The 144179-nt window shown below is 43.0% G+C and overlaps 2 long non-coding RNA genes across 4 annotated transcripts; both read left to right on the forward strand.

Moving 5' to 3' along the window:
- The first annotated feature begins 6898 nt into the window (after positions 1–6898).
- Positions 6899–9204, forward strand: Gm39093. Its single transcript, XR_869967.1, has 2 exons — positions 6899–6940; positions 9030–9204. It is a non-coding gene; the product is annotated as a predicted gene, 39093 (long non-coding RNA).
- Positions 9205–18778: 9574 nt separating this feature from the next.
- On the forward strand, positions 18779–70382 carry Gm32884. Of its 3 annotated transcripts, XR_869964.2 has the most exons (6): positions 20187–20225; positions 25502–25571; positions 27424–27479; positions 42140–42268; positions 43148–43371; positions 70220–70382. It is a non-coding gene; the product is annotated as a predicted gene, 32884 (long non-coding RNA). The 3 variants fall into 3 exon arrangements; XR_869963.1 differs by lacking the exon at positions 70220–70382 and having other exon boundaries at positions 43148–43481; XR_378513.2 differs by lacking the exons at positions 20187–20225; positions 25502–25571; positions 70220–70382 and adding an exon at positions 18779–18959 and having other exon boundaries at positions 43148–43481.
- The last annotated feature ends 73797 nt before the right edge of the window (positions 70383–144179 follow it).

The following is a 144179-nucleotide window of genomic DNA, read 5'->3' on the forward strand; positions in this document are numbered from 1 at the left end:
TTCACCTGGTGGCTTATTGCTTGTGCGTATCAGAAGTGAAAAGGAATTAGAAATCAAGAAATCAGAACTCTTAGCCAAGGGAAATTATATAGATGTTTAGCAACTGTTTCTTCTTTCTCAAAGTTAAAGTTGTATATATTTAGGACTTCCTGTTCCTCAGAAAAGAACCATTTAAATGTGCTAAAGTGGACAAGTCTCTGAAGATGTATTAAGAGAACAGAATACAATTCAGAACTTAGCCTAATGAGGACATACTTATAAACACACGCATATTGCCATAGACCTTCTGTATCGAAAATGCATATGTGAATACAGATATACAAAGTAACTGTCTCAAACGGTTGCTAGGAGGCTTTAAGAATTATATTTATTTAAAAACGTGTGTGTGCATGTATGTGGAGGTGGGGTGGGGCTGTACACACACAGGTAGTGTTATCAGAAGGGAGAACCCCTGGAGCTGGAGTTAGAGATAGCTGTGAGCTGAGAACAGAACTCTGGTTCTCTGCAAGAGCAGTGCATGCTACCAACCACCGAGTCATCTCTCTATCTCCTGGGAAGGATTTTAAAAAGACGAAAAGTTGTTAAGTGTAAGATGCTTAACCAGTGGTTCTCAACCTCTGGGTCAAGATCCCTTTGGGGGTTCCGTATCAGATATCCTGCACATCAGATATTTACATTACAATTCATAACAGTAGTAAAATCACAGCTATGAACTAGCAATGAAATAATTTTATTGTTGCACGTGAGGAACTGTATTAGAAGGTTGTCACATCAGGAAGGTTGAGAACTGCTGGCTTTGACTGGTTTCTACTCAGGAGCAATGGCTGTTATGATGACATATAACTTTTGGAAAGGCCTGTACCCAACTTGTAGCAGAAGTTGTTATAATGGAGTGAGATAAGTGGATGATTTGGATTTTAGCCCTGAAGTGATGTTCGTATTCTCACGTGTTATCTGTGTAGTTAAAATCAACAGGTTTTAAGAACATAAATTTGGATGTAACGAGATGAAAGGTTTAAGAGTGGTGTTGGATTTGGAGCTGGATGAGACTCAGAGGCTCAGAGGTTCTTGGTGCCACTGGTGTCCACTCACAGGCTTTAGTGAGCCAACAGGCTACTCCATCCCAGAGGAGATGGCGCTCAAGGCAAGGGTGTATGATTCACACCCCAAATATCTGACCCTCTGCATGGTCCTCCATGTCCACTGACCCTTGTCCTCCTAACAAAGGTAGTTGTATCATGACATCGAGGGCTCTGCCTTTGTCTACAATGGGCCTGCTTGGGAATGCAAGGATGATCTGAACAGCAAATCAGGGCAAAGATAGGGCAGTTGGATCAATTGATCCTGAATTCACCAGTGATGTTTTTTTTTTTTTTTTTTTTTTTTTTTTTTGCGTAAAGAGTTAGTGTTTCTCAGTGATGCCGAGTGTTCACTCTCCTGCTTCCTTTTGTGATCCAGTGCTGGGTGACAGCGGTCTCCACAAATTAGAGTGATATTTGCAGATGTTACTCCTGGAAGCTAAAGGATTGAGTTGTAGAAGTAAAAGCTGTCTGTCAGGGCTGGGGAGGTGGCTCTGTTGATGACACTTCTGTCTGCCTGCTGCTCATGCACAAGAAGCTGAGTTTGGATTACCTCTGCTTATGTAAATTAGGTACAATTTCATCTTTCAATATCATCTACTAGGCCTGGAGTGTAGCTCAATGGTAGTGCTTGTATAGCACACACAAGGTTCAAGGGCTCAATTAAAAAAAAACTATCAATAGGACAAGTTTGTACTAAGAATTAAAATTTGTACCTTAAATATGTTCATACCTTAGAATATATTAGAAAAATGGGTCATTTTTGAAAGTATAGAAATAAATGTATGATGTCAAAATATTCTAATTAATGTTTGAGTTTGTCTTCATCGTATACATTTTGAATATCATATTATTGTTATTTAACAATCTAGGCTGTTATCAATATAACACAATTTTTGCAGAACATCCTGATTCTAAAAAATAAAACGAGGATTTTACTAAAATGAAGCCAAGAAAAAAAATTCATAAAAAATGTAATTTATTCTGCGCCTGGTGGCACACACTGATAATCCCAGCACTTGGCAAGCAGAGCAGGGAGGTCTCTGAGCTTGCGGCCAGCATGGTCTACATAGGAAGTTCCAGACAGCCAGGGATGCAGAGTGGGACTCTGTCCCAGTAAGAAAATGTAACGTAGGCAATGATGTAAACACCCACTGCTTACGGAACACTACAGCATATTTGAATGCCCAGATACTAGCAATACTAAATCCAGTTGTGTTTGACAATTTCTCAATTCTCCTTGTTAGCTTCAGGTCAACTTGACACAGTCCAGAGTTAGTTGAGGGAGTCTCATGTGGGGGACTGCTCAACCAGACTGGCCTGTTGAGCCTGTGTCTGGGGCATTTTCTTGATTGATAATGTGTCAGCCTAGTATGGGTGGTACCATTCCTATGCAGGTGGGATTTTAGTGGGATTGCTTCCAGCTTCTCTCCATTTACTTTGATGTTAGCTACTGGTTTGCTGTATATTGCTTTTATTATGTTTAGGTATGGGCCTTGAATTCCTGATCTTTCCAAGACTTTTATCATGAATGGGTGCTGGATTTTGTCAAATGCTTTCTCAGCATCTAATGAGATGATCATGTGGTTTTTGTCTTTGAGTTTGTTTATATACTGGATTACGTTGATGGATTTCCATATATTAAACCATCCCTGTATCCCTGGAATGAAGCTTACTTGGTCATGATGGATGATCATTTTGATGTGTTTTTGGATTCTATTGAGCATTTTTATTGAGTATTTTTACATCGATATTCATAAGGGAAATTGGTCTGAAGTTCTCTATCTTTGTTGGGTCTTTATGTGGTTTAGGTATCAGAGTAATTGTGGCTTCATAGAATGAATTGGGTAGAGTACCTTCTGTTTCTATTTTGTGGAATAGTTTGAGAAGAACTGGTCTTCTTTGAAGGTCTGATAGAACTCTACACTAAGCCCATCTGGTCCTGGGCTTTTTTGGTTGGGAGGCTATTAATGACTGCTTCTATTTCTTTAGGGGATATAGAACTGTTTAGGTCATTAATCTGATCCTGATTTAACTTTGGTGCCTGGTATCTGTCTAGAAATTTGTCCATTTCATCCAGTTTTTCCAGTTTTGTTGAGTATAGCCTTTTGTAGAAGAATCTGATGGTGTTTTGGATTTCTTCAGGATCTGTTGTTATGTCTCCCTTTTCATTTCTGATTTTGTTAATTAGGATGCTGTTCCTGTGCCCTCTAGTGAGTCTGGCTAAGGGTTTATCTATCTTGTTGATTTTCTTACAGAACCAGATCCTGGTTTGGTTGATTCTTTGAATAGTTCTTCTTGATGTAACTTGGTTGATTTCGTCCCTGAGTTTGATTATTTCTTGCCTTCTTCTCCTCTTGGGTGAATTTGCTTCCTTTTGTTCTAGAGATTTTAGGTGTACTGTCAAGCTGCTAGTGTATGCTTTCTCTAGTTTCTTTTTGGAGTCACTCAAAGCTATGAGTTTTCCTCTTAGGAATGCCTTCATTGTGAACAATAAGTTTGGGTATGTTGTGGCTTCATTTTCATTAAACTCTAAAAAGTCTTTAATTTCTTTCTTTATTTCTTCCTTGATCAAGGTATCATTGAGGAGAGTGTTGTTCAGTTTCCACGTGAATGTTGGCTTTGTATTATTTATGTTGTTATTGAAGATCAGCCTAGTCCATGGTGATCTGATAGGATGCATGAGATAATTTCAATATTTTTGTATCTGTTGAGGCCTGTTTTGTGACCAATTATATGGTCAATTTTGGAGAAGGTACCATGAGGTGCCGAGAAGAAGGTATATCCTTTTGTTTTAGGATAAAATGTTCTGTAGATATCTGTTAAACCCATTTGTTTCATAACTTCTGTTAGTTTCACTATGTCTCTGTTTAGTTTCTATTTCCAGGATCTGTCCATTGATAAGAGTGGGGTGTTGAAGTCTCCCACTATTATTGTGTGAGGTGCAATGTGTGCTTTGAGCTTTACTAAAGTTTCTTTAATGAATGTGGCTGCCCTTGTATTTGGAGCATAGATATTCAGAATTGAGAGTTCCTCTTGGAGGATTTTACCTTTGATGAGAACGAAGTGCCCCTCCTTGTCTTTTTTGATGACTTTGGGTTCGAAGTCAATCTTATCAGATATTAGGATGGCTACTCCAGCTTGTTTCTTCATACCATTTGCTTGGAAAATTGTTTTCCAGCCTTTCACTCTGAGATAGTGTTTATCTTTTTCCCTGAGATAGGTTTCCTGTAAGCAGCAAAATGTTGGGTCCTGTTTGTGTAGCCAGTCTGTTAGTCTATGTCTTTTTATTGGGGAGTTGAGTCCATTGATATTAAGAGATATTAAGGAAAAGTAATTGTTGCTTTCTGTTATTTTTGTTGTTAGAGTTGGGATTCTGTTCTTGTGGCTTTCTTCTTTAGGTTTGTTGAAGGATTACTTTCTTGCTTTTTCTAGGGTGTAGTTTCCATCCTTGTATTGGTGTTTTCTCATTATTATCCTTTGAAGGACTGGATTCATGGAAAGATATTATGTGAATTTGGTTTTGTCATGGAATACTTTGGTTTTTCCATCCATGGTAATTGAGAGTTTTGCTGGGTATAGTAGCTTGGGCTGGCGTTTGTGTTCTCTTAGTGTCTGTATAACATCTGTCCAGGATCTTCTGGCTTTCATAGTCTCTGGTGAGAAGTCTGGAGTAATTCAAATAGGCCTGCCTTTATATGTTACTTGACCTTTTCCCCTTACTGCTTTTAATATTCTGTCTTTATTTAGTGCTTTTATTATTCTGATTATTATTTGTCAGGAGGAATTTCTCTTTTGGTCCAGTCTATTTGGAGTTCTGTAGGCTTCTTGTATGATCATGGGCATCTCTTTCTTTAGGTATGGGAAGTTTTCTTCTATAATTTTGCTGAAGATACTTGCTGGCCCTTTAAGTTGAAAATCTTCATTCTCATCCACTCCTATTATCCGTAGGTTTGGTCTTCTCATTGTGTCCTGGATTTCCTGGATGTTTTGAGTTAGGATCTTTTTGCATTTTGCATTTTCTTTGATTGTTGTGTTCATGTTCCCCATGCACCTGAGATTCTCTCTTCCATCTCTTGTATTCTGTTGCTGATGCTCGCATCTATGGTTCCTGATTTCTTTCCTAGGGTTTCTATCTCCAGAGTTGTCTCCCTTTGGGGTTTCTTTATTGTTTCTACTTCCATTTTTAGATCCTGGATGGTTTTGTTCAATTCCATCACCTGCTTGGTAGTGTTTTCCTGTAACTCTCTAAGGGATTTTCGTGTTTCCTCTTTAAAGGCTACTAGCTATTTACCTGTGTTTTCCTGTATTTCCTCCTTAAAGTCTTCCATCATCATGAGAAGTGACTTTAAATCCATATCTTGCTTTTCTGGTGTGATGGTGTATACAGGACCTGCTATGGTGGGAGAGTTTGGTTCTGATGATGCCAAGTAACCTTGGTTTCTGTTGCTTCTGTTCTTACACTTGCCTCCTGCCATCTGATTATCTCAAGTGCTTGCTGCCCTCAATATATCTGAGTGGAGCCTGTCCTTCCTATAGTCCCAGTTGATTGAGGACTCCTTAGAGTCCAGCTTTCTCTGTGATCCTTTGATTGTGGGCTCCTGTGAACCTGAGATTCTGGGTGTGTCAGAGTTCTTGGCAGTCAAGTTCCTCTGAGACCCTGAAATACTGTTGTGACCCAGCTTCTGTTATCCTGGGACCCCTTTGTCCTAAGATCCTGGGCGTGTTACAGTGCCTGGAAGTGGTGTCTCCTTTGAGGACTGTGGAGCTGTCTGGTCTGTTTGAAATCAAGGTAAACCAGAACTGATCAAAAGGAACCTGAGCCAATGGTCAGGAAGAGCTCTGGTGTCCTTGTTCCTGCTGTCACAGGCCCTTCACAATTGGATTGCAACTGATGTTGTGTTCCACTCACCAGTGATCCTAAGATCGAGTGGAGAGTCCTCTAGGGACCGTGGGGGTGTTCACCAACTCTGTGCCCAAGGTGACCTGGTGCTGGCGCTGACCGGAAGGGCTGTGTTAACTTTATAAGAAATTGTTTTTCTGAAGTATGTTACTTTACACTCTTGTTAGGGAACAATGAGAGCTTGCCGCACATCTGTCAACACTTGATATTGTCAGTCTTTTTAGCTTTAGCCACACTAGCAGGCATGGCTCTCGTTTATTCTACGTCTACGCATTCGCAGCATCTTTTCATGTGCTCTCTCGTCACTATCACATCTCCTTTGTTAAACTGTCCATTCTAATCTTTGCCTGTTTCTCTTATTCTTGGGTGACAAGAGTTCTTTATATATATTTTACTTGCAAGCAGCTGAAAGAGTCAGATGCAGATGTTTGCATCCAGCCAATGGACAGAAGCATCTGACCCCTGTTGTTGTATTAGGGAAGGCTGAAAGAATTGCTGAGGAGAAAGGAGATCCTGTAGGAGGACCAGCGGTCTCAATTAATCTGGACCGCCAAACTGTGAGGAGTGGGTGTGGCCGCCGCCCCAAGATGGCGCCCGGGACTGCTGCCAGGTCTCATGACCTGCACCTTACTTCCTCATTACCTCAGACTTAGCCACATCCCAGCCGCCTGAACTGCAGATGCCATGCCTCATCAGCTCACCTGAGGTGTCGTCACTTGCTGTGAACCTATGGACTGTTGCTACATGACTGGGGTGATTGGGAGGAGTCAGGAGGGTATTTAAGGCGCACCCCGGGGTTGTTCAGGGGATTCCCGTTCCTGCATTGCAATGCGAAGTGTTCCTGAATAAACCTGCTTGAAGAAGGACAACGTGGTGTTGCGTCTTTCCTGCTGGTCGGGGTGGATGCAACACCAGCTGATATGAGGCCCCCAACACATATACAGCAGAGGACTGCCAGGTCTGGGTTCATTCAGAGATGATGCACCTAACCCTCAAGAGACTGGAGGCCCCAGGGAGTTTAGAGGTCAGGTGGGGTTGGGGGATGGGGCCATCCACGTGGAGACAGGGGAGTGGGGAGGAGGTATGAGGTGTGGAACAGTCAGAGAGTGGATGGTGCAGGGGAAATAAAATATGGAGTGTAAAAATTAAATTAATTAAAAAATTACATTTAAGTTAAATTTATTTATTTATTGGGAGAAACACATGGTTTGGTTCGGCAAATAAATAAATGTTTGCTACCCAGTGCAGATGGCATGTTAGGGGTGAACAGCAATCTCTGGGCAGCAAAACTTATTAACTTAGAAGTATGAGGGGCTTTTCCTTCTGCTTTGAAAAGTGAGCGTGTTTATTTACGCTCTCAGTTGCTCAGGTTCCAATTTTTCTGTCTTTGATTGACAGCATGACCTTAGCTATGAATGTTGTCCCTGTGAGGCCTCCCAGCCTCAGTGGATAGGCCCACAGAATTGTGCTCTTGTTTTTCCACTTGCTTTATGTAAGGTGAACCCAGGAGTCGAGCACAAAGCTATGTTAGGTCAACACGTCTGCACTCACCAGCTTCAATCTATTCCCTGAGTGCACGGTCTGTTTCAGAAAACAAAGACACGTGTATCAAAGTTGGCCTTGTTCCTCTGAAGTCACGCGAAGTCAGAGCAGGACACCAGGGAGAGGGGGTTCATCACAGGAGATACTGTTCATCAAGTTATATGAACCCAGCGTAGCCCTTTCTTCTGTCTGAACCCAGCATAACCCTTTCTCTGATACCGCGAGTAGAGTGTGCAGAGCTCACAAGCATTTTGTCTTATTAAAGTCATGCTTCAGTTAGATTGGCTGAACCCTGGCTCCCTGTGACCTACACGCTCTATAGATTTTTGTTAGAGTAGTTCTTTCCTGCGTGTCTTTAATAATCTACTATTCAATAATCTACTGTTCTTGTCTTAGCATAACTGCAGGAGCACAGTCCACAGGGGTAGTGGTGGAGTGGGGATTAGGGGTGGCTTATTACTCAGGTGAGACCTTCTCATTGGGGTGACTATACTGACCAAGCCTTCCCAAGGCTAAGGACTACTACACATGAGAAGTGTAGTTTCACTAACTCATTTATTCTGAAGCTATCTCCTACCATTGTCTGAGGAATTGATTAGGACTGACCATAGCAAATTAGGGAACATGTTAAAAATCTAGAGGATGGGCTGGAGAGATGGCTCAGCAGTTAAGAGTACTTGCTGCTCTTTCAGAGAGCTGAAGTTTGGTTTCTAGTATCCATGCCTGGTGGCTCACAACTGTCTACAACTTCAGCTCCAGAGGACTGGATGCTCTCTTCTAGGCTCTGTGAGCACCTGCACACACACACACACACACACACACACACACACACACACACACTCACACACACTCACTCACACACACATGCACACTCACAAACACTTGTGCACACATGCATGTACTCAATCACATTCAATCTTAAAAAAAAATCTAGAAGAATCATGAGAAAAAAAATTCCTCAAGGATTAAATTGATCTTATAATATACCTCTAACCAACTCATAGCTTTGTGTGTGTGTGTGTGTACACATGTCATTGTGTATGTGAGTGTGCATATGGAAGTAAAAAATATACCTTAGATATCTTCCCCAATGGCTTTCCACCTTACTTTTTTGAGTTAATTTCTCTCATTGAAACTGGAGCTCACTAATGCAAATAGACTAGCTGACCTGCCCGTGTCTCTGCCTCCCTGCTAATGGGATTTCAGGGATTCTGTGGTGAATGGGTTTCTACATAGGTGCTGAGAAACCTTCCTCAGGTTCTGACTGAGCCATCTCTCCTAGTCCCTAGTTCAAATCATAAATGAAATAAAGTGAAGCAAAAGTTTTCTCCTACATAAGAAAGCTTTGTACTTGTGTTCATGGTGTGTGTGTGTGTGTGTGTGTGTGTGTGTGTCTGTGTGTACCGGGGAATGGGTAGGGCCTATCTTGAACAATGTTGTTAACTGAAGTACTAAGTTGGTTACTGTTTTTTTTTTTAACAACATCTCAATTGTTTGGATCTTAGTGATGATGTCTCTGGACCCAGATGATGGAGTGAAAGCCTGATAGCTCAGAGAAGCAGAGAAAGCGCCCAGCATCCAGCTGACCACCTTCCTCAGCAAATGTCCCCAAACGAAAAGCATGCTCTCTGTCTCCACACAGTCTCAAAACCCCATTAAACTGAATGTCCCTCCTTTCTACTTCCTGTGCATCTCTCTACCCTTCCTCCTGACTCCTTCTGACTCTCTATGTTTTTTTTCCTATTGCTGACTTTATTTAATCCTGTTTACAGTAAACAGAAAGCTCTAGGATTAAAGGTATGTGCTAGGGTTGAGCTGCACCACAACTAGAAACAGCTTTTTCCAGTAAATAATACAGTCTCTGGGTTCACAGTGTGATCAGATATCCTGTAGTAGGTTACTAGCATTAGAATGGGTTTAAATTAAAAAAAATATTTTACATGTGGAGAAACTGGAAGCAGAGTGAGGTGGTGTCTTAGTCAGGGTTTCTATTCCTGCACAAACATCATGACCAAAAAGCAAGTTGGGGAGGAAAGGGTTTATTCGGCTTACACTTCCATGCTGCTGTTCATCACCAAAGGAAGTCAGGACTGGAACTCAAGCAGGTCAGGGAGCAGGAGCTGATGCAGAGGTCATAGAGGGATGTTCTTTACTGGCTTGCCTCATCCTGGCTTGCTCAGCCTGCTCTCTTATAGAACCCAAGACTACCAGCCCAGAGATGGTTCCACCCACAAGGGGCCTTTCCCCCTTGATCACTAATTGAGGAAATGCCTTACAGCTGGATCTCATGGAGGCATTTCCCCAACTGAAGCTCCTTTCTCTGTGATAAATCCAGCTGTGTCAAGTTGACACAAAACTAGCCAGTACAGGTGGTAATTCCTTGAAGGGTCTTACAGTCTCTCCTGGGCAGGGCTGGGCAGCCCTGACTCAGTGGTTGTGGTAATTTCAGTCTTTTCAGTGATGTGCTAGTCAAATTATCCAGAGAAAAACAAGTAACAGGAGAGAGATTATTACTGGAACTGGCTGGTGTGATTATGACGCTCTGAAGCCCCATGATCTGAATTTTGTTACCATGTAGACCCAGATACCCAGCAATCTGGTCTGAGTCCAGAGGCCTTAGGATCAGGGTAGCCAGTGAGGGAAATTTGCTGCCCCCACTGTCCTGGTACTTTCTCTGTACACCAGGCTGACCTTGGACTGCCTCTGCCTCCTAAGTGCAGGGAGTAAAGGCACATAGCACCACCTAGTTAGTGATTCCCTGAGTTAAAACACTCCCTCCTGGAGGAAGGAGACCTTAAGAATCAGGAAACACCCATGCCATGAGAGAGAGCCCACCCCAACACTATTAATGATATTCTCCTATACTTGTAGACAGGAGCCTAGAATAGCTGTCATCTGAGAGGCTTCATTCAGCAGCTGATGGAAACAGATGCAGAGACCCACAGCCAAACATTAGGTGGAGCTTGGGGAGTCTTGTGGAAGAGGGGGAGGAAGAATTGAAGGAGCCAGAAGAGTCAAGGCCACTACAAGAAAACCTATAGAGTCAACTAACCTGGGCCAATAGGGACTCAGAGAGACTGAACCATCAACTGAAGAACATGAGTGGGACTGACCTAGGCCCTGCACACATATGTAACATATGTGTCTTCATGTGGGACTCCTAACAATGGGAGCAGGGGCTGTCTCTGACTCTGTTGCCCACTTTGGACCCCTTTTTACCTAACTGGGCTGCATTGTCTAGGCTCAATAGGAGAAGATGCTCATAGTCCTACTATACCTTGATATGCCAAGGTGTGTTGCTTTCCATGAGAGACATCCCCTTCTCTGAGGAGTAAAAGAAGGGAGGTGAGAGGGAAGGACTGGGAGGAGAGGAGGGAGGAGAGACTGTGATTGGGATATAATGGAGAGAGAGAGAGAAAGAGAGAGAGAGAGAGAGACAGACAGAGAGACAGACAGAGAGACAGACAGAGAGACAGAGAGACAGAGATTCAGGAAATAAGCCAAACTTACAAGTCCTAGAAAGCTGAAATTCACAAGATTGACAAAGCTCTTTCCCAAGGTTATATAAGAAGCAAGCTCAGGTATGGAGACTCTAATGCAAACGGTTTTCAACTTTTGGGTTGCAACCCCTTTAGGGGTCGAATGACTCACTCACAGGGGGTGCCTAAGATCATTGGAAAACACATTTGTTTACATTACCATTCAAAACACTAGCAACATTACAGTTATGAAGTAGTGACAAAAATAATTTCTTGGTTGGGGATCACCACAACATGAGGAACTGTGTTAAGGGAAATGTATTGTTAGGAATGCTGAGAATCACTGCTCTAACCTGTGGTGAGAGCTGCTTGCAAGCTGTGCAAGGAGTCCCAGGGGGCAGCCTGAGTGCCACCCATGGTGGGTGTTCTCTTACTGACCCAGCTGCTTTTGAGGCATCCATACTTTCACAAGTAACTCCTCACCCATATTTGTAAGTTACCCCCAAAAGTTCATCGGCTCGCTAAGCCAGATGTGGGTGGAGTAATTTCTTTGATTGTTGTCAGTTTCCTGGGTGGGATTGTTTGTTCCCATCTCCCTAGAAAGTCATACGAGAAAAGCCCTAGCTTGAGTTGTATGGTGTCTTAGTTCTTTTCTATCGTGGTGACAAAACACCATGACCAAAGCCGCTTATAATTCGGGATATAATTTAGCATTTAATTTGGGTTTCATGGCTCCAGAGGCTTTAGGGTCCTTGACTATTGTAATGGAGAGCATGACAGCAGGCAGACAGGCATGATACTGGGGCAAAGGCAGAGAGCTTACATAACTAGGAAGAGCCTGGGCTTTTTTCAACTGCAAAGCTTACCCATTGGCACATTTCCCCCAACTAAGCCTCACCTACTAATCCTTCCCAAACAGTTCCATCAATGTGGCAGGGACAAGCATTCAAATATATGAGCCTGTGGGGGCTTTTCTCATTCAAACCAACACAGATGGTTCAAGAACCAGGAGCCTAATGTTCAAGGGCAGGAAGAATTGTATGTATGTCCTTAGCTTAAGAGAACAGAGGAGAGAGAGAGAGAGAGAGAGAGAGAGAGAGAGAGAGAGAGAGAGAGAGAGAGAGGGCATCTAATTCTCTATCCACCTTTTGATCCATTTGATAGTGATTGGATTGGATGATGCCATTTAGTCACAAGGGTGTGCAACAGTACACCAGATGGTTTGTCCTTTCCCAGTGATGTGTGGGTTCTGGTCTAAGCAAAATGACACTGTGGCCCAGGGAGTGGCACTATTTGGAGGTGTGATCGTGTTGGAGTAGGTGTGTCACTGTAGGCATGGGCCTTAAGACCCTCATTCTAGCTGCTTGGAAGCCAGTCTTCTGTTTGCCTTGGGAACAAGATGTAGAACTCTCAGCTTCTCTAGCTTCATATTTTCCCAGATGCTGCCATGTTCCCACCTTGATGATAATGGACTGAACCTCTGCATGTGGTCTGTATAAGAGTTGCCTTGGTCATGGTGTCTGTTCACAGTAGAAAATCCTAACTAAGACCAACACTAAACAGATGACTCTGTTCTTTGTCAACGAAGAGACCAAAAGTGCCACTCACTCAGTTATGGGGTATGCGTCCTACTCATCCTAAGCCCACCCTGTCTGTCTTCCCACGTGGTCTTCTCACCTTGCTTGCTACTGCGCTGATACATGGTTACTTACTGTCAAACACCTCTGTGATGGAAAGGAACAGTCTCAGGTCTAACCTCATCACTGTGCCAGCAGACACTGACTGGCCTCTCACTTAGAAAGTTTCTATCTCATCAAATGTATTGTATGACTTTATATCCCAGGAGGGTTAAGACCACAGGCTCTGGAGATGGGCGAGCTAGGTTGAAACTCCGCATGCTTCTTTCTCCTTAGCTGGGAATCTGGGCCAGAGCCATCATCATTCTGAGGGTTTATCGATCTGCCTCTTTAAGGTGGGAGGTGATCAGTGTAGCCATCTGAGCTAATTATCCTTCCTGTCAATTTGACTGGACTTAGAATCACCCAGGAGGCACACCATTGTGCGTGGCTTCAAGGGTAATTGCAAAGAGAAATAAGTAAAGAAGAAAGACTCACTGTGTGTGTGAGTGGCATCATCCCCTGGTCTGGGGTCCCAGACTCAATACAAAGAGGAGACAAGGAAGCCAGCTGTGTCCTTTGTTCACTGTTCATTGTTCACTGACTTTCCCGCATCACAGGAACTGAAGTAGGACACTGCGTTGGACCAAGGCCAAAGACTGCCAGTCTCTGGCCTTATAACTCCCTCTTCCTGTTCTGGGGGCAGAAGCCTCTGGAAGCTTAACTCTCTTGCTATTCTGTGGTTAAAAGCTGCTGGCCTCTGGTAATTAACTCTCGCTGTTAGCAGCAGGGGATTAAGAAAATTAGCTAACTACTTAGGCTCTTTGTTCTTTAAGAGGTTCAGAGTTCATTAACTCTTAGTGAGCCAGAGAGAAAAGAAAAGGAAGAAAGGGAGAGTTGAAGCACGCACATAGATATGCAGAGACACACATAGACACACGGAGACACACATAGACACACACAGATACAGGGAGACACACATAGATACAGGGAGACACACATAGACACACTTTGGCTGGGGCTGACCACCTGTCTCAACAATTCCACAAGTGTTCATGCATACTTCCACATGCATGTATGCACATACCTATAGACAAACAGACATATACACATATACATTTGGTGGATAGGGCAGAGCCCTAGGTGCCACACTTTATTTCTTCTCTCTGGCAATTTATACCTTCTTTATAGAATGACTTCATAGATAAAATGTTACACAGAAGGGGGGTTACAGAAGGATGTTGACAGTAAGCTCAAAGCAGTGCTTCATTCTGTAAGCTCATTATAAGTTCAAAGCAGCAGTTTCACAGGGCCTTGCTTTATCATAGTGCACACCTGTGGCTTCATCCTTGAACCTGACCTACAACGAAGGTTTATCCTTGGTCACAAATTTGTTCCATGCCTGCTTTCTTATCCTAGTGCAATTAGCCTGTGACCTGTGAAGGTTACAGAGCTCTATTTGTAGCTTTATTCTGCTGGGGGCTTGAGATTACGCGTATCACTTTAAGAGTTCTAGACAATCATTATCAGAAATTGTGAGATCATCAATTCCTCCATACAGCATTACTACATAAGAGTAAATCTTCACACAGATTTGAAATTTACCCAATAGTGTGGACTAATGCCTAGGAATCATTAGGCTGTGTAAGAGAGACAGGAAAGGTGTACCAGCAACAAGATGGCGCCCAACAACTGATAAGTGAATGAACAGCTGCTGCTCCTTTGCCGCACACTCTGCCACCACAGATTCATCCCTGCCATGCCTTTCCTATGATGATGGACTGAACCCCCCAGACCGTGAGCCCCCAATGAGCCTCTCTTCCCTAATGTTGCTTTTGGTCACAGCAATGAGAAAAGCAATGGATATGCCACCCCATAGTGATGTCTGGGAATTCACTTGGTGGACTACATGGAGTGTGCAAAGTGCTCTTTGACCATTGAGAGTAATGTAAGTCTAGTAGGTGATTTGCTGGTTGACTGATCTGGATGCGGACTTATGAGACTAATTCCTTTAACTTTTCATCCCAAGTCTGCATTTTAAAAGAGCATGGCTGTAGGGAAGATGTCTTGCTGCTCATGCTGTTAAAGGATTCTGTCAGTGTGGCTCATTAGAATTCTAACAGCAGTGGGGGCTTGCCTTGAAATAGAATCTTTAAGCACAAGGTTACATGATGGTGTCTGTGGAAGATTATTCTTTGTAAGTAACTCACACTTTCCCAACTTTGAACTGATCATTTAATACAAGCATGTTAACAATTAAAAATAGTTTAAAAACACATTAACATGACAACTAATTTTAGCTCACAGGAATATATTTTTTTGCACTTGATGCATAATTTGAATTTTATTTCTGTAATAAAGGTTAAAGCTGATAGATGACTAATATAGACCATGTGCTTCACTTTCAATATTTCACATACCTTGGTATATAATTAATAAAAGATTTTTTTTGTAGCAGAACACATCACAGGATGAGTATGAAAATCAAAGCAAATCAAGATACTTCCACCTTTGTTTAAAGTATAAAACCGGTCAAATTGTGGTGACTTAGACATGCCTGACTTTGGATGAAGGGATCTCCGCTACAGCTGGGAGAAAGAATAAATATTTTTAAAATTAAAAAAAAATTATTTTATTTATATGAGTACACTGTAGCTGTCTTCAGACACACCAGAAGAGGGCATCAGATCCCATCATAGATGGTTGTGAGCCACCATGTGGCTGCTGGGAATTGTACTCAGGTCCTCTTAACTGCTGAGCCATCTCTCCAGCAGTTTGTATATATATATATATATATATATATTACAAAGTGAAATTATATATATAAGACTGTATTTATTGATACAATGGTTTCTACAGAGGTAAGCCAATGTCTTTCACTCATGTCTAGTGATGGATTCACTTGCTGCTCTTGAGGACAAGTCTTCAACTAGATTTGACATCTCCTAGAGAACTGGTAAGGCCTAACTCCATGACTCCAGGCATGTGCGGGCGGACAGAGTGGGAGAAGGTCCACCCTGAATGTGGGCAGCATTATCCAAAACGGAGAGAGTCAATCCTTTCTTCTTACATTCTTTTATTTTTCCTTTTTAAGACAGCGTCTCTCTACATAGACCTGACATGGAACTCATTATGTGGACCAGGCTGGCCTCAGATTGACAGAAATCCATCTGCCTCTGCCTCCTAAGTACTGGGATTAAAGGTGTGTGGTGTATGCCACCACGCCTGGCTTCCCTTACATTCTTGGTTCAAGGCATTCTGTCATACCGAGGAGAAACATAATCCACCATTTAACAATGTGGGGGGGGCACCATTCATATTATCTCATCTCCATGGTCACTGCTGTGGACATTTGACTGATACGGTGTCTATGTCTCTTCCTGAGTTTCTCAGTATGCCACATCCCAGTGGAGTACCATGACAGCAGTCTATTCTCTCATAGATGTTAGGGTACACGACTGACATCAAGGTGTATGTAAGGTTGATGTCTTTTAGGGAAATCTGTTCCTGAGTTCTAGAAGGTTCTGGAAGTCTTTGGTATTCATTGGTGGGTGGTCCACCTCCCCCGCCCCTTTATCACATGGTATTCTCCCTCTGTGTGTGCTTTTGTGTCCCAGCTTCTCCACTCCCTAATCCAATGTGACCCCAGCATGTCTTGGCTACTCTGCCAGGATCCTAGCCATCCACAATGTTGCATTTATACACACTACAAGTTGGGGCATAAACATACCTTTTAAGGGAATATTTCAATATTTTCTCAGAGGTTTGAACAGGGTATCAGGTTCCCTGAAATTGTAATTATGGATGGTTGTGAGCTGTTAAGTGGGTGATAGGAATCAAATGTGGGTCTTCTGCAGGAGCAGCAAGTGTTCTTAACTATTAAGCTATCTCTGTAACCCCATAAATATTTTAACTTTAATCTCCACCTGTGTGTGTGTGTGTTGTGTGTGTGTGTGTGTGTGTATGTGTGTGTGTGTGTGTGTATGTGTGTGCATGCAGGGCAGAGAACAACATTAGCTATTGCTCCTCAAGCACTACCCTCCCTCCCTCCCTCCCTCCCTCCCTCCCTCCCTCCCTCCCTCCCTCCCTCCCTCCCTCCCTTCCTCCCTCCCTCCCTCCCTCCCTCTCTTCCTCCCTCTCTTTCTCTCTTTCTCTCTTTCTCTTTCTTTCTGACAGTGTTTCCTACTGAGTTGGAACTTGCCAAGTAGGCTAGACTAGCTTGGCTACTGAGCTTCAGGGCTCCCATCTGTTCTTACCTTTCTAAGCACTGAAATTACAGTGTGCACCATACTTGTTTTTGTTTTTTAAATGTAGGTTCTGGGGTTTGAATTTATGTCCTCATGTTTGCAAGGCAAGAACTTTTTAAACGGAACCATCCCCAGGTGGTTCACTCTCTTTCATAGCGATTGGTCCAGAGACCATGTTATCCCAACAAGACTAGTCTCAGAGTTTCTCCTGGAGTTTCCCACTGCTGTTGGTTGCCTTTGTGTCTCAGCATCAGAGTGACACTGCAGGGCAGGACAGCTCACCATCATGGCTTCAGTCTGCCAGGGCAGCTGAGAGAGGATGGAGCCAAGTGCAAAGAAAAGCAACAAGAGATGACAGTCAGAATGGCATCTAACCTCACAGTGAAGCTTTGCTTGGTTTACCCATGGGATTTATTTGAATGTGGGCTCCTCCTTGCCTTTCGGAACCAGGCTGGGATAGTGTTTCAGGCATCTGCAAGCAAAGGACACTTCATAATGCAAATTAAAGATAAATTAAAGATAATGTTTAAGGATTTTGTGAGAAAGGGTTATAAAGTGTAACTGTCATTTCCCAGAAAAATGAGTGTTCAGCCAAGACAGCTTCAGAGTGCCTGTGTGAACCGGGCTGGTGGTTATATATTTTGGGGTGTTTCCCCGGCTCCAGTAAGTGTGGAGATGTCTGTCCACTGTGGCTTTCTAGGAGTTTGATCTGGGTCACCTAAATACCAGAATAAACTCTCAGCTTGCTTTATTTATTTTGTTCTTCACACAGACTAACTCTCAAGTATCACTGCTTTTTAATAAGAGTTTGCCATTAGAACGTCTTCTTAACTTTTTTACTTTGTTTTGAGACTGGGTCTAACTATGCAGCCTTGGCCGTCAGGAAGGCACTTTGTCTCAAGTTCTTAAGAAGAATGTAGAAAACTGCATATGCTGGAAACAGGAGTGGCCAGATATAGTTTCATGAATTTCAACATTTGCTGCTCTTTAGATTTTTTCCCTCAGGCTCCCCATGGTTGAAAATGGGGAGAGAAATGTAAACAGACCTTTCAGTAGACTAGGAGCTTTAATCTGATGGTGAGCTAGCTTCGTTATTCAAGTTCAATTTCGTCCTGAGGACAGAGGCAAGAATCTATGAAAGCCAGGTTTAGTTGTAGGTTGAATTGTAGCTTTATGAGTTAGTCCTGGAGGAATCTGGCTCCACCTCCACAGCACAGCTTCTGAAGGCTGCTCGGGGCTCCTTTGTGGAGAGGAGGGGTGATGTTGGCAGGTGGAGCTTTGGAGATTAGCTCTGCATCTATAAGAGGGGCAGCCCATGGTAGCCTGAGTTCTTGGCATTGCGTGAAGCAGTTGGCAGAGCATGGGCTGTCACAGCCTAAGCTCTCAGGGTGTTGATCCCTTGAGTTTGAAGTCTTGTGGCTGAGGTCATATGAGGGATGGGGCATCTGATGAGGTGTGACGTCATACTTCTCTGGGATGCCAAGTTCATGCCGTGTTCTCCTGTATGAAGTCTGGTAAGACATCACATTCTTAGAAAAACTTCAGAGTAAAGAAAAAACCCACAAAGTTTGAAATGAAAACATGTAGCAAAACATGTCAGTATTTGGAAGCACTTCAAAGTTACCTAGTGTAGAGTACTTTTCTTCAGATATAACAACTCTGCCATGACGTTCGGGTGCCTTCTCTAGGGTCTGAATTCACTGTGAGGTGATGATAAAACCGCCAAATGCCACTCAGGAGCCAGATGGCTCGTCTCCTGTGACAACAGCACGGCATTTTCAGCTACAAATAACAAGCCTTGTCAAAAGCAGCTTAAACGATAAGGGGCCGCTTATCTGACGCACACAGATCGGAGCTGCGGCACTGCCAGCGCCCTGCTGTTCTCGAACTCTGCCCATCTCAGTAGTTTCCTCTCCCGTGGTGTGGCAGCTTGGGAGGTTCCACCTTGGAAGGCTCTGCATGTAGGAAAGATAAGCAGAAGTTTCTCTGGGTCTCTTTTTTTTTTTACTGGGAAGGACATTCTCTAAATTTTCTCCCTTCGATCCCAGACAGTCTTTCCTCAAACCCAGGGACTAGGAAAGACACACGCTCAGGTTGGTACTGGTTGCTGGTCAGGAGACTGGATTCCCATGTGTCTTACTCAGCCTTTCTCCTTTGGAGCCAGGGACTGCCTGCCGTGCTGTTGAAGAGAAGTCAGAAGGCAAATGCTGGGATCTGCTGTGGTACTCAGAGGGCACTGGTGGAAGCTACAAAAGCCCCGATGTCAGTTTTACCCAGACAGCTGCCCACTGTTGTTCTGGGGTTAGCGCTTTGTGCAAAGCCAGCTTGATTTTTTGAAATATTGAAAACAATTTCAAAATTCGGGAAAGAGTGACTTAAATATTACAGAAAAAGAAACATATTTGAAGTAAAGATACTTGGAATGCAGATACTAAGATACAGTAATTTAACACAAGTGTCTTTACGTTTATAAAAATCAGCTTTAGACTTTTAAAATGAAATGGACAAATTCAGAGAAGCATATGGCCCACCACAGTTGACACATAAAGAAATAGAATGCCAAGTAGTCTTGTAATTTTTTTCTTTTGATTTAAGTTCGACTGCATTGAGATGAGAAAAGATACATAATTTCAAATTATCTGAATTTGTTAACATTTAAAAACATATTTTGAGTAAATAGACTTACATCACATTCTTCTTTCCCTTTTGTACCCCAGCTCCTCCCGGAGAGTCCCCTCAAAACCTGCAATACCTTTCATTTTTATCATATTCTTTAAAATTTATAAAATATGTAACAATAAAAATGAGTATTATAAAAGTTGTTTGATGTAAAACAACAATCAGTTGAACAGTCTTATGAAGCTGTTTGTCTACAGCAATACTGAAAATACATACGTTTTTCTCAATACAAATTTTAAATAACTCCAAATATATCAACTGTATGATATTTAAAAATAATATATCACTATTAGTTTTAAAAAATGAACGTAAATAGATAAAGTCTTTTTGTTTGCTTGTTTTATTTTTAGTAGACCTTAAAATCTTGGCTTTTACTGTGGTACAAACATAAAATAAGAACAGTTTGTCCCTCACATCACCAAAGGATTTTACCTCCATAGTAGATAAGCTAAGAGTTGACAGTTCTGTTGTGCCAAGGAATGAATTGTAAGCACACATTTCCTGCTATGGCCAAAGCTATTTGACTTGAGTGATTGTCGTCATTCTCAGCCCGCAGGGAACAGGTTACAATCATGTAAGAAATGGTGTGTGTACTAAGATGGTCTATCCATGAAGTCATTCATCAACTGTTTCAATGAACAATGGTTCTGCTTGGAGGGTGGCACCAACATTAGGTGAAGGTAAGATTCTGGTTCATTGTCTGTGATGATTTTGAAAAGCATTCATCTCAGAATAAGAGTAACTTATAAAGTCCTTTTCTTTAAAATTGATACAATAATTTAAATATCAAGCAAAGCCTTCAGTCACACTCTTTGCTGTTCTTTTACAAGCCACCACTCAAATTAATTGTCTACATTTCTTTTGGCTGTATAAATAATTTTGAAATATGTAAGCTGTTCTGAAAACCATAGTATAGTGTAAAAACATCAAATAAACAATCCTAGAAAGGCTGAGATAGGAGAAGCATGATTTCAAGACCATTATGCGGCACATAGCAAGACCCTGTCACTTACAAACAAGCAGAAAGTGTATATGGATTGTACAATATTGAACCTATTTCTCCCACTACCAAATTAGAGAACACACTGATGACAGCCAGCAAATTTCTAATTCCTCATATTTTGAATTTCAATTCATTAGGATATGTTGGTAATATTAATTTTCATACTGAGATATTAAGGAAAAGTGATTGTTACTTCCTGTTAATTTTCTTGTTAGAGGTGGAATTATGTTTGTGTGGGTTTGTTGAAAGATTACTTTCCTTGCTTCTTCTAGGGTGTAGTTTCACTCCTTGTGTTGGTGTTTTCCATCTATTATCCTTTGTAGGGCTGGATTTGTGGAAAGATATTGTGTAAAATTAGTTTTGTCATAGCATCTCTTGTTTTCTCCATCTATGGTGATTGAGAGTTTTGCTGGGTATAGTAGCCTGGGCTGGCATTTGTGTTCTCCTAGGGTCTGTATAACATCTGCCCAGGATTCTCTAGCTTTCATAGTCTCTGCTGAGAAGTCTGGTGTAATTCTGTTAGGTCTGCCTTTATATGTTACTTGACCTTTTTCCCTTACTGCTTTTAAAATTCTTTCTTTGTTTAGTGCATTTGGTGTTTTGATTATTATGTGATGGGAGGAATTTCTTTTCTGGTTGAGTCTATTTGGAGTTCTGTAGGCTTCTTGTATATTCATGGGCATCTCTTTCTTTAGGTTAGGGAAGTTTTCTTTTATAATTTTGTTGAAGATATTTACTGGCCCTTTAAGATGGGAATCGTCACTCTCTTTTATATCTATTATCCTTAGGTTTGGTCTTCTCACTGTGTCCTGGATTTCCTGGATGTTTTGGGTTAGGAGCTTGTTTGCTTTTTGCGTTTTCTTTCATTGTTGTGTCAATGTCTTCTATGGTATCTTCTGCACCTGAGATTCTCTCTTCTATCTTTTGTATTTTGTTGGTGATGTTTGCATCTATGACTCCTGCTCTCTTTCCTAGGTTTTCTAACTCCAGGGTTGTCTCCCTTTGTGGTTTCTTTATTGTTTCTAGTTCCATTTTTAGATCCTGGATGGTTTTGTTCCTTTTCTTCGTCTGTTTGATTGTGTTTTTCTGTAACTCTTTAAGGGATTTTTGTGTTTCTTTTTTAAGGGCTTCTATCTGTTTACCTGTGTTCTCCTGTATTTCTTTAAGAGAGTTATTTATATCCTTCTTAAAGTCCTCTATCATCATCATGAGAAGTGATTTTAGATCTGAATCTTGCTTTTCCAGTGTGATGGTGTATCCAGGACTTGCTATGGTGGGGGAATTGGGTTCTGATAATGCCAGGTAACCTTGGTTTCTGTTGCTTATGTTCATACACTTGCCTCCCACCATCTGGTTATCTCTAGCGCTACCTGCCCTGGCTAGGTCTGACTGGAGCCTGTCCTTCCTGTGATCCTGGTTGTGTCAGAACTCCTCTGAGTTAAGCTGTCTCTGTGATCCTGTGATTCTGGGATCCTGTGATCATGAGATCCTGGGTGTGTCCGAGCTCCTGGGAGTCAAGCTGCCTTTGGGATCTTGAGATCCTGATGTGACCAAGCTCCTGTGATCCTGTGATCCTGGGCGTGTTAAAGTACCTGGGAGTGAAGCTGCCTCTGGGTGTTGTGGGGCTGGCTGCTGAGTTTGTGCCCAAGGTCTAGACGCTCAGGGCGCCAGCCCAGAAAGCAAGTCTTGTAATTTTTGTGTGTGTCCATGTAGTATGTGGTATGTAGTAGCACACACACATAGATCCATATATCCATATATCCATATATTTATACATCCATATATATCCATATATTATATATATCAGTCCATATAATTTATATTTATTTAATGTGTATGGGTGTTTTGCCCACATGTTTGTCTGTACACCACATGCATGTCTGTTGCCCATGAAGGTCAGAAGAGGACATCAGATCTCCTGGAACTGGAGTTACAGATGTCATAAGCCACCATGTAGGGGTTGAGCCATTTCCCCAGTCACCAAATAGTCTTACAATTAAATGGAATTTGAACTATTTGTTATAAATCTTGCCACAGAGAATATTATATACATAGATATACTGGGGATTTCTATTAGACATTCAAAAAACAAATACTTCTAATTTCATGTGAATGATTCCAGAATATTTAAAAAGAGGAAAAAATCCTCCACTCATTTTGAGATATGCATGTGTATTTATGTTTATGTACGTATGTGTTATATGTATGTGTGTTTGCATGTGTGCGCATGTGCACATCAGAGAACAGATCTGTGAGGCAGTTCTTACCTTTTTTACCCAGGTCCTGGCAATCAAACTGAGGTCATTAGACTTATGAAGATTTACCCACTGAGCCAGTTCTCTGCCCCTGGCCACAACCAATTTTATATCTGCAGATTCCATTTTCAAATGAATGTAAGTTCCTGTCTACTAGAATCTTCAGGGCATGGCTCAGCACCTAGCACAGGGTTACCAAGAAGTCCAGGCTAGCCCTTTCCCGTGTCTCAGTGCTCCGTTTCCATATTTTTTTCTAATAAATTCTGAATGTTGCTGAGGAAGTGTACCAGGAAACACAGTGGTAGAATTTTGTTTTTCTGCCTGAAAATGACAACTGAGGCTGAGAGATTAGTGATCAAATGGCAGACCTGCTTCGCCTGGAGCTTGTGTATCCCTGGGCTTTTAAATTTAAATTTTTATTTTCTGAGAATTTCATACATGAGTACTGTATTTACATCGTAGGCTGTATTTACATCATTTCCACCCTTTTTTCTGCCCCTCCAACCCCTCCCACTTCTCCTCCCTAACACTCGAAGCTCTTCTTATAGAATTATTATTGTTAGACACACACACACACACACACACACACACACACTACTGAATCTGTTTAATATTTAGGGCTGACCTCTTGAATTTAGAGATGCTACCAGGGAGCTGGTACCTGAAGAAAAACGATTCTCCTTTTCTCAGAAGCCATTAGTTGTCGTTGTCCTTCATTTAGAGGTAGGGCCATCCACATCGGCATGGCTGATGTGGTCTTATGTAGGTCTTGTTTAGGCATGCACACTGCTGAGATCTCATGGGGGTAGCATCCCTGTCGTGTCTAGAGGATACTATCTCACAGCAGGCACCCTGGTTGTCTGACTCTTACAACCATTATATGACATTTCTTGTTATTTTCTCCGAGCCTGAGATACAGGGGTTGCATTGTAGATGTACCATTTGGAATTGGGCACCCCATGGCCACTTAGTCTCTGCAATTTGACCAGTTCTGGATCTCTGTAATGGCCTCTGTCAGGTACAAGAAAAGATTCTTTGATGAGGGATGAGAGCTGCATTTATCTGTAATACCTCTCCCCATTATTTCTCTTTGGAATTAGCAAATGCCTTGCAGTGAGAATATTTTAATTTTGGAAGAGTATCTTTTTGAAGTGAGATGTAGTGAGTAAGGTCTTGAAATTCAAGGGACACAACAAATAGGAGGATTATTTGAATCAGTAAGGATTGATACAGCAAATTTTAATAGTCTCTGTCTCAAGCAGTCCCACCCCAAACTTGGCAGAAATTGTTTTAATCAAATCATGGCTGAGTGCAGGAGACCAATTCACAAGCTTCCAGCAGATGGCGCTAGAGCACGCACTGTAATCAAGGAGGTCTATGGGTCCACAGGAAGCGCTCAAGGCACTGCTAGACACTAAGGAGACCACAGCAGGTGCCTTTTGTGGGTGTCAGGTGAACCCAACAACACTCCCCCTCCTCCCTTCCCCTCTCAGGCCACCACCACTGAGTCTCTAGTGGAACAGGTTATCATTTCAGAGTGACTTTGAGAAGTTGGGGGACAACTCTTGCTGGAGGATACCATGGGTGGAATCAGTTGTCGAATTTGCATTTTTGGCAACTAAATGGTCTTGATAAGATGCAAAACCTTGGGAGGCAGAGGCAGGAGAGTGAGTCCAAGGCCAACCTGGGCTTCAATTTGGAACTTTGGCTCTGCTGCATACTGTCCCAGCCGTGTTGCTTCAGGACACAAGTGAGACCTGTCCCTTTTGGAAGTCCTCCAGCCTTGTGGCCTCGAATGACATGTAGCTCCTGCTCACTGGGAAGTCTTCCATTTATTAACAGCTCCCTTGGGATTTAGGGAAGAGAAAGTAAAGGGAGCCCAAAATCCCAGTGCAGCATCTGGCAGGAGAAAGGCTGGCAGAATCAAGATCAGAGTAAATGGACTAATCACACAGAGGGATTTCCATTTGTCCCGATGCCAGCACTGATGTCACAGTCACCGCCCCAGGCACAGTCACCGCCCCAGGCTTACAGCAGATTCATACTCTCCTGGACTGAGAAGCAATCTGAAGGCTTGGTTCCCCCAAGCCTCTGCCCAGATGGCACACATTTATTCCAAGGAGTGTATTAGTCAGCTTCCCATCACAATAAAATACCCGAGGGAGTTAATTTATGAAGAAAACTCTTCTGTTTTGGCTCCTGATTCTGGTCCAAAGTTGAATATGTTGCTTCTCTGAGGAGAAGCTCAGAATCACCTGAGGTGGAGCACACTGTTCATCCAGTAAGACACACCTCTAAGGACTTAAGGACCTCTCAGATGGTCCAGGTACCACAGTAAGACACACCTCTAAGGACTTAAGGACCTCTCAGATGGTCCAGGTACCACACAATAAGCCTTTAAATCCTGGAGCTTTGGGGAAAGCTACCCACATTCTGGAGATAGTTGTAAAGGACATCTTACTCTCCCCGGGAGTGACAGAGAATTTGCCCCAAAGCGTCCCAAGTGAGAGATGCTAAGGGTGGGGCATTTTCCAAGTGGGGCAGAGAATCTTAGCACGTAGTCGAGGCAGACAGTTAACCATAGGTGAGTGCCCTGGGAGGGTCTGAACGGGACAAGCCACATGGGACAAGCCACAGAGGCCAGCCTCCCTGTCTGCCCTGGAACTGATCTGTACACATTGTCTTCATGTTCTTTCAGTGTCGTGGTGATAGTTCCGTGGAAAGTGACCAACTACTGGATGAACAGGAGCTAGCCTGAGCATGACCAGGTCACTTTATAAACGTGTGTTTCCTTCCTTCCTTCCTTCCTTCCTTCCTTCCTTCCTTCCTTCCTTCCTTCCTTCCTTCCTTCCTTCCCCCCCCCCTCTTTCTTTCTTTATTGTATATAAGTACAGCATTGCTGTCTTCAGACACACCAGAAGAGGGCATCAGATTCCATTACAGATGGTTGTGAGCCACCATGTGGTTGCTGGGAATTGAACTCAGGACCTCTAGAAGAGCAGTCGGTGCTCTTAACTGCAGAGTCATCTCTCCAACCCACACATTTTTTTAAAATGTATTTTTAAATTTATTGTTTGAGAATTCCAGTCACAAATTTTGACCATATCGACCCTCTTCTCTAACTCCCCCAGTCTCCTCAAACACATTCCCCTGCCCCCAGCTTCAAAGGTACCTCTGTTTTCTTATCACTAAGATAGCTGGGACTGCAGTGTGACGTCTGTACCTGGTCCTACTTCATTCCTCCTGCCTTGCTGCTCTCTCTCTGTGGACCTCTCTCAGTCTGGAAAGCCTCGTCTGGAACAGGAGAGACTCACTGGGGTTGAGTGGGGAGCGCTTTGGGACCTTACAGAAACCGTGACTCTGAAGTCTGCTTCTTGGGTTTGGGTGGGTGAGACACACACAGATGAGAAGCTACAGAAGGTTCTAGCGAACAGAACTGGTCCCACCTGGGGAAACGATGCTAGACAAACCAGCAGTAGCTGGTAAGAAAATTGTACTGAGGGCTAGAGTCTTAGGAAGCCACGGGATGCTAATGACTTCATTCAGTTCTGTTGCTGCCTGCAAATATATGATGTGAATTTTAATTGTAAACTTCTCACATTGCAATATCCATGGATGCGGTGTAAACCCAAGGGAGACAAGAGAGTTTAAGAGATTTGTTCGGTCAGAATGGATATGATCCCAAGTCTCAAGTGGGCCAGAAAACTTAAGTTCATTCATGTGGAGTAAGCATGGTCTTTGTAAAACATCCCTGACCTGGTTTCCCATTGTAAATGGCTTGTTCTCTCTCTCTTTTTCTGAGAGAGAGAGAGAGAGAGAGAGAGAGAGAGAGAGAGAGAGAGAGAGAGAGAGAGAGAGAGAGGGAGAGAGAGTGTGTGTATGTGTAGATGTATGTGTATGGCACTGAATTTATCCATCTGTCCATTGATGGACATTTGGCTATTTCTGCTTTTTGACTAATGATGACACAGAGGACCATGTGGCAACTTTTAGGATGGTTGTATAATCTTTGCAACAGTCCTTGCACAGCATGCAGTGAAGCACAGTGATGATTCCAGCAGGTCTACGGGAGTAGGAAGAGAAGAAAGTCATGCTAATTGGCAAGCTCAGGATGGCTTTGCTTTGTCACTCCTTTACTGACCTTGGTTCTCATGATTAACTAGACAAAATTTAATGCACAGTAACTGGTGATATTTGCCAGCTCTACCTTGATGCGGTTACCACTGCCAACCCCCAGCAGAACCATGGCATTTTCTTTCATGTGTAGACCTGCCTTTTATGAAGCATTTGTCTTTATTTTGATAGATTCTTGTTCGTGTCAACTTTCCTCAAGCAATCTACATTGAATTTCTACAAATAAACCACATTTCCTATCACTTAGGGAGATAGAGAGTCAAAGACAGAGGAAGCCCTTAGGCTCCAGTTTCAATTTCTCCAGCAGCAATCTTTTCTCAGTGGTGGCACATTCTAAGACTGTCCTACAGAGACCCTTTTTCTTGATGAAAAATAGGAGCTGACCTATTTTCCCCTATTAAATTTTGACATGTTCTTTTCATTAAGTTAAAATACCTGCACTCAGTGCTTTGATATGCTCTCTCTCTCTATTTTCTGATTCAATAGAAAAATGTGCTATGGTGAGAAACAGTCCAGCAGACTGCGCATGCGGAGTCTCAGAGGTAGGTTGTTTTGTGCCAATAGATGTCATTCGGTTTTAGTGAAGTTCTCACTTTGCATTTGTTAGAATGTTGCTCTAGTTTTTGGAGACAAACTTATTAGGAAGCTGAGGTGGGGGTTAAAGAGTCATTCGCCCCTAGAGGGAGTTCCCTGAATCCTCCCTCATCCTCAGAGTCCTGGTGATTGATTGAGGTTTGCACTGTCAGGGAATCCTTCCTGATGAGCATTGCAGGAGCGGGTGGAGGGGGCACAAACCCTAGGGCGATTTTCTTTGCTGCTGGTGATTTAGTTTGCTATCAAGCCGTTCCTACTGTGGCTTTAGACATATTGCCGTATGTCAGATTCCAGATGAGAAGTCAGACAGGACGGTTTTTGCTTTTCTCCTAGCCTCAGGTTCCCATTTCTGGTTTTGTGATAGATGGCAACAGAATAATGACAGAAACAGGTACCTTGGAGTAAAAAAAATGTTGAGTGGGGGATGCAGTGAGATAGGGTCACTTGTTTTGGATCAAAACTTCCTGTTCTCTCTCATGGTTTCAATATGAAATGCCTTGTGTGTTTGAACACTTGATCCCATCTGGTGGCACTGTTTTGGGAGGTAATGAAAGGAGTGAGTAAACAGGGGTGGGCATAGGCCTTCAGACTGTAAGCTCCTTCCCACTTCCTGTCCTCTACTTCCTATAGTGAGGGGATGAGATGTGAGCAACCAGTCGCATCACACACCCAGCACTGTAGAACTGAACACTACTGTGCCTTCCCTGCCATGATAGGTGATAGTCCCTCAGATGTAAGCTAAAATAAACCTCTCTTTCTTTCTTTCTTTCTTTCTTTCTTTCTTTCTTTCTTTCTTTCTTTCTTTCTTTCTTTCTTTCTTTCATTCTCTCTCTCTCTCTCTCTCTCTCTCTCCCTTCCTTCCTTCCTTCCTTCCTTTCTTTCTTTCTTTCTTTCTTTCTTTCTTTCTTTCTTTCTTTCTTTCTCTCTCTCTTTCTTTCTTTCTTTCTCTCTCTCTCTTTCACTCTTTCTTCCTTTCTTATAAAAAGTATTTTATGTGTATGGGAGTATACTAGATAGTTTTATGTCAACTTGATATATATTAAAGCTATGTGAGAGGAGGGAATCTCCAATTAAGAAAATGTCTCTGTAAGATGAGGCTGTAGGCAAACCAATAGGGCATTTTCCTAATTAGTGATTAATGGGGAGGGCCCAGTCCATTGTAGGTGGTGCCATCCCTGGGTGGTGTTTCTGGGTTCTATAAGAAAGCAGGCTGAGCAAACTGTGATGAGCAAGCCAGTGAGCAGCATTCCTCCATGATCTGCCTCCAGGTTTTTGTCCTGCTCCAGTTCCTGTCCTAACTTCTTTGATGATGAACAATGATGTGGAAGTGTAAGCTAAATAAACCCTTTCCTCTCCAAGTTGTATTGGTCATGGTGTTTCATTGAAACAATAGAAACCCTAACTTAAGACAAGTTGGTACCAGGAGCTGGGTATTGCTGTGACAGACCTGATCATGTTGTTTTGGGTAGGACTGTGGAAGGTGTAACCAAAATAATGACTCTGAGACTTAATTATTTATGAATGAATGCTTAGGCCACAAGCTTTGGCTCACTCTTGCTAGCTCATAACTCAATTATTCTGCCTAATCTAGTCTAAGTTCTGGCACATGGCTGATTACCTCTTCTCAGTTTCATGCATCTGTCTCCATCAGTGCTTGGGGGAAAATCCCTACCCCATACCTGACTCTATCTTAGAATGGACTGGACATTACCTGTCCAGTAATGCAATGTAAGCTTACTTGATAGTTTTCATAATTGTCACTATTGTATACAGTTCATTATTGTAAGAGAAAGAGTCTTTTATTGGACTAAAAGAGGGAGATGTAGGGACAATCTTCTGTGTTCTGTGTGGAAGCATCACTTGTCAATAAAAAGCTAATGGCCTATTAGCTGAGGCAGTAAATAGGAGGTGGGAATTCTGGCAGGGAGAGAGGATTCTGGGATAGAGTTGGGCACAGGGAAGAATTGAGATTCAACCTGAACTCCAAGGAGAGAGATGTACGAAACTGAGAAGAGGTGACCAGCCATGTGACAGAATTTAGACTATTTAAAATGGGATAATGGAGTTATGAGCTAGCGAGAATGAGCCAAAGCTTGTGGCCTAAGCATTTATTCATAGTCTCTGAGTTGTTATTTTGGGAACTTGGGTGCAGTGCAAAACCCCACAGCTACAGAAAGCTTGGAACTTTGTGCAGGACAATCCAGGGAATATTCAGTGCTTGGTGAGCTGGTCTGTGGGAGCTTAGGAGATAAGAAAGTTGAGAGCAGTGTAGAAGATTGGAGGCCTGGCTTGTGAGGTTTCAGAGGGAAGTTTAAAGACTTGTTATTTTGAGTTAAAGTGCTATGGTTCTGGTTAGCTGGAGCTGTGATTAACAAGATACCAGAACAAATAAATTAAAACCTTTGTTTTTCTGGGATACTTGTCACTATTTAGCTTGAACTGAGAAATTAGTGGTGACTAAGAGGAGAGCAGCATCATTGAGGTGACATCTTCTAGGGAGTGTTTCCCGAGGCTCAGCACACAGAAGCAGGCTACCAGAGGTGGCCAAGGTTGTACCTCATGCTGGCAGCCAAACTTGTTAGTGTAAGAGTTACCTAGGTGGTACTGGTTTTGAAGGCATGAAGAGGTCATGGAGAGAAACTGAGGCTTGGCGCTGTGAGAGGTCAGGAGAGGACACTGGTGAAGGTGAAGGCACAGGATTGACCAGGTCATGCAGAGAAGGTGAGCTTTGGCATTATGAAGAGAAATTGTGAGAGGCTACTGGTGGAAGTGCAGCCTAGTTGCAGCAGAAGACCCCAGCATACTGGAGATACCAGTACCATGGGATGACCACCAAGAACAGCAGCAACAGTGTAGTGGATGGAGCCAGCTGGAATCTAGAAGACAAGCTGTGTGCTACAGAGGGCAAAGCCAGAGAAATGATCTAAGCCCCCTGGAGGAGCCCAGAAGACAATGAGTGAATCCCAGATATTGGCCGTTGAGTTATTTACCCTTTGATTTGTGACTGTGTTCTGGTTTTATTCAACTTATTTTTGATTTTACAGGAGCCCACAGTTGAGAGACTTTGAATTTCAAGATTTCAAATTTTAAGAAGTTGGCTAATTTTGAATTTTTAACAAGTTTGAATGGGTAAAGATAGTGAGATTTTGAAAGTTATTTATATTTTTAATGTAAGATCTTGGGGATGAATGAGAAAGGAAAGATGACTCATGTGTTTGTGTGTCAAGCTGACAAAAGGTCAATGATATTGATAGTTTTGTCAACTTGACACAAGCTAAAGTCATCTGGGAGGACAGATCCCGAATTAAGAAAATGCCTGTAGGCAAACCTGTAGGACATTTTTTAAATTAGTGCTTGATGAGAGAAGGCTCAGCTCATTGTGGGTGGTACCATCCCTGGCCTGGTGGTTCTGGTTTCTATAAGAAAGTAGGTTGAACAGACCACTAGAACAAGCTAGTAAGCAGCAACCCTCCATGGCTTCTGCATCACGTCCTGACTATAGGTTCCCACCTAGTTTGAGTTTCTCCCTTGGTTTCCCTCAATAGACTATAATCAGGAAATGTAAGCTTTCCTGCCCAGCTTGCTTTTTTTGTCATGGTGTTTCATCATAGCAATAGAAATCCTAACTAAGACAGGGTGGTTTGCCTGCATGTATGTCTGTGCACCATGTTCATGCCTGGTGTCAGAAGAGGCCAGAAGAGGGCATTTGCTCTTCTAGAACTGGAGTGGAGCCAGTTGTGAGCCTCCGTGGGGATGCTGGGAATCAAGCTCAGGTCTTCTGGATAGGCATTCAGTGCTCTTAGTGGCAGAGCCATTTCATTAGCTCTTGATTGCTTCTTTGCAGGTGAGAAATAACAAAACTTCCATCTTTTGGGGTTGTATCCCACCCTTCTCTTTCCCTCCTTCTCTGATTTTGGCTCCAGTGTGCACCCATGGAGAGAGTCAATGAGTGATTTAAATCTGATATCTTAGGCTGGGCTCTCCCACTAGCTACCCACAAAATTCCAACCAAAATTCCTGCTTATCATGAGGATTGAGGTTACAGATAGGAAATGCTGAGTATGATCCAAGTAAGAGGTGCTTATTTGAGTGCTGTGAATCCCCATCGAGGTCCAAACCACAAGTGATGGTCCCCTAATTGAGTGTTTATGTCACTGCATAACACAGAGCCCACAGTAATGCATGTGGTCTTGTCTTCCAGGGCAGCATAATAGAGATAAATGGGGCAATCTCAAGTTCAAATGGGAAATCTGCTTGCTGTAAGGATGCCAGATACTTTGAGGCAGGCAGAATAGAACAGACTGGAATTGGCCGCTGAGAAATGAGATTTCAAGGCAAGAACAGCTGTTTAGTAGCTTGAAGAACATATCTATAGTTGACAATAATTGCTGTCTGTCACATTGGAGACTAGCAGGAGTTTACCTTCTTTAAAGCTTGGGTATGTGCCCAGGAGACATGTTTAGGATTCTCATAATCTGCCATGTAAAATACTGAGGCTAGGAAGTGGAGTCCTCAGAGTTTGTGGTCTAAATAAGGACAATGGCAAGAAGTATTGCACAGCGCATGTGCTGGTTAGTGTTTGTTGACTTGATTTGACACACACCTAACATACCTGGAAAGAAGGAATCACAACTGAGGAATTGCTTTTATCAGATTGGCCTGTGGGCATATCTGTGAGGTATTTTCTTAATTTCTAATTGGTGGAGGAGAGCCTAGAGCACAATGGGTGGTGCCATTCCTACGCAGGTCATCCTGGTTACTGCCAAGCCATCTCTTCAGCCCTGATTTCTTTTTTTTTTTTTTACAATTTTTATTGTTATTTTTTAAAAAATTGTCTTTGGCCACTTGTAGTTCATCTTTTTAACATTTTATTTTATTTTATTTTATTTTATTTTATTTTATTTTATTTTATTTTTTATCACACATATGTGTGTCTGCGTGTGAGTATGTGTATGCGAGGGCACCTGGAGACCAGAGAGACTGTTGTTAAGTCCTCTGCAGCTGGGCTTACAGGCAGTTGTAAGCCGTGAGACATGACTGCTGGGAACTGAACATGGGTATTTTGATAGAACAGAACAGACTCTTAACCACTGAGCCATCTCTCCAGTCCTAATTTCTCTCTTTTGTACTAGTGGAGTGACTGAAAAACTTCAAATTATCTTCCCGTGTGTCACTCCACAGGCTTCTGAGACTAATGAGAACCTTAGGACTCAGTCTTCCAGTTCTAAGGGAGACCAAGCTCTTGGTGAAGTGCTGCTGCTGGTGGGGTCTGTATGATCAGATAAGTACACACAGCCCAGCTCTTACCTTCCTAAAAGTGGGCCACTTAGTGAATGGCAGTCATTGATATGTCCCTTGTCTAAGTTGTTGTGATAAAACACCCGTCCAAGGCAACTTACAGAGGAAAGCATTTAATTTAGGGATCATCATTTCAGAAGGTTAGAGTCCATGACCATTGTGGTAGGGAACATGACAGGAGGTAGACATGGTGCTGAAGCAGTAGAGTTTACATCTTGAGACACAACCAGGGGGGGGGGGAAGAGAGAGAGAGAGAGAGAGAGAGAGAGAGAGAGAGAGAGAGAGAGAGAGAGAGGAGATAGAGAAAGAGACAGATGGAGATAGAGAGAGACTCAGTCCTTTGAAACTTCACTGCCTGCCCCCAGTGACACATTTCCTAATCAGTTTCAACCGGGACCAAGCATTCAAACACGTGAGCCTGTAGAGGCTATTTTCATTCTAATCATCACAGTCTTCAAGTAATAGTAACATCATCAACGACAAAGCAAACACTTGAGCTGTTTTAGCAAGCCCAGTTCTGTGATAGAATCTATGAGCAGGGTCATGGCTCAGCATCAGGAACACAGCACCTTCAGACTTGCTGCCAGCCCCTCGTGTCTCTCGTTTCCTCCCTGTAAGGCTAAGTTTCCTCCTGGATCTTTACTCTAAATTCCTTGGGTAGAAGATTTTGGTCTGGGGTCAGGCAATGGAAGTGGTGTCATTCTCTTTAAACTTGACTGTTGCCACTGGAAGCCTAAGGATAATGGGGAGGAGTGAGTCTTCAGGAAAGGCAGTAGGCTGAAGCCAATTAGGCAATGGATTTAATCATATGAAATTATAGTCTGGCTGTGTTTTAAAATAGATGCTGGAATTTTTTCCCCTCTTGGCTGAAGTTTGAAGGGAAAATCATATTGTTCTTTTCTGGCTTCTTGAAAGTCTTTGTTTTAGTTAGAGTTCTTTAGAGAAGCAGAATGGATAGAATAAGTCTATCTTATGTATCTATCATCTATCAATTTATGTATTATCTATATATCATCTATGTATGTATGTATGTATGTATGTATCTATCTATCTATCTATCTATCTATCTATCTATCTATTTATCTATGAGTAGCTTATAGGTAATGGTCTGACTAGTCCAACAATGGCTGTCTCCCAGTGGAACGTTTCAAGAATGTAGTAGTTGTTTGGTCCGTAGGCTGGGTGTCTCAGCTGATCTTTAGTATAAACAGGAAGAAGTAAACTTGCCAGTGAGAGTGAGGGCAAGCAGGCAAAAAGCAAGCACTTCCTTTCCCCATGTCCTTTCTACAGGCTGCCACCAGAAGGTGTGCCCCAGATTTAAGGTGGATCTTCCCATCTCAAAAGATCGGGATTTATGGTGGGTCTTACCATTTCAAATAATTTAGTCAGGAAACCCCCCAAAGTATACCTAGCCTCTTGGGTTTTAGTTAACTCCAGACATAGCCAGGTTGACACGCAAGAATAGCCATCATAGTCCTACAAGGGGTCATGGTGATTTTTCTTCCTTTCCTTTGTATGAGTCTCCTTCCTCCTTTTTAAAATAGAAAATTTTTGGGTTTTTTTTGAGAATTTTGTAGTGAGTACTGTATTTACCTCATTTCTGTCCCACCCTCCCCAACTCTTCCTGTGCCTCCACACTCAGTCTTATACTAACTAGTGACCTCTTTTCTTTAATTATTATTATTATACATATACATCACATGTACCTTTAATCTGCTGAGTCCATTGTTGCTGCTCATATGTGTGTTTAGGACTGACCACTCTGGCTTCTCCATCCTGCTGACCCTTCTAATATACACACTTCACTGGCCTTTCCCTTGGTTACTCCTCTTTACCTTACATGTAGAAGTACATGCATGTGTGGATGTGTTGTTCTGAAGGCTGTTGAACTCAGTGTTCAGTCAGTCATATCTGAGCTATTACAACAATGGATGGGCAGAGAGCTACATCCTGGGAAAGCATGGGGAGGGAACAGTTTGCAGTGACACAGAGGGAAGGCATGAGTCAAGGGAGAAAGCATGGCTCAAGTCCTACGTATTTACCTCGTGTTCACATGCAAGGCTGTGGTATTAGCCTCCCAGAGTGTAGCTGCTGGTATAAGCTATAGGAACCTTAGAGGTTCCATGGTATAGTTTTCATTACCCACTCCTGAAGTAGCACTGTGGCTGGGGAAAGAATACTGTGGCCTGTTGTGACAGGCTGTTGTGGATGGTGTCCTTGTGGGCATGTCCTTCCCACTGTGATGGTATCCTGTTAAACCACAAGCCAAAACAAATCCTTTCTTAAGTCACCAATGGCAGGGACAGGGTCAGAGCAATGAGAAAAGAAGTGGCTCACCTTTCTGTTCTAACCTTATCCTGAGCATCCTGGGGCATCTTTCTCAACAGACCACCACATAGATATCTTGCTATATTTAAGTCTTTTAAGTCCTGGTGGTAACACCAGGAATTGCAGATCTGATCCTTGGGAATATTAGCCAGTATGTCATATTTTAAATCAGGTTACCCAAATGTGCTCCATGTCATCTTTGTGAATACGTGTGTGACATGGTATAAAATTGTGAAGATATAACTATTGTTACAGGGATTCCCACTGTATCCCAGAAAAAATTGAAGACCCCCAATGACTAAAGAAAATGAAGTTAAAGGAAAATAGGGTTTGAAAAATTTGATGAAGTAATGTGACCATATAAAACACTCAGAAATGGCCCCCAAAACATGCCTATGATCTTCTTATTCTTCAAACCATAGGAGTAAACAAGATATAAGAAGATTAAGTATAAGCTAGAGGCCTGGAAAAGCATAGTTTTTCTTGTTATAGGATTGCTGACAAATTTCTCTTGTGGGTTTTCAGTAGGAGGCCCAGTGTGGTGCAGAAAATAACTCCCTCAAAGACATTAATCTAGAATATATAATAATATATAACAATGAGTTTTTCAAAGTTGTTTCTTACTGTATTTTTCAATGTAGGTCAAGAGAATAGTAAAAATATAGTTTAGTAAAAAACTTATATTAGGAGCAAAATGGTTCAAGTTTCCTCTTCAAGCGTCTGGAAGATCTTAAAGGTTACATTTAAGATGAAATGAAAGTCTGAGTGGCAGGTTTCTGCAAACTCTGCACAGTTTTCCATCAAAATTATTTCTTGCAAGACTCGTAAGAGTTGCTACCAATAGCTACAGGCTAGCTTCAAGTTTGATGTCTGTCTTTAGACACATAGTTTTATACCATCAACCAAGTCATCATTGAAGGACAGCTCCCCCAGGCTAGAGGAGGAGTGGGGACCCTTTAAGATATCAGAGAAATCTGATCAAGACTCCTGTCTAGACAGAGGGCTGGCCCACCTAGCATACAGGCAGCACACAGCAGTCTCTAACAGCTACACTTAAATTTCCCTTAGAAGGCAGCACTGGGTCTGTTCTAGTGGATAAATGGCCAAACCTCTAAAGTTTGAGACTCATCTGAGCTAGGGAGATTCTTACACTGTGGGCTTGCCAAGGTCCTACACCATACCAAGACACGCCCCCCAGAGAGAGAGGGGGGGAGGGAGAGGGAGAGGGAAAGGGAGAGGGAGAGGGGGAGAGGGAGAGGGAGAGGGAGAGGGAGAGGGAGAGGGAGAGGGAGAGGGAGAGGGAGAGAGGGAGAGGGAGAGAGAGAGAGAGGAGAGAGAGAGAGAGAAAGAGCCCATACCTTCATGGAGTTAGTTGATTTCTAGTGAGTGGAAGATGCTGAAAAAAGACACAAATGATTGAATAAGTAAAAGGATTGTAAGTGTGGAGAGATGGACAGGATGCTCAAAGAAGTCATTGCATGTAGAGAGGAAGGCTGGCCATTTTTAATATGAAGAGATAATGACATTCTGACCTACATGAGATGCTGACTTTGCAAAGTTCCGGGCAAAGATCCTTCCAGATAGAAACAAAGGCAGTTGTGGTTGATGGGTCTGGGAACAGAATCCAGGGAGAAAAGGGTAAGAGCATAAGATGAAGTAGTGAGAAGACTTGGTGAGCCACGAGGCAGTCTTGGTTGCTTTTGAAAGTAAGATATTTATATTATAACAATAATGTAGCTGTCAGGTATTTCTTGAAGTAATTCAGTGAGTGAGTTCACTATCTGGGTTGGTTTGTACAAAAACTTACAATGAAAAGCTGGAAGTAATATTGAAGTTGTTATAGCAAGTAAATTACATGTCAAATGTGACATTGTTAAGGGAAAGGGTCACAGCTCAGTGATCAACGTAGGCCCATTGCCAGATGTTGCATAAGAAATGATTTGATAATTATAAAAGTTAATTGGGCCAAGCACGGTAGTGCGTGCCTGTAATTCTAGCACTTCTGGAGTCTGATCGAGGAGAATTTTGAGTTCAAGGCCAACTTACATAGCAAGACCTATCTCAAACAAACAAACAAACAAACAAACAAACAAACAAACAGAGGCAGTCTAAACAATTTCTATCCCCCAGAAGAGATCATTAGTATTTCTGATGGCTAACCTCTAGCATGGTATGTTTATTATAACTTTGTGTTTGATAGCATCAGTGTTTTGTTCTGATGCTTCCTTGTATGTGAAAGTCTGTGTGAATGAGAAATTCCATCATTAAAAAAAAGTGCATGGAAGCTTTACTTGCATGTATGTCTATGTGGCATGTGCCCTTCATGAGCCATTTTCCCCTAATGTATAGGTGCTGGGATTTGAATCTGGTTCCTTTGGAAGAGTAGCCAATGCTCTTAACCACTGAGCCACTTGTCCAGGCCCTTTAGTGTATGTGTGTGCATGTGTGTGTTTTAATTATGTGCATTGCTGTTTTACCGGGATGTATAGCTGTGTGAGGTTGTCAGATTCCCTGGAACTGGAGTTACAGATGGGTGTGAGCTGTCATGTGGGATCTGGGAATTGAACCAGGGTCCTCTGAAAGAACAGCCAGTGCTTTTAACCACTAAGGCATATCTCCAGCAAGAAATTCCATCTTTTACTTTGTGTTCAGCATTGTTATGTAGGGTTTCAGCCATACAACAAGAGGTATGAAATCAGGTACAAGTTAAAATTAAGATAAGATGTGGAGAGAGAATTGCTGAAAAAGACCCACTTTTTTTTTCCCAGTGGCAGTTCTTCCCAGTCCTGATTATTGATGTTGATAAAGTGAAGGATAAAGAATTAGATTCATAAACCAAAGCTGGCCTTTCAGAGAGATTTGTTCTTTTGAATTCTACACATTACCACATTACTTCTTGAATATCTATTTGTCTAGTGGAAATTTCTGGTTTCCTTGGAAACTCAGTTGTGTCGTGTGATGTTTTTCTGGAAGCTGTCTCTTGAGAGGATGTTTTGCTGAAGGAGACACATAAGAGCACATATGATGTTTCACAGGATTGGACACTCGAAAGGGCACATGATATTTAGAAAGAGTATAAAAATCACTTCACAGACAGTGAGAGGACACTCTTGCATTGATATACCTTGCAACGCTTCGATGGTCTTTGCTGGTCTTCACTTCTTAGAGAGAAATGCACCAAAGAACTTCTTGTGGAATTCCAGCTGACTCATGCCAATTTGGTGGAGCCTTGAGGTTTCTGCTGGGTTGAGCTACTGTTACTGATTCATGTTTGGTGTTTGCTATTGGACTCTTCTGCTGATATCCTGACAATGGTAGATAGGTCCACAATCCCCTTTTCCTATTAATCTTAGTTTTCTGCTACCTCTGGTTGACAGGCTAGAGGGAAGTTAAAGTGTTTAAGAACCTTAATTAAAGTAGATTTTGAAAAATCTAAGCCTACAGGAAAGAGGTGAGAGTGGACTGGTGGTCCAGACACAGAGGCACACAGAGACCTGGTGGTATGGATGGGAACTTCAGTGTTTGAGTCTGCCAATTATAAGTCTCTCTTTACCAAGCATTTCTAGAGATATCTATGATGGGGCACAGGTTGATCAAAACATACATTTATAATAGGACTTATTCTAAACCTCAAGGAGATCTGTTGGACTGCTGAATGGTTTCCTTTACCCAGCTGTTATGATGGTTCCATGTCCATGGTGATGAGGGGTGAGATCGGAGAGCATGCCAAAGGAGCTGAGGAGAAAGGACAGAACAGGCAGACATAGCCTTGCTAACATCAGGCTTTCTTGGGGGCATTCCTCATCTGCTCTGCTTAGAGAGAGAGAAAGAGGGAGAGAGAGAGAGAGTGAGTGAGAGAGAGAGAGAGAGAGAGAGAGAGAGAGAAATAATCTTCATACAACACTGTTTTCCTTCCAAAGGGACTGTCACTTCTTTCTGTATGCCTTCAGAAATCCTTGTAACCAAATGCAATGGGTTCACATCGTGGTTAAATGCAAAGTCAAAAAAAAAAAAAAAAAGCAAAGCCAAAAAACGAAAGAGCCACCCTTGAACAAAGGGACCACAGGGTTTTTATTTGAGGGAGCCAATATATTTCCTTAGAAAATGATTTTAGAGGCGAATACAGAGCATACTCAGCTCAAGGTCAGAGTTCAAAGAAAGGTAAGATGGAGAAATACAATTTTGGACATGTTTAGCTCAAGGTTGTAGCACTTTTCAGTGGATAAACTGGAGGATAGGAACACTTTGGGGCATGGCTCATCTTGCAGAATAAGGATGGCAAATGGGAATATATCTGGGCAGGTTCAGCTATTGAAGCTATGTTAACATAGGAGCTTGCCTCTAAAGACACCCATTTTATTTAGTAGTTATACCCTTATAATTTCCCCTAAACACATGGAAACAAGTTCACTGCTTTCTTTTTACCATGACTATTTTGTTTAACAAACACTTCTCAACTAGTATTAAACAAAGAGAATCTTCAAGATCAGTTAGTGGCCACAGAAGCCAAAAAAGAGCATCTACTATGCTGATGTTAGATTGGAATGGGCTGTGCCAACCATTATCTTCAGAAACTTCCAACTCCTTGCCATTGTGTCAAATCTCTTCTATGAGTGACAAGTACACCCCCGTTGATCACTGACCTGGGAGAGCTGGCTGAGATTTTGACAAGAGAGATGCTAGTGATACAGTCCAGTATGCTCTGATCTTATACTCCCTCAAACGGTGCTGGTTGAGAATTCTCCCTCAATCCCTCCTGGGCTGAGATGGCTAACTAGAGATGGCCACTCTCCTCTTCACTGTTGTAACATATCCCAGACTAGGATCATCCCTCATCCTGGAGATGGGCTCTTATGGCATCAATGCAATAGAAATGAGACCAAACCAAGTACTATGGACAGGTCAGGACAGACCCCTTTCTTGGGACATTTGCTCCTAAGGATGATGATCAGCTCAGAGATGACCTTTTTTTTTTTTAATATTTTTTACACTCCATATTCCATTCCCTGCTCCCTCATCCACCCTCTGACTGCTCCACATCCCACACCTCACTCCCCTCCCGCTCCCTGAGAGATGACCTTTTCTATGAAGGAGGCATCTTCTACCAATTGCTGTTAAGTTACATTAGCCACAGGCACAGTTTCAAAGATGTTTTTCTTCTTGGGTATAAACATCCTGGTCTTGTTTGAGCAGCCAATGGAACCTGGGGACCACTGAGGTCATCTTATAGTTGGCATCATTATGTAAATGTTCTGATATTTTGGCTTGGTCTGGGCCTGTGATAAGGCTGACAAGAATGTACCTACTTGAGCTGTTGAGAAAGTGCAAGGATGGTGTAAGAAAAACAAGTTAGCTCCAATAGGTCAGAGGCCAACTTAATCCTGCATGATAGTCATGAAAAAAATAAAAGTGATCAACATGTTTTCATGCAGAGCTGAATCATTTGACACAAGGATTAAATGCAGTGAAGAAGATAGATATAACATAAAGATGGAGGGTCAACTCTGGGTGCCATTTTTGCCACCCACCAATGAAAAGTCATTGGCTTTTAGCAAAAGTAGCCTTCAGATACCTACAAAGTAGCCACAGCATGCAGTAGGACATCATCTAAAGCAAAGTTAGTGGGGAACTAATAAGGAGTTGCCACACTGTGTGATGTCCAACATTAAACTTGCTAAAAGAAAGTCCTGTGATTTTTGCCCTGACAGAATGTCTGACAGCGGAGTTGATTCAGGGACCACCAGAGACATCTCATAGCAACAGTTCTCCCCATGTCCGTTTACTCTCTATATTTCAAGGGACTTGGAATATACTAGGAGTCATTTGTATGAGGATTGAGGTTAGATTGCTTCCTGCTCCAAGGTACTTGGTATTGTATAAAACTGGTTATTTTAAGCTGCATCTTGCCTTCAAAAACCTATTTTATAATCAACATTTGAATCCATTTGAGAAAACACAGGCAGGCTCATTCTGTGCCTTGTGTACATAAGCAACACCATCTGGCTATCAGCACTCATAAGATTCAGATTGATAAATAACCTGTCCATAAAAGCAGAAAAAAGCTGACACCCTATATATTTATTAAAGTAACCTGGGACTGTATGAGCGCATGGGAATGTTAAAATCCTTCCAGTAAAACTAGCCTTTAGAACTTACCCAACACACCAGGCCAAAAAAGGGTTTAGCTTGCTCACTTGGATCATCTACAGGTTATATTGTGACGGTGAAGCCCCCTAACTACCTGGTATGTGTGTTAAGGGACAAATGCCCAAGTGTCCCAGGGGTTTCAGCTCAGCTTGGTCCCCATTGCTAACAAGGGCCATCTACTTGTTTGTCAGTCTGGACTTACAATCCCCTCATTTGTCTGCTCATTCTCTTGGACCTGCCTTTAGCTCCAGTAGCCTCTATGTTCTCACACCTCACTTGGACAGCTCAGTTAATCCACGAGGCTCTACTCAGTTGTGACACTGGGCTGTGGCTAGAATGTGACCAGCAATGCTCACTCAGGTCCGTAAAAACTTATCTAGCCATCTGCAGTGACTTCCATACATCTGTTACTGCCCCTTGCTCCCTGGAACTCTACTGCAGCCCCTTTAATACTTTGTGGATATTCTGTAGTCTCTCTGTCTCTCTGTCTCTCTGTCTCTCTGTCTCTCTGTCTCTCTGTCTCTCTGTCTCTCTGTCTCTCTCTCTCTCTCTCACACACACACACACACACACACACACTGCTGTATATGTGATTTGATAGTTAACATTAATAATCCAAATTAGAGTAAAAGAATCTGTGTTTACTTCAGCCAGCTATCAAGGGAAATTGAGACTCGTGGCCAAATTGTAACCAACAGAACCAATATAGTTTATGAATTTATTCATGATAAATAAATAAATTCTAAAACTGTGGAAGGATACAAGTGTGTCTGTGTGTCTACATATGATTTTTGATATAGTACACTCATAACAGTGGTTCTCTTGAATCCCACAGGTTTTATATTTGTCTAGTCAGAAGGGGCTCCTAGTCTGTCAACCTTTTGGTAATATCTGGTGATTTATGACAGAACTGCTTGGCAAAGTACATGGATGGAGGCAGAAGAAAACACACATCATGTTAAAGGTTAGTAAAGAGCTTGCCTGCCCTTTGTACTTCTGGAGTGGTCTCTATTTGCCTCCTCTTCACCCTTCTCATGGTCTTCAAAGGAACCGAAGATGTTTTACTGGACAACATTGTCCATAGAAAAACCACAGGAACCCTGTTTTCTTTGAGTTATTCCTCATTAATGAATACCTTCTTTGAAGCAAATACTTAAATAAAGTCACCCTTTTGGTTGATGCAGATATTCTATCTTTCACATGCAGGACCTGGCATGAGTGGAGGGTGGAGGAGTTGGGACGATCAGGGAGGAGTTTAGATAACACATCACTAGGGAACAACTAGGAACAAGTGCCCTGTGATTCCTGATCAGAGATAGGACGCTAATCAAAAGAGCTTTCTTCTTTCACGAGTCTATGTAGTATTTGAATTATATAAAAATCAAAATCTGAGAGTTCTCCATACAGCTGTCCTTAAGGTGAACATCTGGCTGGAACATGATTCCAAATCAGTTGGTTCAAAGTTAGGTGTAGATACAGCATACTCCACTGAATATGGCTTTTACCTTTGAACCTGGTAGATGCCAACTTCACCCCTTACTAATGGCATTTTTAGGTGAAAGAGAACACAGGGTGAGAGACCTATGTTTCCTACTGTATAGAACAAACTCAGGATAACTAAAATGTTTCTATTGGAGGTGGGACATTGCTCATTTATAATGGACCATCTTAAAGATGAGGATTTTACAACAAGGGACCATTTTGGAATGATGAAGGTGGTTTATTATTGGAATACGGGAGACTGCATTCAAGCACTTCACAACTGTTGCTGCTTGTTGTGGTTTTACCTGAGCACAGAGCTCCAGCGAATCATGTCACTTATGTTGAATCTGTATCCTTACAGATAAAATTGAACACAAACAAGGATTGGATAACCAATGAGCTCCAGAGACCTGCTGTCTTCATCTTCCCAGTTTATGGTGACTTTACCAATGGTCAGCTTTTTGTGGGGATGCTGGAGATTTGAACTCAGGTCCTCATGCTCTGGTAGCAAGCACGTAACAACTGAACCATCTCCCAGCCCCCTGCCACTTTTCTTGAGATGGTTTCATATGGCCTAGGATGTAGGTGAGGATGACTGTAAACTTCTGATTATTCTGCTTCTACCTCCAGAGTGCTAGGGTTGTGTATGGATGTGCTCTATCATGAATAAATATTATGTGTTATGTGTGTGTAAATATCTATATCATCTATCTATCTATCTATCTATCTATCTATCTATCTATCTATCTATCTATCTATCTATCTCTACCTCTACCTCTATATATGTATGTACATATATCTCCAGAAACTCAGTTCTAGCACCTGCATTATCTTCTAGAAAATGAGTCCTTTGTCTACAAATATAAAGTGATTAGATCTTTTCCCCTAACATATGCTGATTTCTTTACAAAACCATTTTCATAATTAGCATCTCTTTCAAGTGGAATGGAAGTGATTATGGTTAAATTCACAGCTTCTGCCTCTGTAATGGCTTTAACCTGAGTTTGCATCTCTAAATTCTTAGGTACAACAAATTCCAGTTCTTTTGTAACAAAGGGTGTTTCAATTCTTCTCATCCCACGAGTCCACAACTCATCAGGGCAAAGCCTCCAGGGAAACTCAGAAAGCTCTCTGGTCCGGCATCATCTCCTTCCTGAGGATTGGTTCAGCTGGGATAATTTCACAGTGCATGCCAATGCAGGGAATTACAGTGTCCTCGTGTAACACCAGTAAGACAGCTGAAAGTCGCAGCTCTGTGCTTCTTAAACTGGAGGAACAAGCTTTCCTCTTGTAAACCCAACGAAAGAGGGCACAGGGCTGGGGGATGACGCTCACAAAGCTCTGGCTTGCCTGAACATCCCTGCTCATGTTTTTCAGACTATCACAGGGGTGTTGAGTGTGCTCACTGGCTTTCATAATCTTAGGCCTCAGGTCTCCTTCAGAGCTCAACTCTTAATACAGTGGCTCCTTCGGAATTTTCTATTAGTCTCCCCTTTTGCCCTCCTCGACCATCATTTTGCTCCATCTAAGTGGTTAAGGTGTTAACAGCTAACTATTTCTTTAGATTGATCTCCAGTATAACAGGTTAGCTCTGTAATGTTCCTCGTTAAGGTCTTTGGTTCTGTCCATCCTAACACAAAACACACAGATTCACAGCATGGACAATGGGAATTGGTCCAGAAGCTAAAGGTCCTTTACCATGGGATGGAGAAGACCAAAGGGAGACAAGCCTTAGATGTAGGAGACCTTGTCCAGCATGGAGGCTTACTGGCTAGAGCTCTGCTGGGTGGAATGTTGAACTCACCAGTCCTTCCTTCTTCTCAAGATTGCTAGGCCTTGAATAAACCCTGTTCCTCCAGCCAGCCATTACCCACTGAATACTGACCCTTCATGAAGTGAGCAGCCTGGGCTTTAACCTCAGTTACACTCTTATAACAAGAGAAGGTACTGAGAATGAGTTACACACGAGACAACTTTAAACTCTTCAGGGAAGCAGCCATGTCTAGGGTAGTGGTTCCCAACCTTCCTCATGCTGCAGCCCTTTAAAACAGGACCTCACGTTGTGGTGACCCACATCCATAAAATTATTTTGTTGCTACTTTCTAACTGTAATTTTGCTACTGTTATGAATTGTAATGTAAACATTTATGTTTTCTGATGGTCTTAGGTGACCCCTGTGAAAAGGTTGTTCAACCCCCAAAGGGGTTATGAGCCATAGGTTAAGAACTGCTGGTCTAGAGAATTCTGTTTATATTTATTTATATATTTATTCTGAAAGGTTTTAAAATTTTATTTTATGTGTCTGAGTGTTTTGTCTGCATGTATGTAAGTATACCACATGTGTGCAGTGGTATACTTACATATATTGGGAGACTTGAAGAGGGTTGGATCTTCTGGAGTGTTATAGATGGTTGTTAGACATCATGAGCATGCTGGAAACCATACTTGGGTTCTCTGGAGAGCGCAATTGCTCTTACCCACTGAGCAATCTTTCTAGCCCCTCTATTTATATTTAAAGCACATTAAATGCTTCATGGGTAGTTTAATGTGTTCACTGCACTGGGTCAGATGTTGTAACAGAGATGGCAGGGCCCAAGTCTTCGTGTAGAAGAGGGAAAAGCGATTTTATCTTTCTTAGGACGAATCCTTGCAATAAAAGACAACAGAAGCTTCTTAGGTTGTGTATGTAGGAGACAGCAAGGGGAAAATGAGTAAATCACAGAGTTGCCATGATACTCTGGATAATGTAAATATCTTCAGCATTTTGAACAAAGTAAAAAGGCCTTGAGTCCTTAAAGTCAGCCAATAGCCAGAGCACAAACAAGAAACTGACAGGCAACAGCTGATCATCGGGTTCCACATGTTGTTTTTGATGTCATCTCCTGGTGCTTAAGAGCCTGGCCAGGCATGGTGGCACTCACCTTTAATCTCAGGGAGGCAGAAGCAGGAGGATCTCTGTTGCGGGAAATATTCAAAAGAATGGCAAGCTTCCCACACTATACCCAGCTACTCTTTGCCCTGGTGGGCTGGCGGGCTATGCACTGGCAGGCAATGGCCAGTCTGTTCTTATGTCATGGAGACTCTGATTCAGAGCTCCAAAATCTCTCCATCTAGCTCCTTAAGTTCCCACTGGCAGGTCGTTACCACACCAGCCCCATGCTTCAAGTTCCCCATGGCCTTTGTGGTGCACATCTGGCAAACCCACGCTTAGCTGCTGTACCTTTTTCTCTTGAACCTAGTTGAACCGCTTCATGAAGGAAAATGCCACACAGGCTTAGTTCAGAAGCAATGGTAACTCAATCTCTGGGTGCAACAACTAGAATCCTAATCTTGTAAGCCATATAAAATCTAACTCCTCTGGAGGCGGATCCATCAGGATTCATTGAAACCAGGAGACACTATATCAGGTACTATCCGTGTCTAAAAAGCCCCTAACTCTCTCCTGCTTCCTCTCATCCTCTGTCCAACCCAGATGTCCTGCCTACTTGCACGGCGATTGATTCCTTTATTCATTAGGGGATCCTTCACAAAGAGCCACCTGAGTATGTGACTCATACCTTGTTCCAGACAACCCCTCCTGGGAAAAGAGAATTAACATCAAAATACAATAGCACCAAGGTCATCCACAACAGATCTCTGTGAGTTCAAGGCCAGCTTGCTTTACATATTAAGTTTGAGTCAGAGTTATATGGTGAGGACCCCCCCTCCCCCAAACATCAATAGGAGCAACAACAACCCTGGCTCCCCAAACCACCAAAAGGCAATAAAGGTAGCTTTAGGGGTCAGCCTCATCATTAGAGAAATAAATAAAAGAGCATAGAAGATTTTCTTTCTTTATGGGGTAGCCCGTGCTAGTCTTTAATCCTGTTCCTAGCCTCCTCCTCCTCTTCCTCCTCCCCCCGTTTGTGATTCTGTCTCTAAGAGCTTTTATAGTTTTTAAAAAATATGTATTTATTATGTATAGTGTTCTGCCTGCATGCCAGAAGAGGGCATCGGATCCCGTTACAGATGGTTGTGAATTCTTTGAGAATTTCATACGTACACACGACATATTTTGATCGTATTCGTCCTTGTTCCTCCTCTTAACCCCTTTGAGATTCATCTGGTCTTTTCACATCCTCCCTTCCTGTTCTTTTATTTAAAATAACCCGTGAAGTCCAATTTGTGCTATTCATAATCTCAGGTGTGGAGCCACCAATGAGAGTTCAGTCAACCCACCACAGCCCCTCCTTTAGAGAAAACTCCTCCCCTCCTCCCTCCATACTGGAAGATTGACTTCCTTTCCCTTCCCTTTCCTCTCCCCCTCTCTTTCTTTCGAGACAGTGTAAAACCTGTCTGGCTTAGAACTCACTATGCAGGCCAGGCTGGCCTTGATCTCACAGAGATTCACCCGCCTCCTCTTTCTGAAGTCTGGGATTAAAGCAAGGCCCATCACACCTGACTCAGCTTTCTTGATACAATGCTGAAAGTGCTTGAATATTTATTTCCTTTTCTGCATAAATACCATGGATCTTTGCTAATCCCATATCCATAAGAGGAAACTGAAGTTTACAGGGGTCAGTGCTGTCCAAGGCTTATCCACGGGCAAAGCTGGATTGGAGCCTGGAGCTCTCTGACTTTAAATTCCATGGCAAATGAATGACCTTAGTGATGTCTATAGTTGGACTGTGGAGTTAAGATACAGTTATATTTATGTGTCTAATTCATTTGGCTGTATATTAAATGCTCTGAGATTTCAGTAGTGGGGAAGTAGCTTTATCTGAAGGCAAAGTGTGATAAAGGCTTCATTAGGGGTTTCTGTGCTAGGTTTAATAATGGAGCAAAGTCACAGATTCTGCTCAGTGATAAGATTTGGGAGAGGAACGCTCTACGGCCTGCAGTTCCATACTTGGATATGATCGGAATCACTGATGGCTCATGGGAATGTATGTATATTAGGTGATCAGGTCACACTCACAGAGTTTCTGAGGCATTGTCTTGGATAAGGACCTAAAATCTGTCTTACTCAGCTTTCCAGGTACTGTCAATACTATTGCACTTTGAGGACTATCATGCTCAGCAAAGACAAGGTACTGGGTTATACAGTGTGCTGGTTACTGTTAATGAGAAACTCGATAAAATCTAGAGTCATCTGGAAAGAGAACCTTAGCGAGGGATTGCTTAAGTCAGGGGGCCTTATAGTCATGTCTCTGGGGATCGTCCACAGATTTAATTGATGTGGGAAGGCTCACCATTAATTAGTGTGGATGGCTCCTCCTGGTGGAGGATGGGAGCCTTTGCTGTTTTGCTCACTTTGCCTTTAAGGCTTGCTGGTCAGTGAACCAACCCTATTGTTTCTGAGGATAATTCCTTTGCTGAGAATAGAATCATCTTTTTTGGACTGGAGTACAGTGCTTCTTCAAGAATCCTCTGTTCTTTTGGTACCAGACTAGGACTATTGGGGCATCTGACTTCATGTACTGAGCACATACTCAGTTCTTGGTCTCTCTGGTACAAGACAGCCATTTGACAGACTACTTCAACTGTGTCACCTAAGCCAATCTAATAACTCCTTTTTAAACATGTATTTCTATCTATCTCTTCTAGAGAATCTTGACAAATGCACAGGGTGTTCTGGAAACCAGTGACTTGGACAGTTGGCTCTAGTGGAGGGACAAGATCCAGCCTTGATGGAGAAAAAGGCTGAAAAGAACTTGGAGCAAAGCCATTCTTATTCATTTTAAGGAGATATTTTCATTCATTATATTTATCTTTACTTTTTGTTGTGCTATGATCAAACCTAGCATATGCTAGGCAAGTGGTCTACTCCTGAGGTATCTGGCCCAATAGCTTCCTAAAAAGAGCTGTTTCATCACAGGATGCTTTAGTTGACATGAATCATGGGAAAACAAATCTCTTTTGGTTTTAGATTCAATCACTTAGTCTTGGTATAACCCCTTTCTGTCTCCACACACAATGCCACATGACTTCAGATTTCTTCCACAGTGACATTTTCTTCCCCCCTGATTTTAGTTTAGCTGTATTCATTCCTTTGTCAACAGCAATGAGACAGAAGTCAGAGTGTCAAGCCCAAGCCAAGGGCAAGTGTCCTATGGATTTCCACTTTAGCCTTAGTCACAAGAAGGCTGTATCTAGATTGGGCCACTGGTCCAAGGAGAATGAGAAACTAGCTGAGCCTGGATGGGTATAGTAACCTGCTTATGTCCTGTTATCTTTTGAAGGTGAAATGTGCCCTAGACGCTCATGTGCTCGGCTACTTGTTCTCCAATCTGCTGGTGCTACTTGAAAAGGTTGTAGGTGGGGCCTGGCTGGAGGAAGTGGTTTCTTGGGAAATAGGACTTGAGGGTTATTGACTGCCTAGGCTTCTGCCTGAGTTCTCTGTGCTTATGGGAAACCACAAGCTCATATAAATTCTTGCTTCTCTAAGTTGTTTCTGTCTGAAATTTTGCCCCAGCCATGAGGAAAGCAGCCACTGCAGCCTCACATTTTTTGAGGATGAACTGGCTGTTGTTTTTATCTACTGAGTTTTGGGATGGTTTGTTTATTCTGCAATGATTTACTGATTATTCCTCTTTAAAAAAACATAACCATTTGAACGAATGTCTTAGGCTGCTTACTCAAAACATTGGATTCATTATTCATTTCTCTTTGTATAGAGAATCACAACAAAGTTGGTGATGGTCTGCAAGATGCAAGTACACCACTAGACAGTTCTTTTAGAAGAGTGCTGGCTGCAGCCCCTGGGATTTTCTTCATGTTATCCTCTGTGGTTTCCTTGATTGCAGCTCAGGCAGAGCCCCATCACCGGCTCGGGCTTATTGTTTTTGAAGGATCTAACGAGCCTACATTATGCTGTCGGCTCATTGATTAAGAGCATCTTCAGGCTGAGAGAAGATCATTGTTATGGAAATTGCTCCACTCCCATCTATTTTTTTCCCCTAATAAACAGGGTGAAAATGAGAATTGAGGAGAGGGAGGAGTGAGCTGTTAAACCAAGCCATAACTGCAGGCCCAATAGTGGTTTATACTTTATAAAACAGGGCACCTTAATTTTTCATAAATATTACTAAGCTGATTTACCCATGATTTGTATTCTGTTGCTGATTTGAGAGGTCAGAGTTTTACATTTTCTGGGAGCCCATTTTGGTTCCTAGGAGAGGCAGCAGAGGGCTCGTTGGAGCTATTGGATAACAAGGTTTATGTGGAAGATAAAAGACCTTGACACAATGCTAGTTATTATTTTTTTAATTAAAATTTTTATATTTTGAGGACAGCCCAAGAACATGGCTCACAGAGACTTATAGGGACTCATAGGAGCTCACAGAGACTGAAGTGACAATCATGGAGTCTGTATGGTCCTCTCTTTATATATTATGGTTGTATAGCTTAGTGTTCTGTGGGACTCCTAATACTGGAAGTGAGGGCTTTCTCTGACTCTCTTGCCTGCTCTTGGGACCCTTTTCCTCTTACTGGGTTGCCTCATCCAGCCTTGATATGAGAGTTTGTACCTAGTCTTAATGTAGCTTGTTATGCCATGTTTGGTTGATACCCCTAGGAGGCCTGCTCTTTTCTGAAGGGAAACAGAGGAGGAAATGGATCTGGGGGAGAAAGGAGGTGTGTGTGTGTGTGTGTGTGTGTGTGTGTGTGTGTGTGTGTGTGTGAATAGAAGGAGTGGAGGGAGGAGAAACTCAGTTGAGATGTAATGTATGAGAGAAGAATAAAAGATGCAGAAAAGATTTTGTTTTAATTATGTGGGTATAGATTTGTACATGTGAATACAGGTGCTGATGGGATCCAGAAGAGGGCGCTGGATCTCCCAGAGCTGAAGTTACAGGTGGCTTGCGAGCTTCTGACATGAGTGTTCAGGACTTATCTTGGGCCTTCTGTAAGAGCAGTCCAATACTCAACCACTGAGCCACCTCTCCAGCCCCATCAGCTCTGTACTTACTAAGTCTCTGTTCCCAGTCTTTTCACTTGAGTGTAGCAATCCTGATTAGCAGCTTTACTGACGCAAGAGGTTTTTAGATGCCTAAATGAAGCTGTGTTATGTGCCAGGTCCTCATGAATGTCTCTGTATCTAAGAGGCTATGTGTCTCATGATGCAATTTGCTCTTCATGGGTTCCTATGCATAAAAAGAAACATGTATTTGTCTTTGTCCTTAGGTTTTGTCATAGAAATCATAAATTACATGGAATGGCCAGGATAACAAATGTTCTCTGTGTACTAATAAGGTGACTTGTGATTGGGGGAGGGGAGGTCGGTCCATCTTAGTAGCTTTTGGATGAGAGCTGGTCACTAACAGGACCAAAGCATGATGGGAGGGTTGGCTTTCTGCTTCTCTTGTACTTTTAAGGAGAGTAAATTGGCTGCAGGTTGAGTTTAATCACCAATGGCTTAATTAATTATATTTACCTGATAAAACCTCCATAAAGAATTCTGAGAAACCGAGGTTAGACTTGAAGGTGCCTAGCAAGGTAGCAACTCTAGGAAAGGGATGTAAACATCGTGGTCTTTCTCTAGGATCTTGCCCTGTGCATCCCTTCCATTTGGCTGTGGCTACACAGTATCTTTTATAATTAACTAGTAAATGTGGGTGAGATATCTTCTCACCTGAGTGAGCTGATAGAGAAGGTTTATAAGAATCTACAACTGATGGCAAATTTATATGGAAGTGTGGGCAACCTGGGGACCAATCCTTATGACTGGTGTCTGAGCCAAGGGCAGACTTGGGGGACTGAGTTCTGAAATGTGTGTATTCTGCTGATAACTCCAGGTAGACAGTGTTAGAACTGAACTAAATTTCAGCATCTCCAGTTGACTGATATGGGGACCAACCCAAAATTTGACCCCACAAGTATTAAAAGTGAGAATAAAATGCATTGTCCATTGGAACCTTCCCTAGAGATCATTCACTTCCCCGATTCTGTCCTTCTGCTTCTTTTATGGACAGTTCCAGAATATACAACTTAAAACCTATTTTTCTTTGAAAAATTCTTGAATTTATACAACATATCAGATCCATCACCATCACTCCTAGTGCCTCCTACCTCATCTCCCTTCCAATTTCACGTCCTCTATTTTTTCATTGTTATTGATATCCCCTGAATCCAGGTAGTCCTGCCTATATATGCATGGGTGCTGTACCATCCACTGGGGCATGAACAGCTTACTCACAGCCATGTCCCCAGAGGCCATGACTATCCCTCCCTTAAAACTACCCACTTTCCTTGTCTTTTTAGAAATACTAGTACTTTTTCTATTTTAATGTGGACTAAAATTTTCTGAATGACTTGCTAAGTCACACATCCTGGTCTTATCCCATGCATCCCGAGTCTGGTATGAGATGGGTCCACGTTTTTGCATCCTTAATGAGCTCCCAGGTGGGTCTGATGCTCTTGGATTATAGATCCCTTCAAACTGGAGCAGGGTGGGGGGAGGGTTTAGGGGACTTTCAGCATAGCATTTGAAATGTAAATGAAGTCAATACCTAATAAAAATTGAAAAAAAAAGGAGCCTGACAAATATAGAGGAGGATGCTCTCAGTCAACCATTGGACTGAGCACGTGGTCCTCAATGGAAGAGTAAGAGGAAGGACTGAAGGAGCTTAAGGGGTTTGCAACCTCATTTGAAGAACAACAGTATCAACCAACCAGACCCTCAGAGCTTCCAGAGACTAAACCACCAACCAATTTGTACTCATGGAGGGACCCATGGCACCAGCCACATATGTAGCAGAGGATGACCTTCTTGGACATCAATGGGAGAAGAGACCCTTGTTCCTGTGACGGCTAGATGACCCAGTGTAGGAGAATTTGAGGGTCGGGACAGGAGAGGTTGGGTGGGTGTGTTGAACACCCTAGTATAATCAGGGGAAATTGGGATAGAATAGGGAGATTCAGGTGGGGGAAACTTCAAAAGGGGATCACATTTGAAATGTAAATAAAGAAAATATCCAATTAAAAAGTGCTAAAAACAAGAAAAAAAAAAGAGTTGTCTTGGTCATGATGTCTGTCCACAGCAGTAAAACCAAAACTAAGACAGGTCCCAAGGAAAGTACTTTCTTCTGTAATAGGGTAATATTGGTTATTTTTCTTCTTTTAAGGGCTTGAAATCCAAAATATACAAAGAACTCAAGAAGTTAGACTCTAGAGAACCAAATAACCCTATTAAACATGGGGTACAGAGCTAAATAAAGAATTCTCAGCTGAGGAATCTTGAATGGCTGAGAAGCACTTAAAGAAAAGTTCAACATGCTTAGTCATCTGGAAATGCAAATCAAAACGACCCTGAGATTCCACCTCACACCAGTCAGAATGGCTAAGATCAAAAACTCAGGTGACAGCAGATGCTGGTGAGGATATGGAGAAAGAGGAACACTCCTCCATTGCTGGTGGGACTGCAAGTTGGTAAAACCACTCTGGAAATCAATCTGGTGGTTCCTCGGAAAATTGGAAATAGTTCTACCCGAAGACTTAGCTATACCATTACTGGGCATATACCCAAAAGATGCTCCATCATATAACAAGGACACATGCTTCACTATGTTCATAACAGCCTTGTTTATAATAGCCAGAAGCTGGAAAGAACCCAGATGTCCCTCAACAGAGGAATAGATACAGAAAATGTGGTACATTTACACAATGGATTCCTACTCAGTTATTAAAAACAGTGACTTCATGAAACTTGCAGGCAAATGGATGGAACTAGAAAATATCATCCTGAGTGAGGTAACCCAGACACAAAAGAATACACATGGTATGTACTACTGATAAGTGGATTTTAGCCCAAAAGCTCAGAATACTCATGATACAACCCACAAACCATATGCTGCTTAAGAAGAAGGAAGACCAAAGTGTAGATGTTTCAATCCTACATAGAACATGGAACAAAATAATCACAGCAGCTAGAGGGAGGGAGGGACCTGGGACAGAGAGAAGAAGAGGAGGAGGGAAAAAAGAAAAAAGAAAAAGGAGGGGACAGGAATAGGTATTGAAAGGGAGAGGAGAGAAGTACAGAGGATCAGGATATTGAATAGAAACATGTAGCAGAGGGATATGGAGAACTGGGGTTAGTCACTAGAAAGTCCCAGACACCAGAGAAGCTAGAGGCTTCCAGGAACCAATGGCGATGACTTTAGCCAAAATACTCATCAAAAAGGAGATACAACCTGTAGAGACCACCTCCAGTAGATAGGCACAGCCCCCAGTAGAGGGATGAGGCCACCCACACATCTCAAAATTTTCAACCCAGAAATGTCCCTGTTCAAAGGAAAGACAAGGATAAAAAATGGAACAGAGACTGAAGGAAAGGCCATCCAGAGACTGCCTCACCTGGGGATCCATCCCATCTGCAGATACCAAACCCCCACATTCTTGCTGATGCCAAGAAGAGCTTGCTGACAGGAGCCTGATGTGGCTGTTCCCTGAGAGGCTCTGCCAGGACCTGACCAATACAGATGAGATACAGTCAACCATTGGGCTGAACCCGGGGACCCCAGTGGAAGAACTAGGGACTGAAGGAGCTGAAAGGGATTGCAACCTCATAAGAAGAACATTATCAACTAATTGGACCACCCAGAGCTCCCAGGGACTAAACCATCATCCAAAGAGTATACATGGCTCCAGATACACATGTATCAGAGGATGCTTATCTGACATCAATGGGAGAGGAGGGAGGCTTAATGCCCCCAGCATAGGGGGATGCTAGAGGGGTGAGGCAGGAGTGGTAAATGGGTAGAGGAGCACTCCCATAGAGGCAAAGGGGAGGGGGGAGAGGGAGGATTTGGGGTGGGGGAATTGGTGGAAGGGTAACCAGGAATGGGGATATTATTTAAAATGTAAACAAATAAAATGATTAATAAAAAAACCCAGAAATCTAGGTAAGAAGACATTTGTATAGACAGGTGTCACCTTGTCCCAACAAGAACTGAATTGTTATGGGCACTAACCTCTAAGTGCCTGGCGTACCTGTGGTTCTTGGGTTAGATCTGGAAGTTTGCGTTAAGTGTGCCTGTTTATTGAGCTGAGGCAGCAGAGCACCTTAGGTTGGCTTGCTTATAAACAACAGATATTTATTATTCACAGTTCTGGGGCTGGGTCATCCAAGATCAGGGCATCAGCAGAATGGAAAGCCGGGGAGCACTGTTTGCTTCAAGCTTGGTGCTTCTTGTTGTGTTCTCAGGTGACAGAAGTGATGGAAGGACTCTCTCAGGCCTCCTTTACAAAGGGCAGTGATCTCGGCCTGAGGGAGAGCCTTGCTAAACCTCTTAATGCTATTGCACTAGGGATTAAGTTTCAATGTGTGAATTTTGGGGTGACAAGCATTCAGACCATAACACAATATGATGTATGTATGTATGTATGTATGTATGTATGTATGTATGTGTTTAATCTTGAAACAGGTTTTCACTATGCAGCCTGGTCTTGAATTCGCTGCATAGTCCAGACTGGATTTGACTACAGATTCTCTGATTTTAGCTTTTCCAATGCTGACATTACAGGTATACACTACCACACTGGGCCCCAGTGTGATTAATGATGTCAGCCTCAGGCTAAGAAGTATTAGGTTGACTTCTGGAGGTGCCGGAGATGGTAAGCCACACAGGTGTGTATATAACCGAGTTCCACCAAATCCTCGGACACAGAATGAGGAGTTTTCCAGTTGCCACACTTCATATGGTACCCTCTCATGACCCCAAGAAATGAGTGCTACCAGATGGCCAGCTGGAAGCTCCGTGCCTGGCCTCCTCTGGATTCTACTCTGAGTTCGCTTTCTGTTGTTTAGTGCTAACCTGCACCCTCTCACTTTAGAAAATCATAGCTGTGCAGACAGTGACATCTCGGAGGTCCATGAAACTTCCTGGCAGACTTGAACCCGAGAGTGTGCTTAGAGATGGCATTAGATCATCAAAGGTGAACACACTGGGGCTGGGAAGATGAAGTGGGCTTCTAGGAGTCTGGTGGAAGAAGCCAGCCTTGGGTGGGGAGAAGCTGCTGCTGGTGGGTTTGCTTTTGGAGGAGAAAGGACTTGAATTATGTCATAAAGGATAGGTGAGATTAAAATGGTAAAAATAACTCTAAAGTCTCATTTTCCCACAAATGTTTTGGAGACATACAAGACTATAAAGAAAAAAACGGAAATGAACTCAAATTCTAAAAACCACTATTGATTTAATGTTATTGAATTTTCTTTAGGCTTTTATATGAGCATACAATGGCTTTTAAGTTTTTAATATGGAAAATTCCAAACACAAAAAGTAAGGGAAAAATATAATGAACCCCATTCATGCATCATGCAGTTGTTAACTTGTAAACAGGTTAATATTATTGCTTTTATTCCTCCCTTTATTACCTTAAGTCTTCTGAGTTATTTTTGAACTGAATCCAGATGTAGTTTACTTTCATTTGTAAACATTTTATTTTTAATACATTGTATATATGTATGTATGTATGTATGTATGTATGTATGTATGTATTTGTGTGTGTCCATGTGTGAAACACAGTGTAATTGGAGGTCAGTGGACAACCTGCAGGGGTTGGTTCTCTCTCTCTAGCACATGGTTCCTGTCTTAGTCAAGGTTTCTATTCCTACACAAACATCATGACCAAGAAGCAAGTTGGGGAGGAAAGGGTTTATTCAGCTTACACTTCCATGTTGCTGTTCATCACCAAAGGAAGTCAGGACTGGAACTCAAGCAGGTCAGGAAGCAGGAGCTGATGCAGAGGCCATGGAGGGATGTTACTAACTGGCTTGCTTCCCTTGACTTGCTCAGCCTGCTTTCTTATAGAACCAAGGACTACCAGCCCAGGGATAGCACCACCCATAACTGGCTGAGCCCTCCCCCTTGAACACTAATTGAGAAAATGCCTTACAGCTGGATCTCATGGAGGCATTTCCTTAAGGTGGGCTCCTTTCTCTGTGATAGTTCCTAGGGATTGAATTCAGGTTGTCAGACTTGAGACCCGGAGTCATCTTATTTGTCCCCTTTTGTAAATATTTTAGTAAGAATCGCTAAGAGATAATAGCCGTGCTTCTGAATATATCACAATATCATCACTACCTCATCCAGATCAGCAAAGATATCTTAATTTACAGAGTATCCAGCTAATGTTCACATTTTCTGCCTTGTTCTGTAAATTCATTTTTTATATAAATTGTTTGAATTAAGTTCTATCTAAGACCCACATCTGTCATATGGGTAATATGACTCTTAAGTCTCTTTTTAAAATAAACATTTGTAGGCCAGGGAGACAATCTTAGACAGCATAGTGCTTGCCTTTTAAAACTGAGGGTCCCACTCAGACCCTAAGAACAGTGTCTGTCTGTCTGTCTGTCTGTCTGTCTGTCTGTCTGTCTGTCTGTGGTTTCAAACATCTATAACCCCCCCCCCCCCCCAGACCAGGAGAGACCCTGCCTCAAAAAACCAAGGTAGAGAATAGTATCTGAGATATGACACTCAAGGCTTGATCTCTGGACTCTACATACATGTGCTCACATGAGTGTATGTACTCAAACACATATGTGCATCTACACACACACACACACACACACACACACACACATACACAAATGAAAGGAAACCATATGGAGTGTGATAAAACCACCCATTTTAGGCGTACAGTCTATCTGTTGTGTTACACTATCCCCACCAAGATGAAGAGTATTTCTACTAGACTTACACATTTCCTTGGGGCTCCTTAAGATTGAGTACTGATCTTCCAGAGGCCCTGAGTTTTGCTCCTACTACCTATGTTGGGGTGTTTACAACTGTCTGTAACTCTAGCACCAGGGACTTTGACTTCTTCTTAGGAATCTATGGGGACAGACAGACAGACAGACATATGTATATCCTTCATATATACATAAATTTAAAAATAGTATGAGAAATTGAGTAACAATAAGAACATAAATGCTCCAACTCACCTCTCCCAGCGGCTCTGACCTTCTTTAGGTAGTTTTGGCACCGTGATTTGGGATGAATCTCCCAACTTTTTGCACTCTGCACTTGACCTTTTTCTCCTTTGGAGTGTCTGGGCTCAGGGTTAGCCTTACCTGTCTATGGCCTTGTCTTTTGGGTGGGGTGTTCTTGGATCTGCTTTCTATAGTAACCGTAAGTCTGTGTGCTAGCCTACAGAGTTATTTGCTTATTTTTGCAGCCCTTTGGTGACTCTCTTGTCTTTCTTCCTGTGCTATCTCTGTTTTGTGGAAAAACACTGTGACCTGCCAAATGCAATGGGAATATGAACAAGAAATAGTTTTTCTTTCTTTTTTTTTAGCCATTGCCTCCAGCCACACTCTATCAATTTCTTTTCCTGTCCCTTAATAATATAGGGCCAACTTTCAAGCGTTTTCTTACTTTCCATTTTTCAATATCCAGGGTGGAACTCAAATCTACAGTGGGTTGAACTCTTCTTCCTCTTCTACCCTAGGAGTCCAACTCCAGATCTACGTCATGTGTGTGTTCTGGGGGCAGGTACTTTGTCTTGAGGATGTATTCTGCTTTCTGCAGTCTGGTTCTTCTGGAAGCAGGAAGACGGGCAGGGAAAGCAGATCTGGTGCAGCTGACTACGCAGAGACAAGGGGAGGCACTGCCTTTGCCCTCCTTAGTAAGAGATGGCCTGTGAAGTGGGTGACTCCTCTGAGTGGCTTCTTGGGGAACACTGAGCACATCAGGCTCCTGTGAGCCTATGCTGGTTCAGACATTGTGGCTAAGGTGTGTGTGTGTGTGTGTGTGTGAGAGAGAGAGACAGAGAGAGACAGAGACAGAGAGACAGAGAGAGACAGAGAGACAGACAGAGAAACAGAGAAAGTCAGAGACAGAATAGAGATACACAGAGACAATACAAGGGAGACACAAGCATAGTTGCTCATAGGAAACTTGTGGTCTCAACATGAGGGCAATACAATGTCCTACACATATGTTAAGTAAGACCTTGCTTTTTGAGTCAGAGAAAAGAAGTGGGTTCCCCAAAGAAAAAGCCATGACCTCCATTAAAACTCCCCATCTCATCTGCCTCCCCAAGTATGCTACTCTTACGGGAGTCTGTCGTGAGCAAAAAGGGCTTTAGCTTTCCGTGGCCTGAAGTGGTCTTTCCTTTGTGTGCTGAGAGCAGTTTTCCTTCCTTGGATTTTGTGGGAATCATGAAAGCTTGATCCTTATCTCATGACGTTACAGCTAATCCTAATCTCTTCCTGGACTTATTTCTAGAACTGATTAATGGTGATTTTTAACCCTTTACTGCCTCTGAGATCCCCTGTGGTCCTCATCTCTCTAGTCTACTTTTTAAGATGGCTCAAAAAAAGTCATCTTAGTTTCTGTTGTGTTTGTCAGGCTGGTTGCTAAGAGAGATGAAAGCCCCTGCGGCCAGGTGTATGAGTTCATCACTTCTCTCCCCAAACAAATTACCTCGAGATCCTTCAATGCCAGGATCACATTTAATGAAGGATCTCATCCAGATGGTGGAAGAGAGCTTCACAATCAAACATTTTTCTTTATTATAATTGCAAAACCATGTACAGATTTCTGCTGACACTTTGGGGAGTTTACAGGGAAGATGCCTGGCGGTCTGCAGCCAGGCATCACGGGCACTAGATTTTATTGTCTCAGAAAAGGCATAATGACTACTGAAAGGCACTAATTGCCAGCAGTTTGTCATGATGGAAAGAGAATAGTGCATTTGTTCTACCCTGTAGACTTTTACTTCACAAAGACAATTTAAGGTACACGAGAAAACAATCACATACTGTTCTAATCTCAGTGGCATTTGCAAATTATTTCCTCTCCATCAAAGGGCATTTTGAATAAATTTTGTGGCATTAAAATCCTTTAGTGAAAGGAGTAAAACACCGAGGAAGAGAGTGGGCTGGGTTTGATTTAGGGCTTTAACCAGCTTCTTCCAGGCTTCTGAGCAGTCAGGTTATGCAACCTTCCCTAGTGAGCTTCCTTTACAGTGAATGAGAGAGCTGGGACATGGGCTGGATAGTGTCTAAGATCTTGCAACAATGGGAAATGAATGTAGATATTAAAAATTTACCTGAGCAGTAAATGTGTATAAAACGAGAGAGTGCCAGGGCTGTGTGGCACCCAGTGGTAGAGCATTTGCCTAGTGCAATTGCAGTCCTGGGTTTAGCCTCAGTACTGTAAGGCAAGGCAAGTCGAGGCGAGGCAATGTTGACTTTAGATTTTTCAAACCTACTTTTAATATGGGTTCTTAAAAGCTCTAACCTTACTTCTAGACCACCACCCACCCAAGATAGTGGAAAAGAAAGGTTATTAGGATATAGGGGGATGCAGGGGGAAAGTGGACTTGTTTAGAAATAGTTCTTTGGAACAAATCCAATCTGCATAGTCAAGATCTATACCAGCAGACCAGTTCAGCGGTATCAGAATAGCAAACACAAATCAGCAGTGGTGGCATGGCCCAGCAGAAATAGCCAGGCCTCAGCTGAATCCACACAAGTCAGCAGGAGCAACCAGAACCAGCAGGGATGCCAGGAGAAGTTCTCTGCCATGCCTCTCTCAACAAAGTGGAGATCAGCAAAAACATGAGACTAACAATGCGTTGCAAAGCTAGCTATGCAAGCCTGCCATCATTGTCTGTTGAGTTATATTTATACTTCCTCCAAATATCATGTATCTTCCCGTTGGTCTTGCCTCACCACGTGAGTCTGTCTTAGCAAAACTTCACATGAGTCTGTATCAGCCGACATTGCTCTGCCAATCAGCCCAAGTCTGAGGAAATGTCAAGAAGCCACAAGAAACCACAGAACACCATCAGAAGGTTTTTTTGGTGCATTTGTTTCTATGGTGTTACCACCAGTGAAGCTCAGCAATGCAATGTAAGGCGAGGAATAGTGAGGCAGAGTGTAGCAAACCTGTGCCTGCACTCCCATGCTCTGTGGGGTCATATTTATATTCCTTTATCATGTGTCCCTTAACATGATGTCTGCTTCAGCAAAACATTCTCTCACCTGTGTCTGTTTCAGTAAAATGCTCCTTCGTGTGTCTGCTTTAGCAAAACATCCTTTTATCTGTGTCCGCTTTGGGAAAATATTCCTTTACATGTATGCCCCAGAAAAACACCATCCGACACAACTGACTTCCCAAAGAAACCAAGAGTTTCCACTTCAAAGAAAGGCAAAGAAAAACAATAAAACCCTCAGGCTATGGGATAGCATCAGAGAAACTTTTCTTTTTGCATGTGTATACGTCTCTATGTATATATGGATGTTTGTGGGTGAGCATGTATTTATTTGTGTGTATGTGTTTCTCTGTATGTTTGTATATGTGTGTTTGTATATGAGTGTGTGCTTGTTTGTGCATGTGTGTGTATATGTATATGTGTTTGCTTATGAATGTGTACTTGTGTATGTGCATATAAGTATGAGTTTGTTTCTGTTGTACATGACTACCTACTGGCAACTTTGATTTCTGTAGTGCTAAATAAACATTTCAGCTGTCTGAGCCCCCCAAAAGTATGTATTTGTGTGTGTGTGTTTGTGAATGTGTGTGTTTGTGTGTGTATTTTTAGATGGTTCTACTATCTCACCATGTTTTCTACTTTCTTCTTGCTATTAAAATTTTTCATTTTGTATATTTAATTTTTATCTAGTTGTGCTAGTGAGTGATTTTTGTTCTAAAAGTTTTTTGAGTTGAAGTTTAATTTAAAGACAAATCTATAAGTAACAGTCTAGAACCCCAATGCTGAAGAGTCCTGACAGCAGTGCCTTTCTGTGCTGTGAGCTTCAGACTCTATCTTTTTTAATGAAGGTTTTGTTATGGTATATATTATGTACCTTATCAAATTTAGGCTTAAAAACTTCAATTATATGCTGTTTTTATGCCAGCTGTCAAAATAGATACTACATCTTTTTCTTTAACCCATTGCTATGATGAGTTGCATTGATTGATTCTGAACATTAAACCATTTTAAAATATAAAATCATTCTAAAATTTCTGTAATAAGTCCAAGTCACTAGCTGTATATCAGAAATATAATTCCAGCCAAGTATGTTGGGACATGCCTGCACTTCAGCATTTTGGAGGTTGAAGCAGGAGGATTGCAAGTTCAAAATTAGCCTGAGCTCCATAGCAAAATCCTATCTTAAAGAAAGAAAGAAGGGAGGAAAGAAGGATAGAAAGAATTGGGGGACGAATAGAATAAAGAAACATTATATAAATGTATAAAAATGTCATAATGAAACCCATGATATTTAATTAACATGTGCTAATGAAAATAAAAGGCTATCTTTTAGTTCAAGGTTAAACTTTTTCAAAATTTAGAAAAAAAGAAAGAAAGGAAGAAAGAAAGAAAGAATGGAAGAAAGAAAGAAATGAAGAAAGAAAGAAAGAAAGAAAGAAAGAAAGGAAGAAAGAAAGAAAGAAGAAAACCACTTATCTCCTCTTGTACTCTTCCTAATTTGGAAACATGGGAAAAGTTGATGTATAAAAGTTGACCAGCTCTCTCTTGGAGGCTTGTATTTATGTGGTAGGGGGGAAGCCTCCAATTTCTCCTCCAATTTCTCCTCCAATTTCCCAATAATTTTATTGATCAGGCATTGTGGTGATTTCCATCCCCATAGTTGCCAGGTTCATTTTCAAAAACCCTACACTTGGTTTTCCTTAGAGTATGTAACTTCAAACAGAGAAAGGAGTTGTTTTACTTACCTTTCTATTGCTATAATAAGGCACAGTAACCAAGGCAACTAATAGAAGAAAGAGTTGGGGGCTCACAGCTTCTAGGATGAGGGGAAGCATGGTAGCAGGAAGGTAGAATGACACTGGAGCAGTAGCTGAGAGCTTACATCTGATCTATAAGCACAGGTAGAGACAGAACTAACTGGCAATGGACTTTTGAAACTTGAATCCTGTTCCCAGTGACATACCCACTTCAAGGACATACCTTTTAATCCTTCCCAAATAGTTCCACCAAGTGGTAACCAAACGTTCAAACATATGAGCCTACGGGCGCCATTTCCATTCAAAGCACTACAGCTGTTAATTTGTTTCACCCGATTGAGAACATGCCATGAAGGCATTAATTATGTTCCCTAGGGTCTCCATCTTTACCTCTTAAGTAGAGTTTAGAAGAGGAGCAAGCCAGGACATAAGATGGAGGAAACTAGCCCTCACTAGATGCGAACCACTTGGAGGATGTTCTTGTGATCTTACTAGTGTGTGATTTGAATCTGGACCCAAATGTGAGATAGGTGCTGCTCTGTATCAATGACTGCATGGCTCCATTGAGATGATTCTGTTTCTGATAAGTTTCCATTCTCCTTCCCCACCTGAATGGCAACTGAGCTGTATCTAAAGGAGACCCATGAGAGACAGACAGTCTTTGAAATAGACACAAATGCTATAGTCTATAAATCTCTGAAATCCTAACTTTAATTTCATAGCACTATTGGGCAGAGAGACTATCTCTTCAGATTCCCTTCTCTGAGTTCTTCCATAGTTTCATCCCTGGATTTGATAGCCGATGGCTGTTTGATGAATTCCAGGCCACAGAAGTACATATAGCTCCCTGCAACTTATGAAGGTCAATGCAACCATTGCCCCAATGACTTCTTAGACCAGGAAGAGGATGATCCCCGTTTTATAAAAGAAGACACCGAGGTCTGGAAGGTTAATAACTTGTCTAAAGTCACACTCAGAGAAGTGAAGCTGACCAGGGTTTTGACCAGGGCTGCTTCTACTGAGAGCTTAGTGTCCCTCCTCTTTAGGGACCAACTCTCAGACGTGACAACATGCACCCGAGAGTCCTTAAAGAGTCCATCCCAGAGTTTCCACCTTAGCTTGAGTTGCCCTAGTGAGGGGCATGACTGGGGAAGGGGGAGAGCGTGCATGTTCTCTTCAAATCTCAGAGGTGCACTCTCTGGTTACAGTTGGCTGGCTGAACTTCAGTGTTCTTGATGTTGATGGCTTCTCCAAGGTTCCCTGTGTAGTTCAGTACATAAGACTCGCTTCCCAGAGAAGACACACTATGAATGTAAGATGTCATCCTCATTGCTTTAGACGCTCAGGGAAGAGATGACATTTTCTTATGCGCTGGAGGAGAAGCAGAGGCATTGGTGGGGAAGGGTCCTTTGTGGATCTTTCCCAACAGTCTTTAGAAGCAGAAATGTTTATTGAGAGGGAGCAGACACCCTCCTAAGTTGCTCTCTTCTGCTGCTCTGAAGGATAGACCACAGCATGCAGCTGTGGTCTCTCAGCCCCCTTGGTGTCTTTATTGCTCTCCCAGGTCGATGTTGGGCTTGACAGAGCACAAAAGTCACAGAGTTGGTAGTTCTTCAACAAAGGTGACCTTCATTGGCTTATTTCCACATGAGTAGAATACCACTTTTCAGTTAGGATGACTTTGTTGCCTAGGGTGTATTTAGAAATGTTTACAGAGCCTGGGCAGGGGTGCTGCTAACAGTCTTACTATGCACAGGACAGCCCCCTCCCCCAACAAAGAATATCCAGCCTGCATATGCATCCAGTGTTGGGGATGAGGAGCCGAAGGTCAGATAGGTGCTATAGTTACTCTGGAGATACCAGTTCAATGGTTGAATTTTGAGCAGGGAAGCCCTGATTAAGAGGACTCTTTTGAGGGATAAGTATCCATTTTTCTGAGTTTTTGTTGCATTGGAAACATCCACAAATGAGATATGGTTAGTTCATACTGTGTTTCTACTGCACAAGATTCAAATATAGGACTTCAGTGTATATGCAATTTTTTTTCTTACATATATGGGGTCATTTCATACATAATGTTTGGGTTGTTGTTTTTTGAGACAGGGTCTAATGCGTCTCAGACTGCCCTTGAACTTGCTGTATAGTAGACAACAACCTTGAACTTTGACTCTCTTCCCTCCAACTCTCAAGCCTTGCGATTGCAGGTATGCACCAGCATGCTGGGTTTATGCAATACTGGGGATCAGACCATAGCTACACTTGTGGCTTCTCACACACCCTTCTATAACATACTCTCATCACTTAACATTTACTAAATAAGCTTCAGGCTGTTCCTGTTTTACCCGTGTAGGTCGCTTTCTTACTGGAGCCATCGAAGCAGCAACACTTTGTGCTATTTCCTCGGTGCCAGGCAGAGCTCTCCGGACACTGTCCCTACTGAGCCCTCACACTTACCATTTTATGGATCAGGTTGAAGCGCTCAGAGCGATCTGGTTGAGCCCTGCATGTTTCCTTTTTTATTATCTTTCCTGCCCAGAGGGGTGGTCATCTGAGATCGGGAGAAAACTTCTGTGATAGCTACACATTGTCACTGAATTCCAGCCTTATGTTCAGCAAGGCTCTAGGCAGCCCTGCCACTCAGGAACCCCTGAGCTGGGAGTACCAGATGGGTGGACAGCCAACAGAAATCCTTAGGAGCTCAGCAAGAGTGCTAAGTGTGACAGCAACAAACTTTAGTGACCACTAAGTCACTACTCTATGTAAACTCTGTCTTCAAGGAGGACTCCAGAGTCGTTCTTGGTTAGAAAAGGTTGGTTTTTAATTGAGCTTTGGCGCCTCTGGCTTTTGATGTATGCCTAATGATCATTTGCCTTCTGGTCTTGCTCTGGAATGTCACAACCAGTGCTGTCAGGAATCAAAATAACCCTCTGGGCTTTGTAAAGCCCTGGGGTTGGACTGTTGCTGTCTGAGCTTTCCGTGCCCATTTGAGAGATGCTTCTTATTATTTCCCAACTTGCAAATCAGTTCCAGCAAATATGTCTGTCCTTTCCCACTCTACCCTGCCATGTCACTTCATTGCTTTTGCCAATACTGAGCTTTCAATAGTTAAAGGCTATAGAATAGATAGACATATATAGACATTCACAGGAATAGGATGCAGTTCAAGAAGTCTTCATTATTTGCGGTGGTGGCACTCACCATGGAGAGTGACTTGCAGGTATGGTCAAAGTATATGAAAGAATGGTGCACACAATATATAAAGAGAATGAATAGTGGGTCATGGATGCCAGTATTTGTTCATGCTCTGGGATGCATTATGCAGGGCTTGTTTGCTTTATTTTCTGTTTTGTTTTGTTTTTTGTTTTTGTTTTTGTTTGTGTGTGTGGTTTTGTTTTTGTTTTTGTTTTTGTAGCATCTCACTGTGTAGTCCTGGCTGGCCTAGGAATCTGTCTAGACAAGGCTGGCCTTAAACTTATAGAGATCTGCTTGCCTCTGCCTCATGAGAGCTGGGAGAGAAGGCATCTGCTACCAAGCCTGGCCTTCTGTGTTTTCATTACTGAAAGAATTTTGAGATGCAAGATGTTTAGTGCTAACATTAGGAAATTTCCAGAAAGTGCTTGGACTACTTCTTCATTTCATCATCACGCTGTTAAGGCAAATAAGAAAGAGGCAATTATCCAGAGGTAGTTTATCTCACCAGGGCTGTTAAGCAATCCCAACCCAGTTCAATATATTAAGCAGTATAATAAAATTTAAGCCTTGCCCATCAGAAGCTACCCACTTGCCTCTAGCTAGGAACTATCTAGCACAGATGCCCCCTGCTGTTCTGATCTGGGCACTTCTCTGACTGTCAAAGGTATTTACTCCAAGGCAGTTAACAGAACCCAGACTTCCATACTTCATCTGCTAAAACACACTCTCTCTCTCTCTCTCTCTCTCTCTCTCTCTCCTCTCTTCTCTCTCTCTCCCTCTCTCTCTTCTCTCTTCTCTCTCTCTTCTCTTCTCTCTCTCTCTCTCTCTCTCTCTCTCTCTCTCTCTCTCTCTCTCTCTCTCTCCATTCAGATATCTGCTTCAATCCTTCAGGTAGCGATTTCATAGTTCAGCTCTGAAGATGTGAGGAGCCTTTAGCTCCTTGCTCTGACAGATCGCTTCCAAAGCAGTTTTGCTTGGCCGCTGTCTACTGAGCTGGCCTTTTTGATCGCTGCTGATCCCTCTGTATTAGAAAATCAAACTGTGCCATTTAAGAAGCCATGGATACCTTAGGTTTTTACATAGCTCACTTTCATCGAGGCAGCGGTTCTTTAGAATCTTGATGAGGGCATGTGATCTTTCTAATATTTGGGGCAATAAACTGAGAAGGTCTTAGTTTCTTCCTTAAGGTGTGCTTGAAGAGAAAGGTTGGTTTTTTGCTGTTGTTGTTTTTTTTTCCTGTAGGAAGGTAACTTTACAATTTTTGAGTAAGCCTGGAGCTCATGTGAAATGAAGTCTTTATGAGATTTTCAGGCAAGGATCACGATTGGGCCTTAGACGCTGCCATGGGCCCTGCAGGGCAGGTCCTGATTCAGAGAGCAGAGACAATTATCTTCAATTTACAAACACCTACAGAGATGGCACTCACCTCTCAATATTTTCTTATGCTACTCTCGTTAGAAAATAATTCTGTTAGGTAGTGATGTTTTTGGAGAGCAAAGTGACTTGATGGAGAGATAACTGAGTCAGATCTCAAATCTAGGGAGTCAGATGACCTGCTGGGCTGCCAGTCAGGATAAATGAGGAGATTTTATCCATTTTTTTTCTTTCTAAAAATTGTTTTGAGACAGGATCTCAAGTATGTAGTCCAAGATGGACTTGAACTCATGATCCTCCCACCTTAGCCCTGTGGGCCCGGGGTTATGGATATATTCTATCGCTCTCGGCTCTCATCCATTTCCAAAAGAGTTCAGACAATGATCCCATCCCATTCAAAATAAGCAGTCTTGTGTACTAATGTTTTTACAAAGTACTTTATGTGTTATAAGTGTTTTGCCTGCACGTACATCTATGTACCAGGAGAATACCTGGTGCCTATTGAGGCCAAGCGGCCATAAGAAAATATCAAAATATGAAAACCTCATCAGATCCCCTGGGACTAGAGTTACAGATGGCTGTGAGCTACCCTGTAGGTGCCAGGGAGTGAACCAGGTCCTCTGGGAAAGCAGCCTGAGCCCTTAACCATGGTGCCACATCGCTAGTTCCAAATTCCAGTTATTTCCCAACTGAGGGTAGATGAGAAGTAGAAGCTTCAGGGTAGGCTCTCAGAACTTCCTTTTCTGCCTAAAGCCAGTTCAGAAAGCTTCCCATGAGAACAAAGCTCACTCTATACCAGGAAGATTTTTTTTTCTAACCTCTGAGGATTGCGACTTGATGTCATAATGAACCTGAACAAACATATTTGCCCAAACCAGCAACTAGGATCTGACCTGAGGTGAGCCCGAGGGCCTAATGGAAGGCCTGGATTAAAAGTGAGTGAGACATGCCATGCACAGCTGCAGAGAGGGCTAGCTGGTTGGTCACTGGGCAGACCGTGCCACTCATCTCTGGAGTGAGAGACCCTCTGCCCCCATTTCCCTAGAAACCTGCTTCAGTCTTTCATTCTTGCCTGGTCAGGAGACATATTTGAACAGCCTCCTGTCTCCTGACTGTTCGACATTCAGCAAAAGCTCTTAAAAGCCTGTGCCACTATATTGACCTCTGTCTATAATTGGCGGTGAGCCCTTTCTTGGTATCACTACCAATATAACCATCCGTACATCAGCCCAGTCTACACTGCCTCACCACTATCCCATGATTCATTTCACTCAGCAGCTTCAATTTCATTTCCATTGTCTTGTCTTTCCATGGTGATTGGTTTTCTGTTTAACGGGCTTATGGGCTTTTTTGTCCTGACCACTTCTTAAACACTTTTTATTAGTATGTGCTAAATGTATAAAGCAAGGGTTTAATAATATTTTTATAGGGTATATAATAGTGTTGTATACTCTGACTATGCCCAGTCCTCATTGCCATCTCCTGCCTCCCTTCCTGTCAAAATCGGGACCAGGAAAAGTAGAGGAAAGCAGAGACAGAGCCCAAAAAGATGCCCTGGATTTCAGATTCCAGAGACGAGCATGGGGGTGCACATTTAACTTTTACTATTCAGTTCAATAACTTAGACGCAACTTTTCAGCCAGTAAGGTACAGTTATGTAATCAAGGGCCAAACGGAGCATTGTACACACTGTCTTGTTGAATCTAATTTGCTTGCCTGTGACTCTGTATGGGGAGGGGGCCCAGAGGGAATTCTGTGAAGACAGAGAAAGCAGCCAATGCTGTGGGCTCTGGTCCCTTGCTCTGTCTCTCCAGTTTGCCAGGAGACACTTTAGATCTCTAGTTATGTACAGCTAGATCAGGATTCCTCAAGACATCTCAGGAGACCAATCTTTAGCTCTCTACCTCATTCCTTCCTCAACCAGACTCATTCCCACATGCCCCACAGGTCCCCGTTCTTTCTTTATTTCAAGGCTGAGTATTTCTAATAAAAGGGATGGTGTGGAGTTGCTGAGACCTAATATAGCTAATGGCCCGGATTGTGAAAAACACACCATCCTCTCTTGTGCTGCCTTCTTCTTCCTGAATGGTTTCTCTTTTATTTTCACATCAAAACTAAGGTTCCATATATGAGAGAATATGTGATATTTATCCTTCAGAGCTTGACTTATTTTGACTTATTTTATGCATTTTAGTCCCATCTGTTTTTCTAACAATGACATGATTTTATTTTTTATGTCTAAATAAATAAAACTCCATTGTGGTGTATGCCATGTTTTCTTTATCCATTCATCTGTCGATGGGCATCTGGGCTGGAACCACATGTGTGTAGGGCTGCACAGACATGGGTGTGCAGGTGTCTCTGTGGTTAGCTGACTTAGAGCTTGTTGGGTATATTTTTGTTGTACTTTACTTTTTTCCCTTGTAGTGTTAGAGATTGAACCAAGTGCTTCTCACACACTATATAAATGCCCTGTCTTAGTTAGGGCTTTATTGCTGTGAAGAGACACCATGACTATAGCAACTCTTATAAAGGAAAATGTTTAATTTAGGATGGCTTGCAGTTCAGAGGCTTAGTTCATCACCATAATGGCCAGAAGCATGGTGGCATGCAGGCAGACATGGTGCTGGCGAGGTAGATGAGGGTTCAACATCGAGATCAGCAGGCAGCAGCTTGACAGAATGACACTGGGCCTAGCTTGAACATTTGAAACGTCAAAGCCCACTCTCAGTGACTCACTGTCTCCAACAAGGTCACATACCCTAATCCTTTCAAATAATGCCATTGTCTATGAGCCTACTGGGGCCATTTTCATTCAGACCACCACACACTATTACTGAGCCTCATCCATCCCCAGTCCCCACTCTTGAGAAGCTGCCTCACTGGTTTGCACAGCAGCAGCCCTATGTTACCCTCCCTTCAGCATTGTACAAAGGTTGCTCTGTTTCCAGTCCCTGTCCAGCTCTTGTTTGTTTTCCTAATGATCTCAACTTCGTGGTCTTAAGTTTTTCCAGTGAAGGTTTCTGTGTACATATAAAAACAAAAATAAAACCTGTATGCTTATTTTTCTGCTGTCTTACTTTAGTTTAATTTTCAAACCCATACAAAGAACTTAAGAGGGTAAAGCTCCCTTCTCCCAATATCGTGTCTCATTGAATTATTTGAATTTTCTCCTTCTACACTTTCAGGGTGAACAATAGCATGCTATTCTGGGATGTTCACTGTCATGGATAGAGAATGGATCCAGCTCATATTTGAAGGGAAAAAGGCCTTTCCAAATAAAATGGGGCCTAGTATCAAATGTAAACCCCTTATCAGGGCTGAAGGGAAGAGCCGTTTAGGACCACACAAGTAAGTACTAAAGAACCAATGACTATTCTCAAGATGAAAAGAAATAGTTATAATTTAGGACGTGACTGAGAATTTCACTAAATTTAAAGTAGTAAAAAAATGTTAAGTTGAACTTGAACTGCCAGCTGCTTTTCTATTGCTGTGATCGGATCAACGAAGGAGGCCACTTACAGAAGGGATGCTTTGCTCTGGCTCATAGGTTAGATGGTTAAGTCTGAGATGGCAGAGTGGTAGGAACAGCTGAGCGCTCACATCTTGAACTACAAGGAGAAGGCAGACAGGGCTCACTGAAAATGGTAGAACACCTCTGAAACCCCAAAGTCTGCACCCCCCTGATATGCTTTCTCCAGCAAGGCCACACCCTCTAGCCCCTTTTAAACACACTCCAACTGGCGACCAAATGTTCGGATATATGAGCCTATGGGGTCCATTCTTTTACAAACTACCACATTCAATTCCCAGACCTCCATAGGCTTGTGGCTATATCATAATGAAAAATGCATTTAATTCAATTTCAAAAGTTCCCATAGTCTTCCACAATCTCAGAGTTGTTTAAAATTTGAAAGTCCCAAGTCTTTTTGAGATTCAAGGCAATCTCTTGACTGTATCCCTTATAAACTCAAAAAACAAATTACATACTTCCAATATACAATGGCATGGAATATACATACTATTTCAAAAGAGATAAATCAGGGCACAGTGAGGAAATAGTGGACCCAACAGGGAAAATCCTGTAGCCCAATGACTGATGCCAAAGGGCTTGCTTAGAGCCTCTGTCCTTCTAGCTTTGGTGTCTGGAACATACTTCTCTCTGGCTATTTTTACTTCCAACCTGCAGCTCTCCTTGGCAAATTTCCTATGGTTCAGGCACCTCTAACACATTGGCGTCTCTAAGGTAATCCAGGATTTACTTTATAGCTTCATGCAATGACCTTCCAGGGCCTCTTGCCCTCCTAGGACTTCATGCAAGGACTTCCTGGCACAGATTGGTCGGCCTTAGCTGCTCTCCTTAACTGTGGAGAAACATTCCACAACCCCTTCATTTGTGTATCCTCCATGAGTCCGTAGCCAGTACCACAAGGTCAGCACTGCCTACTTGGAGTGAAGCCTGGGGTGAAGCTTGCCTACTTGAGGTGAAGCCCTTTGCATTACATTTGCTTGAGCTTTCATTTGTTATTGTTATTTTCAGAACAGAAAGTTTCTTAGGTGTTTTCCTTTTACAGGTTGGATGCTTAGTTGGATAGGTTCTTGCTGTGAGATTGCCTTTCCTGTTACCCCAGCCTGGCCTTAATCCCCTTATCTCTTTCAGCATAAATCTTGGGTATGGTGTTCTTTTTCTCTTCAAACTATTCATTTTGTGTTTCCCTTTGTCTCACTTGCTAGTTTTCGTTGTAGAGCTGCATAGACATCACCACTACCAACCATGCAGTGGAGTCAATATTAGGCTGTCTTGAAATCTCCTCTACCAAGGAAATTAGTCTGTTACTTTAAAATTTAGCCTCAGACAAGTTCTTTGAATGTGGATAGAAAGCAGCCACATTCTTTGCCAAAATACCGTAAGAACGATCTCTAGCTGGTTGCTAATGACTCTACACTAACACCTCTTGAGCTGGGTCTCCACAGCTGTATCCCCCTCAGCTCTACTCTTCGACTTCCCAGCTTCTCCTAGAATGTTGTAAGTGAAACCCATTAAGCTTCACTTACAACGTTCAACCACTTCCCTAGACCAAAGTCTCAAAGTCTTCTTCCGAAACCCAGCAGGGTCAGGCCTGCCCCAGCGATAGCCACTCCCTGGTACCAACTTCTTTATTCTTTTATTGCTGTGATTAGACATCACAACAAAGGGAGCTTATATAGAAAGAGTTTGTTTTGGGCTTATGATTTCAGAGGGTTAGAATCCAAGATGGCAGAGTGAAGGCGTTGCAGGAGCTAACAGCAGAGACTACATCTTGAACTGCAAGCTGGAGACAGACAGAGCTCATGGGGAATGATATAAGTTTTTCTTTTGAAACCTCAAAGTCTGTCCCCAAGTGACATATTTCCTCCAGCAAGGTCACACTGCCTAATCCTCCCCAAATAACCAGTAACTGGGTACTAAGTATTCAAAATCCTGAGACTTAGGGGGAACATATCATTCAAACCATTACAGTTACTATAATACTTTTTTGGGGGGGGGCGTCGAGACAGGGTTTCTTTGTGTATCCCTGGCTGTCCTGGAACTCACTTTGTAGACCAAGCTGGTCTCGAACTCAGAAATCCGCCGGCCTCTGCCTCACAAGTGCTGGGATTAAAGGCGCGTGCCACCATGCCCGGCTACTATAATACATTTTCAATTTTGAGAACTGGAAAAGTGACCAGACCTTGATCTGGACACTGATGGATTAGTGCTAACCCCTGCTAATCCTGAACCTGTGAAAGGAAGATGCAACCAGTCAATTATGCAAATATAATCCAAGGAGGGGCCAAGTTCCATCCCAAGCAGGCAGAAGAGTTTGGCAGCTTCAGCTATATGGCTCTGGCTTTATCAAGGGTACAAGGGTAGAGAGGTTGTGGAGTCTTCCTCTGTGGCTAAGAAAAGCTTCTGCGGTCCCGTGTGTAGCAGGGGAGTCCCCCTGCAAGGGGATCCAGAGATTACCATTTCCTGAAACTGTGAAGGTGAAACTTTGATTGCATTGGAGACCCCAAGACACTGGATATGCCAGAGCCTGTGGGATACAAGTCAAGGAGAGCTGCAGTTAGGGTGCAGAACCAGCAGGGAGAGAAATTTGAGTTGCAGTCCAAAAAGCTGGAAACAGAAATTTCTCTCTCTTTCTCTCTCTCTCTTGTGGGGAGCCACCCTCACATTTGCCATTATAAGATGGCGCTGACAGCTGTGTTCTAAGTAGTAAATAATCTGCACACGTGCAGGGGTAGTTCTTCACTCCACGTGTTCTGCCTTCCTCATGACGACAACTGGGCCGATGGGCTGCAGCCAATCAGGGAGCAACACGTCCTAGGCGGAGGATAATTCTCCTTAAAAGGGATGGGATTTCGCCATTCTCTCTCTTGCTCTTGCTCTCTTGCTCCTGAAGATGTAAGCAATAAAGCTTTTGCCGCAGAAGATTCTGGTTTGTTGCGTCTTTCCTGGCCGGTCGCGAGAACGCGTGTAAGACTCTCTGTCCCTTCCCTCTCTCTCTCTCTCTTTCCCTCCCCCCTCTCTTTCTTCTCCCCTCTCCCTCTCTCCTTCTCTCCCTCCCTCCTCTCTTCCTGACTCCCTTTCCCTCTTCCTCTCCTACTCCCCCATCCTCTCTTCCTGCGAGTGTGACCACCCATCTCCCTGTCTGTATGGCAATGTCCTTTGCCCAGTTCCTTGGAATCAGTGAATTCACCCGAGAGCTGTCCCTAAATAAACCTAACTTTTTTACTTTCAATTTGGCTTGAATTGGCTTATTTTTCTGAGGAGAAAACCTATTACTAGTAAGCCATATAATATCAGACATGGAGTAGGAGGATTTGGGGTTTGCCTTCTTGGTTTTCTGTCCAGTGTTTTCTTACTACTCTCTTTCCTCCCTTTGGACATGGAAATGTATGTTCTGTGCCATTGTATGTTGGGAGTATGACTTTTTTTCTTTTGAGACAGGGTCTTTCTGTTATGTAGCTCTGTCTGTCCTGAAACTCTATTCAGATCAGGCTGATCTCAGACTCATGAACATGCCTCTGCCTCCTGAGTGCTGGGATTAAAGGCATGCGCCACTACACTCAGTGGACTTTGGACTTTTAAACAGTGTTGAGACTGTTATAGACTATGAGGACTTTTGGAGTTGGACTGAATGCATTTTGCATTCTGATATGGCTACAAGCCAATGGGAGCCAGGGAGTGGAATGTTGTGGTTTGAATGAGAATGGCCCCGTAGGCCCACATCTGACTACTTTGTTCCCAGCGTATGTTTGAGGAGGACTAGGAGGGGTGGTCTTGCTGGAGAAAGAACACAAAGAACAAAAGCTCGAGTAACTGATATTTAATGATATTAAGAAGTTACTATCAAACAATGATAATGGCAATTTAGTCACGAAGGTGCACACAAGGACATCACTGGCTGGACTTGGGTAATGGGAAGGGTAGATAATGTTGGGAAGAACTGTGATGGGGTTATGGGAGGAGTTAGAGTTGGGATAGTGTGTGGATGTGACCAAAATGTATTGTATAAATGTAAAAAAACAAAATCAAAGAATGAACATAACCGATATACTGGATGAATTTAGCTTTTAAGTAAAACAGTGGGTGAGAGGAAGGAGGCAGTGGAGGAGAGCTATAAATGAAACAAAGACAGCCCCCATTAGTTGTGGATGAAGCTGACCGAACAGTCTTTTAGTTTCGTTTTAATGCTGTGATAAACCCCTTGCCCAAAAGCAGCTTGGGAAGAAAAGGGTTTATTTCAGCTTACTCCTCTAAGTCCATCAGGGGCTGAAGCAGAACACTTGGAGGAACCTGCTTAATGGCTCATTCTCTCGTCCACTCTCTTACAGTCCTGAGACCTTCCTGCCTGTGAGGATGCTCTCCACAATGGGCCGAGCCCTGCCACACAATCAACACAGTTTCTCACAGACATGGCCACCAGCCAACATGGTCAGGACAGTTTTTCTTTCTTTCCTTCTTTTTTTTTATTGGATATTTTCTTTATTTACATTTCAAATGTTTTCCCTTTTCCCGGCTCCCCCATGAAACCCCCTATCCCATCCTCCCTCCCCCTGCTTCTATGAGGGTGTTCCTCTACCCACCCACCCATTCCCACCTCCCTGTCCTCAGTTGTCCTACACTGAGACATCTATTGAGCCTTCATAGGACCAAGGACCACTCCTCCCATTGATTCATGACAAAGCCATCCTCTGAAACATATGCAGCTGGAGCCATGTGTACTCCTTTGTTGATGGTTTAGTCCCCGGGAACTCTTGGGAGACTGGTTGGTTGATATTGTTCTTCCTGTGGGGTTGCAATCCCCTTCATCTCCTTTGGCCCTTTCTCTAACTCCTCTATTGGGGACCCCATGCTCAGTCCAATGGTTAGCTGCAAGCATCTGTCTCTGTATTTGTAAGGCTCTGGTAGGGTCTCTCAGGAGACAGCCATATTAGGCTCTTTTCAGCATGCACTTCTTGGCATCCACAATAATGTCAGGGTTTGGTAACTGTTTATGGGATGAATCCCCAGGTGGTCTCTGGATGGCCTTTCCTTCAGTCTCTGCTCTACACTTTTATCTCCATATTTGCACCCACACTTTGGTCTTCCTTCTTCTTGAGCGTCATGTGGTCTGTGAATTGTATCTTGAGTATTTGGAACTTTTGGGCTAATATCGACTTATCAGTGAGTGCATACCATGTGTGTTCTGTTGTGATTGGGTTACCTCACTCAGGAGGATATTTTCTAGTTCTATCCATTTGCTTAAGAATTTCATGAATTCATCACTTTTAATAGCTGAGTAGTACTCCGTTGTGTAAAGGCACCACATTTTCTGTATCCATTCCTCTGTTGAATGACATCTGGGTTCTTTCCAGCTCCTGGCTATTATAAATAAGGCTGCTATGAACATGTGTCCTTATTACATTTTGGAGCATCTTCTGGGTATATGCCCAGGAGTGGTATAGTTGGGTCCTCAGGTAGTACTATGTCCAATTTTCTGAGGAACTGCCAAACTGATTTCCAGAGTGGTTGTACCAGCTTGTAATCCCACAAGCAATGGAGGAGTGTTCCTCTTTCCAGGACAGTTTTTAAATTGAGATTGTTTCTCTTCCTGGGTCACTCTAGGTGTGTCAAGGTGACAACAGAAAGTGCCCAGAACAGTGACTTGGAGTTGAACCTTAGTAAATTCTCCCAAAGAGTTCTCTGTTGCAAATATTCCCCAGTAAAAACTAAAAGCAAGTATGCCACCTCCATGTTCTCTCTGTCTGGGTGGGCCCCTGAAGGTGGGTGCTAATAAGGCATCAGGACTAGGAAAGTCATGAGGTAGAAAGAGCCTGGTTCCCCATAGAGCTCCATTGCCAACCACAGACATTACCTCCATCTCCGACTGACATGTGGCCAGGGAATTCTTTCTGTATATAAATATATTAGCCACTTTTACATTGCTATGACCAAATGCTTGACAGAAGCAGCTTAATGAAGGAGAGGCTTGTTTTGCCTCTTAGCACAGGTTCGACAGAAGCTATGGCTCCATCCAAGGAAGTCATCTAAAGGGACCTGTATGGGTACACCAGTGATCTCTGAGAACGTATTCACCACAGTTAAAATCCATTTGAAATAAAGGGAAAGGTAGGGTGCTGGGTACACTCGGAGATCAGAACATAAAAACCTCAAATATAGACAGAAAACATGGCTACTCTAAAATACTTCATTTTGTCACTTCCATTAAGCTAGTCAGTTTGAGAAATTGTAGAGTTGGAAGAATTTCTGAAAGTTGCCCTGGGGTGAGGAAATTTTTCATTAGTGAAGGAACCAGGAAGACAGAGAACCCTGATAGCTTTCAGTGCCTGAGAGATTTTTATCTGCACAAGCTTGGAGCCCTAGACAGCCAAATATAGGTGAATAAGGTACACCTGTTTGCTAGAAGCTGTTCCCAGGCCTCCTGAGGAGCTGAAGAGCCCCATTCCTTTCCCTGTCTCTAGATGCTGTTCAAATGTCAATATTCTGGAAGCTTCCTTGAACCTCATATTTTTCCTGGCCTCTCATGTGCTCATAGGTAGTTAAAAATGAGTTTTTCCTCTTAGTTACCTATCTCAGATTATACACAAGCTAAGTCCTTAGCAGGGTAGAGTGAAGTGCAGTTCTCTGTTCTGAACAGGCAACCAAAGGGGATCAAATGCTAAGTGTGTTGTTCTTCATGGGGTCCAAGAAGACTCCCTGGTCACGCTATGGAGGCCACAAGACTGCTCAGCAGTGAGCTTGCCACGTCAGGCTGGCTCCCTCCCACTAAAGCTGTGACTTTGAGAATCTGTGATGCTAGATTTAACACATTGGAGATTTACAAACCAAGTCACCAAGAATGCACTGTTGTCACATTAGGGATAGAAATCAATAAAGCACTTCTTGCCATTTGACCACGAGCAAGTCCCAACTTGAATTCTGTTTCTCTCTCTCTGTCTTTTGTCGTCCCTGTTTGTCTATTGTCTGACTCCGAGTCTGTGCCTTCCTGAATGCTGTCTTAGGAATTGGTCTGTCCCTAAGTTTCTGTCAGCATATCCCTCACAGAGACACTGCTTTCTCTTGTACTGAACACTACAGAAATCATTGCATGGGGAAGGAGTAAGGGACACTTCACAGAAATCCTTAACCGTTTTACAAGGGATGGAGTCACTGACTCCAACGGACCCAAATGACAAACAGCATTACAAACACCATTGTTTATCAAACAATATTTTTCTTATTTTATAGTAATTTCCTATATCTTCTTCAATATTTATGGACACCCACTTTATGAGATTGCTTTCAACCTATATTTCTGTTTCCAGGCAATGGTTATGGCAACACACATACAAACCCCCATGTTCTAGTCTTAGGTCAGGGTCAGGAAAGGTATTTAAGATTAGAGTCATTCATTAGCTTAGGCTGTAGAAGTTGATTGCATGGGAAATAGGAGGCAAGTAAGGTTGATTGTTACATCGTTATCTTAAGGAAGGCTAAACAAACTGGCTGAGTACACAGTAGGATAGCTGTCTTACGTCTTGAGTGACTTTAGGGTGTATATCATTAACTCTGGCTGTTAGGAACAGCAAATGTCCCTGTCTCTTAGGATGTAGGAGAGATATGTTTTGTAATGCATTGGCACACTTTCGGGCCGGCAGTGCATGAGCCCAGCTCCTGGAAAGCTGCGGGACTGACAACAGGATCATGTTTAATTCTTCACAGTCCTGTGCCTTCCTGCAGCCAATCCTCTTTATCTTTAATGAGCGTCTACATCCCTCAGCAGCCCTCTTGGGGTGACTGACTTTGAAAGAGCAAGGGATGGGTCTTAGATAGGAATCTCTGAAACCAATCTTGTAGTTTTTGTGCCTCTGAGTCTATGCCTCAGCTTCAGCTAAGTTTGCTGTGCACTGGGCAAATAGAAGTGTTCTAGAATATTTTGATGCATTAGTACACAGCACTGTTGGCAGGGTAACCCCAGGGTTGGTGGTTTACAAAACCTAACCCAGTTTCCTGGGCTTTAGACAAGACTGAACAAAACCAAGGGGTCTTTGGGGAGCTCCTTAATAATTCTTCAGGTCCTGGTTGTCCCTCTAAGATTTCTTTTTGTTTCGTCTTCTGTCTGAGTGTAGTTTACACAACACAAGTTGTCTTCAAATTCAAAACATAACTCAGGGCAGAGGAGATGGATCATTGGGCAAGGCACTTTCCACACAAGTGTGAGGAGTCGAGTTTAGATCTCCCCCACCCCACACCCATGTGAATGCCAGGTGGGAATAGCAGCTCACTGGAAATCCCAGTGTTTGAGAGAGAGAGAGAGACATGGAGCCTTGCACTCTGGGCAGACTAGCCAAACTAACGAGCTCTTGATTCAAATGAGAGACTCTGCTTCAATATCTAGTATGGCAAGCCATTAAGGAAGTTACCCAATATCAAGCTCTAGATTCTCCATGGATGTGCAGGCAAGTACATTATAACAGCATCATGAGCACATGATAAAGTTAACTGTTTAGAAAGTGAAACAAAAATGAAGGTCAATATAATTGGATTAAGCATGATTAAAGGAGATTTTTCTCTTATAAAAATCTGAAACTTCCTTCAGAAAATTGAGATTTGTATGCCAGTTCTTTTTAATTTTTAAGATGTATTTAATGTGTATGAGCATTTTGCTTGCATATATGTATGTGCACCACATGTGTGCTTGGTATCACAGAGGTCAGAAGGGAGCAACAGAGCCACTGGAACTGGAGTTACAGAGTTATGAGCCACCACGTGAGTTCTGGGAGCCAAACCTGGGTCCTCTGTAGCAAGTGCTCTTATCCACTGGGTCATCTCTCCAGCTCTGGTATGGTACTTCTGTGAATTGGCTTTCTGTAACCATGACAAAATATTCGATGTAATCATTACACAAAAAGGAAAAGTTAGTATTTTGGCTCTGTGTTTTAGTCCAGCTTCCACAATTGCCTTGAAGGCACACCCCCAGTGACACAAATGCCTCCCAATAGGCTCTCTCTCCTAAAGGTTCTGCTACTTCTAACAGTACCTCCTGGGAAACAGATTGTAGTGGTTTGAATGAAAATGTTCCTCATAGGCTCATAGGGAGTGGCATCATTAGGAGGTGTGGCCTTATTGGAGTAGGTGAGGCCTTGTTTGAGGGAGTATGTCACTGGCTTTGAAGATGCTCAAAGCAGATCCAATGTGTCTTTTACTTCCTGCTGCCTATGAATTCAAATGTAGAACTCTCCACCACCATGTCTGCCTGGGTGCTACCATGCTTTCCACCACGATGATACTGTATGAACCTCTGAACTGTAAGCCGTCCTCAATTTAAAGTTTTCCTTTTTAAGAGTTGCCTTGGTCGTGGAGTCTCTTCCCAGCAATAGAAACCCTAAGACACAAACCATTAGTACTTAGGCTTCGTGGAGATCGGTCACGACCATGCCATAACACATCCAGCTACAAATTGCTGCTGAGTCGTCCTCAGAGCACTTTTACTCTGTCTGTTCATGTTCCTTCCTCCAACAGCTTCACGCTGCTGCTGCTGCTGCCGCAGCCTCACCAGTGACACAAGCTCCTGGTAGCTCCTGTCAGCTCTGCCTGCTCCTGCCAGACTGGGATTATAATAATACGCACCTCTGAAAAGCCATGGTGATTTTCTTTTTCTCTGATTTCCAGCTGTGGGGGAGTTCACAGCAGATGGTGTGGGGCAAGCTGACTCTGATCGTATGCTCAGGGGCTATGGAGCAGAGTTCCGGTCATGGAAGCAAATCAAGACAGATTGTGCTGTGGTTTTAGCAGTGCAATACTGAACTGGACTGATTTCCTCCCTGAATATGGCTATATGTAAGCACATGGAATACTACAAGAACTTTAAAAAGAAAGTTACAATGATTTTATATTTATATATCATAGTCCCCAGTTCTCTAAGGAGCCAGTTGCTTGGCTAATAGTTACAACCATTGACTGTATGAGTTGAGGCAGCAGGCAGGCTCATTTATCAACCTTATTTTCATGATCAAACTTATATGAGATGAGAAACATTTACATCAACTTAAACCCAGGACCACCATTGCCAACATTTTGAAGCATTTCCCCTTAGCCTTGTTTTTTTCAATGCATAAGATTGCAAATTTGGCACTGGAGTGGGCTCAGTGGTTAAGAGCACCTGCTGTTCTTGAAGATAATTGTAGTTCTGTTCCCAGCCCCATATTCAGTCAGTGGTTCACAATTGTCTATAACTCTAGCTTCAGGGAATCTGATTGGCTTCTGTGGCACACACACACACATGCGTACATATACATACACACACATTAAAATTTTAACAATAGTTTAAAAATCAATGTAAAGCAAATTTGGTTGTAGGCTGTATATACAATGATAGCATTTCATCCCTTATCATGATATAATAGCTATCATTCTTTCCCCTGATTATCACATTATTTAAATAGTGAAGTTAAAAATGCCACTTAAACAGCTGACTATATGTAACTGTTTTATTATTTACATTGCATTGGAAATGTACAATATTCTCTTTTCTTTGAAGGAAATATCTGCACCAATAGCTTTCATGCATTTGTGATGATTTTCCTGGGAGAAATTCCTACAGACAGAACCTAGAAGGACTCTAAGGAGTGTCAGCAGTGTGCCTCCCAGCACGACTGACCTCATTTCCTCTTCTCCTGGTGTAGAATTGTCTGGTTGCACCATGTCTGCACCAGCCTGGCCTTGGCTGATGTTAGAAAGTCCCGGCACAGGAGGTAAAGTCAAGTTGAAAGAGAAAAGCCAAACTGTCCTTCTACTCTGAGGAACATCCTAGAGAAGGCAGAAGACTCACTATGAGGAAGGAAATCAGTAGACAGGCCCTTCTCAGAGCAAAAGGATCAAAGAGAGGACTTTGAGAAGCTTAAAACAATTCAATTTTTTTTCTGCTTCTTGTTTCTGTCTTCACTCTGGGAGATGACCTCTGTTGAGAGACCGGTAGGAGCAGGCATTCATTCTAAGACACCAGTGACCCAAGGGGCCTGTCATATTCTTCTCTACTTACATTGCTTCCCCAGGTTAGCCCTCCATGTACTCTGAAAATGACAAAGAGGGAGGGGCAGGACAGGGCAATTCTAGCAGTAAGGAGTGCTGGGATGGGAGTCCAGTGTTTCTGCTCTTTTGGAGGAGCAAATCTGCAGGTGTGTGTGCAGCATGAGATTCACTTGGACCATCTCGTGTTTGTATACTGTAGAGAGGAATGGTGAAATTCACAGTGATAATTTTCAGTTTTGCCTCCATTTAGTTTCTGCTTAGGATGACATTTAAATAGCACGTATAAAATACTCCAACAAAGGACCGCTTTGAGGTAGATACAGGGGATGCTTAAGAAAGAAACACTTTGGGGATGAGGTTTGATTGATAGCACACCTTGCCTAATATGCGTGAAGGCCTGGATTCAATCCACAATACCACATAAAACCAGATGTGATATTGTGGGCCTCTAACCCCAGCACTTAGGAGGTGGAGGTAGGAAGATCAAGTGTTCAAAGTCACCCTCAGTTACAAAGTGAATTTGAAGCCAGTCTGGGATACACGAGACCTCATTCCAAAAAATAACCCAAAACTTTATATGTTAAAATCTTTGGCACGTTTTCCTTGCCTTTTCAACAAATGCTGCTCCTCCATAAGTCCCTGAAAATATGTGGTCAAATTTTGAGACTGCAGGTAGTCTAGTCCTTCATCTTTGATTGCACTGGACTCTAGATGTATTTCCCTGCCGTCCTAGTCCAGCAAAGATGATGTGAGGGGAAAGAACCCCAGGCATAGAGTGTGATGACTTGCCTCAGAATTGCTCCTCTGGCTGGGTGATTGCAATGAGTAATGTTTCTCCCCTGTGTTGGAGCCCCCGTGTTTTAGCATGGAGAAAGAAGAAATTGCCTGTGTGGTGAGCATTGTCTCCATGGTCATTGTCATCAACACTAGAGGGATATGAAGGTCACAGCAAGGGTAGGAAGGAAAAGTCACAGGCTCATTAGGACAGGGTCAGGAAAGGGCTGATCTTAAGTTCATGGCCAGCACCCTATCCTTCAAGCTCAACCTGTGCTCTCCCATCTGTAAAATGGATGCCTACTGGTGACTACTGTTTCCATCACTCATTTGAGAGAGTTGCAAGGGCCAAAAGAGTATCCCAGACAGCAGCTGGACAGTTGCATCAGTCCTAAACTCCCTCATAGGAGGAAGTACTGAGAAAACCCAGTGCCATTCCAATGTAAAACTCTTTGCAAACAGTTGTGCTGATAAAAAAATAGCTGAGATGTGCAGATTCATACTGGCGTGACATGCTTGCTGCGTGGAGTGTTGGCCTCTTCTGTGACCCAGCTCAAGAGCTCCAGCCTGTACTTGTTGGAAGATGATCAGCTGATAAATAGAGTCTCCTTTCTAGGGAGTTTTAAACTGATGGGTGAAGAACACCACAAACAGAGGAAATTGTAGGGCGAGAGCTGAGCTTGAAGGATAGTGGAGGTGATCTTTTGCAGGGGTGACAAGATGGACAGACTGTTTGAGTTGCTCCTGGGTCACTGAAGTGACTTGAGCTAATGTGGACAGTGGAAGAGAAGTTGCCTCATTATGCCTGAGGATGCTGAGGGAGCCTCCTAGGACGGACAGCCTAGGTAACTCCCAGACAACTTCAACACAAATGCAGGAGTAGGGAGAACACTATGTCCCGAGAGCATAGCAAAAGCAGAGAGGCTTAGAAGCCACACGTCACAGGGTAGACATGGCCTGTTTCCATGCCTCTGAACCAGGCTGCTTCTCCAGATGGGCAAACCACAGAGCCTCATTCATGCCCATTGAGCTAACGTGGCTAGTTAAAACACATTAGTTAAATAACTGCAGAAATAATACTCTTCTCCCATGCTCCCTCAAGTTGCACATCAGCTCATTCTTGGCAGGAGGTCTGGGGGTGGGGCTCATTCAACTCCAGGGTGATGACTGAAAGTAGGTTCTGGGTCAAAACACACATTAGTCCATTGTAGGAGTGATACTCTCTGTGGAGGGACACAGGATGGCAAAGGATGCCTCTGTCCTGTCTCTTGACTGGTTTGGAAAGAGAGGAGACACATTTCTGCTCACATAAATTATATATCATGACAAAGTACTTCTTTCTAGGCTCCGTGGAATGCCATGAATTGTGTCTGCTGAGGCCCCCTGAGGTACAAGCTGCCATTTAAGGCTTTTTAATTAGCTGTGTGCTGTACTGCACTTTGTTATATGCTATTCTCAATTCCGTGGATGAGTCTGTGTTCCAGTGACACTTGTGAATCTGTTTTTTTTTTTAAACCCTGCTTTTGGTTAAGAAGTAGTTTGATTCTCTGAAATGTGCTTGAAAAATGTACTAATGGGCCCCAATTTTGTCAAGGAAAATCAAGATCATTAATGTCACTTTCAGTAGTCAAACAATCCCAGGATAGGAGAGGATCAGGACAGGGGACAATCAGGATGGGAGGATCTCAGGCTATAACCTCAGCCTCAGGTCAGGAGGAGGAAGAGGAGCCTTTGGGTCAGTTAGATTTAGGGTCACAGCCCTTGGGCAGGTTGAACTGAGATTGTACCTGGCTTGTTTTCCAGTTAGGCTCATAGGACATATTTGAAGGTCAGCACACACTAATATTCAGCGCATGGATGGAGGCTGGAGCATGGCAGACACTCCACCATGTTCACACCTTCCCTTCTTGGCACTTCTGACAACCAACTTCTAACTTTCACTTAATCTTGGGAATTATAAACTCCAGGGGCTGGAGTGACATTAAGAAGTCTCCCCCTGGGTCAAAGCAATGGGTGATTCCAATGATAGATAAACCTCTTGTCCTGTTGCCAATTGTGGTGGATGGGATGAAGGTAACAGTGTCCAGCATATCTGTGCACTGGTTCCAGGCCAGGCTCTGGACCAAGAGGTCCTGATATATTAACATCCTTGAAGATTCTGTCTGCTCCCCGTGACTCTGCTCCCCTGCATCCCCAGCCCACTGTCCCTTCTCCTTGCCTGTTCCAGATTTAGTTCTTTGGAAACATGGTTACCCATTTGAGAAGATGGTGTATTTTTCTCAAGTGTATTGTCCTGGAAATTCAGTATAATGCCATGGCCAACAACAACAACAACAACAAAGTTCACTGTAGACCTGGTGGGAGTTAGACTCTGGCTAGCTAATTCATGTAGAAGGTAGAGCCTGTGCTTAGTTCTTTATAGGCACAACCTTATATAATTCTTCTAATAGTTCCAACCACAGCACACAAAATCCAACAGCCACTTAGGGGTATAGTCCAACAGTGTTAGGTGTATACAGGTTGTTATGCAAGAGATTTTTTTTTGGAACTTTTTCATCTTGCATACTTGAATAGTAAATCCCCCACTCCACTTCTGTGAATCTTTCTATTCAAGATGCCTCATGTGAGTGAACGCACTCAGCTTTATGTTTCTTCACCCGCCTATTTCGCTTAACATAATATCCTTAAGCTTCACCAATGTCATAATTTCCCTCTTTTTTTAAGGCTAAAAATTGCCTGTTGAATTTATATGTTACCTTTTGAATCTATTTATCGGTTGAGGACCATTCAGGTTGCTTCCAGGCCTTAGCTATTTCAGGTTTACCAGCCTTCTGTTGTAATAGACAGGGCTGCAGATTGGAGGTCATTTTACCTTGCCTTTCTATTCCATCTGAAGATCAGAGAGGTTTACTATTTTCACAGAAGTCCCAGCCAGAAAACGGTCAGTGTATGTTTAGTACCCGGATCCTCCAGATTAGGCATCTTATCTTTGCACCCATTAGGATACACTCGTCATTGTTGTTGTTGCTTAAGGAGCTTCTCAAGGTGGGACATCACAATTGAAGGGCTAGAGTTTATTTGTGGGAACTTCATATCAGACCTTGGAACTTATGAATCGTATCACACGGGGTAGCTTAGGGATGAAGACAAGTGGAACTGGCACACACCCCTATCGAGGTAGAAGGATGATGCTATGCAGAAACAGAATTTGAAGAAACTTCCAGAAGTGAGTCCCGTTCCCTTTATATTTATTTTTCTCAAGATAAAATCTTGCTAAGTGGATCAGGCTGAACCCAGTTTATTTGCTACCCTGATTTGCTACTTAAGAAATAACAACAATAACCAAACCCTAAAACCCAAATCAACAAGCTATCATGTAAAAACATTCTGGTGATCTTGGTGGCATAGCCCTATAGTCCCAGCTAGTCAGGAGGTCACAGTTGAATTGCTGGAAGTTCAAGGTTAGCCAGTGCTACATAGAAAGACTGTTTCAGAAAAGAATGTGGAGAATGATCCAGGAAAGCACTTGATATTGACCTCTGGTCTTACATGTACACAGGCAGACACACATGAATATGTACATATAAGACACACACACACACACACACACACAGACACACAGACACACATGCACGCATACACACTGGGTAGACCTGTGATACAACTCAGTGATACAGTGTTTTTCTATTATTTCTGAATCTTAGGTTCTGCAAAAAGCAAGCAAAGAAACCGAAAAGAAAAAGAAGCATTCCAAATGTTTCATAGACTGTGTTCACAGGTGTGTGTGTGTGTGTGTGTGTGTGTGTGTGTGTGTGTGTGTGTGAAATACATTTAAAAGCAAGCTTGTGAGTTCAAGTGACACTCCAGATGATAGATGGTCTCTGTTTCTGTACATTGTAGGCAATCATACCAAATTGTTTAGACAAGTTTGTTAACAGATGTGATCTATTTAGTTAAATACATATTAATTTTCCAGCTCCTTGACCCACAGACAAATTATATCCACTGGAGCTATATCATGACAGATTACATTAAAAGCTGAGGTTGCATATGGTTGTCAAGACACAGTTCAAATGAGAGGAAGACTGGACACATGTATTGTCTTTTGACTTAGATGATGTGCACAATGTAAGGTCAGAAGCTGTCTTAGTTGCATTTCCTGTTGCTGGCATAGAACAGCCTAACAAAAGCAATGTAGAGAGAAGAGGAGGCTGTTTGGTTCATAATTCCAGGGTGTAGACTCTCGCTGGAGGGAAGTCAAGGCAGGGGGGAGTGGAAGCAGCTATTTATATCCACACTTAAGAGGAGAGAGAGAGAGAGAGAGAGAGAGAGAGAGAGAGAGAGAGAGAGAGAGAGAGAGAGAGAGAGAGCTGTTCCTGCTGGTGCTCAATTTGCTTTCTCCACTCTTACATAAGTGCAAAAGCCAGATCAGGGACAATGCTGCCCATTAATGCTGTTGTTCTCAACCTGTGGGTCCCGACCTCTTTAGGGATGGGGAGTCGAATGACCTTTGCACAGGGCTCACATATCAGATATCCTGCACATCAGATATTTACATTACAATTCATAGCAGTAGCAAGATTGCAGTGACGAAGTACCAACAAAAAATAATTTTATGATTGGGGGTCGCCACAACATGAAGAACTGTATTAAAGGGTCCCAGCATTAGGAAGTCTGAAAATGGCTCAATTAATGTAATCAAGACAGTTTTACACAGACACATCTATGAACCAACCTAATGTAGGCAGTTCCTCACTGAGACTCTCTTCCTAGATGGTTCTAGATTGTGTCAAATTGACAACTGAAACCAACAACCACAGAGATGATATCCTATAGACACCTGGTCATGAGTGATTTTTTTGTTATTTAGCAAACTTGAATTTAATACAAATCAGCTTGTGTCAATCCAAATGGATAATCAGCCACTTATTATTTCTGGCCCAGGTTGTAGAATTTTTTTGCCTTTAGATAGAAAGGATGCTGTCTCGAGCATGTTTCCTGTAGACTCTTAGACACTGCATGGTTGGTTTGAAACATTGCTAGGCTACAAAACAAACCAGGCAGGGGTGGTCTGAAGTACATGTCCCTTTTGTGTGAGGTATGGTCATAATTTGGGGTTATCCATGATTAAGAAATTGATGATGTTAATCTTAGTGTATGCTTTTTCCTTCTGTGAAATGCAGATTTCTGGTGCTAGGGAGATGGGTCTGCAGAATCCATGAAAAAAAATCCAGATGTGGTGCACACATCTGCAATCCCAACTCTGGGAAGGAGGAGACAGGAGGATCCCTAGAGTTTAAAGTCTAGTTACCTTAGGTGAATTGGTGAGCACCAGGCTCAGTGAGAGACCCTGCCTCACGAATAAGGTAGAGAGCCATAGGGGTGTTGACCTCTGACCTCCTCGTACACATATAGGCATGAATACCCATATGCACCTGTACTGTGGTGATTCCTCTGCAGGGTCTACAGCAGACAGGGAAATCTATCAGAGCGAGGTAAGAATGAAGCTCAGCTCAGCCCAATTTTATTGTAACTGGTGCTGGACCAGGACTTTTAGAGTCTGGCCCAGATCATTTTACTTCAGTCATATTTAAGCATAGCACAATTTGGGGGAAAAAAGTATTCAGGTAACAATAAACTCAGTCCCATGTGCATAACAAGTTAAGACATATTTACAATGAAGCTCTTTGTAAAGTAAATACAGACTTAGAAACAACGTTCAAGATGAAAATCTAGGGAGAATGGCTTGGGTGAACGTAACACCCGTGGGAGTCAGGATTGGCCTGGCCCTAAGATCACATGGAAATCACTTAGGCTGTTGTGAAGCCCAAGGGACACCACCCATAAGGATGGGTTTGTGGTGGAAAAGCAAAGCTCACGATTCAGAGGAAAGGGTCTGGGTAAGTAAAAACAAAGATTCTGAAAGATATGGGCAGAGCATGTCTCACCAAGGCAGCAAAAGATCACCAGGCTGTAAAACTACATCATTCCTGGCATCCCAGGAAGAGTAGCTAAGCACCTCATTCCATTAAAGAGGTAAGCTGTACGCTTAACTTTCCTGGCTTCGCCAGTGCTTGTCTGTGTGCCCAGGGCCTTTTGCCCTCTATAATGTGTAGTGCGCCCAAGCACATGTGCACACACACACACACACACACACACACACACACACACACACATGATTGGTTACACATACATACACACACACACACAAACACACACTGATTGGTTACACACACACACACAAACACACACAAACACACACACACACACACACATGATTGGTTACACATACATACACACACACACAAACACACACTGATTGGTTACACACACACACACACAAACACACACAAACACACACACACACACATGATTGGTTACACATACATACACACACACACAAACACACACTGATTGGTTACACACACACACACACACAAACACACACAAACACACACAAACATACACAAACACACACAAACACACACAAACACACACACACACACACACACACACACACACACACACACACTTGTGTGAATGTGTTTTAGACTGTAGGATGTTTAAGGTTACCACTGTACTTTGCCTAGTGAGATAGCACCCCTTACCTGTGACAGAAAACAAAGTCTCCAAACATTGTCCAGATTCCCCAGGGGCCAAAAATTGTCTCCCTGTCAGGTGTCTGGGAACTTTTACATGTTGTCTTGGTTTTACAGATAGTCACAGGGGATGGATGACATATGGACCTTGCTCTTTGCAGCAGTTATTAATATAAATATTCGTATTTGTAATTCGGCTAGCAGCCCGGCAAGGAAGATTAACGGAGGGGTGAGAAAGCAAAAATATCCTCTTGTGATAGCGAGGGACTCTGAATTACATGCACTGAGGTGCCAATAAAGGAGACAATAAATGCAATGACCTTCAGTTAAAGTCTGTGTTCCCTGAGGATGCGGCTTCAGCGTGTCCCCTAATGATAGCCTGTCTCTCCAGATCGGCTAATTGCATGTTTCTCTTTAACCTTCATTGATATCACCCATAGTATGCTCCCCAGCATCTCATTGTCTCATTACTGCTCACCAGGAAAGCGCTGCTACCTGCTCATCAGTACAAGCGTCAGTCTGTGTTTCATCCTGTATATCTGGCTGACTTCCTGCTCGGATGGATGGAATAATCCATTAGACTTTGATGGAGCTAAAATTACGTTTCTATTGATCAGTGGCTTTTGCATGGTAAATCTTGTTGAAATAAAACCATAGAACTTCAGCCTGTGCAGGTGAGCGATACTACCGAGGATAGACGTGGCACTCATTAACAACGGAGAGTGATCTCCTCGGCTACATTCTTTCAGAATATACCGTGGAGATTGCATGATATGTAATTCAGACTGTGAATATAAGAATTTTAAAGTACTCTGCTTTCTCACTTTGCACATGGAAAAGCTTAAGGTCAGAAGAGAAGAAAAGTAACGTCACCAAGAAGGTATGGTAAGATTGGAGCTGGGGAGATGGTGTCGTCAGCTCAGTGGTTGCCAGGCAAGCATGAGGACTTGATTTCAGTTCCCAGAGTCCAGGTAAAGAACTGGGCATGGTGGCGTATCCTCTGGTTCCAGTGCTGGGGCGGCAGAGGCAGATGGCTCCTGGGGGCTTGCTGATCAGCCAGCCTAGGCAAATCAGCTGGTGCCAGTGCAGAGCCAGTAGGAGATCCTAAAATGTTAATATCCAAGGCTGACCTCTGGCCTTCATATGTATATACACACATGTGCACCTGTACCTGAAATCTACATGTGCACTACTATAGACAGGAACAAATACACACACACAGACACACACACACAGACATACACAGAAACACTTACACACAGACACACACACACACACACACACACACACACACACACACACACACACACAAATGTATGCTAACATAGATAGTTCTAGATAGGACTCAAAACCTCTGTAAAAGATTTTAGTAATGGTGTTAATCTAAGGGTCACAAACAGCTCCCAGGCGACTGTGATTGCTGCCTGTGTTTCTAAATAAAGTTTTATTGGAACACAGTTACACACAAGTTTACCTATTGCTGCTTTCATTTATGATTGCAGAGACAAGTAGTTTTGGCAGAGAAGGTATGGTTCACAGAGCAAAAAATGTTTTCTAGACAGCCTTTCAGGAAAAGCTTCCACATAATGACCAACATCCACCTACTTTGTTTTGTATTTTGCAGTGTCTCTGTTGTGGTTAGAGTGTGACATGCCCCACCCAAACTCATGTATTTGGACCATCCCTGGGCAGGTGATCCTATGCTCTATAAGAAACAGTCTGAGCAAGCCACGAGAAGCAAGTCAGTTAGCAGTGTTCCTTCACAGCCTCAGAAATGCCTGCTTGAGTTCCCGTCCTGCTTCCTTTGATGATGAACAGTGACATGGAAATGTAAGCCCAGTAAACCATTTCCTCCCCTACTTGCTCTGGCCATGGTGTTTCATCACAGTAGTAACCCTAAATAAGACAAGGAGGCTGTGAAACCTTTTGGAGGTGGTAGGGTAGGGTGGAGGGTAGGGGCAAGCCTGGAGGAATGCAGCCCAGCTCTACTTCCTGCTGTGCCTACTGCCAGCAGCAAGCTCTTACCTCCAGGGACCGAGTTGCCCCTGTAGCAATGTCTTCCTCATCATGATGGGCTGTATCTTTAAACTGTGAGCCAAAACAGGTACCATGTTCCAGAGATAAGGAAATAGCTGATATAATTCCCATTCTCTCCAGCCTACCTTCACCTCTTGCCTCATCCCTGTCTGTACCTTGTTTTGGGCTTGCTCATCCTTGCCCTCTACAGTTGATATGAAAAACTCCAGGGCTAATCTCCAAGAGGAGGAGGAGAGATGTATGGGGTGGCATTAGCATCTCTTAAACTGGTCCACCTCAGGCCAGCCTCTACACACTCTCTCCAGCCAAACTCCTGGACCGTGAGCCAGAACAGGCAAGACCTGCAGCAACTAGACCAGTGGTTCTCAACCTGTGGGTTGCAACCCTTTTGGGGGTGGGGTGTCATATATCAGATATCCTGCCCATTAGATATTTGCATTATGATTCGTAACAGCAGCAAAACTACAGTTATGAAGTAGCAAAGAAATAACTTTATGATAGAGGGTCATCACAGCATGAGGAACTGTATTAAAGGGTTGTAATATTAGGAAAGTTGAGAACTAGGCAATGAACAATGAATTCCAGTTGCATAGGCAGAATTACAGTGGCACATTAAATAATACAACCCTCTCGATAATTGTATTGTAGTGAAGGACAGATTTTAGAGACAGATAAACCCAGATTTGGATCCTTAATGAACCATTTCTAGCTAAACGGTGGCATTACTGCCTTTCAAATCATGTTGTTCCCCATCTCTCTCTCTCACCAGCTCTTGTAGACACCACTGCTTTCTTGACTGCGGCTTTCATCTTTGGAGAAACCACGATTGTATCTCTGTCTCTTGAAGATGGACGTGTTCCATGACTTGTCACAGTGAAGATTGGACAAAAGTCACTTACTATTCCTGGCAGGATCCTCCACGTACTTTTCTCCCCCATGGTGGCACCAGAGGATAGTTTGATGTGGGGGCACAACACTTTGCCTCCCTACAGGGGACAGTCTTATTGCATGGTAGTTTGGATTGGAGCCACAGGGGACCTGCTGGGCGGATGGACCAGGCTTTGCTGGATTAAAGTGCTGGAATTTGAAGGATGAGTTGCTACAGTTGAGCAAACTCTTTTTGTGAGGACATTTTTAGACATGGCTACAGATGGGCCAAGTGGGGGTAGAGAGAATTAACAAGCTCTCACTAAAGAAGTCCTACTGCCATGCAAGGAGTACTAGGAGAAATTAAGGCTGTATGTTGCTCACTCCTGGGATCAAAACCAGAATCTGCCAGCACAACTGTGTGTCCTGATGAAGCAGCTCCATCCTTTGATCTTTAAGGGATATGCCTGGACTGTTCTCAGAAAGTTGTACCAGATTCAAAGAGGCAGCGGTGTGAGGGCGCATCTACAATCTTGTGGAGGAGTTGGTCTTGTTATCTGTGTGACAGGCTAGGACTGGCTGTGGTGCACATGAACTTATCTGAGCCATGGACTCTGGGTTATACATTGGGAATTTCTGGGTCATTTCCAGGGTGAACTGAGAAGGTATATGAGGACCTCAGGAGCTGTGAAGGTAAGAGGCCAGACAAGGAGACTAAGGAGAATCAAGGGACATGGTGGCATTGGTAGGGACACAGCAGGAACCACAGAGGTCAAGTGTAGGGACTGGGGGCTAAGTAGGCCCAACCTTGAATCTTGGATCTTCTCCTACTTGCTCTGTGCCCTTGGGTAACTTATTTAACCCCTTGGGTTAAACAGTGCTGACCACAGAACCAGTCTTTCTGGGTTGTGGAGAGACAAATGTGAGAGTGACTATTAAAGACAATAAATAATTATTAAAATTTTTTCTTTAAAATTTAAAATTAAATATAGAATTATTTAAACCTTATTTTTTAGTTTATATTTTATTCTTTTACAATTTCTCCCTCTCTTACACACACACACACACACACACACACACACACACACACACACACACACACCCTTTGGTCATAGCCCCCATCCCATTTACTTCTTTTATCCCTTTCTCTTTCCCATTGACCTCCTTCTTCCCAGCCCCTCTCTCACTTTATGCCTTTTCCTGTGTCCATCTAGTTAGGGCTGCCTAAATGAACATGGTTGGGAGATATTTACATGGGTGATGATAATGTACCAGTGCCTGAGGAATTGATCTCTTTATTGAAAACAATCTACAGATTTAGGGGCTGTGCTGGCACGCCCGAGCCAAGTGTTACCTACTCAGTACACATCTACCTAGCACACAAAGCTAACATTCTTGAAAGGGGATGGGGGTATTGGTGGGCTGAGTTACTCACTGTGCTTCTGTTAATGTGGTGGTGAGCTTGCTTGGCCAGTATTTGTGCCTCAGGGGCATAATATTTTGGAGACAGACTGAACTGGCCAAGGCATAATAAGTTCTAGGCCCGATGATACTAAATAAAGCATGCCCTGCGGACGCCTTGAAAACCAGCTGACCTCCTTCGAGCCTGCCTGCATGGTTCTGTAACAGTGAGTGCTGGCTGGGCTCAGGGTTTTCTAAATCTCTTAGCCCAGAGGGCTTCAATGGGAACTTGAACTCTTTTAGTGGCTTTAAATTTTTTTTCTCCTTCCAATGGGGAGATGGGGAGGGAGAATTAAAATTTCTTAAGTCATTCTCTGGTCGTATAAAGGTGAGAAGCCCACACAGATTAAATGATGTGGCAGTTTCCATTTCTACCTGGGCAGTGTGAGCAATCTGGAGAAAGAACAATTAGATTTTATACAGGATGTATGTGTTCCAACCAAGTATCTTTGATCCCTTCTTTTAATTGTTAAGTGCCTTGGGGGTTTCAGCTTATTGGAAGAATCAGGAAGCAATATGTAAGTGGGCCGAGTTCCAGAAGTCGGGGATGAAAGCAGGAAAGATGTTCCCCTTACATTTCCCTGGCAAATAGGCGGGACAAGAATAAATCACCCAGCTTGGTTCTCAGCAAGCACTAGCAGATGAGCCCAGCAGGGCCTCTTGCTGGGAAGGCACAGAAGAGGCCCCTGTGGAAGGTTCTGAGTTGGTTCTTAATAGCTACCAGTGGACATCTGAGGACACCATTTCAAGTTTACAATTACAGTTTTGGCAGCAAAGTCACAAATGACTTAATAAAGGGTGTTGCAAACTAAATATGCTTGGAGCTAAGAGTTGGTGTATGTACCGTTAGATGAAAAACCCTTTCATAACCCACATAAGCCCACACCTTGTGAATTAATTTCCCAACATTCACTCTTTCTGTGGGTAATGCTCTGTGCCTGAGTCAAGGTATAAAACGTAAAGATGCCAAAGGATGAAATGAAGTGTTTGTGATGGTTAAACTCATAGAGAGGGTTTCTGCTTGCGTCGGAAGACTTCGAGTCTAGGAGGGTTCCTCTCTATGGCTAAGCTGAGGATGCTTCCACAGTGAATATTAAAATTCATAGGAATCCAGCAACTATTTTAAACTTGGTTCTGAAAATGTAAGCAATACTGCGGTACATGACTCTGCAGGGCAGCTTTTGTTTTTTGTCTTCTAATAGGACTTCTCTATATACCACTGTAGTTGTTTTGGGGTCTTTTTGATATACTTTTTTCTAGTCTGTTTTAGATGAAGCTTTGTTTACGGGGATCCTTGGAAGGATCTCGGAGGAAAACTCTTTTTTTTTTTTTTTTCTGGTTTCAGAAAATGAAAAGGATGGTTTAGCACTGTCGTGAAGCCCACGTAACATGCTTACATTTCTTTTAATTTCTCCTAAATCCCAAGTGAGAGTGGCTAGATAAGTATGAAATAGTGGGGCAGATCCTTGACTCGGATAGTTCCATGATGTGTGTGTACCAGTCACTGAAACAAGAGCTGCTTCGTTTCCACACACTGGCTCTTTACAGTGTGCATCAGACGCATGTGCACATACATGTATGTGTGTATGTTTCCATAGTTTCAAATAAAAATTTGTCACACAAAGACAGAAATTCCTCAAAAGTCCACAGTCTCAAGTCTCAAATACAAGTCGACAGTGGGGACATATTCTGAGAGGTGTGTCGCTTTTTGGACATCACAGAATGTACATATGTTAAGAGTCTGTGGTTCCTAACATTACTATAGTGAATACTCATGGGCACTGTGACATGATGCCATTTGTGTATCTAAACACATGGAAACATAAAGAAAGCACATTAAAAATACCAGGTGTTAGACGGTCTCAGAGCCATCATAATCTTAGAAGGCCACTGTCACACACGTGGCTTGCTGCTGACAGAGCATTATTTTGTGCACCTGTGTTTGTTATATGCACCTGATTTGTAACATGCATTTCCCTTGGCTCCCACATTTTATATGTAAGAGTACAGCATATCAATTCATTTGAAAAGTCAAGGCAACTTGCCTTTGTGGGGTTGATGAGTCTGGTTTAAGAAACTGGATTCTAAAGGAAGAGGAGCTGGGCTTGTGGTTGGGGGATCCTAGAGACCCACATTTCCCACCACCATGCAGAGTGATCTTAAGACCAAGGTCTCACGTGGGAAGCCTTTTCATCTTGGCTCAGGCTGGCTTCCGGGGGAAATCTAGGACACAGGAAGTTAGGGGAAGCACATTTGGAAAGAAACCAAAGCATACATTTAGGAAGTAGGAACACTTGTTTGAAGTCCATAGTTAATATGTCTGTGAAGAGGCTTTTAGGTCTCTCACCAAACCTCACAACCTGGTTTTCTAGTTCATCTTTATTCCTTTGTGTCAGCTACTGGTCCACGGAAATACTTCTGGGCTGGGACTTGGGTAGCTAGTTTTCATCATCTTTCTTGTCTTCCATTGCAGTCTGGATGGCCATCAACAGTATGAATAATGAAAATGTGGTAATTTACACAAGTTAAAAGGAAATTGTAAACTCAACAGGTAAATGGATGTAACCAGAAAAATTCATCCTGAGTGAGGTAACCCAGACCCCAAAAGACAAATATTGCATGTTTCCTCATATGTGTGGATGTTAGGTTTCAAGCCTTCAACTATGTGTGCTATAATCCAAATACCACAGAGGTTAGGTACCTAGTAAGGGACTAGGGTGGAGGAAAGGATCTCCCAAGGAAGGGGAAATAGAATACATTGTTATGGAGAGACAAGGGGAAACTAGGATAGGAGGATTCAATAGGGAGAGGAATGGAGGGTAAAGGAGGAAGTGTTTGGAGAGACAGTTAACACTAAAGCTTATTTGAAAACCATATGAAAATTTGTACTGCAGAAGCTTACACACACACACACACACACACACACACACACACACACACACACTCACGAATAAAAAATCCAGTGGAGTCATCACATAATAGGGGAAACAAGTCTCCCAACTACACATCTTATGGCACCAAGTTACCTCCAGCGCCAGCTGGATTGTTGAACTGATGACTAAAGAGACCCCATGGAAACCTCCACATACCACAGGCTATTAACACGTCTAATTGGTTGCTCTCTACAACCCGATGGTGAGGTCCTAATGCCGCAGACAATACTTACATGTCTCCGCATGTGGACAAGTCAAGCTGGTGCTCACCTGTAAGCTTCATCACTCCTGACAGGCAGGCAGAGTTCTGGAAGGCTCTCTGCATGCTACCAGAGCTAGGAGATATTGAAAGGTAATCAATATCTCCTAGCTATAATCCCTGTGATCTAAAGCAAGGACCTGCCTTCAAGATGATCCAACCGTGGCACGAATGTTTGAGGCTCATTCCACAAAAATGGAGCCTATGCCTGCCACTGTTCAAGTGGCCAAGAATCTGAGACTAGAGAGTTCTTGGGCTTAGGGGAAAATCTAATCTAATTATTCTGTAAGGGAACATAATAAAACCACTCCTCATGACATATTGCTACAAAGATAAATCTGTGCCTTGCTCAGTCATCATCAGAGAACCTCCCCTTTTGCAGTACATGGGAACCAACACAAAAACCCCACAACTGGTCAGAGAGCAGAGAGTCAGACACTTTGCAGATTTCAGGGCTTTATCAACGCTCTCCCCTCAAGGCTTAGGGATCTATGGAGAAGAGAAGACAGAAGGCCCGTAAGAACCAGAGGTGGTGGATGACATCAGGGAAATATTGTTTTCCAGATAGGACATATACGCATATGAACTCTCAGGGACTGTCATCGGGCCCAGGGCCCACACAGGTTCAAGCCAGACAGGATCTCAGCATTGAGATGGGAAGGAAACATGGCCCCCAGCTCTAACCAAGAAACTATCTCCAGTTGATACCTACTGGCAAAGACATAAGCCAGTTTTCTTCAGTGGTGTCTCACTGTGTATCTTAGCCTCACCTCAGGGCAGGCTCCATGCCCAGAAGTAGCTGGCCAGTACAGAAAGGACTCTTGTCGCTTTTTTGTAGATCTTTGGTCTCAAAAATGCCTTGTTTCGGCATTTTTTTTCTTGGTCTTATTTAACTTCTGCCTATTTTTCTTTAAGAACTGAAGGGGGGAAAATATGGTCAAAATACATTGTATGAAAAAGGTTTTCCAATACAAAAGCCTTTTTAGAAGAGGTATTTAGGTATAAAACGGCATATCTATAAACCTCAAGTGTGGGGTTATCGACTTTCTGACCTATGCATGAATTGATGGACTATAAGTAACTGCTTCCCAATCACAATAAACCCTGAATCTCAGCCTGATTAGTGACCAGCTTTCCTTTGGCTGCCATTGCAAAGTTCCTTTTCTGATCCCATAACTAACCAAAGGCCAATGTTTGCTTTCCCAGTGGAGTGACCCTGGCTGGCCTGAGAAGGCTGACCACGGGCTCAGTGCTAGGCTCCAGCACCACCAGAGGAAAGCAGCCGGCCCACATGTTGGGAGCTGACATCACTATGGCTGAATTTCCTTTTTCCTATCTCTTGAACCAACCCAAAAATGTTCCTTCAGCAAACCTCTCCTTTTAATCCTTCAACTAATTGGAATTGGATCTGGTATTGACTGGTTTATGACATTATTGACATAAACATTGTAGAATATTGTGAATCTAGGATAGACTTGCTGAATCACAGGAGGAGATTTTATTTGCTCCTATGATAATTTGAGGTGTCTTTCCCCCCAAGAACAGATTCCCCCCAAAAGAGAGTATTTTCTTTATAAACAGTTCCACCCTTGAGACATTCCATTTGAGAACTGTTGAAGTCATCATGATTATCCTGGATCAGACTTTAACCTGTTTGAGAGCAGAGACATGACTTTGAATTTATTTTACAAATAAAGTAATAGGACATGCGTGGTGAATATTTTTAACATATATTCTGTAGCATTCTGCACAGTCCTGGCCTCATGACAGACATCTAGGAATTAGTATTTAACATGGTATACCTGACCTGTGTGTGCTTAGCTGTTTTGTTTCATTTAAAGTAGGTGACACCTGGTTCTGGAAGTATTCATGCAGACTTGAAATAAGATGGACTTTAAATATTCTAGTCTTCCTCTCTTTCCCTCCCTCTCCCCCATCCTTTCCTCCCCCTCCTCTGGTATAATCTCTGCTTCATAGACCAATGCTGACCCCCTTCACTACACACACACACCATACCACACACACACACACACACACACACACACACACACACACACACTGCATGGGCATATGCACAGGACATGCACATGTGGGCACACACAGCCATACCAAGGATGCAGGTGAAGAGGCTGCAGACTGGACTCTGTATAGAGCCCCTGATGGTAGATTTGAAGATTGAGTCAGATTGGGGTAGCAGGGTGACAGACAGTCTAGATAGTTGGTAGCAGGCAGGAAAGCTGGGGTGGCAAAGCCATAAAACTGCTCAATTTATAATATATCCTAGAGCACTTCTTGTTCTTCTTGAGACAGAGTCTCACTATGTAGTGAAGTGGAAACTTTCGGTTTCTTGGAAAGTCAGTTGTGTCAGATGGTGTTTGGCTAAAGCAGACACGAGAAGGAATGTCTTGCTGAAGCAGACACAGGTGAAAGGATGTTTTGCTAAGGCACACACATGAAAGTACTCATGATGTTAAGAAGGACCCAACAGACGGTAACAACACTGGATGGTATTGGTATGCCTTGCCATTCCTTAATGCTCAGCACTTGTCATGACTTCATAGAAAGAAATGCACCAAAAAAAGTCTGGTGGTGCTCTGGCAGCTTCTTGCTCTTCTGCAGATTCCAGCAGAGTAATGCCAGCTGATAGAGACTCACATGTAGTTTTGCTAAGACAGACTCACATGGTGAGGCAAGACACATGGGAGGACATGTGATGCATGGAGGGAGTATAGATAGGACTCAATGGACAGTCATTGGATGCTCACGTAGGTAGCTTTGCAGCATTTATTGGTCTTGAGTCTTCATCTTCACTGATCTTCACTTCATTGAGAGAGACATGACAGAGAACTAACTTCTCCTGGTGTCCCTGCTGTCCCTGGTCCCTCTTGTTGACTCCTGTTGACTTGGTGGAGGCCTGGCTGTTTCTGCTATGTCATGCCATTGCTGGTGATTCATATTTGCTATCCTGACACTACTGAGCTGGACTATTCATGAAGTCTTTGCAAGTAGATCAAGCTGCGCTGCTGGTTACTATGAACTGAACTGTTGACAACACAGATTGGATTTGCTCTAAAGAACAATTTCCAAGTAGATCCACTCCTCCCGTATCCTAATAACCTTTCTTTTCTGCTACCTCTGGTGGGTAGTAGGCTAGAAGAGAAGTTAAAGCATTTAAGAATCCTTATTAAAAGTAGGTTGAAAAATCTAAGTCAACAATGTAGTTCTGGCTGGCCCAGAACTCATTAATGTAGACCAGGCTGGCCTTGTAAACTCATTGGAATCTACCTGCCTCAGCCTTCTGAGTATTGGAATTAAAGGTATGTGCTACTGTAGCTAGCAGGTCTGCTGCACATTTTTGTAGTGAACTAATAAAGCAAAATAAAGAAGTGAGAGGAATGACTTCATCCTTCCACAAGTTCTAGAGCCCCAAGAGAAAGGAGAGTGAGTTCACTCAGCAGGCACAGGGCATATTACAGACGGTACCATTGTATCACATGACCAGCCTGGCTTAAATGGCTGGCTGGTTTTCCAGTTATAGATTCAGGAATCGCTTGGGTATGGTAGAAAGGCAGCTAAGAATAAGCAGAGACTATGATGGGCCAACCCAAGGCAGGATGGTGGGAGGATCCGGGAAGAAGTAGTTACTGCAGGTGCAATAGAATAGGGATTTTGAGAGGGCCATCAAAGCCAGGTGGGCCTTGTGACTCTCTGTGCCACCTGGAGACTGCCAGAAAAAAAGCTATTACCAGATACTGTAGCTTGCTTTTGCTACTTTGTGCATTCTTTCTTCAACTCCCCTAACACCAGACAAGAGAGAAAAAAGGATAGAGAGGAAATGAAAGAGAACTCTGAATAAAGTAAGGGGTAAGGAATGGGGTTATTTATTGGTAGACTATTTCCAATAGTCTACCAATAGGAATGGGGTGATGTTATTGGTAGATTAGGGGTGTTGAGTTCCTCAGGTGAAGTTTCATCTTTGCTGTCAGAATATCTAATTTCCTCTTTTGGTGGTGTTTTTCTATACATGTGACTACTTAACAAATGGTAGCCAACAATCAACAACCTCTCACCCTCTTGGGGCCCTAGCATGTATATACCCTCTGAGAACTCTCCAGAATTTCAAATGTCACACAATTACAGAAATTATCTGTATCTGGCAAAATAACATCACTGCTAGAGCAGGAGGCAAACCATAGTCAATTGCTGTGAAACAGCCCCATATTTTTTGATCAAAAAAATACTTTCCCTAAAGTTACTGATAACTCTCCCCATTGCCTTCAGTTAGGCTACTCCTCCACTACCCGACCCCAAGACTGCTTTTCAAAGGTAGCATCCTGGAACCTCTGGGAAGGGGAAATTGGTGTAATTTTATTATAATATCTAAAAAAATTTTTAAATGCCCTTAATTTTTATACCATTATTTAAAAACCTGGTTGGCATGTTATAATGATGAAAATAGGCAACGTGACTAAGCTCTTTAGTAGATACAGCAAGCTGTTTAATGTGCCACAGAATCAGTTTTAGGGGTTCCATGGTGTCTAAAGAGGGCTAGTATCCTCCTGAACCCGAGTCAGTTACTCCTGGCTGTGTAGTAATGTCAGGCAGACTGTTTTTGAACTCTAAGTGTGTGTTAGCGGGTGTGGTACCATTCATAATGTCTGTGTGTTGGACCAGCAGAGTGTGAGTTTAAATTCTTGAGCCAACCAACTCTGCTTGGCTGCAGAAACACACCTCACTTATGAATGGTTGCTAGTTTGACAGAAGATACCAGGTGCCTTGTCTAGAGAAAGTGATCTTGGGGTCAATGGATAGACTTGATCAACTATCCTGAAGCCCATTCCCAGAAAGACTTGAGTCTCATGACTATTTTTATGGCATGTAACAGAAATAGATCCATGGTTAATTGAGTCTACCTTTCCTTCTAGGTCATGAGGGAAACAAACAAACAAACAAACAAACAAACAAACAAAAACAAACTCATCATTCAGCTATGGTCTTTTTGAAGCTTATATTAAGAAGTAATTGTCTAAATTTTTTTTTCTAATTTTGTCTTTCAGGTCTTTTGTGTATATAAATGTGCTCTGTGGACTGTAAGACCAAAGGCCTAGCTTCTGAGTATAACCCTTATTCTTGGTCCTTTAGCTGCTGTCTTCCCTCCAACTGCAAAAACACTCAGAAGCTTAGACATGCAGAGAAATGGAAGAGATCATGGAAGGTGTGAAGAAACAGGACAGTCTCTACGTCCCACCCATGACTAGGGACTCTGGCAGCCCAGGGTGGGGTGGGGTGGGGTGGGGTAGGGTTGGGTGGGTTGGGGTGGAGTGTCTCATTCTTCAGGCCTTTGCTAGTGTATCATCTGAGATGTGATTTCAACACTCAATGAGGAACAGAGAGTGACAGCACGGCTAAGGTGGCATCTCTTTCACTGATGAGTTGTCAAATTCGGTTTGTGAGACAAATTAATCCAATTACCTGGTGCAGTGGCTTCATTTGCAACGATTATTTGCTCACTGAGCTGGCTAAATTCTGTGCTTCCCATGCTTTACCTCATTTCAGCACCCTGGAGAGCAGAGAAGGCGCTCCTGGCAAGTTCTAAGGGTGGGTTAAAGGCCCTTCTCACCCAGCACTGGGCTTTGCACAGGAACATTTGTTCAGCCACTCTCTCTTGGTTCTCTGGAAGCAGCCACTTGCCTGGCTTCTCACATACTTCTTTGTGAGTTGAATATGAGTGCATGGATGCACCTCTTCACTTTATTCTCAAATGAGGGAAAGTGTCAGGGCTACGGATGTCAAAGAGAGCACAGAACATCCCTTTTCTCACAGGTGGACTGGTCTTGGCTGCTGTGAGACTCTGGGCACCAGCCCAGGACTGTCAGGAAGCAGAGTTCTCCATTGCACACACCTCTCACGCCATGTCCACAGCATTCTTCACAGACTGGGATGTTAGGGGATCAGCAGACTGGCTTCTCCAGGTTGGAAATAGCACAAAGATGCCATAGAGAGGAGTGGGAAGAATCAGTTGTGGTGGCTCATGCAAGTAGGATTTTCTAAAGGAGGCAGAGGCATGAGGGTCACAAGAGGGGTGAGAGGTGTTTATTTAGGGCAAGAGAAAGAGTGGAGAGTGTTCTGTGTAGTCTCCCATTGTGGGCCATGAGCCCTGGGTTGGTGGCTTCTGACTTGCATCAGTCCACCACTTAGCATCTGAATACTCTGACACTGCATTTCCTGCCCACACTCCGCTCAGCAGCTGTAAATTCCACTGTGTTTCTGAGGCTTTCTGGTGCATTATTTTGCTGTTTCTCTCTGGGAATCAGTCAGCAGTGACTTTTACTGAGCCCCGTTCTGTGTCCCTGCTTGTATGCCAGAGAAGCATATTCTTCCCAGACCTTTAATTTAGTGGCTACAAGCCTTCCTTCTCAGGCTTCGAATTTAACCAGTTATATATAGTTCTGATACAGTGTAGCGTTGGCTCCCTCCCACCCATTTAGACACTTTTGATTGGGAGGATGGGGGAGGTGCTGCTGGTGTGGAGTCCAGGGATGCCTTATCACAAAGCATTCTCAGTCCTACAGTGTCAATACAATGCTGAAGCTGATGAACCATGCTCAAAAGCACAGTAAGTCACAGTGTGGCATGTTGAGGAATATTGGAGTGCATGGCATCTTAAGGATGTGATGTTTGTGATGTTTGTAGGGCTTAGCCCAGAGTTGAGCCCATAGTGAGATCCTAGAGATGGGAGCATCCTAGGATAGAGGACTCAGTTGCTGACTCTGTAACCTGGAGGCACACATAGAACTCAACTGGATTAACTAGTCCTGCAGAGTGGGCATGGAGTAACCCTTCAGAGCTGACTTCCATCACTTTCTGTGGAAACAGCAGTTTGTTTGTTGTTTGTTGTAGTAAAGGTGTTGTTGACTCTACTCATCAGTGAAGCCAAGAACCACGAGATCTTGCTGAGGAGGTTTTTTCTTCATTACCAGCAGTGTTCTTCCTTACAAGTTCCAAGAAAACTGCCAGGAGCTATAGTTTAATAAGAGGAGACTGAAATGCATCTCTTTGCTTTTTGACCTAAAGCTCCTCTCTGAGAGTGTAAAATGCTTGGTCTCTGAGAGGGTCTTATCTTTCCTGGAAAATCCTGCACTGCCTGTCTCTCCCTTAAGTAGATTCCCTTTCCTCTCCTGGTGAGAGTGGGCATATCCTAATCTGCCAAATCTTTCTTTGATTTGTCCCTTTTTTCTGCCATTCAATTAGACATCACTTTCAGACATGGCTGCTTCCTTCTACAAACTAGTTTTACCTTTATTGCTTGGTAATTTGGGCATGTCTGTATTCCAGCCAGAGGGATTAAAGGTGTGTGCCAAGGGCTGACCACACCACAACTAGAAACAGGTTCAAATATCCTGTAACATAAGATGAAGGCAGCTTGACTGTGGATAGGATAAGGGAGGTAAGAAAAAAAGAGTGAGTTGAGCCAGTTCTTCAATTGTTTGGGGCTTGGCTTGAAAATGCTCTGGAGGAGCCGAAGGGTGCAGAGAAGGGGGGCATTTGTGGGAGTTTTAAGAGATCGTCTGCAGAAGGGGAGAGATTCCTTGCCATCCATCTATCTTGTAGGATTCATGTCTAGAACCTATAGAGAACTCAAAAAAATCAAGTACTCCCTGAACAATAAATGGGTTAAATAATTTAATAAATAGTTCTTAAATGAAGAAATAGGAATGACCAAAGTTATTTTAAAAAGTATTCCATTTCCTTAGCCATCAAGGGAATACAGACTAAAAGTTCTGGGAGGTCCTATCTCAGTCTAGTCAGAATGCTCACCATCAAGAAAACCTATAAGAAATGTGGGTGAGGGTGTCGGGAGAGACAGACCTCTTTGTTGATGTTCAGGAATTGCCACACAAACTACTTGGACTCTGGTCTCAGTTAAACAGGGCTGGTTTATTGAATGCACATCCCAAGACTGATCAATTGGGGGCACAACCTAGACTTGGGAGCTGAGGCTAGACCCTGAACATTTCTCTGGGCCAGCTTATAAAGGAAAAAAACCCCAAACAAACAAACAAACAAACAAACAAACAAACCCACAAGGTGGTTGGCCCTGACTCAAGCTATTTTGGCTAGCTAGACAGAACGTTTTAACCGAACTTTATTCTGATTGGTCCTAAGTGGAGCTTATGGTTGAGAATTTCTTAAGATCATCAAACCTCAGAACACAACAGAGTTTGTGGTCAACATGACCCTGCTCTGAGTCAAGCTATTTTTCTGTGTCAGTGACTGGAGGCATGAAACAAAGTGGCTACAGCTACGCTGTGGGGCGGAGGGTAGGCCTCAACACTCTTTATACACGGCTGATAGGAGTAGAATCTGGGGAAGCCACTATGCAAACTAGTGGCTGTCCCTGCAAAAGCCAAAGGATTCAGAGTCAGCATGCCACAGGGATATTTGCAAGGCTAAGCTCATTGCCGCTTTCTGCACAGTAACTAAGATATGGAACCAGCCCTAAAGGCTCATTACCAGAAGGATAGATAAAGAAATGCGATACACGTCCACACTAGGGTTTTATTTACCTGTAAAGAAGTGAAATGGTGATGTCCACAGGAAAGTAGATAGAGCTGGAGATCGTTGTTAGAGAAATAAGCCAAACCAAGAGAGACAAATCTTGTGTGCATCCCTTCCCATTTTAAATACAAGGCCTCATTTATCCCACACTAGCCTCGATCTCTCTTTCTAGCTGAGGGTTACCTTGAATTCCTGACTCTTTTGCCTTTACTTCCCCAGTATTGCAATCACCACACCTGATTTATGCAGTGAAGTGGAAATTTCTGGTTTCTTTGGAAATTCAGTGATGTCAAATGATGTTTTGTTGGGGCAGACAGGTGAAAGGATATTTTGCTAAAACAGACTCATGAAAGAATGTTTTGCCGAAGCAGATACAGGTGAAAGGATGTTTTGCTGAAGCAGAAATGTGAGGGCACGCATGTTATTTAGAAAGAATATAAATATGACCCCAAAGACAGTGGGAGGAGGCTTGAGTGTTGGTTCACCTTGCTCCTTCTTCCTCACTAGCCTGCTGACAAAGCTCTTGTATTGGTTTGCCTTACCTCACATCGCTGATCTTTGTTTGTTGTGACTTCATACAGAGTAACTCATCAAAGAGCTTCTCGTGGTATTCCAGTGGCTTCTTGCCACTTCTGCAAACTCCTGCTGGTTGGTGGGCAGAGCCTTGCAGTGTCTTCTGGATTGAACTGCTGTTGCTGATTCATGTGTGGTGTCTGCCCAGTAGACTGGACTGCAGCTGCTGGTTTGTGTGTGGTGGCTTTGCTATTAGACTGAACTGCTGGTATCCTAACAATGGAGACTGGAATCACTCCAAAGAACTATTTCTACAGGATCACTTCTGCTGGGTCCTAATAACCTTTCTTTTCCACTGTCTCTGGTGGGTGGTGGGCTAGAAGGGAGGTTAAAGTGTTTAAGAACCTTTGTTAAAGTAGGTTTTGAAAAATCTAAGACTACAATGCAGTGCCAGGGAGAAAAATCTAAGGCCTTATCTTGCTAGAAAAACATTCTGCCACTAGTGAAGTCATATCCCAGCCTCCCAAACCTTTACCTTTTAGTTATCACTACCCTTACCCTCAGCTTCCAAGCCCCTGACAATCACTGATTCTTCTGTCTTCATAGACTAGCCTATTCTGGACAGTTCATTTAAATGGGACCATAAGACACGTGGCTTTTGTGACTAGTTTCTTCTGCTCAGCATCTTCAAGGCCCATCATGCTCCAGTGCACACTGTCACTTTCTTCCTTTTTACAGTCCAATGACATTTCAATGGACAGATTAAGTATGTTCTGATAATCTAATTCATCAATAGGAAACACTATTGTGTGACCAGTGATTGCTTAGGAAATAAAGGACACATATGTTCATCCAATCTGTATTTACTGATGGCCTACTATGTGTCCTAAATTGTCCAAGGTTTGGGAACATTCCAGTGAACAAAGCATAGCTATTCTGAAGCACAAGTGGAAGAGACCAGCAGGATATAGATGAATTAGCAGTGTGTGTGTGTATATATGCATGTGTGTATGTGCTTGTGTGTGTGTGTGTGTGTGTGTGTGTGTGTGTGTGTGTGTGTGTGTATGTGATTCTAAGAGCCACAGAGATGTAGAGTGAGGTGAGGATGGAGAACTTGGAAGCCTCGTGATTTTTACACGTGACCAGAGGTTCACATCTTTTGCATCACTTCAGATTTTACCTGTAAGAATGAAGAAGCAGCAGTGGTTGGCTCTGGGAAAGAAGTTGACATATAATTACTATTCAGGAATTAGCTTTATTAGGAGAAAGGGCCTCAACACCATGATTGGCCTTGAGGTGCAAGGGCATTGGAAAGGAACAACAGTGCATTAGAAACACTGTATCAGAATTTTAAAGGGAAAGAGAGGACCCATCCAGAGAGATGGCTCTGCAAATAAAAGCATTTGCTGCCAAGCCAGATGACCCTAGTTTAATTCCTGGAACCCTTACGGTAGAAGGAGGGACCCCATCCTTTGCATACATGCATGGCAAATACGCCCCCATTTCCACCTACTCAACCCCAGCCCGACCCCAGAGTAAATAAATATTAAAAAAATCCTTTAAAGGGAAAAAGAGGCTTCCTGATAAGACCTAGCATGAAATAGCCTGAGGCAAGGTTTGGGGGAGCCTAGTACACAGATGGCATATGGCAGGATGGAGGCCCACAAGAGTCTTCAGAGAAATCTCATGAACAAAGGAAAGACCCACATTTTATAACTTCTGTGGAGCTGGCAGGAAGTTTTATATCACATGATTTAAGTCAGGATAGAGCATGGAGGAACCAGGTACATCCAGTAGGAGCTGTTAGTCCACACAGCACACAGAAGGGGCTGTTAGGTCATAGCACACACAGCCTCCTAACTCTGTCTCATGGAGAGAGTTCCTGAGGGTTTTGGGGTGGGGTAAGGATGGCCTGAGGTCTGGAGGCCATGGGAATCTGGCCTCACAGAGCCACTAGCATCTTAAAGGGGCAGGTCATATGTTAACACCATATTCTATTATTTCACAGAGAAGTGGGGGCAGAGCCTGGAGAGAAGCTGGATGTCAGGAGAAGGGCCAGGGCTAATGGAGAGTGACTGAGTCTATGTTTCTCTGTGCATCCCACAATTGCAGTTGTCCCTAGAGAAGGGCTGTGTCTTCCTTTCTCTCTCCTGCATGCTATGTTCTATATCACACAGGTGTCTGAAGCTGTAACTAACACCAGCAGGAAGCTAGCTGTCATTTTACTAGTTGTTGATTTTCTGACTATCATACATTCCCCTTTTATCATGGATTTCACTTCTACCAGTCAACTTTGGAGGAGGCTGGTACGGCTCCCATCTGATCTTGTGCTGCAAGTGGCTGTGGGAGAATTGCTCTGATGTCTTACAGAATGCTTGGTTTCCTTAGCTCCCCTGGAATAGCAAAGTTGACAGTCTGCTTTTTAAGAATGGGGAGTACAGGAGAGAAGGCTCAACTATCGAGATTGCCTGCTGCTTTTGTAAATACCTGGGTTTGGTTCCCAGCACCCACATGAGGTGGCTCCCAATCCCCTGTAACTCCAGCTCTAGGGAATCAGACTCCTATTTCTGGTCTCTACAGGCAAACATGTGTAGCATACATTCTCTTTTTCTCCTCCATGTGCAGAAGTATAGGTCTGAGATAACTAGGAGTGGGAGGTGGACTTCCACAGTCCACCAAAGAGAAGAAGGAGGAAGAGAAGGAAGAGGAGGGGGGAGGGGAAGAAGAGGAAGAGGAAGAGGAGGAGGAGAGAGAGGGGAGAAGGAGAAGGAGAAGAAGAAGACGACGACGACAATGACCTTGGTCACTGTCATTTTTATGAAACTGTCTTTTTCATCTGAATATTTAAAACAGAATCCTCTGAGTCTTGATCCTGTAGCAGGGTCTTTATTCTATATGACTTGAGGGGAGGTGACCCCTGACACTTAGTGCCACTAATGAGGTACCTCTACTTTGCAGGGTCAGATCAGAGGCTCTGCCCTGAGGTCTGAGAGGTCCAGGTGGTGAGGCTCCCTGCTCTCACAGTTGGCGAAATCCATGGTGGTGGGGAGGCACACTAAACAGTGACTGGGATAATTTATTCATCCAAGTCAAAGCTACTCAGTGCCTCAGGGAGATGTGTAGAAGCTCATGGAAAACCCAGCAGTATTTTCTCCTTAATTAAGTGGTTAGAATCCTTGGCTGGAAACTAGACTGTGACTGGGGGCAGCATTCAGAATGACCTAACACTTAACCAAAAGCAATATTGAAAGATATAAATCTGCTTACCAAATTTGTATATTAGATGATTTTTTAGTTGGGGCCTTAGTTTTATTTCAATAAAAGTATTAGCTGAGTGGTGGTGGTGTGTGCCTTTAATCCCATCACTCAGGAGCAGAGGGAGGCAGATCTTTGAGTTCAAGGTCAGTTTTGTATATAGAGTGAATTCCAGGACATCCAGGGCTACACAGAGAAATCCTGTCTTGAAAAACCAAAACCAAAGCAAATTGAAACAAACAAACAAGCAAAAAAATCAAAACAAAATCCCAAAAGAAACCAACCAACAAAAACAAAAACAAAAACAAAGAAAACCCTGAAATACCCAAAAATATTGTATAGGAGATAGATATTAGGCTCAGGTAACTGTTGCCTGTTTAGCCTGCCATTTTGTGCTGTTACTAATATTATAAGAAAACTTTCTCATGTGATGTTACCAATCACAACAGAAGTCAGAACTGCTTTGTGCAGTTACCCACAATAAGCCTGGACTTGAACCAATCACCCAGCAGCACTTCCTGCACCTGTGTGTGAGCTTTTCCGGGATTTGCTTTTGTAAGCTGCCTGTGGGTTGGACCCCAGTGTAAGAGAGACACCTGCACCAATAGAAGAAGCTATTTGGAATAAGGCTTCCATTTTGAGTAGGGATCAACTATAGTTTAAGTTTCCAAGACCTCCCTGGGAACTGACATCCTACTTGGCAGAGAGAGACATGTACATGGGTAATGGACATCCTGGGTAAATGTGTGTGTCTGTACATGTGTGCACATGTGTAGACAAGACATGACTATTAGACAAGTCGAATCCCCTGCCACAGTTGAGTACTCCAACCAACGGGAACAGGATATGTGTACAACAAATATGTTCCTAAGGAAACCCCTGATCTCTAATTGGTAGAGTAACTCTGCACTGGTGTTTGTGGATCTTAGGCTTTAAAGCGCTATAAGATCTTGACTCAACTCATAGTTCAGCTCCTGATTCTGTCCCGTGGCCCTGATCAATCAGTCTTGGGGTGTGGTGTTCAATAAACCATCCCTACTTGACTGAAATTGGTATTTGAGTGGATTTTGCAATGATTCCCAGACCCCAATGGTAGCATATGGTAGTTATGGTAGCATAGAATTGTACTTCCAGTATTTGGGAGACTGAGGCAGGAGGATTATAAGTTTGAGGCCAGCCTGGGGCCTGGGCTCCATAGTAAGAACTTGAATTAAAAAAACAAAGAACCAACCAATCAAAACCAAAGAAACCCTTTAAAATTGCACAGGTTACACATGTCCATTAAAAAAACAAAACAAACAAACAAACAAAACAGTGTAATGAATGGTAAGCATGAAGCAAATTGCCCCCTCTCATGTCCAATTCCCAGTTCTCTCAAAAGGTAGAGTGGTATCCATTTTGTTTCAAGAACATATTTTGGTGTGTGTGTGTGTGTGTCTGTACATGTGTGCACATGTGTAGTTCTGAGGGCAGTCTTGACTGTTCCTCAGGTGGTGGCCACCTTGTTTTTTGTTGTTGGGTTTTTGTTTTTTGTTTTTTTGTTTTTTTTTTTTTTGTTTTTTGTTTTTTGTTTTTTATTTTTATTTTTTTGAGTCAGGGTCTCTCACTGGCCTGGGGATTGCTGAGTGAGATAGGCTGGCTGGCTAGCTTACCCCAGAGATCTATCTGCCTGTCTCTGCTTCCCCAGGGCTGGGATAGCAAGTACACACCACTACACTTGAATTTTTTGTTTTAGTGGGGATTCTAGAGCTTGACTTAAGTCCTCGTGCCTGTAAGGGAAGCACTTCACTCACTGGCTATATCCACAGGACACCCTATTGCAGTGATATTTGATACCAGCACCTCTCAGCACATAGCATTTTATCAGAGGTCACCTGTAAAAAGCGGTCAAGTCAGGATTCATGACCTGCTCTAGCCTGGTGTGATGCTGTTCTTGCTTTTCAGCTTCACTACACCTGGAATGAATCTCGATCCAGAAATGGAGGGCGCACCTGTGAGAGATTGTTTTTGCTTGGTTTAAAGTGGGTGAATACATCTCTAGTCCAGACTTTTGAGGTAGGAGGACACATGAAATCTGGATCTTGCGGCAGGAAGACACACCTTTAATCTGGGTCACACCTCCTGGAAGCCTGCATAAGGACGTGGAAGAAGAAAGCTTTTGCTCTTTGCCTGCTTGCCCTTGCCTTGCTGGTACATCTATTTCTCCACTGGCATTGGAGTCCACTTCTTTGAGATTCTGGCGTGTACTGAAGACCCACTGAGACATTCAGCTATGTGGATTGAACAACTACTGGATTGTTGGGCTTCCCATTCACACACAGCCATTGATGGATTAGCTGGACTGCAGCCTGAAGTCATTCAGTAAATATTACACACACACACACACACACACACACACACACACACACACACACATTCAGTCTATAAAGTCTCCTATCAGGTCAACTGTTGTGATGTTAGTGTCATCGGGCTTCTGTTCAGGTAACCTTTACATAGTACCTGTATGGGGCTCATGACCCCCTGTCCTTCTCCTCACTTCATTAGATACATAGTTGTGGTCTAATGTCACATCATCGCAAGAAATGTGGGTGCAGCACAATGAGATATATTGAGCGAATCACCTCATGTAATTTTTGGTGTGGCATTGTAATTGCTGTATTAAATCATTCGTTTGATTTCTTACTCTCTCTCCATGTGCCTAATTTATAAATTAAACATAGGTATGTTTGTATGTTTAATTGAACTCAGGACCTCTGGAAGAACACTCGGTGCTCTTAACCACAGAGCCATCTCTCTAGCCCCACTTATAGGGTTTTTGAGATGGTTAAAGCTTCTCCCCTCTGAATGTAATTGATAATTTATTGACAAAATTTTGTCTATGTAGCAGTTAATTAAGTACAAAGATTAGCTTGGTCTCAAGATTTTTGGTGTGTTATTTCACACTTGTGATATTCATGTTTGTTTAAGATGAATAAGCATTCCTTTTGGGAATGATAGAGCAAACCAGTACATGCTGTGAATTCCAGAAGGGAAATATGACTGACCCTAAGGGTCAACAGGCTACAAGACTTTCAAAGGCCTTTAGACAAGGAAGATGTAAGGTCTGGGTCTGGAATAGTAACAGCTTCAGTGAATTGAGAGTTTAATAGGTAAAGCGTAGACTCCTCTTGATGCTGCTAATTAATTAACCATTGGTTTGTTCAGTGAACTTAGGTATTGCAGAGTCAAGATTTCCTTCTGAATAAACCCAGATAAATCTTGCTCATCCTGCCCCTAATTTATATAACGGGACTTTCTTTGGGACTGCCCTAGCTTTGAATAGTGACATGGAGACTTATATTTATTTAAAATAGCTTTAGGCCTTTGGTTACTCTAGTTCCCAACTAGCTCTTATAATTTATATTAATCCATTAATTTATAATTATAATTTGTGTTAACCCATTTATATTATTCTGTGTCTGCTCATTACCTCTCAGTTTCTAGTACTAGGCCTCCTTCTTCCTCTGTGTCCTGCTGGCAATTTTACCCCGCCTGACTTTTTCCCGGAGTTCCTATCTCTGCCTCACTTCCTTTCCTGCTTTTGCTATAGGCCATCAGCTTTTTATTGAAAGCAATCATAAGGTGAGAGAGGGGTTATTTACAAAATATGATGCAACCATATGAAAAACAATACCAAGGTCCAGTCTGCATTCAACTGTCGGCAAAGAAATTAGCATCTGAATAATCTTTACCCAGTATGCAATAATAGTATCCCAACAAATTTATCTAAAAGCAAAGCAGAACATATCAATTGTATGCTGGGTGCTAATGAAGTACAAGAGCTGTGCATGTATAGTTAACTGCTTAAGGTTGGTTTGGCAGGGTAGACTGACACCAAATGAATGCCAGTATGTTATGTACATAATCAATAAGCTGGCCAGGTGGTGGTGGTGGTGCATACCTTCAGTCTTAGCACTCGAGGGAAAGGCAGGCAGATCTCTGAGTTCAAGGCCAGCTTGGTCTACAGAAGCAACTTACAATAAATAAGGAAAGTCTACAAGTTAGGTATTGCCACATCTTTTCTTCACTGCAGTAGCTTAAACAAATATTTTTGTTTGTTTTGAAACATGTAAAAATTGCTGTGGACACATCTTTGTTGTTCCAAACCTTTTTCTATATTTGGGATTGAACCAAGGGCCTTATAATTGTTAGGGAAGTATTCTGCCACCAAACCATAGTCTAAGCTCTTGCTGCCTTAGTTTTGACTGATACATAATAATTATAGCATATATTCATGGAGCAAGAGCAGTAACTAAGTATGGAGATTATGTAATGAACAAATAAGAAAACATTAGCAGATTCACCGCCTTAAATTTGTACCATTTCTTTATACTGTGGACAAATCTTTCTTTCTATGCCTTTGAAACATACACTAGGCCATTTGTAACTGTGGTTCTTAGCATTACTTCTAGGTTCTGCCCAACAGTTACCTGGCAATAAGCCAGGTAGGCCTGGCTTCCTGTAAAGAGGCTATTTGGCCCCTCCTCTCACTCTTACTATCTTACTTTCTTACCCTCTCTGCTCCTTCTCTGTCTCTGACTCTCTTCTCTCTCCACCCTTCTCTCCATGTGTTTGTGGCCAGCCTTTACCCACCCTCTCTGAGCCTCTCTGTCTCTGTCTCTCTTTCTCTCTGTCCACCAAGTCCAACAGAGCCAGCTCTCTACTCAAATTAAGAAACATTTAGCTATTGCTCAAGAAAGCATAGTCACCCTTCAGAATCACATAGATTCATTGGCAGCAATGGTCCTCAAAAATCTCAGAGGATAAGATTTGATTATCATAAAAACGAAAGACATATGCATGGTTTCAAATGAAAAATGCTACACAGAAATAATATGATAAAATGCCAAAAAGTTATTAGAAGGGATTAGTGCTGGAGATACAAATGAAAGCCAATGGAGGACAATGCAAATGCTGCCCAGGAGCCCCCGCCCATTCCTGTGAGATAGATGCTTAGGGTATTATGAAGGTGAAGAGGAAGGAATGGGGTAGAAGAAGGCAAGCAGGACCAATTATTTGGTTCTGGCTCCTTGATCTATTTAATAACTTACTTAAAGCACTATCTGTACTGCCTACTTGCAACCATGATGTATGTCACTTGCTACCTGGAACAAAATGACCTGGAGAGACAGCTGAAACCATGAATCATTGCCCCTAACAACCTGCTGACTGCAGCACACACTTCTGTGAAATCCACTTGCTTGCTGCTCCACCCCCTGTGGTTTTAAAGTATAAAGTGAAGTGCATTCTGGACCTGATACCAAGACCTTTCAGTAGCTGCCTGGCTTGGCTCAGGTGACTTCTCCTCTCTCCTGCTTTCAGTGGGGTTGGAGTCCTTATTCCAAAAAGGTTCCTGCAACGATGGGAGGGGTTTGAGGGAGGAACGGGAGAAATGATGTTCCCATATTATAATCTCAACAATGAAAAATAATAAGATATCAGTCGTATACAAATGTGTTGAAATGGAATGAGAAAGAACACTCATTTTGTGATGTCAGAATAACATGGATGTGTGGAAATTTCCACACAAGGAAATTTAAAAGCACCAAAATGGCCAAGAAATAATTTAATGATCACACACACACACACACACACACACACACACACACACACAAACATCTTAGTACACTGCCAAATAAGACCTGCACATTTTCAGGTAGATGCATTTTTCTGTTTATACAATAGATACAATTTTAAAAAATCCCTCTCCTTTAAGATAGGAAAACAAAGCAATGAGTGTGGAGAACAAGCCGCTGGTTTCAGCACTCTTTCACCTGGATGGCAGACAGCTGTGGACCGGAGTTATCAATCAGTCTGCCATCACCTGGAGACTGTGGGGTGCAAGAAAGCAGCATGGCAGGAGGCAAGCCCAGCCTCAGCTGTTCCATTTCCTCTGAAAACAGCAGCCAGTCACAGAAGCCAGGAGTGGGAAGACTGGCATAATCTATCTATAGTTAAGTAATATTATTTTCCTTTAACTCTTTGTCTAAATCAAGAGGTGGGGAATGAAACATTTCCTGGTAACCACGGACACTGGAGCTGGCTTTAAATTAACTGATCCCGTGCTTCAGTGAGCGGATCTCTGAAAGCTGCCAAGTGTGTGCTCGGAGAGTCAGTGGGCTGGCACTGGACTGCTCTGTTGAACGTCCTTCTAAGTTCCAGTGCTTGGAACCAGCATGAAGCACATTTCTAAGACTACTAACTTCTCATTCCAGCCTTGCCTCCAGATTCCAGAAAAGGAGCACCTACTTGTACTCCGTGGGCCCTACTGGTCTCGTTGATGTGTGAAGTCTCCTCTGTCCACCATATACCTCACTCACTGAAGAGCTAGTAAGCTCCCATTTTAGCTTCAGCTTCCAAGGGACGGTCATCCTTTGGCAGCCCTTTAGCAGACTTCCCCAGGATCTTCTTGACGATGCTCACAGAGAAGCATTCTGTGTGTTTACTGGGCTATCAGAGCATAGATTTTGTTTGTCCTTTGTGTTTGCTGTCAGGTAAGTCTGTCTCAACAGTCCTTTGAGCTACAACTCGTTTCAGATGGTTTTCGTTGCTGAATTGGCTTTGTTACTCTTCCTTACCAATCTCTAAGTTGTTTCCACTAACCTAGTTGTTTCCTGTTTGGATCCTCTGTAATTTATAGCTCACCAGTTATTTCTACTGTGTCACACAAGGTCAAGAGATATTTTGATTTATAGGCATAGAATTGTCTTTAAAAGCCATGTCTAAGTTCACATATGAAGTCAGTGTGATTTTTGAAAAACATTAAATTATTTGGATGATATTTTTATATTGACTTGCTTGTTTTTAGTACTGGCTGATTTGGTTTGACAAATTTTGTGCAATGTCTAATGTATTTTTGTAACTTTCTGGACTCTCTTGTGTTTATTGAAGGCATGAGGGAGTGGTCCATAGAAAACAGTATAGGCGCTAAATATATCTATCTCCCATCCAGTCTAAAGTAATACTGAAGACTAACGATGGAGGTCTCTAGGCTGGTGACAGTTCATGTTAAGGATACTGACCAAACTTTGCAATAGGTCTCCTCCAGAGTCTTCATAAAGACACTCTATAAGGTCAGTTGGAGATTTTTTGTTTAGTACATTGTATTAGTTTGGTTTCTGATATAGCAAGAAAAGTCTGAGATAAATCTGCTTATTAAAAAGAAAAGGGTTCCTTGGGCTCGCAGTTTTAAAGGTTTGGCTTATAAGGACATGTTCCTTTAGGCCTCTGGTATATTGGAGGCAGCATACCATGTCAAAAGTATATGGAGGAACAGAAATAATTCCCTCATGGCCAGGAAATGTAAGACAGGGATAGAAAGAGATGATGTCCTACTATCTCCTTTAAAACTACACTACCAATGACTTTAAAAGCTCCTAATAGGCCCCTCCTCTGAAAGATTCTGTTTCCTCCAAAGAGCACTATGCTGGTGAACAAGCCTGTGAGACCTGGGTCCTTACAAACAGCATTATTGATGAATATTCTCTACGTTACCCGGAGGTCTTAATGCAGGACCACTTTCTTGGTGATGTCTTTCTCCTCCCCCTAAGAACAGTTTCCTACAGGAAGCTAAACTAATAGTCGTAACTCTTGTGCTTCCCTTAGTAAATGGTGACCATGCTCTTGCTTTAGGATAGCATGGCCCATTTGGATAGACTGTTATTTTGTCAAAATTAATGCATTTAAGAAGGACTCTGGGACTATTAGGGAGTAGTGATACTTCTTCAGGTTTAATGGCTCCTTTAAAATGGATAAGCATTGACTTTCACAGGACAAAGCGTTGCGTATAATTTTATTCCTTCTAAATAAACAACTCTAGTTCGCTCCTTTTTATATCATTCAACCCCCCCCCCCCCCAAGCCGCACCACTGCCACCTACGCCAGTCAGGTCAAGAAGCTTTCTTTCCTGAGACCCATCCTGACCCATCCTGACTGCCACGTGAAGAGTCCTTTCTTCAGAGTTGCCTTAAAAAAAAAAAAAAAAGAACAATCAGGTTATAAAACTGCCAGAGGAGAAAAATGAGCATAGAAGCAGATTTTAAATCACAGTCTCTAGCTGAGGTAAGGACTATCGTTAACAATTTTTAAACGTCAGTGAGCTAGAAATCTATGGAATAATTTAATTAAATATTCGATGTTCTGGATCTGCGGATGTTTACTAACTAGGTCACCCGATTGCCAGGCTTCTCCAATGAGGAAGAATGACTGGAAGTACAGAGTGGGAAAGACAGAGAGCCAATGCAGTTGAGCTCAGCTCTACCTCGGTTAGCCATGGACTTTAGAGGCCAAAGATACGATGCAGTATATTCATTATAGTAACTAGCGTAAAAACTTTTCCCAGTAGGAAGGTTGGGGAAAGAGCTGCAATTATAGATAAAATAAAGATGAATGGATGGGAGGCGCATTGTAAATCTCCGAAAGGATATCGTGAAGAGAGGATAGCAGTGATGGGTATGCCTCCTGTCCTTCACCTGATCACTGTGTATGGGAATCAAAACTCTCGCTCTATCCCGAGGATGCGCCAAATATTACATACCAATAAAAAGTTAGACTGATATAAATAATGTATCTCAGGAACCATGTAAGCAGTATTAAGCTAGATCAATCAGCTGAAGTCAGGACGCTTCATCTTTTCATCTTCTCTTTGGGTGCTCAGGTTTAGAGCTGACATGGAGAATCTCACTATGAGTAAATTGATAGAAGTAGGAAATTTCCAGTTTCCAAGATCTCTCATATCGGACAATTATCTTAGAAAGTAGATAAGCTGGAAATGAAAACAGTCTCCTGTATCTCCAGCTATAACAATCAGCCCTTCACTATGAAAAGGACAACGCAGGATAAAAAGGCTACATAAAATCCCTGGGGACACTTTCAAGAAGGGCCATTGGCAGAACCAGTGTTCCATGTTGACAAAGAAACCACGTCAGACATCCTAAACCTGTCCAGTGATGTCACCCAAGGGCAGCATCGTGCATCCAAACTTCTCCTTCCCCTAGCCGTGCAGGGAGAGGCCACAGATGCAGCTTCCTTGTGGAGGTGGCTGTCACCAGCTACATCTGCCCTGTGCACGGCTTCTCAGAACAGCAGCTCTCTGGAGTTAAGTTGGGCAATGGGCTGTGGTGCAGGATGGCAACAAGGTAGAGCACAAGTGAGGAAAGATGTGGGGTTTGTTTATGCTGAGGTGTCTCGGTTTGCCAACATGACCTAGGCATGCCAACATGACCTAGGTATGCCAACATGACCTAGGTATGCCAACAGGACCCAGGTATGCCAACACAAGCTAGGTGTGCCAACATGAACTAAATGTGCCAACATGAGCTAGGTGTGTCAACATCTTCAAGTCTTGGACCAAGTATCTGATAGAACCATCCAGATGTTTAGAAATAATTTTCTACTTGCCAATTAACTACAAATTATTGTTCCTTTCCCCTGTTTCTGTGCTGCCAGATACCAAACCATTGATTCTTATTAGAAAAGGGATTGGTCATGCATTTTTCTTCTTGTTTGAGAAATGTTCATGACCAGCTGAGTTCCACCAGATTCTGGCATAACATTACTAAAGTAAATTTATCTTAAAAAAGAAAAAGGGAATAAGAAAAGACTGAATAAGCAATAACTATTTTAGATTCTTATAAAATATAATACCTTACCTGGAGGAGCTGTGATCCTCTCTAGAGCATGTTATTAGTGAGAGGGTAAATACATCCTAGTAGCTTCTTGGAGACTGAGTGGAAACAGTGAGTCCTACTTCCAGGCCTGATGGGTAAAGAGTTTCAATGGACTCTTCATCCCTTGCTCTTTCTTTGGGTTGAATCAGGTGAGTGCTGGGACCTTAGATGCCACAAATTTCATTTTGCAGAGCCATGAAATAAAGGCTCCTAGGTACCGTGTTAGTGCAGGAACTCTCATGCTAAAAGCATCCGGAAGGACGGGAGGGAGAATGAACATGGTTGGAAGGTACAGCTTTCAGATGGGGCTCTAGGTCTGTTATCCATAAGGGCTAAGGAAGGAAGATGAACCCTCCAGTGTACTCCTGAGCTGTCCAAGAGGATTCAAACCCAAGTGGGTTATGGGACACAGATAGTCTTGGGCAGAAGGGAGTGGTCCGATTTCTGAAGATTCACCTGCAGCAACCTGGAAAGTTCCAGTAGAATGAGCCAATCTTTAGACCCCAGATCCTCTCTGTTGGCTGCAGAAGGTGAGACAGACCTATAAGTAGAGAAGGTTTGGTGGGGCTGTGTCAGTGGAGATAGAGAGGACAGACAGGAAGATATGCAAGGAGAACCTCCCTAAAGTGACTGGGTTGGAACTTAGGGAGAAGGAAAGGAAGGGGGTCTGTAGGATGAGCTGCAGGCTGCAGTGCAGCTCTGAGAACTTCTCCACAGAGGAGCCCTAGGCTGAGGACTGTCCACAGACTGCCTCAGGTAATGGGAGAATCTCTGCTGCTTGCCTCAGGTGGATGCATGCCCAGAGGAATGTGGCTCTGTGTGAAAGCCGTGGGTTCCCAGAGGTGCAGCAAATGGAAGCTGTTGGCAGAGTCCACTCCATACAGCAGATTTTCTCTTGTAGGGGAGATCTTGGTGGTGGGACTCTTGTGTCTCTTGCCTTCCTGAATCATGACTTGGAGGGTGTGTGGCTATTGAGTGCTCCACCTACTTTAAGGTGTGCTGTAGCTTTAATTTTTTTTCAAATCCTATTTTTTTCTTTTTTTCCCTGCCCCCTCAAATCCTATTTTTAATGATGGTTCTTAAATGCTTTAACCTCCCTTGTAGCCCACCACCCACCAGAGGTAGTGGGAAAGAAAGGGTATGGTGGAAGTGGACCTGCTTAGAAAGGTTCTTTGGAGCAACTCCCATCTGTGTTGTCTAAAAACTGGCAGTTCAGTTCACAGGTTAACAGGCAGAGGCAGCTCACAAACACCTCAAAGATACACCAGCAGTGTAGTTGGGTAGAGTCAGGATAGCATCAACAGTGATATGACCTAGCAGAGACAGCCAGGCCTCAGCCTTGGCTTGAGTTAAGAGGAGGCAGCAACAGAAACACCAGAAGTTCTCAGTTGTGTCTCTCTCATGGAAGCAAAGATCAGCGAAGACAGGAGATCCACAAGCACAGATAGCTGTACGAGCAAGCCAAGTTCTGTCTCCATCACTCTGTGGAGTCCTATTTATACCCTCCAAAGATCACATGCCCTCCATGTGCCTTGCCTCAGCGTGCACATCCAATCAGCTCTAGTCCTCAGAAGCAGCAAGAAACTGCAGCACACCACCAGAAGTTTTTTGGTGCGTTTCTCTCTATGGCGTCCCCACAAATGCAGCTCAACTACGCAATGTAAGGCAAACCAATACATGTGTGTCATTAGCAAAGAATCTTTCATCACATGTCCTTTCATGTGCTTGCTTTAGCAGAACATCCTCTCTTCTGCATCTGCTTCAGCAAAACATTCTTTCTGGAGTCCGCCTTAGTCTTTCACATCTGAGTCCACTTTAATGAAACATTCCTTCTTGTGTTTGCCCCAACAAAACACCCTCCAACCAACTTTCCAAATAACCCTTAACCCTTAAGTTTCCACTCCAGTGTGCAAGACATAGACTCACCTTTCCGTCCTTCCTTCCTTCCTTCCTTCCTTCCTTCCTTCCTTCCTTCCTTCTTCTCTCCCTCCCTTCCTCCCTTTCTTTCCTCCCTCCCCCTCTCCCCTCTCTGCACATGCACATATTCATTGTGTGTGTGCACACCCGTGGTTGCGCAGGGATGTATGTGTCACTCAGAGAATGACTTCAAGTGCTGATCCTCAGATGGTCCTCACTCTTTGTTCTCATTGGCTTGAGATGTCACCATGAAGGCTAGACTAGTTGATCTTACAATGCCCAGCCTGCTTCTGCTTCCCATCTCTCATCACTGGGCTTACAGATGTGCGATACTATAGCTGCTTTTTAAATGGGTTGTAGAGATTTAAACTCGGGTTTTTACAAGGCAAGTGCTTTACTGACTGAGTCATCCCCACAGCCCCAACTACAATTGTTTTGAGGGTCTGAGGTTTGCTGGCATCTAATTAGTATCTATATAAAGAATGTCTAATATGATTCTCACTGGCTTCTGCCCTCAGGTATCATGCCTTTGTATGTGGGTTGCTAATAAACAGAGTATGTCCAAAGTAGGGACCTGTCACTTCAGGAGGTAATTAAAAGCTGGTTACTTCTCTCTTCCTCTGAGACCTCACTCCAGTGTATGTGGGTGTGTTTGTGTATGTGCTTGCATGTGTGCATGTGTGTGTTTATATGTATGTTTATGTGTGTATGTGTGTATAAGAAGAATGCTGTGAGAAACCCAAAGTGGTCAACCAGCCCAGCCAGGACCCAGCTCTGGTCACAGTGAGAGAATGTGGAAGTGGATCTTCTGGGACCTGCCAATGATCAAGATCTTGGGATAAGATGCAATTCATGAGCCAATATTGGATCTCACAATAAATCTAGAGATGACTTCACAGGATTCTAATGGACCCATGAGAGACCCAGAATCAGGGTCACCAGTGAACCCTAGAACCTTGTCCTTTAGAATCTATAAAATAATATGCTCCCACTGGTTCAGATTTCTAGGTTTTGAGGAAAATTGTTACCTAGCAACAGATAAAAAAATTACAAGCACGTAGATACTATTTGGGGGGTTGGGTTCCCACCAACACTTAGCCTGGTGGTTAGTACTGAAGGCCGGTGGGGATGGCAGAATCTGAGGAGAGTGCAGAACTTCAGGGCCATCCTTGCCCACCAGGCTGCACATCAGGAGAATCAATGCAATTAAAAGGGAAGAAAACCCTGACAGTCAGGCTCCTTTCCTGTCCTGTTATATCTGCCTCTCTGAAGCTGTCATTGTTAGGGGAAAGCTTTGGTGATTGATGCTAGCAGTCAGGAGTGAAAAGCACCGGCTTATTCAGCTGTTCTGGAGATCTAGTGCAGTTCACTCCCCTAGAAGGTGCTTCCAAACAAGCCTTCTCCTCCCAGGTCAGAGTTAGCCTCTCCAGGAGGGGCCAAGCAGTTCCCACAGTGTGTCTGCTTCTGAGTGACTCTGGTAAAGATTTCTGTAAACTACACTCTGAGCAAGGGTGGATGCTTGTGAGGTGAAGGGACCTGGACATGAAGCAGGTTTGTGGTGCGAGGGTGTTGGTGTTACGGGGAAGAGAACTTGTGATTCAGGAGACAGTGAAGGGGTTGGCAGGTGGGTCTCAGTAGCGTCTGGGATGGCTGAAAGAAAAGGTTCATTCATGACTCAAATTGTCAGATGGTGATTGGGTACTGGTGGGAAATGACATTCTCAGCAATATTGGAAGTGCAGGAAAGAGAAAGTGATTATTCCCAGTGAGTGGGAGGGTAAGAGCCTCTACCGTGTCTATGGTATTAAATAATCCAGATATCAAAACGAGGGTGGGAAAGCTGGGAGGGAGAAAAGAATTGAAAACGATCTTGGGGGTGGGGAGAACAGCATCTCAAATGTAGCATGAAATTGTCCAAGGAGCAGAACTCGAGGCTCTTGTGGAATCAGAAAACAGGTCAGGAGAATAGAGCTAGGAATGAAATACTGCCACAGAAAAGAAATCACTGAGTGGAAACACATGCCCTCGCTTCACGTTACAAATACACCTAGTTTTAGGGATGCTGGAGTTGTAGAAAGACTGAGAGGGCAGCAGAGAAGATGCTGTGGACTCCAGCCTTAGTGTTTTTCTGTTTCTGACACTGCTTATTAGTCTGGAGCATTTTGAACAATTAATGGCTTGTCAATTGACAACTTAGCCCATCTTTAAAAATGTACCACCATCATCACAACAACCATCACCACCACCATCACCACCATCATCATTTCTAGCCACCATCATCATCATCACCACCATCACCACCACCATCACCACAATCATCATCTCCAACCACCATCACCATCATCACCCATCACCACCATAATTGCCATTGTCGTCATCATCATCATCATCATCGTCCTCATCGTTGCTGTCGTCACCTTTGTGTGTGTGCACACACATGGCATGCATACATAGTTTCATGTATTTGAATGCTTGATCCTAGTTGGTAGAACCATTTGGGAAGGATTAGGAGGTGTGGCTTTGTTGGAGGAAGTGTGTCTTTCGGGGTGGATTTTGAGATTTCAAAAGCCCAAGCCTGGTCCAGCTACCTCTTTTTTTGCTTGTAGATGATATGCGGCTCTCAGCTACAGCTCTAGCACCATCCTACCTGCTGCTGCCATTCCCCCTGCCATGATGGTCTGAAGCTATAAGCCCAATAAACTCTTTCTTTTATAAATTGCTGTGGTCATGGTGTCTCTTCACAGCAATAGAACAATAACTGAGACTCTCAGCTCCCCCTCAGCTCCCCCTCAGCTCTCCCTCAGCTTCCCCCTCAGCTCCCCCTCAGCTTCCCCTCAGCTTCCTCTCAGCTCCCCTCCTCAGCTCCACTCCTCAGCTCCCCTCCTCAGCTCCCCCCCTCAGCTCCACCTCAGTTCCCCTCCTCAGCTCCCCCCTCAACTCCCCCCTCAGCTCCCCCTCAGTTCCCCCTCAGCTCCTCCTCAGTTCCCCCTCAGCTCCCCCTCAGCTCCCCCTCAGCTTCCTCTCAGCTCCCCTCCTCAGCTCCCCTCCTCTGCTCCCCCCTCAGCTCCCCCCTCAGCTCCCCCTCATCTTCCCCATCATCTCCTCCTCAGTTACCCCTCAGCTCCCCTCAGTTTCCCCTCAGCTCCCCCTCAGCTCCCCTCAGCTCCCCCTCAGTTTCCCCTCAGCTTCCCCTCAGTTCCCCCTTAGCTTCCCCTCAGTTCCCCCTCAGCTTCCCCTCAGCACTCCCTCAGCTTCACCCTCAGTTCCCCCTCATCTCCCCTCAGCTTCCCCTCAGCTCTCCCTCAGCTTCCTGAATGCTGGGATTGCAGGAAAGTTTACTACACACAACTTAGGTCAACTTAAAAGAACTTAAATCAAACACACCAATTTTTATTTTCTTGAGAATTGCAATTAAGTTACAGAGAATTGGTTTCATCTTCCCTAGATTCCACCCCCTCCCCCCATTCTCACTGCTTTCCTTGCACTGTGTTCTATGTTGTCTCCTTTGCCCAAATAGTTCTTGCAATTAACTTTGGAGATCAGGGGCTTGTTTTTGTGAAGAAACAATATTATTTTGCTTTATATTTCTGATTTTATGGATTTCGTTTACTGGCTATGCTTTACAACCCTTATCTTTGCCTTTGGCTATAAGCAGCAGCGTTTAACAATCTGAAATCCAGTGACAGTAATTACTAAAATGTGCATGCCCTATTGAATAGAGTCTCAGGATATTATTTATAAGGTAAGTCAGGCTTCTACCAAAAATGAAGTACAAAGTAAAAATAAATAAATAATTATTTATATTTTTAACCTTTTCTTAATTGAAAAAAATTCACACAATGTATTTTGGTCACGTTTTCTCCGTCTTGGGGTTACTCCAAGATCTTTCCCATCTCCCTACCCACCCACTCAGCTTTGTACTTTTCTCTCACTCTAAAACAAAGCAAAACAAAAATAAAACAACAAAAAATAACCCCCTCCAATAAAAGTAAAAATGTGCAAGCAAAAGGCGGGAAAAAAAAGCCAAAAAAAGTTCAAACAGAGTAAAATAAGACAAAATAGCTACAAAAATACTGCTGAGCTGGTTTTGTGTTGGGCAACTGCTCGTTGGCACGGAAGCCTTGGGGTTGGCACTGAAGCATATGTAGTTAATATGTGCAGTGAGACTCCATTGGAGGACACTGATTTTTCCTTTGGCCGAGGGTGTCTATGGAGCTGGATTCTTGGTTAAGTTGGGAGCCTGTCTGTGCAGACCCTGTGCAAGCTGTCACTACCTCTGTGAGTTTATCTGTACATCTGTCCTGCATTGCCTAGAAGACTGTTTTCAGAGCGCATTCTTTGAGCTAAGAGAATCTATAATTTTTGTTTTTGGCTCCATGTGTACAATAGCTTTATATAAACAAAGACATCAAAGGTAGCCATCTTTTTAAAGAATTAATTCTGATGACCATTGGATACAATCCTCCCATCATGAAATGTGACATGGAATTGGACAAGGGAAATGTGAGAAAATTAATGATGAAGACTTTACTGAGCTCAGTGCTTTGGACAAATATGATTGTGTTATAACTATTTCTTTTCTGTATTCAACAAGAGAGAGAGGGTGGGAAGGGGGAGGAGGAGTGGGGAGAAGGAAGGGGTGAGGGGGAGAGGGAGAAAGTAAGAGAAGACGTGTGAGGCACACACATGCCATGCTGTGTGTATCCCGTGTGTCACATGTGTGTTCATTGTGTGTGTCCTGGGGAATGAACTTAGGACAACAGCCTTGCTGGCAAGCACCGTCAAATGATACATCTCACTAGCCCCATGATTATTTCGGGGAGTATGGATTTTTTTTCAATGATTACTTTCAAAGCACTGGCTCTACAGCCTACTGGAATGTTCTTTCTATGAGTCAGTACATACCTCCCTGGAGTCACTTTCTTATAGAACATCATACTGTTGTGATATGTGTGAGTGTGCATGTGTGTGTGTTCTTATATAACATCATGCCATCAACATACTGCTGTGTATGTAGCCTCTGAGTTTTGAAGGCAGGTAGGCAATATGGCATCTCACTTGTGTGTGTGTGTGTGTGTGTGTGTGTGTGTGTGAGAGAGAGAGAGAGAGAGAGAGAGAGAGAGAGAGAGAGAGGGAGAGGGAGGGGGAGGGGGAGGGAGATTACAGAGCATGTGTAGAGGACAAAGGGCAGCTTGCAGGAATTCCCTCTTCCCATCTTGTGGGTTGCGGGGATCAAACTCAGGTAATCCAATTTGGCAGCAAGCCCCCTTATCCACCGAGCCCTCTCACATGCCCTCAGCTGCAATCATTTTAGAAGCTGATCATGGTGGACTCTTTGTCTCCACGCTGTATCTTCAGGAACTGGCTGTTCTTTGCTGAGCCACTGGGTCATGCTGTACTGTTTAGATTTCCCTTCCAGAGGGCTATGGCAGAGCTGTCAACACCTAAAATAAAGACACAATTATGAAAAAAAGGAGTACTGTGTCATCATTAGAGGTAACTTCGGACACATTAACAGAAGGCTTTGCAAATATGGCTGTGTGGTTTTTGTCAATTTTGAAGGCTTATGAAGTAAACAGATTTCAGATTAATGTGCCTTAGTCCTGCTACCCAGAAGTGCACGCCACAGCGTATAAAATTAAGAAACTTCAACAACACATTAAAGTATGTAAAGATTAGCTTTTTTTTTTTTTAATTAGGCATAGAGTGTCCCTTACAACTTACTGAATTTTCCCTTCCTCCACATTTCTTTGTTACACAGAAGGAAATATAGGAATTGATTTTTAAGTTAACCACTAAAAGAAAATAGTGCCATCATTCTTATTCAAACACTTAGCTTTGGAAAGGACATAACATTTTTCTCAGCATACATTAGGCACTTTCAAATGCCCTATTTTAGGTAATTGTCTTAGGTATTTTTTCCTTCAATTTTTCACTTTTAAAGTCCTATTTTTATCACTTCATTGAGAATTTCACTTCCTCCCAAGTCCTCCTCATCCCCTCTCCCCATCCCACTCTGTGTCATGCCTTCTGTTTCGTGTAAGAGTCCAGTTTGTGCTGCTCAGAACTCTTGGGTGTGGGCTGTCCCCTGGAGCTCTGTCAGTCTGTGAGGAATAGTACCCGTACAGCAAACAGACTACCCAGCTGCCTTCAATGATCAACTTCCAACAGCTCCCGAGCTTGGCGTGGGACTGACTCGGAGCCTAATTTCTCAATCCAGGTTTCATCTGCTGAACATGTAGAGGTCTTTTTCATCTTGTCACAGCCACTGAGATGGTGTGCACAGCTTCCCTGCTGTGTCTGGAAAACTTTTGTTGTAGTCCTCCATTGCCTCTGACTCTTACATTTTTTCCCCCAGTCTCTCTTCTTTGATGAGCCCTGAGTCTTGTGGGGGAGGGGCGTGATATGTGTATCTCTTTTAGGCCTGAGCACCCTGTAGTTTCTCATTTACTGCATATTGACTGTTATGGGTCTCTGTGATAGTTTCCATCTACTGTGAGAAGAGGCATCTCTGATGAGACTTGAACGAGGCATTAATTTATGTGTACAGTGATATCATTAAAGTTGGTTTTACTATTATGTCCACTCAGTGCAGTAGTATAGTAGCTTGTCCCCTAGGGTCTCTCCTATCTAGCCATAGGTCCTTGGCTCCAGTAATGGTGGTAGGTATTGGATCCATTTTTAAGAGCAGGCCTTATATCCAATCATGACGTATTTGTTCATTTCTGTAACATCCATATTGTATCACACCAGTGGATATATCTTGGCAGGCAGGTTGTTAGTTGGCTCCTGGGTTCTCTCCTGGTAACATCTACCTTCCAGCCCTGTGGAGGCCAGTAGAGACAAGGCTTCCAGGTCAGTGCCACATTGATCTCTAGGATGCAAGTATGCAGTGTCTTAAGCAACAGGGTCTTACCATCCAATTCTGAAGGGGAACCAGGAACAACGGCAATTTTGTAATGTTTGGGCATCTATGGGGCCTCACTGGCCAACAGGTCTTAAAGAGATGTGGTTTTCTTTTTAATTAATATAAAATTGTACATATTTCTGGAGAACAGGCTGATGTTTCAATATACTTACAAAATGTTAACTGATCAGATGGGGAAATTAAATTAGCCTTTCTGCTTTCCATTGCTTTTATTCCCCGTAAGGACAATGTCAGCTCCATCATGTGCCTCAACCATTTTCTACCCCATACCTTCTCTTCTTGTCCCTTCTCCTGTCCCCTTTCTGCCAATTTCCTCCTTCCTTCCTTCCTTCCTTCCTTCCTTCCTTCCTTCCTTCCTTCCCTCCCTCCCTCCCTCCCTCCCTCCCTCCCTTCCTTCCATGTCTGAGGTTGTAACCTCCCACTCTGCTCTCACCCTGCTTTGGGAGTAGGGCACACCCTTCTCAGGACCAAACACTCCAGAACAGACTCTGAACTCTCTACTGTTCCAAATACTGAAGTTTTTCTTTGTGCAATGTGTGTCTCTTAAAATGTCAGCACCTGCCTCATAGGATCACATCTCCCCAGGACCCTGTTTATTCCCTGCAGGTTCTTGAGGTCTCTGTGTGGTTGTAATTACTTTCATCCTTCTTGTTATGATTGAATTTTGAAAGTGATATGGCATCGAGTACCTGGACATTTTGGGAAGTGCTGTAACCTTTGGAGCCATGACTGTGGCCTTAAAATACTCAAGTAGAGTCTTAGGTAGGGCTGTTCATCCCCTCCATGGGTCCTATTCCTGTCTTCATTGATGGTCGCTGGGCCCTATTCAAATGTTCAGTCACATCTTCTCGGCTCAACATCTCTCTCTCTCTCTCTCTCTCTCTCTCTCTCTCTCTCTCTCTCTCTCATCTATCTATTCTTGGAGGAAGACTCTCTGTAGTAAAGCCATTTATAGAGTCTAAATATATTCATATTCTCCACCAGACTTTGACCTCTATTTCTTTTAATGATGGCAAATTCCAGGATAATAGAGGCATCTGGGCTGGAATCTATTCCCAGGTATTGACAGTGCCTGTTGCCTTCTAGTGGCGATCCAGAAATCAGGTTATTATTGTAATGAAGTGTTTGCTCACTCTTTGTACCTCTGCTACACCCCCGATTAGGGCCACTGAAATAAGCCTCCTGCTAAGGTACAAGGTGAAGCTGGTTCCTGTCCAGGGCTCACTGTGTTTGGTATTCGGGTTTCGTTTCATGCCTGGTGGTTTTGTATAATAGTGCTGCACACAGGAGGGTAGAAAGTACTTTAACACGTGCTGCTCAATTTCATTCACTTAGTAGGTGTGTAATTTTGGATTTCAGGCACTATGGTAAGGCGGAGGGATGAGATACGAATACAAAACACATGATCTGAAGGAGCTGAGTCTGGGAGACTCACGGGTGTCTGCACGGCAATTCAGAAAGCATAGTGTTCCAGCATGGGAGCAAACAAATTGAGGTGTAGGTCTTGATTATAATAATTATTATTGACACACCTAACTTGCAGAGAAAGAACAGGTCCGAAGAGCCTGAGAACAGGTACTTCCCAAAGTTGTATACTTATACACTTGGGATGGAGTCAAGCTACCTTGACTTCAGATCCTGATCTGCTACAGCATGGATACCACACTTTGTTTATCTTTGGGATGGTAGCTCTCAACCGAGGATGTCTGGGTTTTTTTTCCAAGCTGATGCAAACTGTGGGATCATGCTTGTTACTAGGGTCTTGTGCTATACATGGTTGGCACCTGATCAACGAACTGTCTTGGCTTTTTATTTTCCTGGAGCAACAGAGAGACTGGGTGGGGTCCTTGTGTCAGATGGAGAATACCAGTTGTGTCCCCCACAGTCTTTCTGTTGTTATTTTTGAACTCAACTTCAGGCTTGCTAATGGCTAGTTTTCAGCACCAGGCCTAGGGGACACCTCCAAACAGTTCCCCACTGAAGCCAGCTAGCATTAGGTCGCTGTTAAACACAATCCTGGCACAGAGCAGATCTTCAAGCGATCTGAATTGCACCGGCAGTGCCCATCAGCACCTTGTTGAAATGGTTTTTAGGAACCAACCCATAGAACAACATCAGGCTCTTATTTTTTTGTTAGTAAGTGAAGGAAACAACTCAAATTGCTTGATAACAAATGACATTTACTAACTCTTATAACTCACTGGTTTTGGAGTGAAAGTGGATTTAGGTGTAGTTTAGGCAGAGGCTTAAATGATATTGCCAGGAGTCTCCCACTGCTCAGTCTGGCTTCTCTACATGATGGGTGAGATGACCATCAGGCCTGGCTGTAAGCTTAGTGGTTCCTTAAGGACAACAAGCCATGGACACTGACTGCCCTGGCTGGGTCTGTGCCCTCCTTTTGGGGTTGAATGAAGGTACCACATCGGAATGGGAGCCTTTTGCATAGAAGAGTTTTTGGACAGGAGGAGGCAGTGGTTCAAGAGAGATAGAAAGAGCAGGGACTGCCATCTTACAACCCATAAATGACCTGGGAAGGGTTGTAGGACAGAACTGTCATGTGAGTGGGATTCTGGAGACTCAGCAGAAACCTGAGGCCAAACTTAACAATTCCTCCTGCTCCTCTCCCCAGCAAACAAGGCCCAGGAATGGCTGCAAACCAGGGCCATAAGTGACACAATGCTCCTCAGAGTCCTCCAGGATTGATAGGAACCACAGCTTAGCACGGAGTTCTGACTGTAGCCTTATCTCCTGAGGCATAGTGAAGTCTATTCCATAATGACCCCACAAGAGTTGAGCTAAATGAATATTTTAAAGAAATAACCTAATTGCATAAAAAAGGCCACTTTCCTTATTTGCAAGGAAATAAGATCCCAGTTCTTATTCAATCCATCTATGGAGAAATCTTCAGTGTTTCATTGTGCAAGAGCTAGTTTTACTTGGATTTTAAAATTCATATACTTCCAGTTTCAATTTGGGAGTGTAACAGGTACAGGGCTCAGGACTGCAGCCTCTGCAGGCAATTTCTCTTCTCCATTGTTTATTATTAATGAGATACTGTTACTTAGAGGCGGTACCAAGATTTAATTCAACTCTGACAAATAACACTGCAGGTCACAGCTGGAGCCTGAAAGCCCCTACAGGGTCAAAACTCACACTGAAAATGCAGGAGCCTCTGGGAGATTTTTCTCTATGTTAATTAACATCATTGCTTAATAATAGAAATGAGCTCAATCTTATACCCAGTGCCAGTGTGGTTTGGCTTGTGGCTGTCTGAATCTTACATGGCATTGACTCAGTAGTTTCTGGCTTGGTAGGGAAAAGTTTCAGCTTCCTCCTGTTGCCTCAGGTGTCCTTCCCTCCCCTTCTCATTAGAGATGTGAGGATCTGATCTTCCTCAAACTACCTAGTGGTGTATAAGGATTCCCTAGGGTCCTGAGAAGTAAGCAGAATAAGGGGACTTGAAAAGGAATAGACTCCTCTTCACCCGTCCTTCCTTCCCATACCCCTGGAATGTTCCAAGCAGGCAGCCTATCACAGAGCTATCCTAGCTCTCTGCTTACGATTCCCGAGCTGCCTCTAATGACCAGCTGAACTTAGATCTGGAGATTGTTAGTGGCTCTTCTGTTCTTCCCAGTCCCTTTCTGAAGCTCCATTCCCATGCTTGGGGGATCAATAATCCCCTTTCCTACTCCATTTCCAGTCTCTGTGTCTCTGTTTTTGTGTTCCAGTTTCATGTTTCTTTATACAGTTCTTTCAAAACTCCAAATAAAGAGTCTGGGGGTGTTTGCTACTTAGACTCTTCTCCTGACTTCTTATAAAACAAACAAACAAACAACAGCAAAACCTCCATCAACAAACAAAATAAACTCAAAGAAAACAAAACAGTAACAACAACAACAAAAAACCCAACAAAACAAGACAAACAAAACAAAAGTATAAATCATTCTTATCTGGCCTGCAAGCTACCCCAGGCCTGGTGTTATTCCCCTCAGGTCTCATCTTACTCTTTTTGCACGGAGGCCACCCTGACATTCTTCCCAATGCCCCCATCTTGTTCTCTCCTTGGAACATCAAGTTTGCCTTTCTTTCCTGACTTCTGATCTCTGGAGACTCACACATGCTTCCAGTTCCAAGGTCACCACCTCAAGGAGGCCTACTCTTGACCCTTAGGAGCCTCTGAGTCACTGGGTGCCTTGTTTATTTGTGATACCTGCAAGAATATCATTTACCTTTTCATACACTTCATCTGTCCCCATGAGAATAGCACTGTGTTGCCAGGGCCAACCACAATACCTGGAATGTAGCAAGCCTGCAGCCAGTGTGTGTTGAGTGGGAGCAACGCAGTAGGTTTCAGAAATGTGTTGTTGATGAATACATTCCATTCTGATACCCTTTGTCTTAGTTAGGGTTTCCTTTGCTGTGAACAGACACCATGACCAAGGCAACTCTTATAAATGGCAACATTTAATTGGGGCTTTCTTACAGTTCAGAGGTTTAGTCTGTTATAATCAAGGTGGGAACATGTTAGCATCCAGGCAGGCATGGTGCAAGAAGAGCTAAGAATTCTATATCTTCATCTGAAGGCTGCTAGGAGAAGACTGGCTCCCACATGGTTAGGAGGGGGGGTCTCACTGCCCACCCCCACAGTGACACACTTCCTCCAACAAGGCCAGACCTACTCCAACAAGGCCACCTAATAGTGCCACTCTCTGGGCCAAGCATATTCAAACCACCACATCCTTGACTCCTGGAGAGTCATAGATTCCATAACAAAGTAGATCAAAATCATTTTGAGCAATTCCTATTTAGAAATTCTTTCTTTTTAAAGCCAGAGAAGGGCTATGATATAGCATCTTTGGAGTTTCCTGGCCCAGTTTCCATGTAAGCTTTGAGAAAGTCATTAAGCCTAGGCATATCCAGAGAGGGAACTCTCTGGCCTGCCGGACTGCTGCCCCTTCATCTTCGGTCAGTCTTGACTGTATTCATGAAGATTCTCAAGAGACAGAAATAATAGTCTTTACTATAAGTACTATGGGCAGGTATTATAGAAACTGGTTCATGCAGATGTAGAGACTAGGAAGGTCCAGGATTTGCTGCCTGCAAGCTGGAGACTCAGAATAGAAAGTGATGTAGCTTCAAGTTCAAGCCAAAGGATGGAGTGGTAGGGGAGCTGATAGTGTAAATTGCAATTGAAAGGCAGAGGAAAACCAACGTCATGGCTCAGATAGGGAGCAGAAAGCAGACAGGCTACTTCCCATTCCCTCTGTGTTTTGTTTTACTTACACTTTTGAGGGATTGGATGATGTCCATCTATGCCAGCTGATATAAAGAATTAGCCATCACTCTCAGAAAGTGTACAAGTTAGTTTGGTTTAGTCGACTTGACATAAAAGCTAGAGTCATCTGGGAAGATGGAACCTCAACTGAGAAGAATGCCTCCAACAGACTGGCATGTGGGCAAGTCTGTGGGGCATTTTCTTGATTAATGATCAATGTGGGAGGGCCCAGTCCTCCATGGGTGATGCCACCCATGGAGAAGTGCTTCTGAGTTGTACAAAAGTGAAGCTGAGCAAGCCATAAGAAACAAGACAGGAAGCAGTACTCCTCAGTGGTTAGGGCTTCAGTTCCTGCCATGAGTTCCTTCTGCCTGATTTCCCTCAGTGATGACTGACAGGGAAGTGTAAAACAAAATTAACACTTTCCTTACCAGGTTGTTTTTTTTGTTGAAATGTTTGTGTCACAGCAATAGAAGGCCAAGCAGGACAGAGGCTTATCTGCTACTCCTACCCATTTGCTTATACTTTACATCGAGTATACAAATACTCAATGTGTTTATACTCTTAGGAATCTGATTTGACTGGTAAATTGATGAGGCACTGTGCCTTGTGATTCTGGGCACAGAAAGAAAGGCTATAAGCTCTTGTTCCCTCCTCTTGCCCACTTGGGTCACACCAGGACTTTGTGCCACTTTTGAGGGTGAGGTAGAGATGACATATGAGTCATATGTTCAGTGTAGAACTCGAATTAAAAACAAAATCCTTCCTTTTGAAGAATTTCTCCTGAAACTTATTTTTCCACTGAAGTCTTCTTAAGTCCAAGTATTTGAAGCTTCTGTCACAAGAGCATGTTGGTTAAGTTGTTTTTGATCAGTCAGTCCTACACATGGGGGTTATTTTGAACATATGTTCTTATTACTAGTATAAAGGAAGAATGGCTTCTACAAGGAGCCAAGGGAATACCAACACAAAGTTTTGCACTTGGGCTAAAACTTCAAGGTAACACAGAATCATTTGCAAATCAATAAGTGTCAGACTGAGATCTTCCCTTTAGGATTTTATAGCTTGTTCTTTGAAAAACATCTTTATCCGAAGATTAGTACTTGGTCTAGATTTAAACTTTTTCTTTTATTGATCTATAGTCATTGTTGGGTTCAAATAGACATTTCTTTCAAATATATTATGTACTTTGGTCTAGCTATTTTTAAAAAATTCTATGTAGTCTAAGACAAAAGCTAGCAGTGTAGAATAAGCTTACATTTAAGGAATATTTCCATGGACACTTAATACATGCCCCCTAAAGTTTAGGATATAACTCTAGATGAGGGTCTAAATGATATGAGTAGTTGACAGATTCCAGGGTTGGGAAGATGGCTCTGAAAATACAGTGCTTGGCATGCAAGCATGGAGACCTGGGTTTGAATCCCCAGAACCCACGTGAAGCTGGGCACAGCAGCACACATCTGTAACCTCTACTCCTGTGGTAAGGTAGGAAGCAGAGCTAGGTTGAATCCCTGGACGCTAACAGCTAGCGTGGCATCACTCTGGCAAATGAGAAACTGAGAGTCACATCAGGTAGAAGCTGAGACCTGATGCTCAAGGTCATCTTCTGACCTCCACACATGTATTGAGTCGTATGTGTTCCTGCATCCACACACTCACACACACACAGACACACACATACACACAGACACACACATACAAACAGACACATACAGACACACACAGACACACACAGACACACACAGACACACACTCAGACACACACAGACACACACAGACACACATACACACACATACACACTCACACACAGACACATACAGAGAGAGAGACACACACACACCCCACACTACACACATGCACATAGAGTAAAAAGAATCAATGAGGGGCTGGAGATATGGCTCAGTGGTTAAGAGCACTGACTGCTCTTCTGAAGGTCCTGAGTTCAAATCCCAACAATCACATGGTGGCTCACAACCATCCCTAATGAGATCTGACCCCTCTTCTGGTGTGTCTGAAGACAGCTACAGTGTACTTACAAATAATAAACAAACAAACAAACAAACATTTAAATATTTTAAAAAAGGAACAAAGAATCAATGAATCCCATGATTCATACTGGGCATTTTGGAGATCATCGAAGATGTTTTTAGTTTGTTGTGTGTTTTCAAGTGAACCACTCCCCCAATATGAAAGTCAATCTACTTGAAGCCTAGAAGTCACTCAAGCCCTGAATTACAATTTGTTCCACCAATGACTGAAACCACATCATTAGTGGTGTCAGAGTTCAAAGTTCAGAAACAAACAAAAAAAACAAAACCAGGCTGGAAAAGGTTCCAGTCCAAGAGCACAGACCTTGCTCCTCTGTCTCCCACTCAACACATCCTACAATTCTCTAGCCCGAGGCTTGGATGTACAAGCGACCCTCATATATAACACCATAATTCTTTCTCTAACTTCAAGACTGAGCATGTCTGAGACACATAGCCTGTGTCAATGCTCTTTCGAAAGCCTCTTCCTCTTCTGTGTGTCTCCATCTCCAGAGTGGCAACCTGATAATTCAAGCATGGGCTTTGTCCTCTGAGGAGCAGCTGTGAGCTCAGAGAAGAGCACCTTGGCTGTGTGGAACTGTTTGAAAGAATTACAAGAATTAGGAGGTGTGGCCTTGTTGGAGGAGGTGTGTCACCAGGGGTGGACTTTGAGGTTTCAAAAGCCCACACCGGGCCCAGTGTCCATCTCTCTGCCTCCTGCCAGCCTGTAAGTCAGGATGCAGCTTTCAGCTACTTCTCTGGCCCCTTGGCTGTTTTCATGAACTCACAGAGATCTCTCTGCCTTTGTCTCCTAAGTGCTGGAATTTAAGGCCTGTACCACCAATGCCTGGTGTTTTTGTAATGGAAATTTTTGAAATGGTAAAATATTCTAGACATCAAACCAAATTATAAATTAGCCATTTCCCCCTATGATTGTACCGTTTTCCCAACCAGGCTCTAAAGTTTTTCCAAACAATCCTACCTGTCTATTATTTTATTCTTCCCATTCCCACAGAATATACCTACGACAGGCAAAAATCACACATATAGAAAAACACAGAGATTTTTTTTTGTTTGTTTGTGTTTTTTAAAAATTATTTTATTTATTTACATTCCAGCCATTGCCCCCTCCTAGTCCTCCCTCCAAGTCTTCCCTCCCACAGTTCCTCCTTCCATCCTCCTCCTCCTTACCTCCAAGAGGGTGCTCCCCTGCAACACGCATCCCCCTTCCTTGGGGCTTCAAGTCTGTCCAGGATTGGATGCATCTTCTCCCACTGAGGCCAGACCAGGAATTCTTCTGCTATATGTGTGGGGTTAGGGGAGGCTCGGACCAGCCTCTGTATGTTTCTTGGTTTGTGGCTCCTTTCCTAGGAGCTCTCAGGAGTCCGTGTTAGTTGTGACTGCTGGTCTTCCTATGGGGTCGCCTTACTCTTCAGCTTCTTCATTCCTTCCCCTAATTCAACCATGGGATCCCTGACTTCAGTGGTTGGGTGTACTTACGTATCCGTGTCTGTCTCAGTTAGCTCCGCATAGGGCCTTTCAAAGGAGGGCCATGCTAGGCTCCTGTCTGTAAGCATATCATAGCATCAGTAATTGTGTCAGGTCTTGGTGCCCCTCCATAAGATGGGTCTCAAGTTGAGCCGGTCACTGGATTGCACTTCTTCAGTCTCTTCTCCATTTTTGTCCCTGCAGTTCTTTTAGACAGGAACAATTCTGGGTCAGGAATTTTGACTGTGGGTTGGTAACCCTGCCCCTCCACTTGAGGCCCTGTCTATCTGCTGGAGGTAGACTGAGTTCCCTCTCCCCATTGTTGGGCATTTTGACTAAGGTTATCCCCAATGAGTACTGAGAGTCTCTCATGTCCCAGGTTTCTGGGACTTTCTAGAGGGTCCCCCACCACCTACTTTCTGCAAGGCCTCATATTTCCATTTAACCTCCTGGCCCTTGGGCTTCTTCTGTCCCTTCCCTGCCATACCTGATCCTGTTCTTCCTTCCCCCTCCCCTCCCCTCTCCCTCTGCCCTCCTGTGATTATTTTGTTCCCTCCTGGTTATTTACTTATTTTTGTATACACAGCACCTCCATACACCATTGGGTTATGGAGGTTCTGTGTAAAGATCACAGTGTCTGTGCTTGCCCGTTTATGCAGCTCTGTAGATTCTTTCTTTCCTAGAAGGCCCTCTGCTTTTCTCAGAAAGGGGTAGAGCATGTATCTTGAAGCACTGTTGGCACAAATCCCTTTCGCTCCACTCGAGCACCTGGGTGCCTTGCCAGCAGAGTCTCCCGACACCCACAAGGGCCCACACAGGATTCCCCACGGGATCCTAAGACCGCTGGTGAGTGGAACACAACTTCTGCCAGGAGGCAGGTTCGAACACCAGATATCTGGGCACCTTCCCTGCAAGAAGAGAGCTTGCCTGCAGAGAATACTCTGACCACTGAAACTAAGGAGAGAGCTAGCCTCCCAGGTCTGCTTATAGAGGCTAACAGAGTCACCTGAGGAACAAGCTCTAACCAGAGACAACTATAACAGCTAGCTTCAGAGATTACCAGATGGCAAAAGGCAAACGTAAGAATCCTACTAACAAAAACCAAGACCACTCACCATCATCAGAACGCAGAACTCCCACCCCACCTAGTCCTGGGCACCCCACACAACCGAAAATCTAGACCCAGATTTAAGAACACTTGTCATGATGATGGTAGAGGACATCAAGAAGGACTTTCATAACTCACTTAAAGAAATACAGGAGAGCACTGCTAAAGAGTTACAGGTCCTTAAAGAAAAACAGGAAAACACAACCAAACAGTTAGAAGTCCTTAAAGAAAAACAGGAAAACACATCCAAACAGGTGATGGAAATGAACAAAACCATACTAGAACTAAAAAGGGAAGTAGACACAATAAAGAAAACCCAAAGCAAGGCAACGCTGGAGATAGAAACCCTAGGAAAGAGATCTGGAACCATAGATGCAAGCATCAGCAACAGAATACAAGAAATGGAAGAGAGAATCTCAGGTGCAGAAGATTCCATAGAGAATATTGGCACAACAATCAAAGAAAATACAAAATGCAAAAGGATCCTGACTCAAAACATCCAGGAAATCCAGGACACAATGAGAAGACCAAACATACGGATAATAGGAGTGGATGAGAATGAAGATTTTCAACTTAAAGGGCCAGCAAATATCTTCAACAAAATGATAGAAGAAAACTTCCCAAACATAAAGAAAGAGATGCCCATGATCATACAAGAAGCCTACAGAACTCCAAATAGACTGGACCAGAAAAGAAATTCCTCCCAACACATAATAATCAGAACAACAAATGCACTAAATAAAGATAGAATATTAAAAGAAGTAAGGGAGAAAGGTCAAGTAACATATAAAGGCAAGCCTATCAGAATTACACCAGACTTTTCACCAGAGACTATGAAAGCCAGAAGAGCCTGGACAGATGTTATACAGACACTAAGAGATCACAAATGCCAGCCCAGGCTACTATACCCGGCCAAACTCTCAATTACCATAGATGGAGAAACCAAAGTATTCCACGACAAAACCAAATTCACACATTATCTTTCCACGAATCCAGCCCTTCAAAGGATAATAACAGAAAAAAAAAATACAAGGACAGAAATCATGCCGTAGAAAAAGCAAGAAAGTAATCCCTCAACGAACCAAAAAGAAGACTGCCACAGAAAAGAATGCTAACTCTAACAACAACAATAAAAGGAAGCAACAATTACTTTTTCTTAATATCTCTTAATATCAATGGACTCAATTCCCCAATAAAAAGACATAGACTAACAGAATGGCTACACAAACAGGACCCAACATTCTGCTGCTTACAGGAAACCCATCTCAGGGAAAAAGACAGACACTACCTCAGAGTGAAAGGCTGGAAAACAATTTTCCAAGCAAATGGTCTGAAGAAACAAGCTGGAGTAGCCATTTTGATATAGAATAAAATCAACTTCCAACCCAAAGTTATCAAAAAAGACAAGAAGGGACACTTCATACTCATCAAAGGTAAAATCCTCCAAGAGGAACTCTCAATTCTGAATATCTATGCCCCAAATGCAAGGGCAGCCACATTCATTAAAGACACCTTAGTAAAGCTCAAAGCACACATTGCACCTCACACAATAATAGTGGGAATCTTCAACACACCACTTTCATCAATAGACAGATCATGGAAACAGAAACTAAACAGGGACACAGTGAAACTAACAGAAGTTATGAAACAAATGGACTTAACAGATATCTACAGAACATTTTATCCTAAAACAAAAGGATATACCTTCTTCTCAGCACCTCATGGGACCTTCTCCAAAATTGACCATATAATTGGTCATAAAACAGGCCTCAACAGATACAAAAATATTGAAATTGTCCCATGCATCCTATCAGACCACCATGGACTAAGGCTGATCTTCAATAACAACATAAATAATGGAAAGCCAACTTTCACGTGGAAACTGAATAACAATCTTCTCAATGATACCTTGGTCAAGGATGGAATAAAGAAAGAAATTAAAGACTTTTTAGAGTTTAATGAAAATGAAGCCACAACGTACCCAAACCTATGGGACACAATGAAAGCATTTCTAAGAGGGAAACTCATAGCTCTGAGTGCCTCCAAGAAGAAACTGGAGAGAGCACACACTAGCAGCTTGACAACACATCTAAAAGCTCTAGAAAAAAAGGAAGAAAATTCACCCAAGAGGAGTAGACGGCAGGAAATAATCAAACTCAGGGGTGAAATCAACCAAGTGGAAACAAGAAGAACTATTCAAAGAATTAACCAAACGAGGAGTTGGTTCTTTGAGAAAATCAACAAGATAGATAAACCCTTAGCTAGACTCACTAGAGGGCACAGGGACAAAATCCTAATTAACAAAATCAGAAATGAAAAGGGAGACATAACAACAGATTCTGAAGAAATCCAAAACACCATCAGATCCTTCTACAAAAGGCTATACTCAACAAAACTGGAAAACCTGGACGAAATGGACAAATTTCTGGACAGATACCAGGTACCAAAGTTGAATCAGGATCAAGTTAAAGATCTAAACAGTCCCATATCCCATAAAGAAATAGAAGCAGCTATTAATAGTCTCCCAACCAAAAAAAGCCCAGGACCAGACGGGTTTAGTGCAGAGTTTTATCAGACCTTCAAAGAAGATCTAATTCCAGTTCTGCACAAACTATTTCACAAAATAGAAGTAGAAGGTACTCTACCCAACTCATTTTATGAAGCCACAATTAATCTGATACCTAAACCACAGAAAGATCCAACAAAGATAGAGAACTTCAGACCAATTTCTCTTATGAATATTGATGCAAAAATCCTCAATAAAATTCTCACTAACCGAATCCAAGAACACATTAAAGCAATCATCCATCCTGACCAAGTAGGTTTTATTCCAGGGATGCAGGGATGGTTTAATATACGAAAATCCATCAATGTAATCCATTATATAAACAAACTCAAAGACAAAAACCACATGATCATCTCATTAGATGCAGAAAAAGCAGTTGACAAGATCCAACACCCATTCATGATAAAAGTCTTGGAAAGATCAGGAATTCAAGGCCCATACCTAAACATGATAAAAGCAATCTACAGCAAACCAGTAGCCAACATCAAAGTAAATGGAGAGAAGCTGGAAGCAATCCCACTAAAATCAGGGACTAGACAAAGCTGCCCACTTTCTCCCTACCTTTTCAACATAGTACTTGAAGTATTAGCCAGAGCAATTCGACAACAAAAGGAGATCAAGGGGATACAAATTGGAAAAGATGAAGTCAAAATATCACTTTTTGCAGATGATATGATAGTATATATAAGTGACCCTAAAAATTTCACCAGAGAACTCCTAAACCTGAAAAACAGCTTCGGTGAAGTAGCTGGATATAAAATTAACTCAAACACGTCAATGGCCTTTCTCTACACAAAGAATAAACAGGCTGAGAAAGAAATTAGGGAAACAACACCCTTCTCAATAGTCACAAATAATATAAAATATCTCCGCGTGACTCTAACTAAGGAAGTGAAAGATCTGTATGATAAAAACTTCAAGTCTCTGAAGAAAGAAATTAAAGAAGATCTCAGAAGATGGAAAGGTCTCCCATGCTCATGGATTGGCATGATCAACATTGTGAAAATGGCTATCTTGCCAAATGCAATCTACAGATTCAATGCAATCCCCATCAAAATTCCAACTCAATTCTTCAACGAATTAGAAAGAGCAATTTGCAAATTCATCTGGAATAACAAAAAACCTAGGATAGCAAAAACTCTTCTCAAGGATAAAAGAACCTCTGGTGGAATCACCATGCCTGACCTAAAGCTTTACTACAGAGCAATTGTGATAAAAACTGCATGGTACTGGTATACTGACAGACAAGTAGACCAATGGAATAGAATTGAAGACCCAGAAATGAACCCACACACCTATGTTCACTTGATCTTCGACAAGGGAGCTAAAACCATCCAGTGGAAGAAAGACAGCATTTTCAACAATTGGTGCTGGCATAACTGGTTGTTATCATGTAGAAGAATGTGAATCGATCCATACCTATCTCCTTGTACTAAGGTCAAATCTAAGTGGATCAAGGAACTTCACATAAAACCAGAGACACTGAAACTTACAGAGGAGAAAGTGGGGAAAAGCCTTGAAGACATGGGCACAGGGGAAAAATTCCTGAATAGAACAGCAATGGCTAGTGCTGTAAGATCGAGAATTGACAAATGGGACCTCAGGAAACTCCAAAGCTTCTGCAAGGCAAAAGACACCGTCAATAATACAAAAACACCACCAACAGATTGGGAAAGGATCTTTACCTATCATAAATCAGATAGGGGACTAATATCCAACATATATAAAGAACTCAAGAAGGTGGACTTCAGAAAATCAAATAACCCCATTAAAAAATGGGGCTCAGAACTGAACAAAGAATTCTCACCTGAGAAATACCGAATGGCAGAGAAGCACCTGAAAAAATGTTCAACATCCTTAATCATCAGGGAAATGCAAATCAAAACAACCCTGAGATTCCACCTCACACCAGTCAGAATGGCTAAGATAAAAAAATTCAGGTGACAGCAGATGCTGGCGAGGATGTGGAGAAAGAGGAACACTCCTCCATTGTTGGTGGGATTGCAGGCTTGTACAACCACTCTGGAAATCAGTCTGGCGGTTCCTCAGAAAATTGGACATAGTACTACCGGAGGATCCAGCAATACCTCTCCTGGGCATATATCCAGAAGATGCCCCAACCGGTAAGAAAGACACATGCTCCACTATGTTCATAGCAGCCTTATTTATAATAGCCAGAAGCTGGAAAGAACCCAGATGCCCCTCAACAGAGGAATGGATACAGAAAATGTGGTACATCTACACAATGGAGTACTACTCAGCTATTAAAAAGAATGAATTTATGAAATTCCTAGCCAAATGGATGGACCTGTAGGGTATCATCCTGAGTGAGGTAACACATTCGCAAAGGAACTCACACAATATGTACTCACTGATCAGTGGATATTAGCCCAAAACCTAGGATACCCAAGATATAAGATACAATTTGCTAAACACATGAAACTCAAGAAGAATGAAGACTGAAGTGTGGACACTATGCCCCTCCATATAATTGGGAACAAAACACCCATGGAAAGAGTTACAGAGACAAAGTTTGGAGCTGAGACGAAAGGATGGACCATCTAGAGACTGCCATATCCAGGGATCCACCCCATAATCAGCTTCCAAACGCTGACACCATTGCATACACTAGCAAGATTTTATCGAAAGGATCCAGATGTAGCTGTCTCTTGTGAGACTATGCCGGGGCCTAGCAAACACAGAAGTGGATGCTCACAGTCAGCTATTGGATGGATCACAGGGCTCCCAATGGAGGAGCTAGAGAAAGTACCCAAGGAGCTAAAGGGATCTGCAACCCTATAGGTGGAACAACATTATGAACTAACCAGTACCCCGGATCTCTTGACTCTAGCTGCACATGTATCAAAAGATGGCCTAGTCGGCCATCACTGGAAAGAGAGGCCCATTGAACATGCAAACTGTATATGCCCCAGTACAGGTGAACGCCAGGGCCAAAAAAAAAATGGGAATGAGTGGGTAGGGAAGTGGGGGGGAGGGTATGGGTGACTTTTGGGATAGCATAATAAAAAATATTAATTAAAAAAAATGAACAGAAACATAAAAAAAAAAAGAAGCACTGTCATCTCCACGGGACAAGTGTGTAAACCACTCAGAGCTGTTGCAGACATGGGCACTTTGCCAGCTCTTCTAAAGACATCTCAAGGCACCTTGATGCTGAGATAAAAGCCCACAGACAGAAGAGGCCAGCACCTGGCAACCAGGAGTTAATCCTTGCCATCGTCCCCTGAAGGGCAGGAAGGAGTGTCTCATTAGACTCTCCCTGTAGAAGACAAGGCAATCCTGTGGGCACTTGACGCTGGCTTCCTTGGCAGGGAGCAGGCTGGCCTCCTCAGTGTTTGTCCCTGCCATCAGGAACATGACATCTTAGCTAGAGTTGTAGCTTTAGCAATCCACTCAGGTTCCAGACCCTCATGGCTTCTCTCTTTTTATTTCTTTTTAATTTTCTCTCCTCTCCATCACCCTCTCCTGTTTTTTTTTTTGTTTTTTGTTTTTTGTTTTGAATCAGAACGATTCTTACTGCCCCTCTAATTTGCTGTCTGTGGCTGTAGGAACTTAGCAATGAGCTTGGGAAATCCCGGGCTCTCCCTGGCTCCCCTGTGTGGTCCTTGTAGTGTTTTATAAAAAGATAGAGAGAAGGAATGTTTGGTGGATGTGCAGTCAGGGGTGGGGAAGGGGGTGCATCTGAGGGCCCATGCTGAGGCATCCCTTCCCCCTGAGGGACCAGCCACAGAAGGTATAGTATAGAATAGAGTTTATTCAGGGCATGGGGAAGGGAAGGGAGCTGAGAGGGTAGTAGAGATAGAGAAAGGAAGGGAGGGAGGGAAGGAGAGAGAGAGAGAGAGAGAGAGAGAGAGAGAGAGAGAGAGAGAGAAAGGAAGAGGCGGGCCATGGCCATGAGCACTCAGAGAGAGAGGGGGAGGGGAATGGGGAGAGAGGAGGAGCAGGAGGGAGAAGACAGAGCTAGAACAAGAAGGCAAGAGAGAGAGGGAGGGGTGAGCAGCCTCTTTTATAGTGAGTCAGGCACACCTGGCTGTTGCCAGGTAACTGTGGGGCGGAGCCTAGACAAAATGCTAACAGTCCTTATCAAAGAAACCCTTTCACTCTGCCCTGATGACCCAATGTTCAAGAACAAGGTCCCTTGCAGAAGCTGTGTATGAAATGCATTGGCAATCACCCTCGCCTTAGCTGAACAGCAGAGTTTCACGGACTGAACTATTAACCAGTGGAATCCAGTCATGTTGCCATGTGACAGCTAGCTGTTTACCCTCTGTTAGTTGGGTGTAAAATGACGGTTCTGGGGAAAGACCAGAACTGT

Source organism: Mus musculus, chromosome 7, assembly GCF_000001635.26.
Source record: "Mus musculus strain C57BL/6J chromosome 7, GRCm38.p6 C57BL/6J".
In the NCBI taxonomy this organism is placed as follows: domain Eukaryota; kingdom Metazoa; phylum Chordata; class Mammalia; order Rodentia; family Muridae; genus Mus; species Mus musculus.